At 47.9% G+C, this 144179-nt stretch overlaps 1 protein-coding gene, 2 long non-coding RNA genes and 1 other non-coding gene across 6 annotated transcripts; all 4 read right to left on the bottom strand.

Annotated features, from left to right (window-relative positions):
- Positions 1-3670: 3670 nt before the first annotated feature.
- Positions 3671-10299, bottom strand: LOC106027234 (uncharacterized). Its single transcript, XR_001200803.2, has 2 exons — positions 9963-10299; positions 3671-3861 (listed from the first exon to the last, which is right to left on the bottom strand). It is a non-coding gene; the product is annotated as an uncharacterized LOC106027234 (long non-coding RNA).
- Positions 10300-60515: 50216 nt separating this feature from the next.
- On the bottom strand, positions 60516-135834 carry B4galt5 (beta-1,4-galactosyltransferase 5). 3 transcript variants are annotated; one of them, XM_063248191.1, is made up of 9 exons: positions 135597-135834; positions 81913-82047; positions 74041-74154; positions 71919-72043; positions 70881-70997; positions 69119-69306; positions 68315-68437; positions 64038-64139; positions 60516-63372 (listed from the first exon to the last, which is right to left on the bottom strand). In XM_063248191.1, exons 1-9 carry the CDS (start codon positions 135709-135711, stop codon positions 63225-63227), a joined length of 1167 nt encoding a protein of 388 aa, XP_063104261.1. In that variant the 5' UTR covers positions 135712-135834; the 3' UTR covers positions 60516-63224. The 3 variants fall into 3 exon arrangements, with proteins under 3 accessions (XP_063104261.1, XP_063104262.1, XP_063104260.1); XM_063248192.1 differs by lacking the exon at positions 135597-135834 and adding an exon at positions 106842-106864; XM_063248190.1 differs by lacking the exon at positions 135597-135834 and adding an exon at positions 98889-99096.
- LOC111756206 (small nucleolar RNA SNORA31) lies at positions 73242-73367 on the bottom strand. The gene has a single exon (XR_002790682.2). It is a non-coding gene; the product is annotated as a small nucleolar RNA SNORA31 (small nucleolar RNA).
- LOC134475980 (uncharacterized) lies at positions 75306-81901 on the bottom strand. The gene is made up of 2 exons (XR_010047345.1): positions 77625-81901; positions 75306-77017 (listed from the first exon to the last, which is right to left on the bottom strand). It is a non-coding gene; the product is annotated as an uncharacterized LOC134475980 (long non-coding RNA).
- Positions 135835-144179: the final 8345 nt, after the last annotated feature.

Here is a 144179-nt window from a genome sequence, read left to right as displayed (position 1 = left end):
CCAGGAAGCCCCCTACTAACTCACATCTGCAGTACGTTAGAGGGTAAGGCTGGCCAGACACTGGATCAGAGCTCTGGTGACCGTCTGGTGGCTGGGAGAGTCATCACTGAGTTACACAGTAACTGACCTGAGCATCCCGGCCAAGAGGAGATTGTGGTCTCCAATTCTTACGAGATCCCTGTATCAGACTGAGACCGCCACGTCCTCCTTTGTCATGTGATGACAGTGTCTCCCACCAGGCAGAGGATATCTCCTTGACTCAGTGATGCTGGGTTTGGGCCTGTGACTCAACTCGACCAGTGGAAGGTGGAGGGGACCATGCAGCCCTTTGAGTAGAAGCTTCCAGAGGAATCCTGTGTTTCCCTAACCTTGGCTTCCATCATTAGTCGTGACACAGAGCACAAACCTGAAACAACCTGCACCCTTCGGGATTCGGTCAGCAAACCCTGTTCAAGACACAGTAAGGATGTGAGGAACAGAGTGTCTTTGTCAAGACAGAGAATATCTCTGTGAGATGCAGAGAATAACTTCACCGGAACGAAGCCCTGAACTGACTGAACTCCCAGACTCATTGAGGACCAAAAAAAGGGAAACGGTCTTGCTGAGGGCAGATGTTTCTTTAGGTAGTAAATGCAGGCAGTCAAGGTATGGGGACAGTGTGGCTGAGTCATTAACTTTGACCTGACTGTATTTTTTTTTTTGCCTTTTTGAGACAGTTTCACTATGCAGTTCAGCCTGGCCTTGAGCTCACTTTGTAGCCCAGGCTGTCCTTGAACTTATATAAGTATCCTCCTGACTCAGCCTCCCAAATACTGGGATAAGAGGCGTGTACCACCACGCCTGGCTATGGAATTTTTTTGTTTTCTGTCATAAGATCTATCTCTGCTCCAACTGGCAACATATCCCATCTTTAGACTTTCTGGCTCTTCAGGGTCAGCTGTTTACCTCCCAAGTCAACTCAAACAAACATTGACCTGTTGGATGTCTCGGGGAATCCCATGGCAGCCTGAAGCAGAGCCCGCTCTGAGCTGCAGACCTCTGAGTGAGGAAGGCGTACGTTGGTGGCTCTAGATCACTCACGTTCTGAGACACGTGTTATGTGCCCCATGCTGACAAATGCATACTTTTGCCTTGAGCTTTTCTCAGTCGTTTTGGCTGGATGTTCATCCCGTGGTGGCTGGGATCATGGGTCTAGTGCATACAGTAAGCGCCAAATAAGAGATGAAGTGTAATTCTTTTGGGGTACACACATCTCAAGGGCAAACGCACCTCACCCCCATGCCCCATACCAGGGTCTGGGACTTCAGAGGACACACCTTACCTTATCTTCTCACCCCGGAGCAGACCGAAGCATGTCTGCCTCAGAGCCAGAGGGGATGGCCGAGGTGACCGCTCATCTGTCATGCAGCCCTTGCTGCTGTGGCCTCTCCAGACAGGGCCATATCTGTGTGCTGAGAAATCTGAAAGATTGCAGCCATGTGAAGCCAACCGCCCGCCTCCTCGCCCAGGAGAGCCAAGCGCCCAGGGGCTGGGCCGCTTTCCCTGGCCGAGTCTGCTCCGGCCTCATCTGGGGTCGGGCTCCTGCCCAAGCTACCTGCCAGCTCTGCGGTGCTGGAGGAGAAGGGCTCCAGGCAGCACACCCCCGTCCTCCGCCTTCCCAGGACTGGGCGCAGGCGGCCCTGTGGCTCCTGACCAGCTACCTTGGCACTTCTAGTGGAAAATGTGACGATGCGGCCAGACCTCAACCTCCCTAACTCCCAGCATCCTGCTGAGGGCCAGCAGGGTTTGGAGGACAAGGAGACTGGAGGTGGGTGCCACCTGTTACCCAGACAGCCTGAGTGCTGGCCCTCCTGTCACCTCACTGTGCCTGGAGAGCCTCGGAAGCTCTGATTCCTCCTATGAGACCGGGGGACACAGTCACAGCTGCTTTGCCTGTGTCCCAGACCAGAAAGATGGTGGAGCCACACTTCCCCCTTCTCCTGCTAGGATTCGTACCAGAAAGCAAACACGACAAGCCCCATGTTTGGGGAAACAAGCAGAGATGGGATCCATGACCAGAGCTCAGCGGGGCAAAAGCCGAGCAGCAGGTCTGAGTAGGCTCCATGGGGACAAATCCCAGGAAGCATCGCATGCACAGGTTGCTGGGGCGGTGGCTGGGCCTGAGAGGACCGCTGCTGTCCCTGATGAAGGTGAATGGGACTCCAGGGAGGAGAGGCAGCAGCCCCAGGTCCCCTGGAGTGACCTGAGCCAGAGGACAGGAATGGTGACGACTATGGAGTGACCAAGTGACAGGCATGGAGGGGAGGATCTCCCGCCAGGGTCCCCAGGAAGCTGCCTTTCCCTGCTGCTGGGCAAGCAACAAACCACCGACCCAGGAAAACCAGCCCTTCCAGTCACAAGTGTGAAAAAATAAATGTAAAATCCCGAACACAGCAGCAGTATAATGAAGTATGCAGTGAAGGGGGAAAATCCACTTATAGTGAAAAACCTTAGTGCAAAGCAGATGAAAACTATAAACCATTCTGGCATGAAATATTTTTTACTTCTGCTTTACTTATTTATTTTTGTGACCCTTGGGATTGAAGGCAGGGCCTGTGCATTGAGCCCTTTAATTTTTTTATTTTGAGACATCACCTCACTAGGTTGCTAACGTTACCAGGCTGGGCTGGAATTTGTAATTCTCTGCCTCAGACGCCCAGACTCCAGGATTACAGGTGTGAGCCGCCACTCCCAGCTATGAATTCTCTCTTAAAAGGCAGATGACAACTGCCTCTACGAAGGAAAGCAGTACAACAGGAGTTAGGGAACTGGGGAAGAATTAGGGAGCCAAAGCAGGCAGCGATTGAGGTGGCTGCATGCAGGAAAGAAGTGGAAGCCGGGAAATCACAGCAGCTAAAACAATTGGGAATAACACGAAGGAAATAAAGCCTGCAGAAAATACAGTGGGCCGGGCGTGGTGGCTCACGCCTGTAATCCCAGCACTCAGGAGGCTGAGGCAGGAGGATCGCTGCGAGTTCGAGGCCAGCCTGGGCTACATAGTGAGACTGGTCTCAAAGAAAGAAAGGAAGAATAAGAACAAGTAGAAAGAACATGATAAAGGCAAAGATTAATCAACATATAGGTAATTGGAGTCCTCAGAAACAGAAATAGAGACCCACAGAAATGAACAAATATTTAAATATACGGTGACATTGACTGAATCACGTCATTTCCTGTCTCCTAAATTCATATGTTGATACCTTAACCCCATTGTGATGCATTTCAAAATAGATATTTTAGGACATAAAACTAAATAAGACCTTAAGAGTGGGATTTTAATCCAGTAGGATTGTTGGCTTTGTAGGAAAGAAATTTTTTTCTGACTGTCTCACAATGCAAGACCTGATTTCACAATGCATGAGAAGACTGCCCGAGGACCAGGGTTTCTAGCGCAGCGGCACAGGCCTGCCTAGCAAGAGCAAGGTCTTAAGTCCAATTCCCAGCACCAGAAAAAAACAAAAAACAACAATAAAAAAAACTACCCTAGGGCTGAGGGTGTGGCTCTGTGCCAGAGGCTTGCCCAGCACGTGAAGCCCGTGAAGCCCGAGGTTTCATCCTGGGTACTGCAGAAAGGACTCAACTAAAACAACGTGGCTGAGAAAGATTAAACACAAGAGGGATGGAGACCCGAGTCTTTCAGGCAAATGTAAATAAACTGAAAACAGGTTACAGTTTCCCATCGGTTGGAATTAGAGTAAAAAACATCACACAAGACAGCAGAGTTCACGGTGACAAGGGTCCCGCTGTGAAGGGGGACACAGAGGTGTCCTGCTCCAGACAGCCTGCAGCCAGCACGGTGGGGTCAGCTCACTTCTCTCACCCCTGGACAGAAGCAAAGGACAAATAATAATAATAATAATATTAATAATAACAGAACAGCATAACGAATAGTTACTAGACATCAATAAGCTGTAAAGAACACATCAGGAGTTTTTCACTTTGTTTATCTATTTGAACTACCGAGAATTGAACCCAGAGCCTGGCACGTGCTAGGCACGCACTCTACCATCAGCCACACCCTTAGACTTGCCCCAATCATTTTTAAAAATTGAAAGTGCAAATAATTGTCTCAGATCACAATACATTCTAGTAAAACTTTTTAAAAGATAATGTAAAAGGGCCCATTCACCTAGAAATTTTTAAGAATTTTATCTCAATTCCTTAAAGAGAAAATAAACAATATTAAAGAAGTATTAAAGCAAAATGATGATAGCAATTCTATTCACCAAGACCTTAGGGTTTTAACCAAAGTGATGAATATCTATATTAGCCTATATTATAACTAAAAGAAGGAGGAGGAGGAAAAGGAAGAGGAGGAGGAGAAGAAAATTATTAAAATTATTAAAAACTATTTTAAAATGTTTATCGAGGAGCTGGGGATTTAGCTCAGTGGCATAAGCACCTGCCTTGCAAGCAGGTGGTCATGAGTTCGATCCCCGGAACCAATAAAAAAGAAAAAGACAAAAAAAAAAAAAAAAAAAAGAAATGTTTGAAAAATAAAAATAAAAATGTTTATTGAAAGGTATGACCGAGGAAAACAAACTGAAAAAAGTCAATAGTAACTCACAGGATAAAACAGAAATCAATCTGTTATAGAAAAAATAATACTTTAAATAAATCTTCTGGTTCCTTTGATGATGGCAGGGGTGGGTATACACACTAGAGAACACGGTCCATAAAAAACAAGAAAGTACTGGGACAGGAAACAAGAGGTATTAAAAGGGGGGGGCAGCCCCACAGAAAGAGTCATCAAGGTACACGGGGTGCATCTGTGTAACCAGGTATCCTGGTCACTTGGCTCACTGCCGAGACCCAACACCTGACACCCACAAGTGAAAGCAGGACAGGGTGAGTTTAGTTCACGGTCTGTGGAGGTTTCCTCCCATAACCCGTCAGCTGGCTCCGAGGCGAGGTGGCCTGGCAGAGGGCGGCACCCAGGAGAAACAGCTCAGGGCAGGCAGGAAGTGGCATGCAGCTGCGGGAAGCCTCCCTTTCCCTCTTATCCCATCCAGGCCACAAGACTGTGGTGGTGCCGCCCACACTCGGGGAGGGGCTTCCTGTTATCCACACGCAGAGCTATGATGAACATTAGTGGACTAACCCAGCATCACACACCCTAGAACCAGCCATCTCCGAAAAGCCTCACCTATGAGCACATGAGGCTTTGGGGGCACATCTAGATACAAGGTACAGCGTAATTAAAACTGAAATGTGAGGCTGAGGCAGGGGAATCACCATGTGTTCGAGACCAGCCTGGGCTGCATAGTGAGTTCAGTGTGAACTACAAAGCATTTATTTGTCTCAACAAATAAATAAGTAAAATTTAACAATTTGAAGATGTACATGAAAAGGATAATTTTACAGGAAAATGTGATTTACCATAATTTATTTCAGATTAATTTCCTTTAGAATTGCTTCTTAAACTTTGCAAATCATCTGTAGATCTTATTAAACATTCACATTCTGGCTCTGAGATTTAGATCAGGATCTTGAACTTTTAAAAAGCCCCTAAATGATGAAGATGCTGGTGTTCTCTGAATGTCACTTTGAATGGTCTTTTTTTTTTTTTTTTTTTTTTTTTTTTTTGTCTTTTTGAGCCAGGGTCTCACTCCGCAGCTCAGGCTGGCCTTGAGCTCACTTTGTAGCCCAGGCTGGTCTTGACCTTACAAGGATCTTCCTGTCTCAGCCTCCTGAGTACTAGGATTACAGGCATGAGCCACCACGCCCGATACTTTGAATGTTAAGGTCATAGCAGAAATAAAGATTATCAAAAATCAACCCACCAACAACAGAAATAACAAGATTTTAAAAACTAATCTGTCAGGGCCAGGGATTTAGCTCAGTGGCATAAGGGCCTGCCTGGCAAGCATGAGGTCATGAGTTTGATCCCTGGTACTCAAAAACAAAAAACCTAACCTATCTTCATAGGAAAATATTCTGAAACCTTTAAAAAGTAGCTAGGATATTTCAAAATATCGGCAAAGGGAAATTTTGAAATTAAAAACTATTTTTTAGAACGTTATTTTGCCTCATAATTTGTGTTTTATTTTGTTTTGTTTGTTAGGTCTCACTGTGTACCTGGCCTTGAACTCACTGTGTAGCTATGCTGACCTCTAATTCACAGCGATTCTCCTGCCTCAGCCTCCCAAGTGCTGGAGTGAGGAGGGTAAACCGCTCCACCCTCTAGATCCTACTTTTAGCCATCAGGCTAGGTCTCAGAGGCAGTACAGCTTCCGTCTGAACTTTTCTCTCAGCGGGATGCCCAGAAGTCAGTCACCGCACTGCAGGGAAGCCCCGGAGGCCTAGAGATGAGTCCAGGTCACCGAAGCTTAACCTCTCCTGAGCGCCTAACCCACAGCCAGGCTGGAAACAGATCCTGTGGCCTGCCGGAGCTCTGTCCTCAGCATCACCAACAATGTTCCGCTCACCTTTTCTTTTCTTTTAGTGTAGGCTATTTTGGGACTCACTATGTTAGCCCAGGCTGGTCTCAAATTCACAGTTCTCCTGCCTCAGCCTTCCAAGTACTGCAATTACAAGCATACAGCCTGCTCTCTAGGGTTTTTGTTTTGTTTTCCTTTTTGTCTTTTTTTTTTTTTGTCTTTTTCCTTTTTATGGGTACCAGGGATCGAACTCACGACTGCCTGCTTACAAGGCAGGCGCTTTGTGCCGCTGAGCTAAATCCCCAGCCCCTCCTATTCGTCTTTTTGAGACAGGGTTTCATTATGCAGTTCAGGGTGGTCTTGAACTCACTTTGTAGCCCAGGCCGGCCCTGAACTTGCAGCAATCCTCCTGCTTCAGCCTCCTGAGTTCTGGGACAACAGGTGATTTTTTGGAAACAGCTAACCTAATGGATGTGAAGTGAAATTCTTAAGAAATTTGAACAAGGCGCCTTAAACTTTCGCTTTGCACCGAGACACAAAAATTACATAGCTGAAAAAAAAAAATTACATAGCTGGCCCTGACACCATTATATCTCCATTTTCCAGGTATGTAAACTGAGGCTCAGAATTCAGTGGCCCAAGATCACACATCAGGCAAGGAGTGTAGTGGGGAATTCTGAACCTAAATTCTTAGCATCTGTGCACCAGGGCCTGGACAGCTCTTCGGCTGTGGGTGGCACCTTACAGTGCAGAGTTCTGCCTTCTACACCAAGCAGATTGTTGCCTTGTAGGACCGAATAGAAAGCCTCGGTTTATGCGAGCCAGGAAACCAACACTTGACTAATTTCAGAGAGAAAGGGAGGTGGGGTTGGAAAGAACAGTTGGTCACCAGGACTTGGGAAGGCCGAGAACAGGGCAGCTCTTGGGTATGCAGAGCAGGAAAGAAAGGGCCAGGTCTCAGGGCTCCGACTGTTCGCTCCCCTAAATTTCTGAGTTTCTCAAGAGAGTCTGCTTGGCTGAGCATTGTGTCAGCCCCCTGCTCTGGACGGACGGCCAACAAAGAAGGCTGATTCTGGGAGGAACCGTAGGAATTGGGGCGGGGTGGCCATGTGCCCACTTTACAGATAAGGACAGCAAAGTCCACGGTGCTCAGGACAGTGGGTCTGGGCTCCAAGCAGAGGCCCAGGCTGCCTGTCTCCTCCCAGACTGCATGCTGGCAGGGGACAGAGGGCTGTGCTCTCTAACCAGGACAAATGGTGACTCCTGGAGGCCTCCCAGGCCTGGGGCTGGAAGCTGCCTGGCCGAGCTGCATGCAGGCGTCCAGCTCTCCTCCCCTCTCCACATAGCCAGCAGACCAAGCTTCAAATCCGCCCTCACCCCGAAACTCCAGCCTTCTGTTTTGTAAGAGAAACTTCTTAGGGTGTGGGGAGCTTGGTATTTTTCCGACGTGCATTTTTCCAACATATAAAATACAATGTGGACCAAACAAATACGAGCGGGCCTGGAGACAGCCCAAGTGCGGCTGGTTCGCTAAGCCCTGGAATGTTCCTCTCTGCACACAAAAATGAATTCCCTGTTTACATGGATGTGCTGCTGTGCTGAGCCACGGTTCCCCGCCTCTGAATTCGGATCTGTAGTGCAAACTGAGCCTGTCTGTGTGGCTGTTAGCAGAAGAAATATTAGGGTGGAGGCTGGGCTCAGATCTCAGCTCTGCAACCAGCTGTGCAGCCTCAGGCAAGTCACCTGACTGCTCTGGGCCTCAGTTTCCCTGGGAGAGGGGCATAGGTAGACAAGTGTCTGGCTTGTAGTAAATACCACATAGGCACTGATGTTGTCCTCCACTCCCCGTCAGGCCTGGGCCACCAGCCGCCACATGGGAAGGAACACAAGATTTTAGGCTGGGCTGATAGTGTAACTGTCTATCCCGAAGACAGGCTTCCCTGGGTGGCTCAGAGGTCCAGGTGACTGTCCGATTTCCTTCTGTCCTTTGCTGCTCCCCCAGGTGGCATCAGCTTGGATCCTCTCTTGGCCACCAGAACTGAGCCCCAAGGAGAAGGTCCAAGCTAGGAAGAGCCGTTTACTGAGTGCCCCTCTACCCTGGTGCTGTGGGCTCGTAGGAACCTTGGAACTTGGAAGCCATCCTGGGGAGGGGGGACAAATCTCTACCCCCTGGACTGGTGCTGTGGAGCCTGCGGCCGTGGGGGCAGCGGGAGGCTCCCAGTGTCTGCCTCCAAGGCCTGAGTTTTCTCTGCTCCTCTTAACTGTGTCCGACTCGTGACACAGATACAAGATTAAGGTGCTTCTGTACTCCAGGTATTTTGACCCTAAAGGGTCAAAAAACTTAATGACCAAAAGAAAAATGATTTATCTGCTCAAACAGGGAAAATTTGGGGACAGGATTCCTGCTTCGGGGACTTGGGGGAGCAGGAGAAATAGCTTCAGGGACAGCAGGATCCAGGGGCTCCCCGGATGTTGTCAGTGCTCTCAGCAGTGCTGTGCTGTGGGCTGCTTCCCCTTCAGTCTCTCCCTGTGCCGTCTCAGGTGGCTGTGCCACCAGCCCAAAAACACAAGTCTCTTTGTGAAAGTCTTAGACTGGCTCAGGATTAACTTGTTTAGGTTGGATTCAAAATCCCTCACCAATTTCTGCAGCCACACAAGATACTTCGATTGACCAGGGCCTGGCCTGCCTACGCCAGGGTTTTTATAGTTTCTTCTCTTCCCCTAGGAACTCTGGAAAGCCACGATGAGAAGAAGCAGCTTTCACTAGTCTGCTGCAGAGGAAAACCACATGTAAGGGAGTCCTGGCCCTGGCAGAGGCCATGCCAGACCAGTCAGCCAGCTGACTGCCAAGAGCTGCCTCTCCAACCCACAGCTGCCCACAGCTACATGAAACCTGCTGGGACCAACACTACCTGGCAGCTCCATTGACTTAAGAGCAGTAATAAGCCCTTATTTGTTTGAAACTGTGGAGTTTGGGGACATTTGTTATGCAGCAACAGCTGACAGATACAGGATCAGGCCATAGAGCCAAGTGGACCAGGTGGACGAGGTGGGGAAGGGAGGCTTTGTAAACAAAGAAATAGTTTATATTCCAAGAGAGGAGAAGGAATCTCCAGGATCTATTGTTGTGTGATTATCATCTCCATTTTGCAAGTAGGAGGAAAAAGTTCAAGAGAGTTTTTGGCGTATGGGAGAGAAATAAATCTGAATTTTTGTCTGCTCTACAAAAGTAACCCAGGACAACAAAAATAATAAGCAGTCGATTTCAATTCAGTGAGGCACAAACACCTACGTTACCATGACCCTAAGACGAGCCGGTACTGGGGTTGAATAATAATTTTGGCTGAGTTTCCTGGCCGCTAAGATGCATTGGATTGAATCAGTCTGTCAAGTTGAGGCTCTTAAAAAAATAAAAAAGACTCTTTCAAGTCTGGAGACACAAATGCTGACCTGGACTGCACAGAGGCCTGTGAGGGAACCGAACAGGAGCAGGGCAGCTTCCTTCCCCTCCCCACGGAGCGGGAAGGCAGCCTGTGAACTCACCGGTGTTTCCGGGAGGAGCCCAGCGGGTGAGGCCTCTGCTTGCCGCTGGGTAGTCACTATTCCTTTGCTTGTGGTCACATCCGGGTCATGCCCGTCTTGGCCTCCACCTTGCTGGTCCTTGCTGTGTGTCTGTCCACTCTCCCTCTGCTTTGTTCTCATCAGACAGACAGTGCCATGCAGGAGCCCACTCCCACCCCGTAACCCAGGGAAGTCTCCCATCTCAAGAGCCTCCAGTTAATCACATCTGCAAAGGCTTCACTGAGTGTGACGACGCCCAGGTTCCGGGATGGACCAGAGCGTGGCGTCTTCGGGGTGGATCTCGCAGCTCACCGCACGATCCAGGTGACCTGAGCAAGTGTCTTCATCTCACTGCACCTCGGGCTGTAGAAGAATAGTGCCTGCGCCTGTGGGTTATCATGAAGATTAAATATCATGAAGACTAAATGATGCAAGTGCAGGGAAGGGGTGTGCTGGAGAGTCTGGACCAGGACTAAAATCCCGCAGCGCAGAGCCCGTCTGCCCGCCGAGCACCCTCCATGGTGACCCGCACGCAGTCGCCCCCGGTTAGTGTTTAGCGCCTGCAGCCGTGGCATGGCCCTGTGGCCTTAGCCAGCTTCTTTTTCCTCTCTGGTCCTCGGTTTCCCTGTCCATCCACCAGGGCCAGCAGCGGCGGGGTCTGTGGCGGAGGCAGCGTGGAGGACTCTGGGGTTGGGAGCTGGCTGAGACTGCTCTGTCTCTGAGTCATCTGATTTCCCGGCTGGAGCCCAAGGGTCTGAGTGTGCCCGCCGGAGATAAGGTGGGAAGCACAGACTGGGCCAAGGCAGCGGCAGCCAAGGCTCCAGGCAGCCTCCCTGGGCCTTCTCAGCATGGTGAGTTAGTGCTGAGCATCTGCCAGAACACGGGCTGCTGACCCACGACCAAACGGGCGACCCCATGCCTGACTCGGGCAGCCACAGCCAGTTCTTGCTGTTGGGGTTCACTGAGCTATATCTGGCCAAATCCTTGTAGCTTGGGCCCAAATAGCTCCTTGTAGCCAAGGCCCAAATAGACAGAAGAGTACATCCAAGGTTATATTGTGAGGCTGCTATCCAAAGAAGCTACACCTGGGGGCACCAACTCCCAGACCAGCACCTGCAGGAGCAACTAGGATAAGGGAGAAGGGAGCTTCCAGGGTTTCACAGGCAGGAAGTTCAGCATATGCAAATGCCCCGGGGCTACCTGATTCCCTCGAAAGCTACAGTGAGTGAAGAAAGGGATACACGCCCAGGACTTGAGACTTATTCCTAGGGAAAGGAGCCACTGATGATTTTAGGAAGATGAGCAAGAGAATCTGAGAATCTCTCCAAGTGTGCTGTACAGGCCATCAGCACTGGAATCACAGTGAAGACAGGGGAAAGGTGTCAGCATGCAGGCTCCTGGGGTCCACGGCTCTCACAGGCCTCCCCAGAGGATTCTGAAGCACCCCAGGTTTTAGTGAGGACAGATTCCATGCTCGAGTTCCAGTGAAAAGTTCTGGTCTCAGATAAACTAGCTCTGCTGCAGACCTGCCGTGTGGCTTTAGGCCTCGCCATAGCATTTATCTCCTAGGGCGGCTTTAAGGATAAAGATAACACAGGTAAACCACACAGCACAGACCCGAGCACCTCCTCCGTGGCACAGCGGGGCCAGGGCTGAAGGCCAGCAAGTGTGGGGACAGGGAGGCAGGACGGGCAGCCCTGGGACTCCAAGGCAAGGCCTACAGTCAGGAGTGGATGTGGCCACAGCAGGGCGGCCTCTTTGCCAAGGCCATCGTGGACTGGGTGCTCAGTGTGGGTGCTGCATGGCCGTCACCCCCCAGCAACCCTGTGGCTTGGGTGTCACTTTTCTCCTAGTTTCCTTTCTCAACCTCCAGCCTGTGGCGTCTGCCCAGGGTGACTCCTTGTTGGGGGCCCCGTGGGCTCACAGGGTGCTCAGCGCCACTCCCAGCCCCTCCCAGCAGGTGCAGATGGCAGCCTCCTCCAAACTGGGACAGCCGGAAGCATCTGCAGACACTGCCAGGGTTTCCGGGGCTCAAGGTCACCCTGGATGGGCCCCCGCGCTTTCTTCAGGTTTTCACAGGGAAGATTTGGAAGGTCAGGCAGCAAAGCACCCAGCCCGTGGTCAGCCAGGTAAAAGGGGAAAGATTCCAAGTCGGTTGAGATGCAGCTCAGAGACAGGGCACCTGCCTGGGTTCCATCCCTAGCATGAGAGAGAGAGAGGAGAAAGGAGAAAAGAAAAGAAAAGAAAAGAAAAGAAAAGAAAAGAAAAGAAAAGAAAAGGATGGGGATTTAGCTCAGCAGCATAAGCGCCTGCCTGGCAAGTGTGAGGTCATGAGTTCGATTCCCAGTACCAAGGGAAAAAAGAAAAACCTGAAGCCTGACTCAGGCCTGGGCCGACCTCTGTCTTGGAGAAGGCTGCATCTCTCCAGTGCCAGCCCCACCTGGCCACACGGAGGGCCTGGGGACAGCAGTCTGGCCTGAAGGGGCAGCTGGACACACCTGCTAACAGGGGGCTGGGCTAACTTAGAGCGTGTTTAATGGGTGGTTTGGGGGTGCTGGTGGTGGTCAGGGGAGCCAGGGTCCCTCACCCAACGCCCCAGATGGTGGGGCAGAGAGACACGGGACACTGAGGGTAGGCAGGGAGGCACCCAAGGGAGTTGCTTCCAGGAGCCTCCCAGAAACACCTTCCAGAACCTTCCAGAACCTTCCAGAACCTTCAAGCTAAATATTTATGCCTTTTCCTTCCTGTGTGGGCTGATGGAGGCTTAGAGATTGACCCAAAAAATCTGGGGAGACAGAATCCATGGAAACAGTAAAAGCCAAAGGTCAGAGGCAGGAGAAAGTGGATTCTGCAAGTCACAGGTCCACCCTTCAGTCTCTCCAGAGCCTCCCAGGGTGAGATCCATCCACAGCCAGCTCCCTGGGGGACGTGGAATCCAAAATGTGGTTTTTGTTGTCTTAAGAAACATTCAGAAATAGAATTACACGTTTCTTTTGCCCAGTCTTAATCTCTCTAACCAAGAGAGTTGGAGGTGAACGACAGTCCAAAACATCTTGCCTCCAAAAGAAACTATTTTTCTAGATCCAAAGACACCTTGTGTTTGCAGTCGGTGTCTGAGGGTGGCCTGACAGGGCCAGGAGGAAGGTGGATCCCCAGCAGGCGGCCGGCCGGGAGCTGTAATCACAGCTGAGGCTCTGACAGCTCAGCGGCCTGGGCTGTGCTGTGTCAGAGGGGACAGCTCCCCGATGGGCGCTTCCCCGGCAACCACGGGAAAACAGCGCTTCGTACTGCCCGGCTGCTTCCAGAACCTTCCAGAACCTTCCAGAACCTTCAAGCTAAATATTTATGACTTTTCCTTCCTGTGTGGGCTGATGGAGGCTTAGAGATTGACCCAAAAAATCTGGGGAGACAGAATCCACCTCCCTAGACGGTGGCCCCACGTCACCTCTGATCTCCAGGTCATGATGACTCCAGAGCTTGCGGATCTTGGTGGGAGGATGACGGGCAGCATTTTCATGTTTTTGGCAGGAATTGTGCTCATTTATCTTTTAAAAAGTGCCTGTTAGCCTTCACATGAATTGTAAGTGACATCACCGAGGCCGCGTGTGTGCGAGGTTGCACGCACACACCAGTGTTTGCATTTTCTCCTCTTCTTTGTCCTTCCACGGTCGTGGAAAGTGTTGAAAGGTGTTTGAGAGGGATGTGGAACAGCAGCTCTGACAGCTCTGGTGCCTTGTAGGATAAAAACGTCTCTGGATGTTTAAACGGAAACTAGTGCTTGCCAGGTGGAGTGGCACAAGCCTGTAACCCCAGCACCCAGGAGGCTGAGGCAGGAGGATTGCTGCGAGTTCAAGGCCAGTTTGGACTACAAAGTGAGTTCAAGGCCAGCCTGAACTGCATAGGGACCCTGTGTACAAAGAGAAAGAAAGAAAGAAAGAAAGAAAGAAAGAAAGAAAGAAAGAACAAAGCGGTTCTGCACTGCCCTGTCCAGCTGTATTTCTGTTTATAGTTGACACACAGTAGTATTTGAGTGGATTCAGGGGCACAGTGTGACATTTCAGTGCAGGTGTATAAAGGCGAATCCATCACCTCAGACCCCCACCATGCCTGTGTGCTGGAATGTTCAAAATCCTCTCCACTGCTGTAATGAATATCCGATCAATTGTTAACCACGGTAAACCGTGTGATGCTTCGGAATACTGCAAGTTGCTCTTCCCGCCCCGCTGCGCCCTGCACCTTTGCCTCTCTCCATTCCCCCCTCCCCACCCCTCCTGGTCTCTGGTAACCACTAATCTCATTCTGAAGAGTCAGCAACTTAGAAAAAATTATAAGCATGGTTCCCATTAGCCGAGATGTGCAACCAACCTAGGAATCTATCTAGATGCAAGGGGAGGAAAATGTGATCTCTGCACACAATGGAATACTTTGAGTCATAAGATGAATGCGTCTGACTCATGAGAAGTGAAAGTCCAAAAATATTTACTGACACAATGTCCATTGCCATTACAAACTGCAAACTGTGTACCAGTCCCGAGAGACTGGCTACAAAAGCTGTGTTCCTTTATACTGTGGGATGCCGCGCTGCTGTTGAAAAGAACGAGGAGGTTGGTTATGGCAAACTGCAAAACGCCAGAATTTATTACCATGAGGGAAAAGCAGCTGGGCGTGCTGGCTCACACCCGTAATCCAGCACTTGGGAGGCTGAGGCAGGAGGATTGCTGTAAATTCGAGGCAAATCTGGGCTACATGGGAAGTTTAAGGGCAGCCTGCACTACATAGTGAGATCCTGTATTACAGGAGAGAGAGAGAGAGAGAGAGAGAGAGAGAGAGAGAGAGAGAGAGAGAGAGAGAGAGAGAGAGAGAGAGAGAGAGAGAGAGAAGCAAGCCTGTGATGATGCGTGTAATACAATTGCATTTACACTTCTACAAGTTCATATAAATGTGTATGGGTGCAAAGAATAAGGCAGAGTTTCCTTTTTAAAAATCCATTTGATTTCAAAGAGAGAAAAGAAAAAAACAATAAAATAAATTTCAATGCACATCAATTGGGGGGCAACAATGGTACATACATTGTGCATTGTCATCCCCAAATCATTCACCCAGAACAACACAAGACATCTGCATTTAACTCTCTGTACAGTACCAGCACAAACCTTTCTCTTTAGTGACCCAGAGAAATCAGTAGTGTAACAAACTATCTTAACTATTTTTTATATATATATATATATATATATATATACACATACATAAACATGTACATGTGTGGTTTCAGCTTCTCACACCAGTGAGACAGTTTAATGTTTCCGTATGTGTCTGATTTATTTCACTTATGTGTGTGGTCTCAGGTTGCATCCATTTACCTATAAAAAGTCTCCATTTTGTCCTTCTTTATGGCTGAGTAGTACTCCACTGTATAAAAATGCCACATGTTTTTTATCCATCCCTCAGCTGATGGACATTTAGGTTGTTTCTAAGATCTGGCTATTACAAATTGTGCTGCTATAAACATGGGTGCACATATATTACTGTGGTATGATGTTTTTAATTCTTCTGGGAAGACACCCAGAAGAGGACCAGCTGGGTTGAATGGGACCTCTGGTTCTAGCTTTTTGAGGCCTCTCCACACTGATTTCCACAGTGGTTGTACCAGTCTACACCCCCACCAACAGTGGAGCAGGGCTCCTTTTTCCCCACAGCCCCTCCGGCATTTGTTATTGGTTGATTTCTTGATAACAGCCATTCTTTCTGGGGTGAGGTGGAATCTCAGCATTGTTTTAATTTAAGGTAGGGATGGGGCTGGGGATTTAGCTCAGCGGCATAAGTACCTGCCTTGCAAGCAGGCGGTCGTGAGTTCGATCCCCGGTACCGATAAAAAGGAAAATTTAAGGTGGGGTTTCTTGACCTGAGCATGCTAATGTTTGGAGCTGGATAATTCTCTGTTTTTGTTTCTGGTACTGGGAATTAAACTCACAACTTCGCACTCACCAGGCAGGTGCTATGCTGCTGAGCTGTCCCTGGCCCTGGATAATTTTTGTAAGGAGCCACTCAGGCACTGTGGGATGTGGCCTCCACCCACTAAATGCCAGTAGAACCTCCAGTCCCAGTTGTGACAACCAAAAGGTCAGCAAAGGTTTTCCTACGTGACCCAAACGAGAGCCATTGGACTAGGAAGAGTGAGTTTCAATGAACCAAGGTCAGCTTGGTCCTGGTTCACCAGCCTGCAGGTTGTTAGTGTTTCCTGCTGGCCATCAGCGCCGTAAGAAAAGAACCTGGCCCTGCTCTCTATGTACAAGCACATAGTAGGTGCTCAGTAAACACTTGCCAGATGAATGAATGAGGGTCACTGTGTGATGACTATCTCTGCATTGTAAATAGATTTTTCTCATTTATCTCTAGGATTTTTTGTTGTTGTTTCGTTGGGTTATAATCATACCTGTGTAGCCTCTGTGCTGTACTTTATTACTTGGCAATTTTCTTTAAATTGATTATTTGAATTTCTTTGTTCGTTTGCTTCTGCTTTTTGAGACAGGGTTTCCCTATTGTAGTTCAGGTTGGCCATGAACTCATTAGTGGCTCAGGCTGGTCTTGAATTCACAGTGATCTTTCTGCCTCAGCCTCCTGGAATTACACTGGAATTACAGGTGTGAGCCGGTGTGGGAGAGAACCCTAATCCACCTCAAGACTTCCCCGTCCCTCGCTGGTCCTCACACCTGGAAATGACTCCCCTCGAAGACCGGGACCTCCCTGCAGCTCCCGCTGACTCCACTGGGCAGCAGATCCTTCCTTCCCGCTGGCTGGCAGCAGCCGGGGCAACTTCCTTTCAGCAGGGCTGCCCGAGGCTCTCCCGGGCCCCACAGCCCAAAGACAGAGAATCAAATGAGGTCATCTCCTGAGGTCGGTGGCTGGGTCACAGCACAGGGAGAGACAGTCACTCTTGGCTGAGACTGACAGCCTGTGGGGCCCAGGGCCATGCACTGCCCAGCCTCGCGGCCCTGAGCCTGTGTGCAGGATGAATGAGCCTATCTGGGCAGTGGGCAGGCTGAGGTGCAGGGAGGCGAAGGCTTGCAATGAGGCAGTGGACTTGGGGCCCACAGACCTGGGGCCCACACCTGTCTTGCCAAAGGGCATCTCAGGCCGAGAAGGCTGGGCTCTCCTGCACCTCTGAGCCCTTCCCTCCCGTCCTCCAGCCTCTCAGGGGTCCTGGACTGGAGGAAGCCATCAGGGGGCAGAAGTGGAGCAGGAACCGATGCCCCTGAGGTCAAGATTGTGATGGTCCAGTAATTCTCCTCCAAGATCAGTGTTCTAAAGATTAAACCCTAATCACCCATCCACCCCTCCACCCACTCCAGCCCTCCACCCATTTGTCCATCTCTCCACCCATTCACCTATCCCTGCATCCACTTGTCCATCCATCCATTCATCCATCCATCCACTCAGCCATCTACTCATCAACCTGTCCTCCTAAGCATCCATCTCTCTGTCCACCCATCCACCCAGCCCTCATCCCTCCCTGTCTCCCTCCACCAGACATCTCCCGAGGGCCTCTCTCGCCCACCCTTCCCCTTGCCTGCTCCCACCCTCGCCCCAGCTGGGACCCTTCTCTGGGGTGCCAGGAGGAGCTCCTGGCAGGGGTTGGGCGGCAAGGCCGGGCAGCCGTCACAGCTGTCTGGGAGGCCCCGCACCCACGTGACAAAGCGCAAGCTGGGTCCCCTTCAGCGTGGGAGGCCGGGGCCAGAGGCAGGGGCTGCCCCCGAGCTGCAGAGTGGTTGGCGGTGAAACCCCTTTTACTGAGAGCCTCCGCCTTGCCTGCGGGCTGGGATCTCTGCTGGGCCACAGGGAGCCCAGGAGGCCTGAAACCAGCTGGGAATCCGTGGCCGGGCACTGCCCAGAGCCTGCCTTCTGCCAGGAGCTGCAGTCTGCGCTGCAGGCAGTGCTGTCTCCAGCCTCCTCCCGCCTCGCCAGCCTCCTCCTCCCACACTTGGCGCGACTGCCCTGGGCTGCTGGGTTCATCCAGGAGAGAGAGGGCCACACAGCCGCCCGCATGCCCCAGAGCAGCCCTGACTTTTCCGCCACAGGCCAGGCGGGGAAACAGGGACTGTGGATCCCCCCCTGATCCTGCTGCCTCACACCCCTGCAGCCACCACCCAGACCCGAGGGAGCAGGAGACCTGCAGCCCACAGGGCAGCCTCAGCAGAGGACACCCTCATCCCGGCCGGCAGCAGCGTGACAACAGCTGCTGGCTGTGTCCAGCAGCTCCCTGGACTTCACAGCTCCTTTCCTCCCGCCACCAGCACCCTTGAGGCAGACAGGTGTGCTGTCTCCATCTTACAGATTTGAAAACTGAGGCACAGAGATTCAGTCCCTTGTCCAAGACTGAGTGGAGGGGGAGCAGCAGGCACCCTGGCGGGCCATGTGGCCCCAGACCTGCCTGTCACCTTCAGCTTAGAGAACACCCAGCTGCCGGGACTGGGAGCCTGCCCTGGCCCTCACAGAAATGCCAGGGATGTAGGAGGGGATGTAGGTGCTGCCCCTGCTCCTGCTCGCCCTCTGTCTCCACCCAGCCCAGGTCACCTGGCTCCGCCGTGAAGCAGGGCCTTTCTCTCAGGTTTGAGCTGGGTGCACCGCCAGGGCTCAGTGTATCAGGCAAACTATCTGACGGGACTGTTGTCAGTGCGGCTCAGATAGGGCCAGACCCACCCTGTGACCTGCCCTGAGCCTTCCTTCCCCGCCCTTGTCCCTCGTTTAGATCCATGTGAGTCCCACTCTCGGCGGCGGCATCAATGAATGAGATCAGCGTCTAGAAACCACACGCCCAAGACCAGGAGGGGGCAGCCTGGGTGGGGACTGTGGCAGCTGCTGCTGGATCTGCAGATTTCTCAAGAAAAACCAGAAATCTTGAGTTTTACAAGAAGTTTCTCAACTTTTAAGTGTGGCCAGCTAATCTCAAACTTGGAAACAGGACGTCGGGCAGGATGTGGCTGCAGGCAGTCTGTTGGAGAGCCCCGATTAATGTGATTCCTCACATCCAGATGGGGCGATGGGGGCCCAGAGAGGGCGAGCCACTGGCCCCTGGTCACAGAGCACAGAAACACTCAGGCTGGCTCTGATCCCCCGAGGGAGGCAGCAAGGCCGGCTCTTCCAGGCCTGGCAGTCCTGAGGTGACTTGGAAACCCCTTCGGCAGCCCCAGGGAGAGCTGGGAAGGGGCTTGAAAGCCCTGCCTCTGGGGGACACTCTGTGACCCCAGGATGGGCCCTAGGGTCCAGTAAGCTCTTAGGATCGCAGACTGTGTTTGTTGAGTGACTCTAGTTTGCCCACCTTCTTCTGGCCCATCTTGCCACATTCACTGACAGCCCCCCACCCCGCCACCTTCTCCACGCCCTGTGCCTCTGTCCAACTGCCGTGGACACCCCGGACCTTGCCCTTGCTCCTGCCACCTGCCTCATCTTCTCCATGAAGCGCGTGCCTTCCACCCCGCCCCGCTCTTTTGCACCTCTGCTTAAATGTCACCTTCTCAGAGAGGCTCTCAGACCACAGGCCAGGGGCTTAGCTCAGTGGTGCAAGCGCCTACCTGGCAGGCACTAGGTTGTGAGTTCATCCCTGATACCAAAAACAAACACTTCCAACCACTCCTAGCATCCTCTGTCCTCCCTCCGCTGGGACCGCTCTTTGCTACACTTGTTTAGCTGTTTGTAACAAATCCTCACACACCTGGTAGCTGAAAATACCACAAGCCTATTGCCTGAACGGTGGAGGGCAAGGTCCAGGTGTGGACAGAGGCTTCCCTCTGGAGGCCTCGGGAGATTCTGTCTCCTGTCACTGCCTTTCCTGCCCTGCAGGTGCCTGTGCCCGGTGGCCCAGCTCCTCCCTCTCCCTCCAGGCCAGCTCTGGCCTGGAGAGCAGGCCTGTGTGGTGCTGGGTCCCCACAGCTCTGCCCCTGCCCCTCCTTAGCTCCCCGGGGCCCGTAACCGCCGTGCTCTCAGGTCCCAGGGACTGGGTCACTAGGGAGGGGAGGTCATTTTGCCTACTGCAGGTGCCCATGGCTGCACACATCTGCCGGGTAATATCAGCTCCAGGAGTCCTTGGGGCTTTCTGCTTCACTCCCAGGGCCTGGCGAGATGGGGGACTTGGTACCCCCAAGCCCCTGGCCCACAGATCAGTACCACCTGCGGCCTGCGAGGAGCAGGTCACGCAGCAGAGGAAGCTCCTTGTACTTAGAGCTGCTCCCCAAGCTCCCGTCACCGCCTGCACCCCGCCTGCACCCTGCCCCCTCCCTGTCAGATTCCAGTAGAGACATGAACCCTGAGTGAACTGGAAGTGCCTCTGGTGACTGCCAGCTTGATGCAGAAGGATGCGGTGACCGAAGGCGTGGGAGGCTGACTCCGACGTGCTGGGTCCCTTCCTCTCCTCCACTGAAGGGCAGGCGAGGCTCAGAGCTGTGTCTTCGCCCTGGCCTTCCACACACTCACCCAGCCGCCCACATGGCATCCCGTGTCACACAGAGAGGGTGACAGAGGTGACGCTTCCCTGTCACTTGGCTTTGTGCACTCCTGGGAGATGGAGCCTCCTGTTTCTCTGCAGGCCCTGGGCAGCCTTGCAGGGTGTTCTCAGGCCTGGAGTGTTGGTCCCCCCACCTCCAAGGCTCCCTAAAGGACCACAGCCCGAGGCTGGGCCAGGCAGTGCGCAGACGGCCACTCCAGCCCTGTGGCCTCAGCTCCCCGGGCAGGGACCCAGCAGGATGCAGGTTCAGCACAGGGCAGGGCAAGGGCCCTGCCACCCAGCCTGCCACCCAGCCCCAGCTGGCTGCAGAGCAGACAGCCTGGGGCCAGGTTTCCTGTGACTGGAGGACAGGGGCACTCCTGACACACCCATGATTCTGTTAGGCTCCAAAGAGGAGACACACCTCACTCTGGGTTTAGAGCAGCAGCTACACTGCTGTGGGACACCTGCTCCCGTCACCAGCGTGACGAAACGGTCAGGGAGCCCACGGGAGCCCACCTCGTCCTGTGGACTGTGCGTCTTTTCCTGCTTTTGCTTGGCCCAAAATGTGCTCTAGAGCCCGTTTCTTTTCCTACCATTAATAAAACTGCTATCATTGAAAAAAAAAGTTCAAGGGCCAGAGATGTAGCTGAGCAGCACAGCTCCTGCCTTCCAGGTCCTGAGTTCAATTCCCAGCACCAAAAATAATAAATACATACATACATAATTTTTTAAAAAATTTTTAAAGTTCATAATACATGGTGTGGGCTGAGTTGTGAGGAAATAGACGCCTTCACACACTGCTGGTGGGAGAATCAATTGGTACAATCTCTCCACCGAGAGACTGAGTCATGGGTCAAAACGTAAGGAGCACAAATCTGTCATAAAATCTGGCTCTCAGTGACGTCTGCCCCAGATATTCACACACACACTCACAAAGATATTGAGTGCAAGCATAATCAGCACAGTATCGTTTTGCTATGATAAAAAGTTGGGGACAACTTATAGGTCTCCCTGAAAAGGAGGAAACCGGGTATGTGTGGGACACAGCCCAGCTATGGACAAGGGCGACGCGGGCAGTGCCATGAGACCACGGAGCAGGCTGTTATGGTTTAGGCTAGGTGTCCCCTGGCCTCATGCATTCGTGGTGGGGCTTTTCAGAGGTGGCTGGATCCAGAGTGTGTGACGCTGGGTTAAAGGGTGCCATGACTAGATCATCCACTGGCTGGTTTGGCCCCATCCTAATCCTGGTACCTGGATGCAACGTAAAAGGGCCAGAAAGACGCTGTGAAGTCTCCGTCCTCGCTGTCTGGGCTGCCCTCTGCCCACCGTGGGCTGCTCCTCCCCTGCGGTGCCCCTGCGCCCCGCCGCCTGCCTCTGAGCCAGGCGATGACAGACTGAGACCTCCAGAGACTGTGAGCCAAATAAACCTTGAACTCTGGGTGTCAGGTATTTTGTCTCAGCAACGAGAGGAGAGAAACTAAGACCCAGGAGGAGTGGGAGACAGCTGCGAGACCTAGGCGTGTCGGGCCTCTGCTTGTGCAGCACAGAGCGACTTCCTCACATGTGCCACACACTTGCTGTGGAAGAGCCCAGGGGAGCCGGAGACAGGCTGGAGTGGGAAACGGAAACCCAGACTCCAGGGCAGAAACACTCAGCTTCACTGCACACTTTTTCCACTTGAATGTCTTCACTTTTGGGGGATGAGGGGAGGGACTGAGGTCGGAACTCAGGGCTCACACACACGAGGCAACTGCCCTGCCACGCGGTGTCAGCCTCAGCCCGGTTTACCCTCTTCTCCGCATGTTGTGCGCATCTTTGCGGGCAGGAAGGACATGCTGATTCCCTCAATGTTTAAGCGGTGAAATGCACGCGGCGTGAATCCTGTCCTCCCCTCACTCCGAGCCTCTGCCACCCGCAGCTTCTGGGGTCGCCATGGTCCTGAGTTCGGCAGGACTTGGAATTAAACACAACGGCCTTTTCTTTTTCTGTCTGAGATGCACACGGAGGGTGCTGCCATCGCAAAGGTGGCCTGGACGGGGTGGCGGCTGGGGAGACAAGGGAACTGGCCATTTTAGGAAAAGCAGCTGTCACAGGTGAGGGGACGGGACAGGTGTCCAGGTCGGCAGGAGCGGAAGGATGTGCCCAAGTCCACAGACACAGATCCGATGGTGGAGCCGGCTGGGGAGCCTGGACCACGGTCAGAAACTCTGTCACAGCGTCTTGGGCACCAGGAAGGGGTCTTGGATATTTCAGTGGGGTCCAGGGATGTCAGAGCAAAGGGAATGGGTGACACCCTTGGTTTCAAAAGCTAAACCACGTGCCTCGTGAAGTCTGGTTCACTGCCTTGGACTCTGGATGGAGATGATGGTGGTGATACCCCTGATGACAAGTCACAGTGACAGTGACCGGCACTTTGTAGCACCCTTGAGAAGCCCAGTGTCTTGCATGTGTTAGCTCACGTGAGCCCCACAATCACCATCGAAGCAGGTGCTGTCACCCCATTTCACAGAGAGAAAACTAAGACTTGGAGAGGCAAAATGACTTGGCCAAGGTCACACAGTTTGTATGGGGTGAGGAGAGAAGGGGGTGCCATGGAGCAGAGAGAGGCCACTTTCCTGTCCCTGCTGAGTCCCACGAGCATCGGCAGTGCCTCCCGCCTGTGCCGGCTGTCCCAGCGCTCTCCCGCAGCCCTCTTCTCCCTTGGCCCGCAGGGAGAGGAGCAGAGGCCGGGCTGAGGCAGAGGGATCCAGCGCTGGTGCTGGGACCGGTTCACGGCACAGTGCTAGGCTCCAGGCACGAGGGCTAACGGTGTGAGTGCCGCCCACCCCGAGTACCCCAGATACGAAACTAAGGTCAGAAAGCGCTGTGGGCGCCTTTGCTTGCTGCTTTCCGCCTGCCATGAACTGTTTCTCCTCTCTGAAGCTGTGGGCTGAAACCTCTGCACACTGTGAGCTAAATAAACTTCTCTTCCCCTAACGTATGGGCGTAGGGTATTTTGTCTTAGCAACAACAAAATGAGTTTTCTGATGCTCTCCACCTTGAACCAGTCCAGGGCCTGCTGCTCCCCACTGGCCTTGGAACCCAGCCAGTCTCCCCACCACTCCCACGAGGGGCCTCCGCTCAGCCCCCCAAAGCGCACAGCAAGGCCCGTCCCTTCCTTCCAAAAGAGCACGACTTTACTTCGACGGTCACCACCTGGGCTTGTTTTATCCCTGCCCTCTGTCCTTAGCCATTACTTGTTGTCTTGCTCATTTTTAATAAGCTTGGTGACTTTTACGTCCCCTTTAATTCCCTCTCTCCCTCCGTCTCCTTCTTCCCCTAAGGATTTATTTGTGACCGGGCCCGGGCTTGCAGAAGTCCCCTGGCTTAGGTCACATGAAAAGAGGCGCTGTGGGGCCTTCAGGACTTCCTGCAAGGCGGAGGCTGGACTCAGAGGCCACGGGGACAGTTCTGAGCTCATGGGTGACAGGGAGAAGGAACACAGGCAGGTCAGGGTGTCGGACCCTCTTCCAAAGTCCCCAGAGCAGCCACCTGACGTCAGGAGGTGCCCACAGGGCCTGGGCGGCTCCCCAGCCTCACTCAGACCGCGTGCCAGCCTCGGGAAAGTGCCAGGGCGCGGCTGCTCCTCTCAGAGGCTGCTGGCAACAGCAGTGCCTGTAATTTTAGCTGTTATGCTTCCCTAAAATTATTTCCCATCTGGAAATAGTTTCCAAACCCTGCCCAGGAAGGAGTTGGTGGCACAGGGAACATTTTGGTACTGCAAACAAACCCGAAAGAAAGAAATAGACTTGTTCATCAGACAGGGCCTCTCGGCTGCCTGGCTACGCAGGCCTGGCTGGGCACCCACTGGGCACCGGGCCTGGAAGGGTTGGGAATGGAGGGGAGCTGGAGTCGGGGCCCCACTCCCAAGGTCCCCACCTCCAGGCACTGCACAAGGCTCTGGACTCAAGATTCGGGGGACTGGGGCGAGCTAGAAGGACCTGCCTGGGGCACCCAGCCCTGGTCACCACGGAGTGTGGCGGGCCTGGGCCATGCAGAACTCAAGCACAGAGGCTCCGGCTCTCCTGCCGCCCTCAGATCTGTGACGCCAGACTGAGCAAGCTACGGCAGGTGGTGAGAATATTATACCCTGTGGCTCTGCCTTATTTTAATAAAATTGTCCTCATGATAACTGCTGGGTTTCCCACAGTGCTGGTGATGTTAAGTTTCCTTTGTACAGAACAAGTCTATTGTTTTGCTTTGTTTGAAAGTGGGTGGGGACTCCACGGTGAGTACGTACTATGGAGAACAGGACACAGAGGACACAAGCTCAGAGCTGACTAGGTTGGAGAGTCCCGGGTGGAGGATCCACAGCCAAGCAACTGGACTTGAATTCCAGTTCTGACACAGCCAAGCTGCGTGATTTTAGGCAAGTCACTGGTTCTCTCTGAACTTCTGTCCCTGATGGGTAAAGGAAGGCAAATGTCCTGTGGTTATCTCTGACAGTTCAATGTGACAGGGCTGGGGAAACACTGACCCCACAGCCAGGCCATGGAGAACTCCATGAATCCAGCCAGGTGGTCAGAATTTACACAAACTGCCTGAGTTCGTGGTGTTTTTTGGAGAGCTGTTGGCTAGCTGGGCAACACCACCCCTCCAGCCTCAATTTCCCCACCTGCAGCAGGGAAACACTGACAGCACTTTGACATTCACAGATGAGATGGAAGGCCGGCTCTGGGGACAGCTGGTGCCCCATGTGTCCCATGCTTCCCCTGGTGGTCTGACCTCGCCCCCATGTCTCAGCGGGGTGAGCCTTGCCATCTCCCTGCCTCTTCACCCCTTTCACAATTTCTCAGCCAGACGCAGTACAGCGGTTCCTCCCGTCACCCCAGGGCCTTTGCACAAGCTGTTCTGTTCCTTCAGCTACATTTTCCTCTGCTTCACACTGCTCTTTTCCCTCAGGAAAGCCCACATGGTTTCCTCTGCAGCAGAGCCCTCTCTTGGTCATGCTCCACACATCCCTCCTGCAGGGGGACAGCACTGCCTCCTAATGACACCTAGTCTAGCCCCAGCAGCACCGCTGTGGAATGGGTGAAGTAAGAGTCGCCTCACTTGGGCTGTGGCAAAGCCCACAGGGGTGATGTATGTGCTATGCACAGTGTGATTGAAGAATACAGTGAATACTTAACTTTTTGTAAATTTATTACAGTAAAAGACACAATGCCATTAGTGCTTCAAAATACTCTCCCTCTTAGTTAATTTTCTCATTGCTGAGACAAAATACCCAACACCCAAAGTTAAAGGAGGACAGGTTTATTTTGCTCTCAGTTTGTAGATGTTTTAATCCATAATCAGCTGGCTCCAAGGTGGATGGTGTAGCAGAGGATCAGCCAGAGGAGAAACAGTTCACAGTGGGCAGAAGACAGAAAATCAAGCAAGAGACAAGACAAGCCTCTCTCTGTCCCTTATACTTTATCCAGGCTACTTAGGGCAGGTAGCACTCACACCCTTAGTGCTAGTGCCCTGTGCTTAGCACCGCATCATGAACTAATCGCAGTGTCCCACACTCTAGATCCAGTCACCTCTGAAGAAGCCCCTCCCCTATGGCTGCAGGAGGCTTTGGGGGGACATCTAAACACAGCCATAACACACACACACCCCCACCTTGAACACACTCATCCCATTGTCCTTGACACTGAAGCAGTCTGGAATCCTCTTGCATGAGAGCTTGAGTTGCACTGTGGCTGCCTTGATGTCCTGAAATGATTCAGAGATGTTTACTTCTCGTGGACGTTTTGACTCTGGGAAAGAGGCAGAAGCCACCTGGTGTCAGATGCAGCAACAAAGGTGGATGAGACACTGCAATCTTTTCAGGAAGGTGGCTTACCCTTGGATGGCACTTGGCAGCAGCGTTCGCCTTAGGGGTTTTCTAAACACCACACTTAATGAGACACTTAGGATGGAGGACTTTCCGAACTGCCCCAGAAAGTGCTGAGAACAACGGGATGCGTCCCAAGCGACCGGAGAGTTTGGCGATTTGTTTTTGACTGTAATACACTTTCAAAACTGTAAGCACCATAGCTTTTGATGAGTGCTTGTGCCCAGACAGCGGGAGCGAAGAGGGGCGTTCACTGCAAGGCTCAGGAGCCTACGTCACCTGCAGCCCCGCCAGGCTGGGTCCCAGGAGCTCCAGAGCATCCTGGGTTCCGCTCGCCCCCTGCTGGCCACTCTGCAGAATGGCGGCGCACGCGCACAGCACATACACACAGTGGGACAGAGGCTGCCCTGCCCTCTGGGTGCCTCGGTTCCTTCATGCAAAGCGGTAGGAGAGGCTGGTGCCCCTCTGGGTGACAGCAGGAGTCTCTGCTCAACATCGAGTTTGTTCCCTCACACCTGTGACTGACAGCGGCTGCAGTGCTAGGTTCCCTTCAGGGGCTGAGCAGGTGGCAGGAGGGAAGAAGCCTGGGAAAAGCACTGAGTACCACACTGAAAGCCAGAGTCGGGCTCGGCCAGGATGACTGCACTTAACACTCTCAGAACACGAGCTGGTCACTCTTTTTAGTCCCGCTGGGAAGCTGAGGCCCAGAGAGGTGAACTGGCCGGCCCAAGGCTGCACAGCTCAGAGGTAATGATTGTGGGGCTGGGCTGGGCCCCACCACATTCCAGTTTGACGCTAGGATTCCTCCTCTTAAACCATGGCACTTCCGCAGATCCACCCTCCCGCCCCTTCAGTAAATGCTTGTGGCGCTCCTGTGCCCCAGGCACAGTGCTGGGTACTGGCTGAGGAGGGGGAAGCAGTGACCGGAGCCCTTCCCTGTCCCTGGGAGCTGCTCACACGCAGAGAAGGACAATGAGCAAGGCAGGAAGACACGAGGCACGTGGCGATTCTTGCTGCACATAAAAATACAGCACAAGTGTAATCGCAGGTGTTTGGAAGATCGGCGCAGAAGGATCAGAGTTTGAGGCGGCCCGGGAGAGGGAGGGAGGGAGAGGGAAAAGGAGGGGGAGAGCAAGAAGGAGGAGGCAGGAAAGAAGGAAGGAGACAGGAGACGAGAAAGGGGAAAAGCCTAGACGGATGGCGCGGGGTGGCGTGCGCTCCTGTTTTAACGCTGCAGCGCAGCCTTGTGGCCCTGGAGGGACCTGGGCTCTCACTGGGAACAAGCTGGGCTCCTGGAGGGCCCCAGGCAGAGGGCCCCAGCCTGACTTGGGTTCTCGCTGCAGGCCACACCTTCACTGGGGCCGAGGGTGGACTGGGGCCCAGGCCAGCTGTGTCCCGAGGGAACTGGACGCGGGCGCCAGGCGGACTCGGCGACTCCCGGAGGTGTGGGGAGGGCAGCTGAGCTGGCAGGTCACTCCCTCGGGAGACAGGGAGTTGGGTTTCGCCGCACCCACTGGGCTGCGGAGTTTGGAGTCACCTAAACCGAACCCCCGGTATTGACTGGCACGCGGGGAGCTGCGGGGCGGCGCCTCTGCGCATGCGTGTGGTGACGTCTCGGCGGCAGCACCTGACACCTAGCGGGACCGCGGCTCTGCCGCGCGCGGCCACCAGGTGGCGCAGACCCAGCGGCGGGACAGCGCCTGCTGTTAGCCCAGCGCTCCCTGTTTCTCCTGGGTCCCTCCTGCCCAGGTGCCAACCGGCTGATGCCAGGCATTGGCAAGCATGTCCCCGAGGGGAAAGCCGCCTTCAGGGCAGTCAGAGCCACTGCTAGGGGCCCCCTCGGCCCCCGTGTGCCCGAGTCAGGTGACAAGTGGGGCGCATCCCCAGCCTGGGGCTCACAGCAGAGGCCGCCAGCATCCATTCAGGGAAAGGGACGCGGGGCTCAGTGGCGCCCCCTGACAGGAGAGCCCTGAACTCCACCCGGGTTTCATAGGTTATTAGCTGTGGCTTTGGGCGACACACATCGTCTCTGAGCCTAGGAGGAGGAGGGAGGGCCCACTGCTGAACCAGGCCTCATGCTGGGTTCAGATCCAGCTACTGCAAGGGCACTGTCCTCCTCCAGTAGCTCCTGGCCGGGCCAAGACTCTCAGATGAGAGATTTCGTTGCTGGTGGTGGTGGTTTTGTTTTGTTTTTTGAAATAAGGGCTCGCCATGTAGTTCAGGGTGGCCTTCAATTCACTACATAGCCTATACTCGCAACGATCCTCTTGTCTCAGCCTCCTGAGTGCTGGAAATACAGGCATGTACCACCACGCCTGGCCAACTGTGTGGGGGGTTCTGATCCACATAGACCTGGGTTTGACTAATCTCCTGCTTCCTGTCACAGGGCAGGTGTGATCTCCCCCTTCCATGCCTCAGTTTCCCCAACTGCAAATCAGAACGAGAGCTGTTTGCAGGGCGACAATTGTGAGACACAAGCCCAGGAAGCTGGCACTCAGTGACAACAGGCTTTGGGCTTGGAGGAAGGCCTCGGGAGGACAGGCAAAGACACCAGGGCTCCCACTGTGGGGACGGAGGAGCGTTCTTCAGGACCTCTGGAGCCAGTGGGATGGGAAGGCTGTGTGCATGCGCGAGCTCAGGAAGCCGCTGGGCCTCTTGCCAGGGCAGGCGGAAGCGCGAGGTGTGTTCCCCTAAGGCTGGTAACATAGCGGGCTTCTGAGAAGGCCTGGCTGAATCGCTAAGAGAGCGGCGACATGAGGAACACAGACCTGGGCCTGTGACCTCCACTCAAGGTCCCTGCACCGGGTCTGTGTCCCTGAGCAAGTTATGTGGCCGTGCCTGGGTGTCCACCTTGGAGAAACTGAGCTAAAACCCTGGGCCGCAGGGATTGGTGTGAGGTCCTGATGGGATAAAGTGTCCCCCAAAATTGGCCAGTAGGCTGAGGGCTGGGAAGGGACAGTCCTGAGGGTGGAAGACAACTCGGGAGCAGGGGCAGTGGCCATGGGCAGCTCCTGAGCTGCCAGTGCAGGAGCCGCTGGACCCAGACAGGGAGAGTGGACGTTCAGAGGCCTGAAGTGTAAGTTGTCTTCCAAGGGCTCTGCAGCCCGAGGAGGGCTCAGGGCAGTACAGCAGGCCAGGGCTGGTCTTACCTGCATTTTAAACCTTGGGTCAGACCCCAGCCACTTGTTCCATTTCACAGAGGGGAAACCAGGACTGAGAGAGCAAACAGCCCTGACGCCACACAGCTGCTGAGTGGGATTTGCCCCCAGTGCCTGGGGCCTGCCGGCTGGAGGGGACTGAAGGGTACCAGCTGGACCCAGCACAGGTCTGATCTAGGTGTTGCTGAGCATTGGCCGATACAAAGCACGCAGCAGCCTGTAGAGGTCGCAGCCAGGCCCTGTCAGCCCGCCCTGCTGAGTCACCGGGCTGGGCGGTGTCCTTGGCTCGCTGCCCGAGCAGCTGTCAGGTGCATGTGCCACCTGTCTGACCCCCTGGTGCCTGGGCCAAATGCTCTTCGGGAGCCTGTGTGACAGAGAGCAAACTGCACCTGCACTGCCTTCCTCCCTGTGCTGTGTGGCTGTGGGTGAACCCCTGCCCTCTCAGGGCCTGCCCTGGCCGGCTTCAGGCCCGAGCCCAGGCAGCAGGCCCTTCCCTTTGGGTCATATGGGATTTGAGTGACTGCAGATGCCAGGTGCAGCCCAGAGGGCAAAAGGCAGGACAGATAAGCAGAGGGGGAAGAGCTGTGTGGTCCTTTGGCACCGCTCCTGAGGCTGTGGCAGAGGCCAAGGCTGCTCCAGCAGGTAACAGGAACAGGGAAGCCGCTGTGGCAGACTCGGCTTCTTCCAACCAAGCAGGCCAGATGGAGCTGCTGCTCCGCAACCTTCTTAGCAAGGATGATAATGGTTTTGCCCTTAGAGAGGTCACCTTGCTCCCCACTGAGGCTAGCACGCATGGGCCTAGGGTAGAGACCCACCCGGACTGCCAGGGCAGCCATTGGTAGGACTGGGGACTGTTGCTGTGGGAGGAGCCCTGGCCTCACCCTGCAACCCCAGTGCTTCCGATGCACCCCTCGAAGGCCCGACTGAGTCACTTGGGGTGAGGGTGCTTGCAGGGGCCTGGAAGTAGCCCCTGGCCTTCAGCCCCACCGCTGCCCCCTCCCTGGAAGGATCCTGATCCTTCCAAAGGAAAGTCCGCAGAGGAAAGTGCTGTACGTCCATCAGAGTGACGTGGAAACTGCCATTCTCAGAGAAATGGGTCCCGCCGTGTCAGGGGAAGGGACGGAATGCCAACACAGGTTGCCTCTGAAGGGTCTCGGTGCCACAGAGACCTGACTTCTCTGGCCCAGAGGCTGGTGAGGAGTGTAAACACATTCATCCCTCCACATGAAATGCAGTAAAGAGCCATTGCACTATCTGTGAAAAGATCAGGACTCATTGTCAGGAAAAGAAAAGAAAAAGCAAACCTGAAAATCCACCTCCTGGATCGATGAAGTTGCTAGCATTAATGACGTGGGTGAAAACCTTTATGAAGGCACTCCTGATGGGGTTTGAGGCCTGCTCTGATCCTGCAGTTTGCTGGAATCCTAATAACTTGCAAGAACTACAGTGAAAGAGCTGGGTGCAGTGGCCCAGGCTGTAATTCCAGCACTCTAGAGGCTGGCGCAGGAGGGTCACTGTGAGTTTGAGCCTACACTGCATAGCGAGACCCTGGCTCAAACATACACACACACACACACACACACACACACACAGAAGCAAAGGTGAGGCATATGAATATACTCTACATGTTGGTGAAGGCTCTTGATCAGGATAATTTTAGCTGCTTATGCTAGCTGTAACTTTTTTTAAAAAAAAAACTCAGCAGTTTTATGGGGAATAAAATGATATGCTGGTAGCAAAGAGTGTTGAAAACCTGGTAACACTGATACCACGTGAGCATGAAGGTTGACCGAATAGCATCACCTGGCTTTTCCTAAACCTGGCCTTTGACCAGGGCTGAGAAAACAGAGCCCCCTGCACCCCTCAGCTTGAACATCACAGCCGGCCCTGGGTATAGGCAGAGGTGACCGCTCTCAACCAGGGGTTCTTCGAATGTTCAGACGAACAATCTGATTTGAAACTCATTTCTCTCGGCATTAATCTCAAGGAGCAGTGAGTGGACACTGACCCACGAGGGAAACGGGCTCAAGGTGCACGTGAAACCAGTTCTGAAGTGCAGTTTGCTCTGATGAGAATGACCACACCCTTTCTGGCATGATGGACCGGATCGGACCCACTAAACATCTATTGATTGATTGCGCTGAGGACCTTGCAGCCTGTGTCTCTAATGATGAAGAGGAGGATTTGGGATGGAATGTTTGGGAGCTCTGGCAAAACTGACCAACTTGGCACTTGGGACAGGGAACTGGTTCTTAAGGAGTACGAGGTGGTTCTTTAACTCAAGGATATACTAAAACCAGGAGCAGGAGATGACTTTATTTTATTGCATAGTTTTCTTTTGTTTTTTGAGACAGGACTCACTATGTAGCCCAGGCTGGACTTGAACTCATGGCAGCCTTCCTGCCTCAGCCTGCCAAGTGCTGGGATTACAGGTGTGCACCACCATGCCCAGCAATGACCTTGTCTGAGGAGTGGCTGTAATGACAGGAACTGTATCTGTGGATGACTCTGGGGCTGCATCGCTAGCTAAATCTAGGATACTCCTTTCCCTTCCAGAATTGCTAACTGCTGAATAAGAAAATGATGAATTTGTGAGTTAGGTAATTGATGTCTTCTACCACATGGTTTTCCACCCAGCCACAAGAGATCCAGGAAACAGGTTCCAGCATATCTCATAGACCGGACATAATAGAAATAATGAAATCTGAAAGTCTGTGATGAGACAGGAGGTATTATAACAGACGGTGATGGCCAATGGCCATGCAAACTCAGAGGACAAAGCTTTGCTGGTGTGACCCTCGGTGGCCGGAGCTGGTGTTGTGGCCTAGCTCTAACCAATGCGCTTCCTTCCTGTTCTGTATGCGCCATTTCAATAGAGATTAAAATTCCATTTCCAGTAAAGACTTAAGTTTCAGCTCTTCGTAAATCCCCCAATCCCCTTCCACATGCTTCTGCAGGGGGTGCCATTCCAGGAAAATGTTTGACTGCAGAGAGCATCTGAATGCACCAAGAATGTTATCTGAAATAGGTCAATAGCTTTGCAGTTTTTAGCTTTAAAAACCCTACCCCCTTCCGCCTATGTGTAATAAAATGTGCTGTTCCTTAAGAAACGTTTAACCACAAAGAAATTACAGGAGATACCAAGAAGCCCAGAAGTTATCAAACTGTGTCAAAGTTCGCAACATTCCTGTGGTTTTTCGGCTTTAAAAACCCAACCCTTTAGCTGTAAGGTGCACAGTCTTCCACTTTGGCTCCCGGAGACTGCATCACCAGGCCTGGCCTAAAGTAAAGCCTTTGCTCCCTAAATTTTAATTTCTTGCTTCCTTGGATTTTATTCCGGGGTCCGAGCTATCACAGTGTAACGAGGTGTTAGATGGGGGGGGGGGATAAGGAATACTTGTGCAGCAGTGATTGAACTGAGCCACAGATCCATGAAGGAAATGTCCTGGGAAGACCTGACCTTTTCTAAACCCGATGGATCCATTGCTGCAGAAGATTTCTCCAGTGACTGTTGGCCTCTGAATGCAGAGGGCGTCGGACAGCAGCCGTTTCCCAGCAGCCTTGGATGGACAGCTGTGGCCAGCTAGGGTGCCCTGGCACAGGTGATGGATTCCACCCTGACGAACCTCACTACCACAGCTATGTGTCTCAATAAATCCTCCTTTTCTGTGTGTACTCGCAGAAGAAATCTTCACACCTCCCATTGACTTTTTTTCTTTTTATCAGTACTGGGGATCGAACTCACCACTGCCTGCTTGCAAGGCAGGTGCTTATGCCGCTGAGCCATTAACTTTGACTATGACCTAATAATGCATGTTAGTGAGTTTTAAAATATTTTTTTGTTGTTGTTGTTTTTAAACAGGGTCTTGTCATGTAATTCAGGTTGACTTTGAACTCACTAAGTAGCCCAGGCTGGCCTCAAACTCAGGACAATCCTCCTGCCTCAGCCTCTTGAGTGCTGGGATTACAGGCATGTGCCACCATGCCCCGCAGCGCGGGTTGATACTGTGTGGTTCTGGTTCCCTATTTTTCCCTGCTGTTTGCTGCCGATAAGCTCGGGCTCCTTCCATCTTTCACTGAGCACAGCCGACTGGGACACTGCCACGCCTCTAGCCGCATCTTCATGCTGAGTAACACTTCCCCTGAGACTCAGAAATGAGTACTGAAAACCATTAGACTGGAAAAAAACCACTGTGTTATGTTCTGACCTTGGGAAATGGTGGGGTGGGGGCGGGGCATCCATTTTTAAATCTGAACCTGGGATTCTGTCTTTGCTCTTTTCAAAAGTATTCAAGGTAGGGGCTGGGGATGTAGCTCAGTGGCTTAAGTGCCTGCCTGGCAAGTGCGAGGTTGTGAGTTCAATCCCCAGCACCAAAAAAAAAAAAAAAAAAAAAAGTACTTTAAGGTAGATCTTAAAGGCATGTAGTACATCTGAAATGATTATAGGTAACTTGTTGTTTGTCTTCAAACAACTTCACCTTTTTTTAATTTTTTTGAGACAAGGTCTTATTACATAGCCCAGGCTGGCCTAAAATTCACAGCAATCTTCCTGCCTCAGCCTCCCCATACTGAGATTACAGGCGTGTACCACCATGACCAGCTACTTTTAGTTTATATTTTATGAACTTGGGACAATTTAAGATGGAAAGTTATAAAAAGTTTTTTTTCCTTTCTATTTCTCTCAAAGTATATTTAAAAAGATAAGACCTCAAAGTAGGTTTTATGATAAGAAAGAAAATGAACGAAGCTTCCCACTTGGCAATCTACAGCCCTTCTCTCCGTCTTCTGACTGGTGTTGACTAACAGGAAAAGAGGTTCTCAGAGTATCTGTAGTCTTAAAGGAAATACTGTTATGATTTACATGAAAAAGGGGTGCTGATACCCCCTAGGAAAATTCTGACTGGTCTACTTACTATTAAAACCTAAAACTACAGAGATGACTAATTCAGCATAGCCAATGCATCAAAGAGTACACAGTTTTAATATAACTATTTTATATATTCTATATGGTTTCTTATCTGTTCATCTGCCTGTTAATTTATTATATTTTTATTTTAATCCTTTTTTTTCTTGGTACCGGAAATCGAACTCAGGACCTTGTGCTTGCCAGGCAGGAGCTGTGCCATTGAGCTACATCCCCAGACTTAACCTGTTTTTAATGGCTGGTTAGAGTACTTGCAGCTACTTCAATCAAAAAAAAAAATACAACAGACAAAAAAAATAAGTCAAAATATATCACCTGCCTGCTGAGAAATGTCCAGTGGCCTCTGTCTGCCGTTCTAAAAACTCCAAAGCTCACACCATGTCCTACAAAGACCTATCCACCTCTTCAACTTCCCCTGTCAGCCAGCATGGCTTCTGCTCTCTATCTCTGACAGGCAGAGTTCTCTCCTGCCTCAGAGCCTTTGCACTTGCCTTTTCTCATGTCTGTAACACTCATCCCCATGTGCTTCCCATAATTCCTCTATCTCTTTTCATAAACCCAGGAGCTGACACACTAGCTAGCCCCCCAGTCACCTCCCTGACATCTCCCTGAGAGCCCTGAGGTGACCTTCCTGGTCACCTTGATGCCACTTCCTGCCCATTCCTTCCTGAGACTTGCAGCACTCATCCAATTCTTGTCTGTCCACTCCTCTTCTCCAGAATGTTGGTTTCAGGAAGACGGCAACTTACGTGGGTCTTGCTCATTGCTGTAGGAGGGAGACAGGAACATGGCCGTGTGCACACAGTCTGGGCTCAATGCATATTTAATGGCTGGCTGCATGGAAGGGCAGATGGATTTGCAAGCCCATGAGCCTAAATTACAGCTCTCATCACACTACTGTCCCCCTCCAGAGTCTACCATGGCTCCCCGCTTCCTATAAAACAGACAGTGAACTCTTTGGGGGTCCCAGTGGGGTCCTCACTGCACCCCAAGAAGGTTTACTGGAGCATTAAGGTGTGGAACCGTCATCTCTGCTTCTCAGTCTGGGCTTGAGCCGCTGGGGCAGGGATTCTTCCTCTTTCTATCTTGGTGCTGAAAGTGGCTGCTCAGCAGTGCTGGTGGGGAGGAAGGGGAGGCTTGGGGGGCGAGTCCGAGAAGCCCAGCGGCGGAACTTCAGGCCCAGAAGGTGGAACTTTCCAGATTTAGAAGGCTGAGCACTTTCTCTGTTTCAGTCATGTTCCTGGGCAGGGTTTCCAGCCAGTAGATGCAAAGCCGGCGCCCTGCCCCGAGGGGGAGCTTTGGAAACCCCCGGAAGCAGCAGCGGGCAGCCCTGGCAGGAAGGCAGCTTTGAATGACAGCCACGCTGCGCCACCGCAGGCAGCTTGCCGGGCCCTCCACCACGGCCACAGGGCCAGACCCCGCCTGGCAGGTGCGAGGGGGCATAGGTATGACGGGAGAGCAGGCCGCGGTTCTGCAGACAGCTGTGTGACCCCACTTCCAGAAGAGGAACTGGTTGGTCGCCTGGTGGCTCTTCAGGCCATGGCTGGCTGGCTCGGTGCTCTGGGTGACAGGCAACGCCCAGCCCAGCGGGGAGGACGTGGTGATGAATTTGCCATGGACAGTCTTCCTTTCTCTGCCAATTTCGAAGGCTAAATTTCGCAGTATATAAAAGTCTGACAACTATTCTCTTTCAGGACTTGAAAGACTTCACAGTGGGCTCTCCCTTCCGGCCTTTAAGCTTTGTGCCGGTGGCCTGGCCTTTATGGATTACTAAGACTTTCCCCCCGTTTTGAGACAGGGTCTCCCTGAGTGGCTCTGGCTGGCCCCAAACTCAGTGATCCCCTGACACACAGTGCAGAAATTGCAGGCGTGCGCCACCACGCCCAGCTACGAGCAGCTTCATTAGATTTTGTGCATACACAGCGGTCACATTCATCACAGAGAATCGGTACCTGTACATGACATGGCTTGGACCCCCGTTCCCCTACCCTGTTTACAAGCTTGGTTTCCAGGCCTCCTCTCCTCCCTCTCTCTCTTTCCCGTTCCCTCTCCCCTCTCCTTGTTCCTGTCTCCATGTGAACAATGAAAGTGTCACAATATCTAGTACACATTTTGGTCATGTACACTTTTGTTTTCTCACACAAGAGGAACAATGCACCATTTACACGTGTGTTTGATTTATTTCATTTAAAAGTTCGGACCAGTATTCTCTCCTCTCGTTGAATTTCTGGCATCTTGATTATGATGTGACGTGGAGGGTTCCTTTCTGGTCACGGGTGTTTGGTCCTGTGAGCCTCTTGCATGTAACATCAAATCCTTTCCCTAGATCTGACAACTTCTCTGCTATGCTTGCAGTGAATAAGTTTTTGAATGATCGTTTCATTTTTCCTTTCTGTAATTCTGAGTTTATGGTGTTTGAGTCATCTAGCACTGATCCAGCCTGTGGGGAGCCTTGTCATTTTTTAGGGTGTCACTGACTTGCCATCTGCTTCACCCACCCCATCTGTTTCTGACATTCTGTTCTCCCACTGGTCACATCGGCTGCCCATGCGTTCCACTGAATTTTTCATATTATTTCTGTTTGCTTTCTTTTCATAATTTCTAGTTCTTTTTTGAAGTGGTCATTCACATCCACCATTGTCTTGCTTACTTCAGTTAATCTTTGTTTCTTCTTTAAGTTCTTTTAACATTTTATTGTTAAAATTATTTACCTGTTAATCAAATCTTCTTTGAGCTCAGTAAGTATGTTATGCATTGCTTATATGTTTCTTCTTTTATCTCTTCAAACATTTTGGCCATTTGGGTTTTTAGTTCTTTGGCTGTAACTTCCTCTGCTTCAGTGTCTATGACATCAGCTTTGGGGGTTTAGGGGGTTGGGGTGTGTTTTTTGATGGTGCTAGGAACTGAACCATTGCACATGCTAGGTGAGCACTTTACCACTGAGCCACACCCTCAGCCCACTAGGAGACATCTTGCCATATATATGTGTGTGCATGTTTGTATATATATATAATCATTAGTGGTATAATGTGGCTTAATATGTTATTTTTAAAGGGAATAAAATAAAATGGAACAAAACAAAACAATCAGAACAATATTGGGTTTCAAAAACAACATGGAATAAAATCTCCCATAGTTCACCTTAGACGGTGTTCACTAGAGCAAAGGCAGTGAGTCCGGGCCCAGCCAGGTTTTATTATTTCTCCATGAGCTGAATGGCTCGGGATGAGAGACAGTGAGAGGGGCAGGAAATCAGTGAGCTGGGCTAAGCAGGAGGCTGAGACCACCTCTGCAATATGCAGAGGGCAAGAAATGCAGAGAGAGGGAGAGAGAGAGAGAGAGAGAGAGAGAGAGAGAGAGCAGTCTGCATAACAACGGAGCAGTGTCTAGCTGTTTGGGGTCCGTGCTCCAGCTCTGACGTGCAATCCTGTGTGCCCTCGGAAGTCACAGCTTCTTTCTTGGGGCTCGGTCCCAGCCAGCGGCATGGAGCGTGGCTCTCCATCTTGCCTGGCCCAATTATGTTTCTCCAGGAGTCACTGGCAGGGAAACAGTGACTGTCACTGTGGGAAGCCCTGAATCGGCTGCCACCTTATATCTGCAGGCCACACCACCTTAACCCCCTCTAGGAGTTAAGTTTGGTAATCAGGCAGCTCCTTGCCTCACTTGTTTGGCCTGACCTATCCAGGGATTATGCTTATGAGCCCGCTCACAGGAAATTTGAAAATTTGATTTAACCCATGACCCTCAGTCTTGCTGCTGTTGCTAAGTTAGCTGCTGACGTCTCAGAACCCAACTCTCTCCTCCCCCAATACCCTATATATCTATTACTCATTCCTTGAATAAACGAGACTTGATCGGATTTCTGTCTAGTCTCCGTTCTTCACGTCTCTTGTCCCCTCTCATCCCCAATCCCTCTAGGCTCTCCGTGGACTTACCCGCAGGCCAGGACATGTCACCTCGCTTCAAAGATTACCCATCAGCTCCTCAGCCAGCCCAGTTTACATTGCTTAACACCAATTGAAGGGACAAAGAAATAGCCTGACTGGCTCTGGACATATCAATACATGGAGACAGAGGCAAGTTTATCCAAAATGAAGACGAGGAAACCAGCTACCTTAACTAAATTATCTGTCCCTTCCTACCACTAATAGAATACAACAGAGATAAAGGGTGGCCACTTAAAGCTCTTATATAGTATATAAAAATGTTAACAGCTATGCACCTATATACACACACAGAGTCCACTGAAAATATATCATATTGGTCTTTTTTTGTTGTTTGTTTCCTTTTTGGTACTGGGAACTGAACTCAGGACCTTGTGCTTGCCAGGCGGTGCTGCGCTGCTGAGCTACATTCCTGGCCTAAAACTCTGTATTAACGTTTCAGCAAGGCACCATACTGCAAATGTCTGGAAGCTAGAGGCCAAAGGCAACTTGTATTACTCTTATGATGTCTCAATAAATTTAGTATTAAAATATTTATACAAGTGTTATAGTCAGAGTTTGTAGGGGCATAGATTTAATACAAGACAGAATTTATTGGATTATTTTATAATAGCCACTCAGTCAAACGTAGAAGAGTGCAGGAGACCTGTCCACACACTAGAGATCCAAAGAATCCAGCTGGAGACTGAGAGCCCACAATGTCCCATGCAAGTCTGTATCAAGGATCCGCACTGGGAAGGCCTAAAGGCCAGCGGTGGAAGCTAGAAAGTCTGCACCAGTGGGGTGAAGGAGTTGTGCCAGCAGCTGGGAAGTGATGCTCAAGGTGAGGACCAGAGCTGCCCTGAAAAGAACTACAGCCGTCCTCAGTGACAGCGAGGCCCCGAGCTCCTCCCATGATGAGAACAGCTGAGTTTATATTAGGAAAACCAGCGTGACAAGCTCTCCAGGGAGAATCAACAGCACCATCTTCCCCCCAGTTCTGCTTTATGCTGCTGGCCACAATGCTCAGCTGGCCCTCCACACCCAGTGCACCTGCTTCAGGCAGCCGGGCATTACAAGCTGCCCATTAGTTACTCCATCACAATTTTTTTCGCCTAATGCATACATTCTTTTGGTCAGGCTCTGTATATAAGGACTCTCACTCTAAGGCAGTGATGTAGAGATCCAGGGCTTAAACTGCAACCCCAAAGCCACTTCTTTATCACAAAGGCCCACACTGAAATTAAACCTGGCTGCTGTACTGTTTTAGCTTAGAAAAAACAATTGTTGTCTAAGATTCACGGGCTGGGGCAACTTGGTTCACAGGCTTGCAGAGAGGGCTCTGCGTGCCCCTGTGGCATACATGCCGCAGGTCACCCACTGCTCTAGGGTCACTAAGTTGTAGAATTACTATGACACGGAGAAAAACTTAAAACTTACGTTTCTAACACTAAGCATATTTCTAACACTGTTCAAAGATGAGACCAGGAGACACAGCCTGTTCCCACGGTTAGAAAGCTACAAACCTGATCAAAGCTTGATGCTCCAGGTGCCAACTGCGAGGTATGTGTAGCCCAGCCTGGAAGGAACATTTCTCTTACTTCTGAGTCTCTGAGAGTTGTCACTGCAAGGACCCTGCTGCCAGGTCTCAGACAATGACAGATTCTTCTTCTGTGTTGTACAGTAGTTGAGTTGCTGTTTCTCTAAGAGTAAATTCTACCTAGCAATTAACAACAAAGATGTGTAACCAACCGAAGGATATTATGTTATCTGCATTTTGTGCTTCCTTTTGGAAACACGGATACATGATTGGAAAACTCTAGTTGGGGCTGATGATTTGGAACTGAGATTTCCATCAGCCCACTAGTGATAGAGCTGCCTTTTGAGGTCCCTCTGGTGCCTGTTGTACACTAGCAAAAAGAGCTTCGTTATATTTGTATTATACCAAAATACCTGTAATGTGGCCTACTGTTCTATATGCGTATTTCTTTTCCTCTGGGTGACCTAATTGATATGTTAGTCAATGCTCTCCTCTGTAAAAAATTGTAAAACCTAACCTAATTGATATGTTAACCATTGTTGCCCTCTACAAATAACAGATGTGGTGCTAAAATAAGCTAACAGGGGCTGTTAATTACTGCTAGACTGCTCTGTCCTCTGCTAAGGAAAACAAAGGTCTTCCTCATTAGCAGATTTCCTGATCCACACCCACGACCCCCTTACTTTGTAGATCATGATATGTACTTAAAGATGGCAAGTATAGAGGAGCGACACACAGCGTTTGCAGTCTCCAACTGCCTTGTGTCGCTGGGCCCAAGATAAAATAAATCAGTGCTGCTTTTTAAAATATGTTTTTGCCTCATTTTTGAACTCGAGTTTGGGGGCTCGTTTGTGAATTGCCCTGTCTCCATTTGGTCTGGTCCTGAATCCCACATCGTATTACTGTTCTAGATACACACATCCCTTTCTTAATCACTAACCCCAAGTAACCTTTTTTTTTTTTTTTTTTTTTTTTTTTTTTTTTTTAATTTTTATTTAAGGAGAAAAGAAAAGAAAAAAAAACAGTGAAGGGGTACAAGTTATACAGATTTACAGAAGAAAAAAAATGCGCAGTAGGAAATCACTAGTTAATAGATTACATATTGCCATCTTAGAAATAATTGTTCAAGTCACAGAATTAAAGTTTGTAGAGTGGACATTCCAGCAATGATACTGCAAACAGTTCTGTTCAATGATCCATTAGAACTCTGTGATATCATTTTCTGTCTTATACATTTAAATATACATGCAGTTATATAGTTTAGAGCATTTTCTTTTCCTCTCTTTTGTACAGTGACTATTACACATTTTGGGTTTCATTGCTCCCACTGTTCTTATTGCTTTTTTGGAAGAGAGTAAAACCAAATGTGACATGACAGAACAGAATCGGTCAAGTCAAAAGGGTGGATATAATAGATAATATAAAAACATAATACAAGGTGATCAACAATGGTTACCCTAATGCCTCCCGCTATTTCTAATAGAATTGCCTATATCGTTAGTTGTAATACTATTGAACAAAACCGTAAAGGATAAAACCGACAAAACCAAAACATTGGAGATATTGTAGGTCTTCAAAAGTAGATAGAAGTCAACGAGAATGGGCGTTATAATGAATCTCATTATCTTCTCAGCTGATGCCTAAACTTTCGAACCTGATACTATTCAGCAAAACAGAATAGAGGAACCTCAGTCAAAAACAAGATGGTGAGAGTAATACAGGGCTTCAAATCGAGAAAATAGAAAGTCAAAGTGGGTTACTATATTATATCCTGCTATATTTTTCCCTTTAATTAAATGGATAACAATAAAAAAGTATATAATGGAGTGGAGATTGAGAAAAAGAAAAAGAGGGCATAACAGCGAAACAGGGCAGATCAAAACATAACCTTTTAAGCAGAATAGTGTTTCACCACCAGATATTTCCGACTTAAAAATAGTTACCATATTGACTCCCTCCCTGAAGTCCTTGAGTACAACTTCATATACTGTAGCATTAAGTATATCAAAACAATGTAAAACCATTTAAGAGAATGACAGCATTATAGAGTATTTGGAATTGACTAACAGAAAATGAACAATGGTCTCTGTATAATCTCCTTGTCTTTAAAAGGTTTTTGCTTATACTAACGTACATAACAAAATCCAATAAGATACAACCTGGTTAGACCATTGGAGACAGAAGAACAAAAGCTAGATGAGACTTCAAAACAAGATGGTACTGAATCAGCATTACCTATTAAGATGTCATTTTCTCAAAAATAGCTGTTCCTATCATCCAATCTTCTCTGTCTCATTTCTGTTGAGCTCTTTTTCTGTCAGTAGCTGTCAGTTTGTCTTCTTCATTTTGTTCTCTGCTCCATTCGTTGTGGCCTCCCTGCCACTATTTCTGGGTTCTTTGTATTTTTCTTTTTTTAGAATATCCTGCAATACTTTCTGTAGAGTTGAATTGGTGGTTGCAAATTCCCCCAGTTCCTCTTTATCCTGGAAGCACCTCGTTTTTCCATCAATTTCCAGGGACAGTTGTGCAGGATATCTCAATCTTGGCTGGAGATTATTATCTTTCAAAGCTTGAATTATTTCCCCCCATGCTCTTCGTGATTTGATGGTTTGTGAAGAGAAATCTGCTGTAATTCTGATGGGTGTTCCTTTGTAAGTGATCTGTTTCTTGTCTCTTACAGCTTTTAATATTCTGTTCTTGTATTGAATTTCTGGGATTTTTATTATTATATGCCTGGGTGTTTCTCTGTTAGGGTTGTAGGTAGCTGGGGTCCTGTATGCCTCATACAGCTGAGTATCTTTACCTTTTGCTAAATTAGGAAAATTCTCCTGGATTATTTCTGTGAGTAGCTTTTGTAATTCATTTGTTTGTGTCCCTACTTCTTCTTCTATGTTCTTAATCCTTAAGTGGTGGCTCCTCTTATCATCTTCTTGTCTTTGTATTATTGCTGTTTGTTTCTTTGTTATTTTTAAGAAGTTTTTCATTTCATTCTCCCATATTTCAAGTCTGCCCTCCAGTTCAGATAGTCTGTCCTTAGTTTCTTTCAAGCTGTTATGCCAGTCTTGTATAGACTTATTAATTTCTTGATAGTCCCTTTGAACCTGCTTCACATACTCAATGCTTTCTCTGTTTTCTCCATCAAGCAATTCTCCCCTCTTTTTCTGTTCTTCCATTCCACCATCTGTTTTTTCCTGGGTGGTGTTTAGCATTTCTCTAACTATTCTGCATACTTCTAGCTTCAGATCATTGATAACTTCATTCCTGAATTGGTCTATGAGGCTCTCAATATGGTGCTTAATGTATACTGGTGCGGCGTCCATTATTGCCTGTTTCTCAGGATTGGGGGCCGAGGAGCTTTTTTTGTTGCTTCCCTTCCCCATATTTTTTGTTCCTTATAAAATGCAATCTTACAAAGGAGGCCCGGCTTCCCTGCCTGTCAGCCACAGCCTGATCAAATTGCGCTGGCTAGTTGTTCCCGCCCACCGCTGCGCACCAGGGAGTCGGAGGAGGCAGCCTACGCGGAAGTCAGTCGCTCCTCCGGGCCATCGTCCGGCTCTGGGATCTGGGTTAGGCTAGTCTAGCCTAGAGAGTCCGCCAGCAGCGTCACTCAGGCCAGGCACTTTTCTCCAATCCCGTCCGAGAGGGGAATGGCGCCCAGAGAGATCTCCGCTAGAGTCAAACTGTGGTGGGGGGTCAGATTCTCACTCACCTCGCCACCAGTCAGTTTTCGTGTACACCTCTGTCCGTCCTTTTTTTTTTCGACTCCGTTCTCCCGTTCCCAGAGCTCGGCGCTCCCAGAGCTCGGCGCGTCTCTCCTTGCTGAGCCGCTGTGGAGATAGCCGGCCGCCGCACGGCGGGAAATCCAAACCGGTTTCCGATGGCGCGGAGTCGAGCCTCCACACTGAGATTTTTCTGTTCCTATTTTAGCGCCAGGACTGTATTCCAAGTTGGATTCTCTCAGCCCAGTTCGTTCCTGAGTCAGCAGAGCATATCTCTACTGATTCGTGTCTCCCTAGTCCGCATTATTTCTGGCCTCTGAGCCGAACCTTTCAGAGAGCCTCTGGTAGTTGCTGTTGTCTGTCCGCCATGTTCTCTGGTCTCTAACCCCAAGTAACCTTGTGTGTAAGGCTCCTCCTAACCTCCTCCTGTGAATCCTAGATAAGGCCTGACAAGGACAATCAGGTGAGAGAAAAAACAAAACTAAACAACAAACTGATAGAGTTATTTCCAAAAGATGAAAAATATTAACAAAAGATGAGAAATATAAAATAAAAAGCAGCCTTTATTCTGAGAACACGGAGAGAGATGACCGGCAACCCCACCGCTGGCGTCCGGCGATCTCTCCAGCGGACACGCGGCGTGGGGGCCTGTAAATAGCCTCGGTTTGGGGTGGAACCTAAGGCGGGCATTAGGGATACACAGGTAGCCCATTGGTCCTAGGTTTGGCGCCATATGTAAATTCCCAGGGGCGGGAAGATGGCGTCACAGGTAACTTCCTAGGGGCAGGGCAAGATGGGGCTTCCTGCTTCCGGTTGTGGCTTTCCTGGCTACAGTGTCCTGTCTGGGCCAAACCTTTCATATCCCGTCTTATGGTTATTATTATGAAAAGGGGCGAAGATTTCTCTCTTTAACTACTTCCGGCTGGCAAAGGGCGCTGTACTGGAGCCTAGGGGAGTCGACGGGATGAAGGTTGATGCCCAGGTAGACGCTGGTGCCAGGTGTTTTAGCCAGGACAACTTCACTGGTGAATGCACGTATGTCAGACTGGAAAAACAAAGAGACAAAATGTTATGAGGAGACATGGCACTGTCATATTTAGGGACCCAGGTGAGGTAGAAGAAAAGGTGCCTTTGATTTAGACTTATCATTCTATCAGGACCATGTTGAGGTAGAAACATTTCCACGGTAAGGCAGAATTCTGAAAATTAAACGTGGGGTTAGGAGGAGTGGAGTTATGAAAGGTGATTACTCCCCCATCTGAAAGCATAAAAGTTAAGACGGTAGGTTGGTAAGGCTTGTCTCTGGTATGCATGACGTTGGAGTCTGTAGGCAATACTGCTAAAGAGTCCTGCTATAAAAATGATCATTAATAGAATGTAAGAAATTAGGAACCAAAGTGGATAACAAAACATGACTTAGCCTGTTAACTGTGGCTGCGAGGCCTTTGTGAGACAGGGACGGGTAGGTGACAGAAGATGAGATGACCACTCAGAATGATGAGATTTAGGGCTGGGAGTCCAGCAACTTTGACTTAGGCATGGGTCGCTGTAACCTGGTTGTAGTCCTTGGAATGATTTGCTGTAACAGAACTTTAGCAAGTATGAGAAAGGCTTTTATGTATCCTGAAAAAGTATAAACCAAGTGAGAAGACAAAAATGTATCTGTGTCTTGACTAGGGTTACCTGAGAAATTGGTGAATAAGAAAGGAAGGGGGTGGTCTATATCACTGAGGAAGGGTCCACCAGCAACAACAGGTAGGAGCTGTTGAGGCCTCAGTGTGTCTAAGTCAGCCTGTATAAAAGGCATTTTAAGATTTAGGACTGGGACCTGCACAAAATAGGCCCTGTTTGTAAATGGCATAGGTTGACCATCAATACCCCATCATAGAGATTGAGGACTTAATATAGCAGCCTGAATACTCAGGAAGAACTCTATATATATGGCCTCTATGTCCACAAATATAGAGAATGTCTTACCTGAGACTTTAGTGCGACTTGGAATCTGAGACGGACACCTTAAAGGGGGCTGTTGTTGCCCTGAACCCCCTCAGCCTCCAGCAGCAATTTTCTGTCGGTGACAAATCTGGCAGTGTCGACATTTCCTGTGAGGGCTATTACTTAGGATGACTTACCCACTCTCTGGTGGCTAGGACAGTCCAGTAGCCCTGGAGTAAGGTCGCAAAGAACACCAGGATGGGGCATTTTCTTGCCCAGTATCTTCTGCTGCATTTGAGCGTGGTCCATGGAGGGGGCAGGCAGCTCCACCTTGTGTAGGTTTACCTGTCTCAGAACTCCAAGTGTCACAAGTGTTAAAAATATGAAAAACCATATTAAGATCTCTCTAAGGTTTGAAGGTCAAGTTTTGCCTTTTTGTTTGGGATTTGGACTACAGTAGAATTAAGTAAGTATGCAGGAATTTAATATTGGCATTTTAGATTAGAAAGCAGGCTTTATCTGGATGGCACATTGCTTTTTACAGGGTGACACGTAGAATTAACAAAGCTTTAGTCTGCCAAACAAGGCATTAATGGAAACATTTTGCAGTAAAGGTTTAGCAATCTTATGAATAAATCTATCAAAACTGATCTAATACTGTCAAATTTTGAACACATTTACTTTTAAAGTTGTTATTTGCAGTAGTATGAACCAAGACAAATAAAATAAAACTTTAAGAAAACCCTTGTCTTGAAATAGAGCTAGTGGTTCCCATCAAAAAGGAATTTATAACCTTAGTTGTTAAACAGGAGATTGGTGAAGGCTTTGATTGATAAACAAGGCTGGTAAAATTATCAGGTGGCCAATAACCTTGATTAAATGGTTTGAGAATTGTAATAAAAAAGCATCTTTTGAGCGGAGCCAAATTGTAAAAAAAAAAGCATGCCTGAGCAGAGCCGCTGAGCTGCTGTTTCGCGGCGCTCCGGCAGAGCACGCCCAGTGGGTGGGGCAAGTGCTGGGATGTAGCAGGCAGGACCGGGCTCAGACTGCCCCCGGAAACGTGTAAGATGGCAGCGGCGGCGACTGCGACGCACAGGGGAGGGAGGGGCTGGGACGGCGCATGGGGGAGGGGCTGGGAGGTGGCCCGACACAGTGCGCGAAGCTGGAACTGCTTGCAGGGCTCGAGGATTAGAAAGCCAATTTAGGAACACAGCTGGGTTTTGATTAGCTTCCTGGACCTGTTTTAAAAGTTTGTTATAGTTATCATGTTTGACCTGCTCTGGCACAGCTATAGGCCCAGAGTCATTATAAACGTCCTTAAAATGTAAATCATAACAATTAATAATAAATTTAAATTGCCTGATATAATTCTGTGGGTCAACAGAGAGGCTACCTAATTTAAGGGTAATCTGAGATAGATCAGAAAGGGAAAAAGGCACATGGATGTTAACAAGTCCCTCAGAGCCAGCTTGCTCCCGAAGAGGTAGCAGAGCCTGAGGAGATTCTGGAGCAGAGGGCCACTGAACAGCCATCCTTCCGGTAGGCGCATGTGAGCAATCATCTGTAGAGCGGCTACAGAGCTGCTGCCGGTCACCCTGGGAAACACGAGCAGATGGCGTCTCACTGTGTGCCTTGCAGCTAGAGGACTGCTGTCGGCAGCACAATGAAGCGTCATGTGCACTGCAACAGGGCGGCTGTTGTAGTTCACAAGAGGAGCCACAAGGAGACGCCTGTTGACAGTGAAGGCCCTGGAAACATGGCGGTGCCTGGGAACATGGCGGCGCCCTGTCACGTGACCCGAAACATGGCAGCGCCATGCCACGTGGCAGAGGGTTGTAACATGGCGACTGTTCCCCGCGCAAGCTGGAACAATCACGCGACCTGCTGGAAGGACATAGCGACCGAGACCTAGTATGGTGGGCGGGCGGTGAGAATGCTGTAGGGGATACAGAATTCTCAGGAGAAGTCAGAGACTGAGAGGAAGCACTAACAGAGGGATCAGAGCCGCTGGGAGAGATATGGGTCCCTGGAGACGGAGGGAGAGAGGATGGAACATCGGGAGATAACTGCGACACAGAGGGATTAGAGCTGCTGGGAGAGTTATGGGTCCTGGAAGGCGGAGAGGGAGACGATCGTACAGTGGGAGGTATCTGCAATGGAGAGGGATTAGAGCTGCTGAGAGAATCAGGCATAGGGGGAGGAGAGCGCGGTCCGGCGGGAGGTAACGGCAGGGAACAAGTTTGCTGGTAGGCAGGCGGTGGCTGGGAAAACAACGGAGGGCAGGACGGAAAAGTTTGCGGCGCAGTAGACTTAGCTAAAAGTATCTCAGCTGGAGCACAAGACTTAATGAGAGATGGGCGTGTTCTCAGAATAAGAAAGGCTTGGACGTAAGGGAGTTCTAATAACTTGTTGCCAGCTTGACAAAAATCATACAAGTTCCTGAGAATGCAGGGGTCAAATGTTCCTTTTTTGGGCCAAGGCTTGCCGATAAGCAGGTAGGTTGGCCAGACCTCCTGGCAGTAAAAAGTTAGTTGTTTAGTTTTTATGGTACCTTCTTAATTTTAGAGTACGTAAATTAGAAATTAGGCATTGTAAAGGCGTCTTTTGGGAGTTAGAAAATACGTTCCCCATGACTGATTCAGGCAAGAAAAAAAAACCGGAGGTCCAGAAAAAAGTCGTCACTTATTTGTGGTACCACGCGGCGGCTACGGTTCCAAACCGTAAACTCCAGTCGTCACTGAGAGATTTACGAATGGAGTCTACGTGGGGTCAGTAACAGTTTTGCCCGTGAAAGCGCAAGGCTTTAAGGGAAGTGAGGCATTCTTTCAGTGTGGGCGGTCCCAAAAATCTCTGCTTTGGGCTATCCGAACCCAAAGAACGTGAGAGATTTTGTGGGCGCAGGTTTGCCCAGAAAGAACCCTGCCCTGGGCGGTCCTAAGGACGTGAAAATGCACAGACCCACGCAGACGGGGAGAACATTCCACTGGGGCTGCCCAGTGCGAAAAGTTCCCCGGGGAGTGCTCACCTGAAATCAGTCTGGCCGATGCGGAGCGCAGGCGGCTGGCGACAGGAACGTCTCGGGAGAGGAAAAAGCTCGGGATTAATCCAGGATGTTATCTGGTTATCGGCTAGAAGACTTTGGGTATGTGGCCCAACAGTCAGTTGCCTGCCGATAGAGTCACGGCAACAAATGATAGAGTTATTTCCAAAAGATGAAAAATATTAACAAAAGATGAGAAATATAAAATAAAAAGCGGCCTTTATTCTGAGAACACGGAGAGAGATGACCGGCAACCCCACCGCTGGCATCCGGCGATCTCTCTGGCGGACACGCGGCGTGGGGGCCTGTAAATAGCTTCGGTTTGGGGTGGAACCTAAGGCGGGCATTAGGGATACACAGGTAGCCCATTGGTCCTAGGTTTGGCGCCATATGTAAATTCCCAGGGGCGGGAAGATGGCGTCACAGGTAACTTCCTAGGGGCAAGGCAAGATGGGGCTTCCTGCTTCCGGTTGTGGCTTTCCTGGCTACAGTGTCCTGTCTGGGCCAAACCTTTCACAAACAAACAAATGAATGTGTATACAGTCTTCCCTGGACTAAGGTTCTACAGACTGGATCCATCTGAGAGTCTGGAGAACAAATCAGGTGTAGGCAGCAGCTGAAGCAAGCATTCTAACAAGCAGGTGTTCCAGTCCTGAGACTGGGGGTAAAGGGATTTCAGAACAAAACCAACTAAAGTACATTAACTGAGCTACAAGCGGAGATTTCCACTTTCTCAGTGCAAGCCAAGATTTCTACCCTTTATAAAAGTCATCCTTTAAGTTAATCGTTCAACAACTGGCCTTTAAGAATGCAAATAAACACTATCTTACCCCTCTTACGTACAGAGGCCACCTTGGCAACAGCTGCCATTCAGGTTATTCATTCATAGCCTAGAAAAAGGGGAAGAACAAGGTCACTAAAGCTAAAGGTCACTTCAGCTAAAGCACGGAGAGGTGCCTCCCTGAGGCGGCCCAGCCCAGCCTGGCGCAGCAGGCGGCTCCCAGGGACCCATGCCATGGAGGTGGTGTTTGCACAGAACTGTGGGCAGTGTTGGGTGAGCGGAGACAAAAGCACAGCCAGCCCCGCCTCCCCCTGCTGAGATGAAAAGGCAAGTTCAGCGGGGCCCCTGCCAAGCTTTTAAATTACTGGGGTGCTCAAGTGAACCCCAGCACTTACTCCAAATCAAACCAGGGCAGAGACTGGCAATGGAGCCCATCATTGGCAATAAGGTGGGCACTGCCCCTCCCAGTCATCACCACCTAAGTGTAGGTGCTGAGGGTAAGGCCCAGGGGAAACAGTTCTCTCCGCAGGCCAACAAGCCAGCATGGCAGGGAGCCCACCCACACCCCAGTGACCAGGCAGGAGCCTCAGCTGGAGGTGGGAACAATGAAGGGGAGCCCCAGATGCCCAAATGCAGGATACGGGTTTTTCTTCTGCACAAAACAAAACTGCAAACTGTTACATGGGCCTTACAAAATCATCTACTCCCATTAACCCTGTATTTCAGACAGTGCTTGTGTTTGCCATGTGACGCACCATTTGTACCAGCCAGGAAGATCTTTTTCATTTATTTCACACTCTCCGATTTGCTCTTTGGTCATCTCATGCCCCCTGTTTTATTGGTTGTTTATTCTCATTCCCAATCGCAGTTGCCCTTCAGTGAGGAAGATGCTACAATAGACAGATTGCTAGCTACTGTCATAGTTTGCTGCAGTCAGGGTGTGCGAGGAAGACAATTTAATACAAAATTTATATCCCATGGAATCGAATGGGGAAAAAAATTTATAGTAGTATTTTATAACAATCACCCAAAGGGCCAAATACAAGAAGTACAGCAAATCTGTGCACACACTAAAGACCCCCCAAAAATCCAGCTGAGGGCCCAGATCCCACGGTCATGTCCTGCATGAGTCCAGCTGAAGAACTAGAGTCCATGACAGTGTCTCAGGCAAGTCTGTTTCATGGATCTGTCCCGGGAAGGCTCAAAGGTCAGCAGTGGAAGCCAGAAAGTCTGTGCCAACAGGGTGAAGGAGCTGTGCCAGCAGGCTGAGGGATCTGCACTGGAGCCAGGAAGCAATGCTCAAAGTGAAGACCAAGGCTCTCTCCACAAAAGTACCACAGCCATCCTCAGCGACAACACAGTCTCTGATGATGATAACAGCTGAGTTCATATCAGGAAGCCAGCGTGACAAGTTTCTCCTGGAGAATGAACAGCTCACATCTTCCTCTCCAGAGCCAGGAAGTGGTAAAGTAAGGACCAGAGCTCCCCAAAGTGAACTGCAACCATTCCCAGTGACAACAAGGGACTGAGCTCCTCTGGATGAGAAGAGTCAACTTCATGTCAGGAAAGAAACTAAACAACCTCCTCCAGGAGAGACCCTGGGAACAGGGGAACCAGAAAGGAGGATCAACAAGACACTCCTGCCTCTCCGGGTCTCCCCTTTATGTTGGCAACAGTCCTCACGTGGGTTGTCAGAGATCTGCACCACACTGATTCAATCAACTGGCTGTTTCAGGTTGTCCACCAGCTGTCAATCCACCACTCCATAACGTCCTCAGATGGCATTTAACAGGGCAAAAAATGTTAAACATGCCCACCGTATGCTCCAAATTCAATTACAAAATCAAAAGGAGGAATTCTCTGTAAAAAATTTACACCTCATAATAGACTTTACTTGGCAGAATATACTATTAACTTCCTAAATTCTATTAAATATGGAGGTGAGGCAGCAGAAAGACAATTCAATCAGGTAAAAGACAAAAAGCTAGGACGGGCCCTTTGGGAATATCTTCACACTGGACAATGGAAGGGCACAGCTCAGTGCTATTCTGGGGTTGAGACTATGCTTGTGTTTTTCCAGGGAATGCTGAACAGCCTATCTGGGTACCAGAGCACACTGCACATCTGTATCATGGACCCAGACCCAGAAAAGGAGGTGATTCCACCTCTCAAGGAACTGATGCTCAAGCTGGACATGGTGGCACACTGCTGTAATCACAGCCCTCAGGAGGCTGAGGCAAGAGGATTGTTTTTTTTTTTTCTTTTTTGTCTTTTGTATCGGTACCGGGGAGTGAACTCAGGACTACCTGCTTGCAAGGCAGGTGCTTATGCCGCTGAGCTAAATCCCCAGCCCCAAGAGGATTGTTTTTGAGACCAGCCGGGGCTACAAAGTGAGCCCTAGGTCAGCCTGAACTGCGTAATGAAACTCTGTCTCAAAAAGACAAACAAACAAACAAAAAAGAACAAGACAAAACAAAAAACAACTGATGCTCAGTCCTATGACAGTGACGCCTCGGGGACCATGCCACAGCCAGTAAACAAGGATGGGGCTAGAAACTTGTTTTAAATAAATTGACCCAGGATGCCCAGGATATGATAACCAAAAATAAATATCAAAGGTCTAAGTAGGTGACTGAGTGTATAGATATAACTGAGCTGAAAGCTATGTGAAAGAAACAGACTCAAAAGTTATTAGTACTCTTAAGACAAAATAAAATACAAAAGTATATACGAATGAGAGAGAAAAGCTTTTGTTCCTTCCAAATTCTTCTCACAAGAGATCTCGGTTAATTGACGTATAACAAAATCTGATTCGTCTGCTTTAGGTATAACTTCTAAAATTGTAAAAAGTTATTTTAATTCAATTTGTTCAAAAATATATTTGAGTGCAATTTGATTTTGTAAAATGTTTGTTTGTCCGCTCTGTTGAGCTGTGTGCTTGTTTCTTTGCCTGTTTGTCATATATATGAACAGCTGTTTTTCATCTGAGCACCACAATTTTTTTCTTCTTTTTTCTTTTGCATTTGGTTCATTTGTTCATAATATAATTTGGGTTATAGATTTTAAAAACATACTTCCACTGGGGTTGCCAGCTGGTCAAAATGATGCTAAAATTGGTTTATGTCAGTGTAATATACATTGTTTACTATGACTTTAAAATCTCTCGTTGTTCAAAAATAATGTGGTAAATGTTATGATTGAGTTTTCATAAGTCATCAAAAAATTGTTAACATATTAAGCAAAAATCCCTTAGGGTAGAGAGATATTATTGGACAGGACTCCAATTAATGAATGAAAAAAGCAGCTCCCAGAATAACATTAACCAGATCTTGTTAATGGGAGGCCCCAGTGAGCTCCACAGCCTTATGGGAGAAACCCCAATAATTGTTATTAAAAATATTATTGTGATATGTTCACAGTGGTTATCAACAAAAGGATTGAGTTTTACAAACTAAAAGGTATTTGATTTAAAGATGATCTGGTACAAAGGTGTTCATATAGCTGTGACAACTGGTTTTTATTGAGAGATATCAAATGTATTTATTCCTTCAGATGTGCAGCTCTTCCAACAGGTGAAAAAGTGACTCTATGCTGCTAAGACTTTTCTTTCAGATTCAGATCTCTGCCTTTAAGAAAAACTTATGAGATGTATATCCCACTGAAGGTCAACCAGGTAGGTAAAAAGGTGCTTCCTCCTCCTCCTCCTCCTCCTCCTCCTCCTCCTCCTCCTTCTTCTTCTCCTCTTGCTTCTTCTTTTTCTTCTGGTACTGAGGTTTGAACTCATGACCATGTGCTCCCAGAAGAAGCTTCTTATGTATTAGATGTATTAGATATCAAAATGGAAATTCAGATGCATTACAGAATGTCATCATGATTGTTATGCTACAATATTATATATAGTTTTGATTTCTATTTTTCTGTGTAAAATATTAACTGTTAACATTTTTATAGGGATTCAAATATTAGAGCATCCATGGTTGTTAGAAAATAACGTTTCTATTTTTTTGTTCTAAGGTGCTTGATATTTAGATTACAGAGTAGTATTAAGCTTACTACCTCTAATCACCGCTCAGGGTCAAGCGGCCGCATCCTGAGGACTGCTGGAAGGGTTATCCCGGTGAGACAGACCCCTTCCAGACCACCCGGAAGAGGCAACGCACTCAAAGCTTGCTGCGGCATGCACACTGAAGGTCAGACAGGCCTCACACACTGGAGTTGCCTGTGCTAACTGACTGATGGTCTGATCTAGCTCGGGTTTGGATTCTCCTTCTCTTGCTAATTTTGTTACTCTGGGCTGTATCCCCAGAGGACGGGAAGGTCCCCCACAAAATCACTTCACTCTTCTACACTGCTGTAACTATTGTACTACGTACCTTGATCCGTTTTGCCAAGTTATAGATTCAGTGCATTGTTATTCTGCCTGGTCCTGGTTCCTTACCTCCTGTTAATCTCAGTGTTTGTTATTATTCTCTGGCTGCAACTCCAGCCGACTGGGAACCCCATTGGAAGGCTGCCTTTGTTCTCTACTGCATAAATATAATTCTTGGGTTATTTACCTTTAGTTATTTGTACCTAAAATAAAAATGAGCTTCCTATGCATAATATGTATGAACATTTCAGGAATAAAGTAAAATTTAGGACATTTGGAATTTCAGGTTCAAATTAAAGATGCAAGCCTCAAAATTATCATAATTATTATCATTATTATTATTATTTTGTCTTTTTGAGACTGGTTCTCGCTATGCAGTTCAGGCTGGCCTTGAACTCACTTTGTAGCCCATGCTGATCTGACTGCGTAAGGATCCTCCTGCTTCAGCCTCCTGAGTGCTGGGATTACAAGTGCGCACCACCACTCCTGACTCAAAATTATTCTTAATCAGACCAAGTGAGACCCCTCACAACCTAAAGTATATTTGTATTTTGTAGCATCCCGTCCCCAAGACCACCGGTGTTTCCACTGGCCCCTGTGCCTGTTGTAAATCACCCAGGGCCCCCAACTCGTGATCTCCTACGCCTGGTCAACAGCACTCACTGGGTCCTCCAACCTGTAAACCCAGACCTAGGCAAAGACTGTGGCTGGGTCCCTGTTTCGGTCATATCCGATAGAGCTTCGGGTCTCACTCGAAATAATTCTAAACTTACTTTAATGCTTCTGATCCCTTACTTCAGCCCATCCTATGGAGAAATACTTGCTGCTTGCTGGGTTCCGTCAGGGGCCGGGATGCTTCTGCTGATGGTCCAGGTGTGCTGATGGTCACCCCAGGCTCTCTGGCGGCCCCCCTTGGGACAGTTTCCGTTTGCCCTGATGGGTTACATCAAGTGTTTCACAGCACCAGAAGGAGTCTTTGTGCACTTGCTTTTCTGGCACCTGCCCATCGGTCACGTCAAAAACATGACCTTTTTATACTGCCTGTATTAGCTGGGACAGTGGCCCCGGTGAGTTTGAGACTCGGTGCTGCAGCTGTGAGGATAAGCCAACGGCGATGATTGAGTGCCCAGATTGCTGGAGGTTTTGCCAACACACAAACCGTAACAGACACACTGCAGGAGCCGACAGACTTCTCAGCTGCAGTCGTGTTCCAGAATCAAAGGGCCCTGGTTCTCCTGACAGTCCTTGTGTGACTGCACGCTGTCACTTTACCTGCCTGAACACCGAAGCGATGCACCAACAACTTCTGCAAGCTGCTGCCCCTAACCTGGCCCTTAGTCCTGAAGAGACTGGGGAAACTGAGGAAGAAGAATCTCCTCTATAGCAAAAACGGGGGATAGAAAGGCACACTTATAGAATAGCAAACTTATAGATATTTTATAGGCAAATTGAAAATTCTTTTAGTGGCTTCTGACTATACTCCTGCTAGTTAGCCTGCTAAATTCAGTCAGCCTGGACCGTCTGCATCCAGCAGCACCTGATAATGTGCTGGATCAACGTGACTGTGTCCACTTTATGTTTTTCCCTAGTTAGAAGAATATGTATTGTTTCCCACTCACTTCATGTTTGGGACAGACTGGCCAGTCAAGGACGCCTTTAACTCTGTTCTGCTCAGCCCCCTCCCCTCGTACCCAGGATGTTCCTACACTCTGATAAACAATCCCTTCAAAGTAAACCTACTGAGGCTCAGCTTGCCTGACAATAGGGACTTAATTCATGTAACCACTGGTGGAACACCCTGTCATCACCCCACACTTGCTGCTTGCAAACTGCATTTAAATTGCACTGTAAGCTGGTAATTTGGAACTGATTCCCATCCGCCCACCAGCGTTACCACAAACAGGTGCCTTCTAGCTCCTTGGTGCAGAATCTTCCATTTGGTTTGATACTGGTTTTTCTGCAACAAATGTGCTGAGAGCCAGGTTACACAGAAACACAGAACACAGGCTTGTCCTGTGAAGAAAGGTCCCTAGACAGAATGAACGTGAGTCAAGGCTAAGGGGGATGCAGGGGAAGGGAGGCCACTTTGCTTTTACTCTGTCTGAGGGGATGGAGTAGCAAAATGGCTGAGAACAGGAAGGAGGAGCAGGCGCGGTGGCCCAGGACTGTAATCCCAGCACTGCGGAGGCGGAGGAGGATCCCAAGTGTGAGGCCGGCCTGGGCTACACAGTGCAGTGGCCGCCATTGCCCCTGATCCCCCGTTGCCTCCTCTCTGATGGGACCTGGGACCCAAGAATGCAGCTTCAGACCGAGACCAGCACATCCGAGCCGTGGCGTCTCCTTTCCTGACCTGCCGTCCGCGTCTCTGTCACTGCACGGTCACGTCCATTTCATGTGCACTGACGGAGCCTGGCGTGTTGGCCATTTTTCCGCTGGTGGGCAATGTGCCATCCCCCCACGTCCTGGCTCGCATCTGTGTCGCATCACCTAAGTTGCCCAAGCTGGCTTCAAACCTGGATCCTCCTTCCTCAGCCTCCAGAGTAGCTGGAATTACAGTTGTGTGGAACACACCCAGCTTTAGATAGATTTTTTATTGAACTTGACAGAATATACTTACGTTTCACGGGACTGAAAAATTATACAAAAATGACTCAGGAAATTTTGATAAGCAGTGGAGTTACACGAACATGTGATCCTAAGAGGAGAACATGCGTTAGGGTTTGCTCGTATCCCCCAGAGTTCATGCTGGAAACTTAGTCTTGATGTAAGAGTCTCGGGAGGGGGACCCTGGTCACCTGGTAACATTATGGTAGCTTAGGGTTACCACAGGAAAGGGCAAGGTACCGTGTGTAGATGGTGCTGGTTGTTTTCCAGATAGGGTCTTGCCGTGTTGTCCGGACCTGACTCCAACTCCCAGACACGCAATCCTCCTGCCTCAGCCTCCTGAGTAGCTGAAACAACAGTGCCGGCCACCTCGCCTGGCAATGAGCGAGCTGTTAGGAAAGCACGCTCAGGCCACTCTTGCTTGTTTGTCCACCGTCTCTGACCCTTCTACTTCCCACCATGGTGACTCAGCACTGGATGCCAGTTCTGTGGGTACTGTACGCTTCCCAGCGTCAGGTGTCTGTCACAGCAGGAGAAAGTGACTAAGACAACTCGGGAGACAGGAGTCACTTGTCTTATTAACATGTGTATTAGGGATCCACTCAGAAACTGTGTAAACAGATTGAGACTACAACTCAGGGAATAGAAGAATCTTGTTACAGAATTTAAAGTATGAGACTTGATTTGTCAAGAAAATGGGGGGTGCCAGGCGTGGTGGTGCACACCTGTCATCCCAGCACTTGGAAGGCTGAAGCAGGAGGATCACTGTGCGTTTGAGACCAGCCCGGGCTACAAAGTCAGTTCAAGGTCAGCCTGAACTGCGTAGTGAGACCCTGTATCAAAAAGATAAAAACAAACAAACAAAAAACATGGGGGGAGAAGGGATTAAGGATTACTCAAGATAGACTGTTCAGACAATTAGTACTCCATTTTGAAAAAAGTAAATTAAGCCCCTGCTCTATCACACACAAAATTAATCTCAAGGGACTAAAGATAAAAATGGTGTGGTCCTTTATAGGTGGCAGATGGTGAACTCACCACCTTTTTGGAGGGCAGCTTGGCATGTCCCATCATTTAAAAAGTGTGCACCATTTGTTCTTGTGCTCTCTCAAGGTGACCTAAGTAGACCACCTTGTGTACGCAAATTTATGTGTAGCTGTCAGTGTAGATAGTGTGACAGTACAAAACCACAGACAACCTTCATGCCCATCAGGAAGGAAATGGCTTAGTAAGTTAATATTCCTTACAGAGAGCCAGCATCAACAGCCACCAGAGGAATACAATATGTCAGCTATCATTCACTCACTAAACATTTATTGAGCATTTACTATGTGGCAGTGTTACAATAGGAGACATGGTCCCAGACTGGTTTCTAGTTTTTGCCTTTTTGAGACAAGGTCTCACTGTGCAGTTCAGCCCGGCCTCGGCCTCACTTATAGACCAGGCTGGTCTTGAACTCCCTGTGATCCTTCTGCCTCAGCCTCCTGAGCGCCAGGATTACAGGCGTGCATCACCATGCCTGGTTCGGTTTCTAGGATCTTGTATGGCACACAGCAGTTAAGAAGCAGCAGCAAAGTTTAACCAAGTGTAAGTAGGCAACACTCTGCTGAACGAGTGGGTTTGTGCCAAGGGAAGGAAAAGTGGCATCAGCTTGTGGGTGCAGGGATAAGAATCTAGTGTGTCGGGGCTGGGGATTTAGCTCAGCGGAAAAGCACCTGCCTTGCAAGCAGGCAGTTGTGAGTTCGATCCCCGGTACCAGAAAAAAGGAAAAGAAAAAAACAACAAAAAAGGAATCTAGCGTGTTGAGCCAGGTCTAGGGCGCCTCTCCCTGGGTCTCCCAGGGCGTGGCGGGTAGCACCACAGGTGCCGAGTCCTAACCCGAGATCCACTGTTACAAATGGATTTATGAGGTGCGCTCTGTATGCCTGGACCTTACATGAGCTCCAAGGGAAGAAAGGTTACTGCAGGTCACGCAGGAGGACCTGGCTCACAGGAGTCTTATCTCTGCCTCAGGAAAAGGCCAGAGCTGGCCCTGGGGTGTTGCTCGGGTTCAGGGAAGTGGAGGGGAGCGGTCCCCCAGTCTATGTCAGCAGGAAGAGATCTTGGTACTAAGGATGATGCAAAGAACAGAGTCTCCCAGGCTGGAGGGCGGCACTTTAGCGGGGCTGACAGTCCAGGAACAGTAAGGTAAAGACAATACGAAGCCGAGTGAGAAACACTGAGAAGCAAGACACCGCTGGATAAGGGAGCAGCGGGAGGCTGTGGGCACTCCGGATGGGGCACTCACAGGTCACTGCTGCTTCCCTGTTGAAGTCCTGTGTTACTTACACTGGATTGTTTTGATTGGCTTTGTTCTGTTTTGTTCTGCTTGGTTTTATTCTCTTTAAAATAAAAATAAGAAAGCAGGAATCAGTCAAGGGAGAAGGAGCATCTCCCGGTGGCGGCCCGGCCCCGGCTGGCTCGGCGGCTCTCTACTCCGGCAGGCTGTGGCTGCCCTTCTCCGCTCCTTCCTCAGTCATTTGGCAGCAGCTGGTGGAGGGCAGAGGCCAGGGAGGCTGCCAGACACCCGCCTTGGGCCCCGGGGATCCGGTCCCGAAGGTCAGGTTGGAAACAGAGAAGCCCGCTCTAGATCAAGGGGTGCTTTGCACGGGGTCCACGCATGAGACAGGTAATAAACGGGAATTACCACTTTTAGTATTGCTGCTCTCCCAGTTAAGGCAGTTTTGGCAGTGGGGAGGAAGCGGGGGGAGCAGGGATCCCCTCTGCCAGGCCTCCATTCTGACGACTGGACTTCCGGGCATTTGCATGGGCCAGTGAGACGCTCAGTGAGCTCCCAACCCGTTTTTGCTTTAAATCTCGGCCCCTGCTTTTAACTCAGGCACACACCTACAGGGCCACCTGTCACAGACACCTCCCACCGAGAGAGGTTTCCGTGGTCCACTGCGTTTCTCTCTCGGGAAAAGCAGAGCTCGAGCTCAAGGGAGCCTCCGTGCTGCTCCAGCCAAGCCCGCTGCTCCCCTCCCAGGGGTCCAGTGCTGCCCACGCTCTGCTGCTTCCCTTCGACCCCACAGTCCCCCATGGCTCCCACCCCGCCACTCAGCAAAGCTTCTCTTGCCAAGCTCTGGGTACTTGCCCCATGGCCAGTCATTTTCATCCCGGGTCACTTTTTGCAAATGCTCTCTGCTGAGCTCTGGACCCTCCTGCCACACTCCGGATCCTACCTGCCGCTGTCACAGGGTGTTCTCAGGCGCACACAGAGGCTTCGGCCTTCTCCCTGCTCCTGTCTCACCAGGCCGAGACACTCACAGACCCGCGTCCAGATGGCTTCTTGAGTGTTAGGCCAGAGCACGCACAGCTGCCACCTACTGCTGTTTAGTCTCCAAACCCTGTGCTCTCGTCTCTTGCAAGCTGGGGAGGCCAACAGCTTGGGCGGCTCATCCGTCCCCGTCACCCTCAGAGCAGGTCCTGGGCACCCCCTCGGCTTCTCCCACGTTCCTCTCGCCTAACTTCCCCTCTTCCCTTCCTGCTTCTCCCCATCCCTCAGCCGGAGATAGCTCCTGAAGCGACCGCCTATCCCCTGCACACACAGCCCTGCAGGCCGAAACGGACCCCAGGCTGCTCTCGGGAGGTCTCCCCCACTCCACCCCATCTCCCCCAAGCCCGGCCACGCTACTCCTCTCCCGTCCCTGCGGCAGGTACCATCTCCCAGGCTTGCCCTTCCCCTGCTGTGTCACCACCCCAGCCCTCTCCTGCAGGGCTTGGTACGATCCCCCTCATTTCTTCACGCTGGACAGTGGGCCGGCAGGCCACTGGGCCCATCTTACCCTGCATCTCATGCCCCAAGTGCCTGGGCACAGAACTTGACCTCCAAGAACACCATTTTGTGTAGCAAATGTTCAATAAATAGAAGCTATGCTTATAATCTCTGATCAGAACAGGGCCGATGGCAAACCCTGGGCTGATCTCAGAGGACCCTAAGGTACCAAACTCCACTCTCCAGCAGCATGGCTGGAATGGGGGGGCCCTTCCTGCAGACAGCACAGGGGGCTTGGGGCTGCCACCTCCTGCGAGAGTTCTTTCCACTGCAAGGCGCAAGCAGCGTTTACCTCAGGACACCCAGGTCACCGGGCTCTGGAAGCTGAACCTCCCAAAGGAAGGAAAGGCCCCCACAAAGCCAAACGGATAGAAAGAGATGACTACCAAGGTTTGGTTCTTGAATACGTATCTTTTACTGAAAAAATCATTCATAAATTAACATACAAAAATGTACAAACACATGAGTAAATAATGTAATGATAAAGGACTATTTTTTGTGAAAAGTGTTTTTAAAACATCTTTAGATTTCAGTGCAAAAATGTACCCCTGGCACCTCTTAAAACATAAGAGCAAGCTCAAAACAAGTAGTGATGGAAATAAGCCAGCTACGTCCAATGCCATTGTAACGGTGGTGGTGGACACGATCCCTGCATGTGGCTGTTATTCAGCTACTAATGTCTGGTGGAGGAGCTCTGACAAAAGAGTCCTGTTACGTCACCAAGAGTGTTTCTGCAAGATCACCTCCCCTAAAAACCAGCATGAAAGGGGGAACCTTTCTTGCACATAGTGATAAAAAACTAGGTTGGTTTAAGGGGTTACCTGTCAGTAGCCTTGAAGAATTTCAGCTGCCAAAATACGTCCAAGGTCACACTTGGTTCTTATTTTTTTTCTAAACATGAAAATTTCATCCCATGAATAGCACATCTGCATGGCTATGCCTGAACTATTACATTTTCCATACAATATTCAAATTGGTGGGTACACGATTAACAGGGCACATTAGGAGACTCCATACTAATAAAACAAACTTAGGCATGATTGCAAGAGGGCGTAAGTGACTCTACTTTAAGCAGTGAAAACAAACCTTTCCTTTTACCCTCAAATCAGCATTTCCGTGATTAAATCATGCATCAGCCTTCAGCTGGCAGCAGCGCCTGGCAACACTGACACTAACGCCGAGCTTCCAACGCGATCACCAGCTCGTGGCGCTGCTGCACGCCCTGGGTCAGACGTCCCTGATCCAGAGCGAGCCTGTCCTGGCAAATCCTTCCAAAGGACACCACAGCTCTGTCACAACGAAAGCAGCTCACAGCCTTCAGTGACGAGAGAGAAGGGTGTGGCAGAAGCGCCCAGGCTGGCCCAGTGAGGGTGAAGGAGTCTTTATTGCTATATGCACCATAAGACAAAAGAAACTAGAGAAACTTCTCCGGGTGATGTTCTCTCGTGAAGGTGTTTGAAAGCATGAAATGCTCACAACTCTTTTAAAATGTATGATACAACTTACCAGCACGGTCAAGGGCAGGATCTGCTCTCTCATATGAGCCGATAAGAGCACAGCAATGCGATTTATTTCCTAAATACCACTCTGTTCTTCAAAAGAACAAGCACACGAACAAAAAACAAGGCCTGGCCAATCACTCCCACAGCGTGTGGGGATCATATGTCCATGGAACCAACACATGCAACAGGAAAAACTCAATGCACACAGATACACACGCCCCTACACACACCCATGTAAACCATGGAAATCAAGAAGTTGAAGGCAAACAAGGCAATTAAAAAAAATATGAAGCACTCTTCAGAAAGCACTCCTAATCACAATATATAAATATGTTTTATGGAAAAGGAGAAGAGGAAAAACCTGGCATTTTCTAGAATCCTGCAGAAGTGGCCAGAAATACAAACTGAGGGCATTGGCTCAGGGAAAAACAAAGAGGCACAAATTCAAATGCAATTTAGAATCTGACTTCAGAAACGTGGGGCTCTGCTAGTCTAAACATCAAAGCTCTGATGTGGTCTCACTGGAGCCGAGCTGACCCACAGCACACAAGCGTCGCCTGCACCCTGGGCTGAACCCCTCCCACAGCAACTGCTCCTCGCTTCCACGGAGCACACGACAAAGTAGCTGTGCACGAATGATCTTTCCAGAAACCAAAAGGGAAGCAGGAATCCCTGAAGCCAGCTGGTCATTTAGGCACAGCTCTCAGACACTGGGCCAAGTCCCACAGGAGACGGGACAAAAGCTCAAGTCCAGAGAGCTGCTCCCACACAGGGAGCACCGGGGTCAGCTGTGGGCAGGGACCGCAGTGTGCCCCACATCGGGGCCTCCCGTCTGGCACTGGCCGCAGGGGGGCGGGGGCATACAGCAGAAGGCAGGAGCGAGACTCCTGCAGGAGGGGAGCGGAGGGGAGGGTGGGAAGAAAGAGGTGGGCTTCCGGGGAGGAAGGGGGTCCACGCGGTCCAGGACAAGTTCTGTATCCACTCCCTTTCAAAGAGACAGTGATTTGGGAGATGATATTCTTCAATTGCATTTTAACTGAGTTCCTGCATTTGCCAACCAAGTAAGTGATCTAATGTACAAATCTTCACTTTGAATTGGAGCCAGCTATAAAATTAAATTTAAAAAAGGCATTTTACATGGCTTATTTACAATTATACTTCTTCAAGAAGTGACTGTTACATATTTATGTCTATTTATCGTCCCCAAATCCCCCCCTTCCACCCTCAATCCCCACCCAAAGCAGGTCATTTTTAAAAAAATGAAACCAAAGAGAACACCAGAGATGTGAAGAATGGCGTGGGGTCCTCTCGGCTCCCCGGCGCGCAGCTGCCAGCTGGAGCCGCTCCGGCCGGTCGCGGGTGCTGGGGAGTGTGGTGAGACGGGACGCTAGGTGGGGAGATGGGGACAGCAGCAGGACAGACGTCTGTCTTGTGGAAACGAAAAGCCAGTACTGACGAGGGTGTCCAGATGACCCCTCGGTCCCAGCGGGTCCTACAGTGAAGGCGTTTGTGCGTGTACGGTGTCACAGCTCTCCTGGAACCCTGCGGTCCTCCGCCAGCCTGTGTTCTGGTCTCTCCCGTGGAGACCCCACGCACGCTCAGTGCTCATTCACCTGAGCCAGCTCGGGGGTCAAGTTGACAGTGATGTTCTTATACAGGGCGTCGTACGTGACGTTCGCGAAGTAGTTGAGGTTGTTGAGGCCGTCCAGCCCCTGCCGCTCCTTGGACTTCCTCAGCAGGGCGTACCTGAAGGCCAAGCACAGGGCGCCCGGTGAGGACGGCTCCTGCCGGGGCAGGCAGCGTGGGGCACCGGCAGCCCCACAGGAGGCGCCTCGGCCCCCTCGGCCCCACGAGGGAGACCCAGGCCCGGTGGCCTGAAGTGACTGGGCCACGGTCGCCAAGCGGGCCGGAAGGGGTGTGACTACAGTGGGGCGGACCACAGAGCAGGGCGGGCTCGGGGCCTGTCCACTCCCACAGAGGTAGTGCTGGCGGTTAGAGTCGCTTGTCTAGAGAACAGTCTCCCCACGGTTTGCAACAGACCCCCAAAAGTCACCTGTGAACACAGACAGGCATTATTCTGTCCTATCTGAGATTTATCTGTAACAGAAGGAGGGGAACACAGCACCTGCAGCCCAGACGGAGCTCTGGACCCAGCTTTGCGTGCTTAGGAGTGGGTGGGGACAGGGGTGAAGGACTTCTCCGAGACCTCACTATCCAAATCCTCACCCAAGGCCTGACGCCTTCCCTGTTGTCATGGCTCAAGCAGACACAGGCGGTATGGGTGAGCCCCTGCCAGGTCGGGACTCCGTTCATGGGGTGGGACCAATCATGTGAACACAGCCAGGACACCAGGACACAGAGTGAACGCACATACAGCGGACGCCCGTAAGAGGTCCACGAACTGCACCCACCTTCCAAGAAACTGGACTTCTCCTCTGTGGTGATGAGGAATGGACTTGTATTTCCCTGTGTCACCATCGGGCCGGCTCACAGAATAGCCTGCATTCTGTACTCTGTCCAAGACCAAAGAATGGGCCTTTAGATAAAAGTGTCCCCCCAGGGTAACCAAAGCCTGAGAGACTGCCACCCTGGGGCCTTCCCTGCCAGTGTGGGGGCAGACGCTTCCTCACCCACCTCCACCCAGGGACTCTCGGCGCCCCACAACTGTGTCACTGTGGCCCCTCTCCCACAGAGCAGCCGGACGCAGAAAGTGGGCGTAGCTGATCCCAAACTTCCAGCTCCCTGCACTTGCTGTGGCCACTTTGCAAAACTTAAATCAGATATTAATTAAGAAAATACAAGAAAATGGAGTTGACTGCTTTGAAAACACCTGATAGAAGGGGTGAAAAGACTGAAGGGAAAAAAAACCAAAAGTACTTGGAAAGATTTGAATTCAGATATTTAAAAGTTGGCCTCACTCTACTTGAAAGAGCCCAAACTGAGAATTATGTTGGGAAACATTTGGAATTACAGAAGTGAGCAAAAGAACGAACAAAAGTCCAGCCAGCAGAGCTGGGATGAAGGGAAGGGCACAGCCTAGACCAAACAGCTGGCAGGCAGAGGTAAACATGCGAACCTCAGGTGGAGATGAGCCGTCCACCTCCTTACGGCTCCTGCAGGCAGCCAGCTGCTTCACCGCCCCGTGGCCCCCGGGCACATGTGTGGGCCCTGCGATGGGTGAGCACATGCACACGTGCACATCTCGACTGGCACCTGGTGGGCACAGGCCAGGGAAGCTGCTAGGTCAGTCTCACAGCAGCAGAGGACACCTCGAAGGGAAGGCCCTGGTGCAGAACACGGAGTATCCCAAGGAACCACCAGGGGACAGCAGAACTTCCGCGTCTAGATATTCAAGTTGTTTATCCTTCCAAAACTTTGCGAGTTTAGAAAAGAAAGCAGAGCTGGGGATTTAGCTCAGCAGCATAAGCACCTGCCTTGCAAGCATGTGCTCATGAGTTCGATCCCAGGTACCGATTACAAAAACAAACAAACAAACAAACCACCACCAAAAATAAAGAAAAGAATGCAGTGTACTTGACATGGCCCTGTGGCAGGGAGCACAGGAGTGTTCCAAGGCACACACAGGGCTCTGGTCAGCTAGCAAAACACTTCCTCCTGGCTTCCGCAGCACCTGCCCTTCCGCACTGTAATGAAGCGATTCGGCAAGGGCAACTGTGCATTTTCTTGACTTGAGGCCTCTGCCCATCTGCCCACAGGGACGAACCACTTCTTGGGATGTGGCTCTGACCTTCAAGTACACCTCTTAACTCATGGGCGGTCACTACTGGGCAGCAGAATTCAGAGGTGAATTCCATCCGGAATGCTGTTAGTAAAGGGAAGACTTCCCATCCCATCGTGCAACTGATCTGGCTCTAAGAGCCAGCTGACACAGGAGGGCAGACAGGCGACTGAGGGGCAATGACGGGAGAGTTCCTTACAATATCTTCCTTCTGGCTCCTAACCACCCAAACGTGCTCTCGCTCAAGCACAGCAGATACAGGTGCCTGCGGTGTGCGTGGGACTGTGCAGGGTGCTGGAGAAAACCAGCGCAGCCCCTGCACACGGGCCTCTGCTGCCTGGGAGCTGCCAGGAGTGCAGAGAGCCGAGGCGCGGCCTCGGAGACGCCACCGGCCCTGAGGACCGGTCACCCAGGTGTGTGCATGGAAAACAATGCTATGTCATCCACAGGCTGGGAAAAGGCACAAGGCCGTTTCTGTGCCGCATCGGTTTGGTGTGATGGGCACACTGGGCACAGCTCGGCTGGGCAGCGCTCACCTGCATGGTAGGACCCCAGGCTAACCCCCAGGGCTAAGGGCTTTGCTTTTTCCGCTTTCAAAAGGTGATGTTGACCCCTAGCACACACAAGCGTGCACACACACGCACGCACACACACACACACACACGCACGCACGCACACACCAGAAAAAGGGAGAAAAGTGGGCAGGCACAGTAAGGTACCATTGGTCAGAATGTGGGGGTCAGGGGTGGGAGCAGGAGAATTTGGTTAAAAAAACAAAAAGAAATTAGAAAATGTGTGCACTTCTTGCCTATGTAGTTCATAATTAGCAATTTAGAGAAATATCTGCTCATGTGAACAAAGGATACTAAAAAATACAAACATCTAATATCCACTGAAAGGAGAGGAGCAAAATGAATTACTGTGCACCTGAGTAAGGGATACCGTGTAACTGTTACTAAAAACACAGGTAGTGATGTGGGAAGAGACTTCTTGGCTGTCTGGATGTGAATAAAAAGAAAGCTTGTTAAAAGGTTACTCTCAGGGAGTAACACTGGTGGCACTGACTGAGACTTCCATCTTTTTGGCTTATACATCTTTATATCTTCTGATGATGACGATGATTATCTTTGTGACGGGGTCTCGCTGTATTGTTTAGGCTAGTTTTGAATTCATTATGTAGCCCAGGTTGGTCTTGACCCTCTGGTGATCCTCCTGCCTCAGCCTCCTGACTGGTAGGATTACAGGGATGTGCTACCACATACAACTTCTGAAAGTTTACCAGCAATTTACCTCCTAACTACAAAAATGTACTTTCTTTTCAAAAGCCAAGACAGAAAGCAAACATAGTATGGTAGAAATTAAATTCTTTTACATTTGGTTTTTATAGATTACCTGTTTCTTATTACTCTGTAAAACATGACACCACGCACACCCAGGACTGTTCACATGGACTGTGTAACACAAGCCTCATGCATGGCCACATCTGTGTGCACTGTCACTGACACTGCAGCACGCAGTCTGGAGAGGGTTCAGTGACACACGACGTCGGTGAAGTGTAATGTTAGGTATCGTCTATGGCAGGAGGGGGTACTCTGTTCTAATACAGCTTAAGAGCCTTCAAAATGATTCTTTTTGGACCATGTTTCATTCCTAGGAATTTTTCCTACACATGAGTAAGAAACAGGCTGAAGAACATCCACTACAATCTATTCTAGAGGGGAAACCAGAAGACTAAGCACTCAGGAGGGAATGGTTACGGCACAGCCAGGGCACAGAACTAAACGGAGTCAGCGCACGGCCTCATGCGCCGCGCACAGACACAGCACCCACCAGGGCCAGTGAGGAGGCCGCACGGCCGTCATCCCTCTTGGGTTTTGCAACCCTGAGATTTAGAATTCTGCTATTTTATAGTTAAAAAACTGACATTAGATTATTGTTCATGTACCACGTTTTAAAGACAAACTCCCTGAAATGGTGATTAATGTCACTTCTCAGTGTTCACACTGCAGGCAACAAGCCCCTGTGTGCTTTACAACGTGCACATTCCTGGTAAGAAAAACTGTTGTCATTTAGCCTTTTATTTTTCCATATCCACTGAGAACAAAAAGAAAACACGATGCTGTGGTTGGCTATAGAGGGCTTTTGTTTTGTGTTTTGAGCATGGTAACTGGTGTTTTCATTCTTTAGTGTTATAATGATATAATTTTTACATACACATAAATCACCTCTGGCTCCAAATATTCTTTACTCTATTGTGAAGGAAAATTACTTGTCTTCTTCTAACATCCACACCAAGAACGGCGTGGACCGGTTTTAGTGCTTGGTAGCCACACCACGACACATGCCTACTGAAAGGGGACAGGAGCTACCACACACAGCACACACCGCATTTCAAACATTTAGTAAAAGAGAAATGGACATGAATTATCGCAACATTTTATACTGATCATACACAGAAACATCATCTTGGGGCTGGGGATACAGCGCAGTGGCACAGCACCTGCCTGGCAAGCACAAGGTCCTGAGCTGGACTCTATAATGTATATATAGGAAACACTGTATTATATGTATTACTACCGTAATACCAAAACTGATTTCAGCTCTCCCCTTTTAAAACCTTTTAAAATGTGGTTACTGAGACAGCTGTGGGTAGTACTCATGGCAATCCCAGATATTCTGGAGGCTGAGGTAGAGCTGCAACTTCCAAGCAGCCCAGGCAACCTAGCAAGACCTTGTGTCAAAATAAAGAGGGCGGGGGTACCTTACCTAAGGGGCAGAGTGCCTGCCGAGCATGGCTAAGGCCCAGGGTTCAATCCAGCACCCCCACACCCACACACAGAAGGGAAATGCACGTCTAACATGGCTGACTCAGCGGGCTTCTTCACACCCCTCCTGGACAGCCCACAAGGAGCCGGAGGCAGCATTTCTGGGACCTGCTGTGGGCAGTACCTGTTCCAGAGGTCATCATCTTCTCCGCCCCAGCCCCAGAAGGCGTTAGGAAAGCCATTGATTTTCCGAAACTGTTCCACCGTTAAGCCACTCACTCCCCCGAAGAACTCAGCATACGGAAGCCTGAAAGAGAGACAGCATTGGTCCCGGGTGGCACAAGGTTGAGTCCTTCTACAACAGGTGGCTCCTAGCGCCCCACAACCATACTCCCCATGCCACTGCCCTGAATTCCCCGACTGGCCCCTTGTGCGGACCTGTACCCACCAAAGGAGCTAAGGGAATTTCTCGTACCTGATTCATTAACAACAGTTATACAGAGACACACCTGATATACCATTCAATTCACTCATTCAAAAAGCATGTAACAGTGGTTTTTAGCATTCCAAGCTGCACAACCATGAACACAATCATTAATCATTATTTATTTCATATCCCCAAAAAGCCCGCACCCATTCACAGTCACTACGGCAAACCCCCCAGCCCCGGGCGGCCACTGATCTGCTTGCCCTCTCACAGGTCTGCCTGTACTAGACATTTTACACACAGTAAGTGCGGTCACATTATATGACCTCTGTGTCCAGCTTCCTAACTCAGCCCCAGGTTTTCAAGGCTCCTTCGCTAATGTTGTGGCATCTGTAGCACTGCACTCCCTTTCACTGCCAAACGTATTCCCTTGTACAGAGATCCCTCCCTCTGGCTACTCACTCATCAGCTGATGGACACGTGGGCTGCAGCTAATCTGCATTTCATCTCTGCATCTCTTATCTTTTTAGATTTAACCTCTTATGAGAAAACAATACTCACAGATACATATACTTATCCAATTTAGTTGCAAAGTGCCTGGGCATCTGTCCACACCCATAATAGTTGCGATCACTTTCTGGTATATGATCCACATCGTGAAAAATCAGACAGTCCCAATCCAAGTCCTTCATTGCTTCTCGAAAACCAACGTTGAAAAGCATGGCTCGATTAAAGGGTTGAGTGCCAACCTAAAGAAGCAAAACTCTTTTTAAAAGAATTCTTAAACCACGCGTGATGAGGTATGCATGTACTCAACACTTGAGAAGCTGAGGCAGGAGGATTGCCTGGGCTACATATAAGTTCCAGGTCAACCTGAACCACATAGTGAGACCATCTCAAAAAACCATAGCTAGACAGAAAGACAGACAGACTCTGTGACTCAGAAATCAATGATCACCATTCTTGATTTCTTTACATCAAAGTGGTGAAAAACCCCAGCTGTTCTCTCCCAAGGCTGCTGAGGGTGGAAATTCTACCACATAACAGGAAGCACAGGGAAATGAGGGTGAGAGGAAAGAACCACCACTTATCTGTTTCTTAACACCACATTACCGAAACTTGCCAGTCACGGTCTTGGGCGTATCAGACAATCTGGAAATATTATTTCATAAACCCAATCTAGTAGGAAGAGGATTTTGCTATTTGCTCCAGCTGGTTTCATCTGAAGACCACGAGTCACTAGGACAGCAGGGCCTCCTGCCTCCTGCCAGAGACTCTGGCAGTTCCCGAAAGAGACCAGCTCACATCAATTACGGCCTATGTGACCTAAATGCTAACACTTACTCACCCTTGCCAGCAGCAAAACACCCAGCATGGGACAGGGACAGGAATATGACTTAGAAATGTTTTATATTTAATTAATAGGAGACTTTGTAGGGGAAGGAGACTGGGAATCGAACTCAGGACCTCACACTTGCCAGTCAGGCACTGTGCTGCTGAGCTATATCCCTGGCCCAATAGGAGACTTTTTATAACACAACTTTAAGAAGCTACAGGTAAAGCAGAAACAGAAACAAAAAATTAGAGAGGTTTGGACTATTTCACCCCATTCCTAGAAGCATTCCCTGTTCAGGACAGTGGTGCTGGGCTCTTTCTTCATTCTCGTATGAGGGAACCAATTACACCATGGCCACTTGCAGTGAGTCCTAGATGTGGCTTGCATGGTAGACAGGGTTTGCAATGGTCCTTGGAATGGAGAGCCATGTGCAAACCTTTCATTTCTCAGCAGAATCTCAAGCTCAAGGATCACAGATTTAAAAGATGCCGGCTTGGTAACATGAATGTGTGAACTAGACCTGGGCCTCACAGCGGGACAGGGATATTTAGACTGAACCCGCCTCACGGAACTTCAATCTCCAAATTTTCAGGATTAAAATAAAGCTAAAGCAAGCCTTGAGGCTCAGAGAAGTCAATGTGGGTAACTAACAAGCATAGTCCCCCAGCTCCCAGGCCTCATCTGGGGCTGGGTCAGGATGCACCTCCTTATCTATGGGGAGCCCAGAGACAACACCCAGAGTGAGCACAAGCAAAATCCCCCCACAGAAAGTCTTTGTTCTCAGCCAACCAAGTTCTACCCCACACTCAAATAATGGGGCAACATCTCACACCCACCGCAGAAAGCCATTTCTGTTCCTGTTCCCACCCCAGAGCCACTTGGCTCTAAGATTCCTGCCTTGCTGGCCCTTCGCATGGAAGGTGGATTAGTCTGCAACATTCTAAAGTGTTGCCTCAGAACAGAAAAAAGACAAAAAGAACCACTCACTTGCTCAACCACATAAAATGCAAACTGCAGGCGCTGGCGCTGGAGCATGGGGATCAGGTGTCTGAGCAGGACGGGGAGGTGCTCGTGACGGTTCCGGAAGGGGACAAGGATGGCCACCTAGAGTGGGTCACAGCCAAAGAAGCCACCCAGTTAGTCCTCCGAACTTCTGCTGCACCCCTGCAAAATGTCTGAGCGTGTGGTGGTGGTGGGGGTGGGGCTCAGGGGGGCTGGCTGGCTTGTCCTTAACGTCCTCTAACACAGACCTATGCTCGCAAATCCATGCAGGCATCAAGGGCGTCTTCCTCTACCTGCGCTGAGCCTCGCACGCTGCAAGCTTGAATGAAGCCATTTTAGACCACAACCCTCGGGACACATTCTGCACTGCAATCCTGTGCTCAAAGAGGTCTGCAGATGTGTGAACGCCAATTAGGGTGAAACAAGCTTCTAATCGCATGCACACTATACTCATGTACGTAACACTCCCGTGCTATCATCTATGTGCTATAAATCTACAGTATGGAGATGCACATGCTGCGAGGGGTTCATGTCAGACTGATTTTATGTCCCGGGGAGGGGCTGGAACTATTGCTCTGTTCCAGGCACTCCTGACCTCTCACATCTAACCGGGCCAACATAGAATCCGCATCCTGATAAACACTCACTGAAAGATGGACTTCAGCTGAGGAGCCCCCAGTGTCAAGCCAGGTAACTCTGCTGTTATTCCACTGGTCTCACAGTACCCAGTGAAGACCAGCATCGGGGATGACCTGTGTACCAGTGTCTCTACAGAGCTACCAACTCCCAGCTTTGCTAATACTCCTGTAAGGACGATAAGAAGTCTTGCATCACTGTCACACTGAAACAAGTTTCTCTGGCTCCAGATGAGACCCTGGGGAAACCTAATCCTCCAAAACACTTTATCAAATGAGTGGAGAGCAAAAACTACAGAGCACCTGGCTTATAAATCCCGGGTGGATTCAGGAGGACGGCCAAGCCCAGGCGGGTTCACCAGGCCTTCAGGTCTGACCCACAGCCTACCTTCCATCGAGGCAGGCAGTCAGAAGGCTGCCAGTGACCGCCAAGCTTGATGGTTGGGTCTCTGGAGAAGAGTTCGTGAATGTCGTCCATTGCGATTTCACTCATATTTATGTCTATTGGGCCCTCTGAAAAGGTGGGCAATTGAGAGGTCAGAAAAACAATACATTTCTCCTGTTGTGCTCATCCAGGAAGAGTTTCATCCTGGAAGCTCAAGCCTCCATGTCTTGAACAGGGCTGGGAGCCCTCCCTCTGCATTTCAGTACCCGCTACCATCTGGTAAAGAACAAGGAATTCAAACTTTAAAGTTGTTTCTACCAATGGGGTAGAAAGAAATTAAAACTATGGAGGAGAAAAGCAGCCAGCTCTGGCCAGGGCAGTTTGCTCCTGAAGCCAGGCCAGACATGCTGCAACTCTTAACTCTGACTGGTCAGGCGCCCTGATCCGTCACATCCAACACGAGTCTTTGACTTCAGCCAAGAGTGGAACCGTGACAATACATCTAGAAACATTCCCTCAGGGCCACCAACAGACTTTCCAATCCCAAATCTGAGCCTTCCCAAAGCAAGCTTCCATGTGAACACAGGACAGGCTGGCTGTGGCGGAAGAGCTCTGTGTCTGTGTGTGACACGCACACGCAAAGACGGCTGCCGGGCCAAGCGGCGCAGCCCTCCAGCCAGCTACAGCCGGGGACAGGAGCGCGGCTGCGCCCAGCACTTCTGTTTTCACTATTCTTTTTTTTCCTTTGTTTGAGAGTAGGAAGAATGTATTGAGAGGAAGGAAAGCTTCAGTCCAGGAGAGACAGAAGGGGGCCTGGAAAGTGCTTGTCTCTTAATGTTACAGGTTCTCGATAGGGGTAAAAGCTACTGGGTGACTGCCTTTTTTCTTTTCTATTGCACCTATTTTTCTTTTCTGCTGTATTGAACTCAGGACCTTGTGCTTGCCAGGCAGGCACTGCACCACTGAGCTACACCCCTGGACCCCATTTCCACTATTTGAACACTAAAGTCAATTCTGAGCCAGGTGTGCTGATGCACGCTAGAGGCTGAAGCAAGAGAAGCCCTGAGAATTAGAGGCCCCAGTGAGTTCAAGGCCAGCCTGAGCTACATACATACAGCAAGGTGCTTTCTCAAAAAAGAAATGAAAACCAAACCAAACAAAAAATGCTGAAAATTTAGGATTTTCCTTTTTCATAAAAAAAAAAGCAGTAAATTAGGAAGCCCAAAAATATAGAAAATGTATGAACATTTACTGTCATTGTTTTCAGTTTCACACAGGGCTCCCAAAGAAGGAAGATCCAAAGTTTAGTTTTTTTTTTTTCCATACAGGTGTACTCCCCAATTCAATCTGCGCTGCCATAAAGACAGACAGAAAGCGCAGGGATTTTTCCTTTAGCATCCTAGTGCAAACCATAAGAACAACAAATTGTTCAAGGTCTATCAGTGGATGCAGAAAAGTTTAGTTTTTTGAGACAGGATCTCACTTTGTAGTGCAAGACAGCCTTGAACTTGTGGCAATCCTCCTGCCTCAATCTCCTAACTGCTGAGATTACAGGCGTGTGCCACCACCCAGCCTAGCTCCCGAAAAGGTTGGATTTTTTTTTTCTCTCTTTTTTTTTTTTTTGTGGGGGGGGGTCTGTTTTGTTTTGAAATATGGTCTCATTCTATAGTCCCGGCTGGTCTTGAACTCCCAATGTGGCCCAGGCTGTTCTTGAATTCCTAGCGATTCTCCTGCCTCGGCCTCTCAAGTGCTGGGATCACAGGTATGTGCCATCACGCCTGGCCCCCAAAAGTTTTAAACCAGCATCTTGTTAAAAAAATAATTTCCATCAGAGCAAATCAGTCAATGAGAGATCTGTACCAAAAGGCACAGCTGACTGCCTGACATCCTCAGGTTACAACTGAGGTCAAGAGGAAAGAAGATAATAGAGCCCAGAAGGCAGCAGGCTGGTGGAGGAGCCAGGACACAAGAGACTCTGGCAGCCTCGGCGTGCAGAGAGAAGAGCTGATTGTTTCTGTCCTCCCGGGAGGGCAGACAGATGCCCGCAGAAGACGCTCTCCGCTCTGCCATCAGCGAACACACAAGCCCACGTCCAGGCCAGCAGAGTGAGCGGGATGCTACTCACTCATGGAAGGGAGCCTCTCCGGGCAGGGGTGGTTCGAGAAGTAGGTGAAGTCTTCGGGAAGGAACGTTGTGGTCTGGAGGAAGGACTCGCTGTGGTTCAGGTCCAGAGGGTAATCTGGGGGCAGGGCAGAGGCAGCTCAGTCTGTGCAATCACCTCCACTCCCACGCCCGGCACGGGGAGCTTTTCTCACGGCTGTCTTGGTGGGGAGCAGGCGCTGGAGGCCTCTGTGCCAACCCTGAAAACCTGACCTCATCAGGAATCACATTCACTGCTGGAGGACACTGCTGCACCAGGGTCCGCTCCCTTTCTTACCAGCATCACAGCCACTTACGCTCTCACTTTGTACTCGAGTAGAATGAAGGTGATTCTAAACAACAGCACTCCCCTCCCCCACTTCTTTTAGGAGAAGGCAACACTTCTCACCTCTTCTGGCCAACTGCTAGCCCGGACACTGGGTGCCCGCCTCCTGTGGGCACCTCCACGAGCCTGGGAAGCTTGGCTCCTAGTTCTATTCTGTCACTTTCCCTCTATGGGAGGTGAAGGTGTGGCTCCCCTTCTCTCCCCCTAGTCTTCCAACAGTCACATTCAAATTTAGCCAGGCGAGATGATGCACACCTGTAATCCCAGCACTCAGGAGGCTGAGGCAGGATTGCTCTGAGTTCGAGGCCAGCCTGGGGCTAGCCTAAACTGCACAGCAAGACCCTGTTTCAAAAAGACCAAAGAAATAAAGAAAGAAATCCAGTGTTTATAGAATTATAACACTATAAAATACTCATCATAACAGAAACGTGGAGAGGAAAGTTATCAATAATGTTTTCCTGGAGCAACTAGCTTGTCTTTCTGCTTAACGTAAAGCGATCACTACAACCCAGTGCCACGTCCTTCCCCACTGCTCCTCTGAAGACACCCCGTCACACCTGTGTTCCCTCACCTCCATCCTCTCCACCCCGCTCACCAAATGCCTGCTGTGCAGATGCCAGCTACGGTCCTACAAATTGTTTCTGCCTCTCTAGAACAAGACTGAGTCCTCATTTGAGACTGGCCTTTGACTCACTATGTCACCAGGCTGGTGTGGAACTTGCAGCAGTCCTCCTGCCTCAGCCTCCCGAGAGCTGGGATTACAGGCGTGCACCACACCTGGCTAAACCTCCTTTTTCCTAGATTCAATTTCTGTTTCTCTCACTTGGTGGAGCACATGCTCTGAACAGCTTCCTGAGATGTGCCTTTGCAACCTCAGGTGCCAGCAGCTGTTTTTCCTCACTTGGTTTGCAGCATGGTGGAGTTTACAGAATTCCAGGCAGGAAGTACTTTCCCTATGCACTGTGCTGAGATGACTAAGCCTGAATTCATCCCAGCCTGATCTTGGCAGGTGGCCAGTGATTTCTTTCTTTCTCTTTTGGTACTGGGAATCGAACTCACGGCCTTGTGCTTGCCAGGCAGGCGCTGTGCCAGTGAGCTGTATCCCTGGCCCAGTAAGTCCTTTTCAATGAGTGAAGAACTTTCTCTTTGTTTGGGAGATTTCATGCCCATGTGTCTGCTTCCACCCACTGTGCTGGAAAGCTTGGAAAGTCCTGTCCTCCGAATGTCTGGGGAGGGGGACATCGACTTCCCGGCAGGTCCTCTCTTCTGTGATCTGCCTTTTCCTGTTTGCTCCTGACTCTAGCATGGACCCATTTGCTAACACTTCACAGGACAGCCAACTGGAAAGGCCTGGACCAAGTGTCCATCACAGGGGGGTCTGGCCCGCCCACCACGAGAGGTGTTCCCTTCGGACCTTTCCTTTGGGTCTGACCAGATTCTCTGCAGGAATCCAGTCTAATCGCCCGCCAGGACAGCATGGCCCTGGCTATGGGGATCCTGGAACTAATCAGGAAGACAAGGGGTAGGGTATTAAGTAATCCCCATTTTTCTTTCTTTTTTTTTTTTTTTGTCTTTTTCCTTTTTATTGGTACCGGGGATCAAACTCACGACTGCCTGCTTGCAAGGCAGGCGCTTATGCCGCTGAGCTAAGTCCCCAGCCCCTGTGATCCCCATTTTTCAAACATCAAAGTCAGACATGCCAAGTGTCCCCAAGTTGAGGGACTTCTCTGTGCTGCCATCTCTGGAGGTTATCAGGTTCCCTCCTGGCCCTTTGCCAGGACGGGGAAAGGGCTCTGGGCATCTGGCTGCTTTTTAACCAGCTTTCAGCCTACCCTGACCGCAGCTGCCACTCTATCCCTACTTCTGAATGCACTAGACACTGGCAGCTCCGAGCTCTGAGGGGATGAGGGTAAGTTGGGCCAGGGTGGCTTCCCCAGTGCCGCGTTATCAGCCCATCTTGTTTGGTCTGTTAAGTTCTGTATTAGTGATTGGTTCATTTGCTAAAGTCTCCTTTCCTGGTCTCCTCATTCTTATGGGTTTAGGTCATTAAAATAAATAAAACACACACACACTATCACCCTTTCTTGCATTTTAGTGCGATGTAAAGAGTGTAAACAGATTTTTTTGCTCCGACAGCTGGAACAGAAGAAAAAGGTTCTCCAATGTCATCTTTCCAAACAAATAAACAGAAACCCCAAAGGTACACCTCAGGAGACCAGGCTGGTGCAGCAGAGTTAGACCTGGATTCCTCAGCAAGGTGAAAGCCAGCCTGGACTACGCTCCAGAACACCGTCAAAACAAAAACACAGGTCTGGGGTTGCGACCTTTCCTTCACACCATCACACTGTGCTGTTCCTTCACACCGTATTAAAGCTGCTCCCACACTTTCTCTCCTGCTTTCTCTCGTTTCTTCTGAGTCAGGCTCTCACTGGGCTGACCCTGCATTTGTTGGGATCCTGCTGCCTCGGCCTCCTGAGTGCTGGGATTACAGGCAAGTGCCACCATGCTCAGCTTCACCAGTCCTTTCTGATTCCTGCTGAATCTATGGAAATGAAAACCTCCTGTTCGCATTCACTTTGCACCTTAGAACTGTAGAATCTTCAACTCAATTCATTTCCTAAAAAGCACCGTGAGAAGGTTTCTAAGAATCAAATGGCTAATACACTGAATCCTTTTATATAGGCACATAGCTGCCTAACTCCACAAGCACTTGGGACAAAACTCAGTGAGACAATTTGAAGAGAATTTAAACTATCTCTTCGAAGAAGACAAGTAACAGAATACTCTCTGCCCTTTCCAGCTACAGCTTTTCCAAAGGCAGTGCGGGGGGGGGGGGGGGGGGGGTTGGGTTGATAGAGCCCAGTGGAGATTAAGCTATATGAAGACATACGCCAAGCCAGCATGACTCTCTAAGGGCTGGGGGAGAGCAAGCGATTTCCCATGTACTAGAAAATACCAGGCTGAGATGCCTAGGGAGCACTCCATTCCCAAAGGTATGATTCCAGGCAATGAGACACTCAAGCCTTACGGCCACCTAAATGGGGGTGGGTGGGGAGGAGGAAGAACAGAGACCAGACAGCACTAACCCCGATGACTACTGGGTCTGTCTGAGGACACAGAGGAGCCTGTTCCTATCTGCTCCCAACACTCACGTGGCAAACATGGGCTAATTTCCTCATTTCTAGTTTTACAATCTTTAAGTAATTATGTAAAATAAAACTCACTTTCTGAATGGCTGCAGATGGCTTTCTGGAAGTGAACCGCTCCTCTCGCAGTACGCACCAGCACGGGGACTGTGGGAGCCCTGGTTCTCCTCCTACGGCTGCCCAGGGGCAGGCAGCTGCCTGGAAACGGGCAGGCCCACAGGACACTGTCCTCTCAGGCCCCAGAGGAACATCTGGGTCTCCGGTACCTAACAAGTGAGGGGCTGCTGAGAGAAAAACAAGCCTGCCGAACCTCTAAGGCCATGGCTTTGCTCGCTAATGTAACTCTCATCTACTTCGAATTGGGACACACCCTTCCAGCAGGGGCGAAGGGCAAAGGTGAGAGCTGCTCCTGCGTCCGCAGGACGGGAAACAGCAGGCATGGCTCGTTCAGGGCGCACACGCCAGGCTCTCTGCCAGCAGCAGCTGTTTGTTCAGGTTCACCTTGCACCGGTGCTTCTGCAGCCTGGTGCATGGCACAACCATCCAGAAGCACTGGCACAATGGTAGTACCCAGGCTCTCCCTGGACCAGTTACATAAGATCCTGTGGAGTCAGGTGCAGACATGGGTGCTTTCTAAAGCTCTCTTCGGGATTCCAAAGGGCAGCCTGGCTGACAGTGCTGTCCAACATGGGCAGGGGTGGAAATCTGCTTTCTCCCTGAATTGCCAAACCCAGGGGCAGAGACACCACAGTGTGCAGCAGACCTAGGTAAACCACCACATGCCTCTCCATGTGAATAAAAACCAAGCATTGGCCTTTCTAAAAATACTTGGAAGATGTTATCAGAGTCAATATCTGTGAATTTTTAAAAATTAGCATTCTCAAGAGTTAGCACATTTAGCTGGGTGTGGTGGCCCACTTGGAGGCTTAGGCAGGAAGATCGCTGGGAACTGAAGGTCAGTCTAGGCTACAAAGTAAGTTCCAAGACAGCCTGAACTGCACAGCGATACCAAAACCTTGTCTCCAAAAGACACCCCCCAAAAAATCACTACATGTAGAAGTCACTTAGGGTGTATGGGTTAAGGGTATGGATGGATAATGGGAGCCCCACCTTGGGTGTGAGTGGCACCAATCATAAATGGCCTTGTAGCCTGGGTGGAATAGAAGGAGCAGAAAGGAAGCAGGACTTGTGCCAGCTGCTGCTTGGTGCTTGCTGCCTTCTGCCCACCCTGCCATGACCTGTTTCTGCCATGCCTCTACCATTCCGTCCCGCCTTGGAGCCAGCTGACTGTGGACTGAAACGTCTAGCAACCGTGTCAGAAGCAAAGCCTTCTTTAACAAAGTGTTAGGTACTTTCTCCTAGCAACCAGAAAGGAAGGTAATCACTAATTAGGGAAAAGTTTGGTCAGGGCTTGGAGTCATACAACTGCACAACTCCAACACTGCACCCCAACTGCTGGATTTATTTGTACTACAGGTGGAAAGTGGAGGGGCTGGGAGCATAGCTCAGTAACACAGTGCATGCTTACCATGCAGAGATAGAGGGAAGGGAGGAAGGAGGGAGGGGATGGAGCGGAGGGGGAAAGGGAGTGGAAGGAGGAAAGGAATAACTGAAATTCAGCCATGCTTGAATCCAGTGAAGCAAAGTGCTCAGGGCCTGGGTTGTGCATAGACCAAACACCACACAATGAATCGCAGCACCAAAACTATACCCAGATTTCACTTTAGAATGCAGGTATTCCTACCCCAGTTCTAAAGTAAATCACGGCTCAGGCAACTCTTCCCAGCAGTGACCACAATTTACCTAAAGAGCTGAGAAGAAGAAAGTACCAAAGCCCACCAGTTTGCTAACTGCAGTCCCGTGCTGCTGATACATAGGGCGGCAGAAGAGACCGAGGTGGGGTCAGTTCTAGGGTTAACTTCCCTCCATGAGCCAATGCTTCCCCTTGATTCTCCAGCACCACAGAGTGGATCTCATTTGGAAAGTTTGCCAAGAAATTTCATATTTTATAGTGAAGGTCAATTTTAAAGCTTAACAGAAGAGAGGACTGATACAAAGGAAAGACTACTCTAAATATGTACATGTTTTTAATAGGGGGCTTGGAAGTCACAGAAAAGTACATTATTCTTAGCTAAACAAGCTGTAAGTTGAATGCTAAATAAAATGAAATCCCAGAAACTAAATTTTTAAAACCACCCCTGAACCAGGCACAGGGGCATATGCGTGTCTGTAATTCCAGCACTCAGGGACAGTGAGGCCGGAAGACCATGTTTGAGCCCAGCCTGGGTAATTTAACGAGCCCCGGTCTCAAAGTGAAACATAGAAAAGGGCTGGGGTGTCTTTCAGTGTGCAGACCCTGGGTTCATCCCAGTACTGCAAACAGGCGCTGGCTCTACACAGGGAACGCCTCGTGACAGGGCAACACTTACACTCAGTTTCTAGAAGAAAAAAAAACGTTTTATCTCAAAGTTGAAGCACAGTCTATAATAAAGGCAGCTAGGCAAGGTTGGGCACAGCTCAGTGGCAGGGCACTGGCCTTGCACACACGCATTTAACCCTCAGTACTCAAAACCACCGTCGGCAACACGTTCTTGCACAATGCTGGGCAAGCCACCTACCACCCTGCCTCTGAGTTCTTTCGAAACTCTCTGTATCATTAACGCTCACACAAAACAGGTCACAGTTGAGGTGCGAAGTATTGAGGCAGAAATGTCTAGTTTGGGGTCCTCACTGCAGTGACTGGCCGAATGGTCTGAAAGACACTGACTGTTGTTTAGATCTGACGGATTCCCCAAAGGCCCGTGTGTTGAAGGTGTGGCACTCTTGGGAGGGGGGAGGAAACCTCAGGAGGGGAGGCTTGGTGGGAGGACTTCAGGTTATTACCAGACCTAAGTCCAAAGGCTCAGGTTTGTTTGCTCACTGCTGGTCAATTCTTGGAGGCCATGTATTTTGAAGAGAAGAAAAAAGGTTTTATCCAAAGCCAGTGCTGAGGAGACGGGCAGCCTCTTTGCTTCAAATGGCCGACTCCTCTGCGGGGGGTGCAGGTGTGCGGTCTTGCACAGCAGGAACAGCAAGGAGGGACACGCTGTGGGACCATGCACATCCCGAGATTCTAACCGGGATCCCTCTCTCCCGGGCAAAGGAAATGGTCTAGGGCCTCTTGGGCCAGCATGCCATATTCTGTCACTTCCTCTGGGCTGAGAAAAGGAGGGCTATTATTTATGCCCTCAGCAAGGAAAGTCTGGAGAAGCCCCTACCTCTAAGCTGCTAAGTTTTGCTGTGCAGGTTATAAGGACACTGGGGCATGCTCTCCAAGGGAACCTCTGTTCCAGAATCCTTTTAAAGATGCCCCTTTAAGATGCCCAGATTAAGTTATCACTTTTGCTTTATGCCCAAAAGGTGAGTGGTTTTGCTCCAAAGGATGTCTGCCTCTCAGTCACAGCACCAAAAGCAGCCCGTGCCTGGACTCTGCATGCAGAGAAACCTCAAAAACTTTGGGCCAAAACCACCTTTTCCTAAGCTGATTATTGCAGGCATCTGTGACACAAACTCGGCCATGTAGCTGAGAATAAACCACAGGATGAGTGACACATCTGCCTGGGAGGGAAGGCCAGGTGGTCTTCTCAACTTTCCTTCCAGAAGCTACTTTTGAATAACTGTAACTTGTGAAAAATGCTGCCAGATCACAGGATCACTAAGAAAGGGAGATTCGCTAAGTTTCGACAAAAGCTTTCATGAACAATGGGGTGAAGAAGGCCTCTTGGGGTGAACAATGTTAGGCAGTGGAGTTGGATCATCTCTTTCTTAGACAGCAAGGGCCAGATTACAGGGTAAGCAAAACATCATAGACAGTGACCACTTCCCGCCATCCACCAAGTGGATCTCCAAACACTAACTGAACAAACAGACCTCGGGGTTAGGCCATGCAGTAAATACAGGAGCCAACCAAGTTCTCCCCTCACCAACTATGTAAGTGCCATTTCTGAGGTTAAAAGCCAAAGTAGTAAAAAGCTGAATTACTCCCTCAAACAGCTTTTCGTGTCCTGGCCCACAGGGGCCACTAAGCATCTGCTTCCTCTGCCCACTGCGGCAAGATATCAGCGGTCACTACACGGAAAAGGGGCATCTTTAAAAGGATTCTGCAAAACACCCTTCACCTCCCTGAAAAGCCCAGATGTGACGATACTAGGGAGTCACCCTCGCCACCCTGTTAGCAGAAGTGGTGAAGGACTCCTGAGCGTGGACCTTTCTGCTCAGCGATAAGGTCACAAACAAACTCTCCTTCTCAGCAACCCACTTCTTTCTTTGAAAGTAATTATGCAGGCCAAATCTGCCTCCCACACAGCCCTCTTCACCTGAAACACACCTGAGTCGTTGAGGCTGCTGTTTCTCTTGGCATACGCGCTGCGAACCACCTGCTCATACACCTGGGCACCAATGGTCCTCACGTTGTCCCGCAGCAGGATGCCTTGAGCCTGCATCATGAAGAAGTAGGTGTTCACTGTGGAAATCAAGACAGCAGAAGACGAGGTGAACTCAAGAGCAGCCATAACAAAACCTACCACACAACTGTGGGCTCCTTTTCTTCCTATGGAAATGTAAAACCTCTTTGAACTCTAAAACCCTATGCAACCATATCCCCATTTTTTTTATTTTTGTCTTTTTTTTTGAGACAGGGTCTCGCTATGCAGTTCAGGCTGGCCTTGAGCTCACTTTGTAACCCAGGCTGGTCTCAAACTCACAATGATCATCCTGCCTCAGCCTCCTAAATGCTGGGATTACAGGCGTGAGCCACCACACCTGGCTTATATCCCCATTTTTTGTACTGCAGTCAATGTTTTCAGGACACCAACTTTTGGGTAGCTGTAGGGCTCAGGGGAAACTCTGTCAATATCAAGCAGATGTAGGAAATTCATAAATTTCAAAAGTTGCATTCCACTTAAACGCCTGCCCGACATGTGCAAGGTCATGAGTTCAATCCCTGGTACCAAAAAAAAAGTTACATTCCAAGGCAGGCATGGTGGCACAAACCTATAATCCTAGCACTTAGGAGGCTGAAGCAGGAGGATCACTGTGAGTTCAAGGCCAGCCTGAACTACAAAGTGAGACCCTGTCTTTTTTGTTTTTACTTTTTGGAGACTTTCTTTTTTTAAATGGTACTGAGGATTGAACTCAGGACCTTGCACTTGCAAAGCAGGCACTTATGCCACTGAGCTAAATCCCCAGCCCCAAGAGATTCTGTCTTTAAAAAAAAAAAAAAAAAAAGCAGAAGATACAGCTCAGCAGCACAAGTGCCTGCTTGGCAAGTGCAAGATCATAACCTCAGCCCCCCAAAAAGCATATATTCCTATTCATTGCATGTGGTCTCCAGATACCCCACCTTCATTCTAGCACTATGATAGGAAAGGTTTTAATGAATCAATTAAAAATCAATCTGCTAATTTTTTTTGAGATAGGGTCTCACTATGTAGCCCCGGCTGGCCTCAAACTTGCAGGGATCCTCCTGCCTCTGCCTCCCAAGTGCTGGCATTACAGGAGTACGCCATCACACCTGGCCAATTGATACATTTTTAAAAAGGTTTCAATTTTCTCTAGGTTCACCTTCTCCAACACAAAACCACAGACCACTCTGTTTCTAGAGACACTCGTCTGCCCCGAGCAATCTTTTTAATGTGGTAGACTGAGGTTTCTTTCAGCCACTTTCTTCTGTGGTGTCTGGAGAGAAAAGGTAGATGATGAAAGAGTATTATCAGAGTCCTCAGTCCCCACCTGACCAGCCCAAGTCTCTATAGCAGGAAGGAAAGTGCAAGCAGCATGGTCTGAGTGTCAGTTACATACCCTTGGAACGAGTGAAATTTCAGATTCAGCAGTCATCACTGCCATCTCTGGAGGATGCTGACTGTCCCTTAAATCTCGTCAGCACACAAAACTGGAAGCTCACAAACTATAGAACAGAACTCTGTCCCATTTGCAAGGTCAAATAGTATGCCACCTATTTTCAAGAAAGTCTAAGGCTGGAAAATAGTGTTCTAGCCAGTCATTTGAAACAACTCACTTACCCCTATCACTGTGAAAGGGGGAGTCTTACAAGTCCAAGTTCTGTGGGTGTGTGAAGGTGGAACCCTCTAAGCCCCCGGCTTACCCCCGCCCGGCTGACCTCCACCCGACACGGCCAGGGCAGACCCTGCCCTAACGGCGCCCTCCTCCACACCTTTCAGCATGGTCTTCCGCTATCAGGTCTGCTCTTCAGCTGTGTGACACCCACCACAATCACAGTGCTGTGTACACAGCGGGCAGTTACGGGACGGCTGAATCTGGATGGACGACGACACTAAAAGCTAATTTCCTTTATTCCAAGCTGAAGAGTCTAGGATCTCTCACTGTTAACACTGACTGGGGAGGTGGGAGGAAAAGCCACCAGCCTAGGTTCTCAGTGCTGAAAACCAACCTGAAACACAGACAAAACTCTTTCAAAATATTCGACATCATCTCTACAGGCTGTAGTCAATGTTCAGAACACTTCCGAAAGGAGGTGGTGATGGGCTGGGGTAGAGCTCCTGCTGGGCACACGGGAAGGCCTGGGCTCCATCCCCAGCACACGTGCAGGAAAGAGGTAGGGGTTTCAAATTAGGCTTGCACACTTGTGCAAGACATCACACGCTTATCTTCTGACGGATCAGACACTACTACCTAGTGGCTAGAAAACAGTTTCAAAACCCTTTTTAAGATATAATTCTGCAAAGCCTAAGAAGAATGATGCCTCATTTCCTATTTCCAGCATACAGCACAGGACCTGGTCACAGGAAGGGGGCCTTCTGTAAACATCTGTTGCACATAGGTCTGACCCTCACACCAGATCTGTCACGGTCCTGTGGTGGTGGCATCCTCTAGGCTATGTGTTCCCACCGCCCTGCAACCTTGCTTTCGTCTCCACCACAGTACTAAAGCAGGTGTCATCAATAATACAAAAACAAGTATTTATTGAACGTGTGTAAAGCTTTTGGTTTGGTACTGCAAAGAATTCCCTATTCCCTCTCCTCAGTACTGCAAAGGACACAGTCAGTCACTCTGATGCTACTTAAAATACGCGCCCCCCCCCCAGCTCCGACCCTCAGCTGTAGGAGTGCCCCAGGGCAGCCTTTGCGTGCGATGCCCCAGGAGCCTCTGAAATCACCTCCTATGCCCTGTCCCTGGGCATCTGTGAAGATCCACTGTGTCACCAGCTCACAGATGATATGATACCACTGTCCAAGAGCCACTGCTCCAGTGAGCTTTGGCCACGTAATAAAAAGTACCCAACATGTACCGTGCACTAAAGGGCGTATTTCTTTACCTCACTTAGTCCTCATGATTATGCTAAGAGGTAAACAGGCTGCGACTTATAGCCAACTTCTGGTCCTCAGTTTTTCCAAGTACTTTGCCAAGGCTGACAGACAGACAGGGTGCTGGGGTAGGAGGCAGAGGTGCCTGTGCTCATCACCAAGTTTTAGCACCTTGTGGGCCTTGCTGTCACCACAAACCTCTCCCTCCAAAGCTCCCAGCGCTCACATGGCTTACACGATGAGAGCTCTTAAGTGTTTAGCACAAAGCTGCCAGATGCCAGCTGCCTCTGCTCCAAAGCCCCCTGGCTCCTCCTTCCACCCCCAAGTCGCTACAGATCTGCAGTGGGACTGCTCTTTCTGCCATGGAAATCCTGTCAGTCTTCCAACCCCAGGCCACAGTCTGGAGAAAGCTTGCACACCACGCCTGTCTTCTTTCTTAAACAGATCTTCGAAAGCTTGGCTTTCATTACATTTTATCTCAATTTGCTAACAATGACTCATGTGTAAGCCTTGTAATTCAACTAATAAATTCACATAGGCAACATATTAATACTTTGTCTAATTACCCACAGGAACTAGCACAATGGCTGGAAATAAAGCCCCACTCCTGTGTTTCCCCCCCACGGTGTCACCATTTCCTTCCCTGTCCTGGGCGCTTGCTCTGAATCCCTGCTGCGTGCACTGACAAGGTGGTGAGCCCACGCTGACACCGCTGACAGTGATCCAGGTGCAGGCAGATGAGTCCAGAAACAAGCAAGCCACCGGCAGCGGCTTGTTCCATCTGTTAGCAAGGCACTGTCAGCCTGAGCCCCTTTCAGAGATTCACCGTGCACACAATTTATGGCCAGAAAGCCCCAGAAGAAAGCCCCAGAAGAGAGATGCTCAGTTGTTTAACCCACCACTTGCCCAACCAGAACCTTTCCCCCGCATGATAACCAGTATCATCAACCGATTCTCTGCACAGCTCGTTTCAAGAAATTGATTTGGAAATCTTCCTTAATAGACCTCCAAGCTTCCATCTTTTGGTTAGGTACTCAACTGATATTTGCTGAATGTTACTGTAAATAGTGGTCACACTTATTATTCATTCTTAAAACTGCCGAAGGCAAAATCTCCTTGAGCTTATTAGACAGTTGCTGCTAGGCTGCCTTCTCTCTGAGTCATGCGCCCATCACAGAAATCAAACCGTAGGGCTCTCCAGGCTATGAAAAGCCTGGGTGCTAAGTTCAGTCCATAGCTGCAGCCTAAAGGAGCAACTACGTATGCATGCACAGCTTGCTTTCTCTTAAGTTAGCTCATCTACAACCAACACTGAGCTGTCTGCAACGAGGCCTGCGGGGGGTTTGCTGCAGGTTGGGTCAGTCTCCGTGGACAGCCATCCTCAACCCAAGCCCAATTGTCTCCTGGCAGTCCTCAGCCGCTCAATCCATAGCAGGCCCTCGTGGCCATCTACATTTATACCAAACACACAGGAGTGGGCATGTGTCTGTAATGCCATGGGTCTATCAGCTAGTTACACTGGCACCGAAATCCCCCAGACTTGGACTTCCTGTCCACTGGAAATCTCCCCTCAGCATCCCACCCATGGACAGCCAGCCATCTGAGGCTGCACTTTTCTTTCCTGGTATTGTCATTTTAGCTAAGGAGTCAAATCAGGGCTGGGTGTGGGGGAAGCACCTGTGGAGGAGGAAAAGACAGAAGGAACCTAGGAAGGGTGACCCAAAAGCCACGGGGTGTCTGTGCGGTAGGCACAGTGAAGAGGTTAAAGCTAGGGTTAAGTATACCTTTTTCTATTTCAGCAGTTAAAGAATTGTATGTAACAGGGAAAAACAAACAAAAATTCTGTGTATCAGTCTGAAAATACAACCCACAAAAAACAATGCGAACACCTTACTCTGCTACAGTTTTTATGGGGTACACTCTAAGGACAGAGAGAACTACACAGGAACTCTGTTTAGGTCTGCTGTCTTAGTCACACACAACTTAAAGGCAAGAGGGTCACTTGGGCAAGCGGTTCACTTTCTGTCCAGAGCTGGCTGGCTGGGGGCAGACTGCAGGCCAGGAGGGCCTGCCCTGCCCATGGCAGCCAGGGAGCAGAGAGGGGCGAGGAAGCAGGGAGGGAGATATTACTTCCAGGTCACACCCCAGCTGCAGTGCCCCTAGTTACTTTCACCAGCCCTGCAGTAGGGGGCTTTTTTTTTTCTCCTTTTTATCGGTACCAGGGTTCTAACTCACGACTGCATGCTTGCAAGGCAGGCGCTTATGCTGCTGAGCTAAATCCCCAGCCCCTAGTAGGGGGATTTTGGGGGGCATTCCAGATCTAAACCACAACAGTTGTCTTTAATCGCACTTAGGCACAGTCGTGGCATGGCTATCAGTTCACATTAAATTCCGGGGGCACAGGGCAGCTGGAAAAGAAGATGCAGCCGCACAGCCCGGTGGCTCACTCCATGTGTCACATGCTAGCCACTCAGCAGAAGGGCAGCTCCGACACAGACGAGAGCACTCCGACAAGGCTCTCCATCACCAGCGTTCCAATCGGCAGTCCCAACATCAGCACGACCCACAGCCTGTGCCTCCTCCGATGACGCAAATAAGAGGCTCCCACGCCACCTACATAACAGTCTCCCCAGCCTGCTTAAAAGGAAACAGGAAGACAATGCCAGAAAGTAGGGTATTCTACACAACAACTGGTCTGGACTTTAAAAAAAGAAAAAGAAAAAACACTGCTACATTTTAAAGAGACATAAACCAAATGCAATGCATGAGGTCTAATTAAATTCTTACTAGAAAATTGGAGGGGACTAAACATTTTTGAAACAAAAAACTAAATATAGAATGTCTATCAGATGATATTATTAAATAAACGCCAAAGTTCTTAAGTATAACCTAGGGTCATGATTATACAGAAGGCCACTACTCTCTGGAGATGCATATTTAAATATTTAGGGGTGTAGTATTAAATATCCCTGCCCTCATTTGCACAGGTTCAGGAAGAGCACGCACGGACACGGGCACACTGGCGATGGGCGTGTACAGCCTAGGAAGCAGTGCGGAGGAAAAGCTGCGAGCTGACAAAACACACTCACATCTAGGTGTAGTCTCTGCGGTGGCCTTTCCAGTTTCTCCTTTGGCCGCACACACACGAAGTATCTCTAGATCTGCAACTTTTTTCCCAAAATAAAAAATGGATGTTAAATTTGCACAAATGCCAGGTTAAATGGGTTATTTATCCTCCTGCTTGAAAAATAATTGAACTCCATCCCTAAACGCTCAGGGGCGGTGTTCTCCGCTCTGCACAACAGGTGTTCTGCAAAGAACAAATCCACTCATTCTTTTGAAAGAGATGGTTTTCCACACAAATATTCATGCATCACCTCATGTCATCCTCCCCGCAGCTGTCAGGGAGGTGACCGCCCTGGTACTGCACACAAGGGAAATGTCCGAGTGAGTGAGTGCAGAGCCCAGGTTTCACAACAGGACTCTGACCCCAGAACCCCACTTCTCAATACATGGGATCCGTTGCTATGCCTTGAAACCAAGTTACGGCTCCCACCGTGCCTCACTGGCCCCTCTGATCCAGAGGCTTACTGTCAATACCTGAAAGACAACAGGCATCAGGGTGGGGGCCAATATCCCACACTATGATGCCTCCCAAAGTTAAGGCTTATGACATTTTGTAACCTTGAAGATCTAATGTAAAGTGTGAATGCTGGGATTCCCAATCTACCTAAAATGCTGGGTGCTCATAGTATACACTGGAAACCATTAAGATTCATTAAGATCCAAGGTTGTAAGTACACAGTAGCGCATGTAAGGAAGAAAATATAAAGCTTTAAAGTAAGGAATTTTTTGGCAACAAAATTCACAACCATTGCCACATATAGTTAAATGTTTTAGAGAAATTACAAGACAATTTTCACACAAAAAGTGCGCACTCAGGAGGCAGGAGGATTGCTATGAGTTCAAGGCCAGCCTGCGCTACAAAATAAGTTCAAGCCCGAACTGCATAGTGAGACCCTGTCTCAAAAAGACAAAACAAAAACAAAAACAAAACCCTGAGGGTGAGATACCATACACATATTAACAGTAAAGAATCTAAAATTTTAAGGGGAGAAGCTTGATTTGATCTTTTGCTTCCCTAGTTCTTCCAAATGACACAGAAAAACCACTGCCAAGTCAAACAAAGCTTTTTATGTATTTTCCACTCTAATTATCATTCTCAGCTATTTTAGGGTGTTAAAAATTAACAGCTATGAAATACCCTATAAACATTTCCACAGACTTGTTAGTTCCTTAGTAGTATATTATTAAACTGAAGGGCCAGGGATAGATATAGTTCAGCAGCACAGCAACTGCCTGGCAAGTGCAAGATCCTGAGTTCAATTCCCAGTACCATAAATAAATAAAATACACACACACACACACACACACTGTATATGAGACTCGATGTGAAAGTGCTGTCTAAACCAAAATTAACTGGTGGGGTAGCCTATGGTAATCACCTGACACCAGCTGGGGCTTTCCTCTTGACACATAAGAACACTGTTACCTGCATCTTTCCAATTCTATATGTAAGAATATAAAATTCTAATTACAAATGAGAATTTAAAAGTTCCAAGTAGCGTAATGCAGGATAATGCCCATCTCCATAAGAACCCATATCCAGGCAACGGGCCCCACACAAGAGACTTTGTAAACAAAGATGCCCAAAACTTACACGACCGGCAACATGAATGGAGCCCTGGGTGAGAACACAAGGCGTGAGTTCTGTGGCGCTATGAGCACTGGGTGCTGCATCTACAAGACCTCTCTGCCCTGCTGGCTCGGGATGAAGTCGCAGCAAGAGGAGACACTGATTATGGCTAAGGTGCTACAGGCTAGGCGCTTCACCCCAACTTGTCTCCATTCCGGGATGGTGTCCCTGTCCCGTCTGTCATGTGGTTTCAGGCTCCTGCTGCTGCTGACACCTCCCATGTATGTTAGCAACACCTGCTCACACTAAGCACTTTCTTAGCTCTTCCGGATGTCTTCCTACGTGTAAGACTCGAGCTGCCTGCTCCCATATTTGGGCTTTTCCCCAGTGGACACCCAGCCTTCTACTCACGGGGCCCCAGAAGCTGAGCTTGTCTCTGTCTTCCGACAGGCTGGGGCTCCTTTCCATTACAGACTGTCAAATTCTTTGTATCTCCGGTATCAGACGAATAGCAGGCATTTAGGTGTTTCTCACACTCAGGAAGTCCAGCTTAGCACACATGCTGTAATGGCCATTTGCGGCTCCCATACTTGAGTGACCTCCACAGCAACACTCCACTCAAGAAAGGCTGCAGGAACGAAGACCACGTTCTCCCATGTGACTCTGACCCTGAAGAGAATCTCAGAGGCCAAGTTAGCTTCAGATTTTTCAGATGAAGCTAGAGGTTGCTTGTCAAAAGGTCAATAATAAAGAATATTAGAGAGGATATGCTAAAATAAGTTGTGATTTGTTCACAGAAATATAAATGGGTATAAACTGGTAACTGCCTGCACAGGGCAACCTGGCAATACAGATCAAAGCAAAAGGCTCACACTGGACTCCAACAGCTCGTATTTCCAGACATTTATCCTAGACATAAAACTGCACAAATAAGAAATGTGCTCAAAGCTTTGAGATATGCTACAGAATGTGAATTTCTTATGGTAGTGAGAAACCAAACTTTTCAAGATTTGATAATAAGCGTGGAGGGAGACACAAGGGCAATCAAAGAATCAAGATGTGTTAAGTACATATATCTACTCCCTAAGATGGAATGTGGATATTATGTACTGCAAACATGTACCAATAAGAATAAAATTTTAAAAATGATTTGGTAATAATGGAAGAAAAACAAAAATTTTTTCTAAGGTAAAATTCAGAGGACTTATATTTTATTAAACATTGAGCTAGTAATGAATGGGAAGGATGGGTTATAATCAGAACTATCTGGTTCCTAGATACATGGCTAAAAGTAAAGGAGTTTTATTTTGTTTTTTGAGATAGGGTTTCACCATGCACAGTAATTTAGGTTAGCCTTGAACTCACTATATAGCCCAGGCTGCCCTCAAATTTTTCCTGCCTCAGTCTCCCAATAGCTAGATTATGCACATATGCTAAATCAGGTATTATTTATTTGTTTTGCCTTTATGGGTGAGACATGGTCTTACTCTGCAGTTCAGACTGTTCTTAAACTCACTTTGTAACCCAGACCAGCCTCAAACTTGAACTAATCCTCCTGCTTCAGCTTCTCAAGTGCTGGGATTACAGGGCAGCATCACCACACCTGGTGCTGTCAGTTCTTAAAGAAGGGTAGGACAAGTTGAGGCACCACCTTCCCCAACAAGAAGTGTGCTCAAAGATGTTTTATTTCAGGAGACTTCCATGAAGTGGCTTGTGAGCTATTCAGGTCCCGAGGTTCCCCAGGAGAGGGGGACTGGCCAGTACCCTCTTGGAGAGACGCCAATTGAGCTCAGAACTCAGAGCAGCTGCAGGCTCCATCCAGCAGCTCCCAAGTGTCAGAGCGAGGCAGAACGGAGTTCAGCACGGAGTGTTGCAGGCTAAATAAACTGGGTCGCAGTCTCACAGCTGAAAAAACCAGCCTGAACTTCAGTGGAACTACAGGTGCAGGTCTGCGGGAGTATCCTCCACCCTGCCGTAATCTACGGCTGGGATCGATCAGCAGGGATCTGGACGCTTTCTGTCAGTGACAACAGAGACGCACTTTAAGATGGACATTTTTTTCTTTTTTTGCTTTGTTTCCTTTTTTCCTGATTTTCTTGTTTTTATATGAACGTGACCACTGTTTCTAGTTTTCTTGTTCTGTTCTTTGTTTGCATTTTTCCTTCTTGTTTTCCCTGCTCTCTTCTTCACCAGTTTCCTGAAGTTTGCAGTCTTCCCTTGTCCTCCAGCCTCGCTTCCGATCTCTTTTCTACTTCCCTTTCTCTATTCTTCTTCTTCACCCCTTTTAAGTTTCCTCCCAGGATAGTAAAACCACCATACTGAGAGCATATTTACCGCATACAATTTTCTGATCTGTTTTAGGTTTTGTTATTATAACCACAAATACAGTTCATAAGGGTAAAGGCAGCAAACCAATAGCGGCCACTAGCTGTCATTTCCAAGGCTGTGTTTGATGCTACTGTTCCTGCTGTCTGCGCTACTTTAGTCAAGGTGACATCACTGCTTTAATCAGTTGTTCTTCCAGGTGTGCCAAGACTGAGATGTGTAAAGGTCACAAACAACACTGTACGTCAGGGCCAAAGAACGAGGACCTACAGCAAACCGGCAGCAACCGCTCATGCCCCATAAACTGAAGGAGCAGGATCTTCCAACAGACTCAACTCCCAGAAGCTAGCTGTTACTGGAAGACACCTCTAACAAGCAGTCATTTCCTAAAGGGTCTGAGTACTAGCATAAAGCTGCTTGCCATAAGCAATTTACAAACATCAATCCAGGAATTAAACTTTAAAATCTTTTTTCTAAATGAGCAGACTCTTTAAGCAAGATGCAACCTCAGACTTCCAGCTCACCAAAGACAATGAAGTGGAACAGTGGGAGTTCTGAAGCAGATGAAAGATGCTCTAGAAAAAAATCAAATTAGAAATAATTTCTCAGGTAACTGCAGAGATGGTGACCATAATGAAAGACTTGATTAGTGACCCTAGAGCAGAAATATTAGACCTGAACCAAATTTCTGAACAAATGGACTTAGTAGATACTTATGGAATGTTCCATCCCACAACATCAGAATACACATTCTGCTCAGCTCCACGTGGGACATTCTCCAAAACAGACCACCTACTAGTTCACAAAACGTGCTTAAGTAAATGCAAAGGAATTGAAATTATCCATGTATATTATCAGACCATGTTATAAATTGGAAATCAATGCAAAAGGAACCACAAGAACTTCATAAACACACAAAAACTAAGTAACACCCTCCTGCACAACCAACGGGTCACAGATAAAACTAAAGAATTAGTTTCTACAATTAAATGATAATACCAGAAAATCATACAGAACGTACGGGACACACTGAAAGCCGGCCTACCAGTGAAGCCCGTGCCAGGGAAACAGCGAGCTCAAACAAATGACTTACCTAAGCCTGTTCATGCCACTGCCCCTTGCTGTGCCCGGAAAAGCACACCACCCTTCCCTGCACGGGTGTTCCTTACTCAGGCACTACCCCTCCAACAACGTGTACCTGTGCTAAAAAAACAGTGGTGGGCTTTCAGAGTCCTGGCCTTTGCGCACCTCAAGGAACCGACCGCTCGGCTCCTTTTATGCATTCCTGATATTGTCTGTGTTTTCTCTCATCCTTCGCCGAACCTCTCAAACAGGTCCCCTGCACAGCCAACATCATACTAAAGAGACAACACCTGAAAGTTCCCACTCTAAAATCAGGAACAAAACAAAAACAAGAGTGGCCCACTGTCACCACTGTTACTCAATATAGTCTGGAAGCATTAGCTGCAACAATTAGACAAGGAAAGAAATAAAAGAGGGCTGGGGATTTAGCTCAGCAGCACAGCACCTGCCTGGCGGGTGCAAGGGTGTGAGTTCAATTTCCAGTACCAAAAAGAAAAAACAAAAGGAAACAAAGAAGTTAAAATTTCACTATTTGCAGATAACATGATGTTCTGCATAAAAGCATCAAAAACTCCATCAAAAATTCTTCCAGATTTAATAACCAAATTTAGTACAGAGCTGGATACAAAGTCAACACTCAAAAAAATCAATAGCTTTCCTATACACAATTAAGAAACTCACGGAGGGAAGAATTAAAGATAACACCTTTCACAATAGCATCCAAAAAATAAAGAAAAAAAGAGAAATACCTAGGAGTCAATCTAACAAAGGAAGTAAAAAACCTTTACATTGATAAGCACAGTACTCTGAAAAAGGAGATTGAAGAGGACAGGACATCAGAAAATAGAAGGATATTCCTTGCTCTTGGGTAGGAAGAACATAGTGAAATGATCATACTTCCCAAAGTGTTATACAGATATAATGCAATCCTGATCAAAATCCCAATAGCATATCTTACAGAATTAGAGAAAACAATGCTAAAATTCATTTGGAACCAAAAGAGACCTAGAATAGCAAAAGCAATTCTGGGCAACAAAGCAAACCAGAGGCTTTAGAATCCCTGACTTGAAATTATACCACAAAGCTACTGTGATAAAAACTCCACGGGGCTGGGGAGCAGACCTGAGGGTGGACTGAACGGATTAGAAGGTGCAGAAACAACTCCAAACACCTCAGCCATCTTCTCTTTGACAAAGGAGCTAAATACCTTCATTAGAAGAAAGATAGCTTCTTTAATAAATGGTGCTGGAAATACTGGCTTTGTACATGTCAACAATTAAAACTAGAACCACGTCTTTCACCAGGCACTAAACCCAAACTGAAATGGATCAAAGATCTAAATATTAAAACAAGCTGGGCGAGGTGGCGCACTCCTGTAAGCCCAGTGCTTGGGAAGCTGAGACAGGAGGATCATGGTGAGTTCAAGGCCAGCCTGAATTATACAGCAAGGCCTTGACTCAAAAAATAAATAAAAAATAAATAAACACAGCAGAAACACTAAACCTGCTGGAAGATAGAATAGGCAGTACTCTTGCAGACACTAATATAGGTAGACTTTATGAACAAAACCCAATCACAAAGGAAGTATCACAAAGAATCAACAACTGGGATCTCATCTTATTAAAAAGCTTTTGGGGGCCGGGGTTCTAGCTTAGCAGAGTCAGGGCCTGGCTGGCAAGCATGAAGTCATGAGTTCGATCTCCCATGCAAAAAAAAAAAAAAAAAAAGCTTTTGTATAGTGAGAGAAACCACTTACAGAATGAAGGGACAACCCGCAGTGTGGTGGAAACAAATCTGCCAGCTGTTTCCCAACGGACTAAAATGTAGAAATATGAAGAACTAAAAAAAAAAAAAAAAAAAAAAAAAAAACCCAGACTCCCCAAATTTGAACTCAATTCAAACATGGGAATCTGAAATTAATAGACACTTATTTCTTAGATGAAGAAGTAGAAATGGCAAATAAATATATGAAAAAATGTTCTGCTGGGTATGGTGGCTCACTCCTATAATCCCAGCACTGGAGAGGCTGAGCAGAAGGATCCTTGTAGAGTTTGAGACTAGCCTCAGCTACAAAGTGAGCCCACAGCCAGCCTGAACTGCAGAGAGACCCTGTCCCAAAAAACAACAACAACAACAACAACAACAACAACAAACATTTAAAACAGTGTTCACCATCACTGATCACTGGAGAGATACAAATTAAAACGACAGATTCCATCTCACTCCAGAAACAATGGCTATGATCAAGAAATCAACCAACAACAAATACTGGGGGGCTGTGGGGAAAAGCAACCCTTTTCCACTCTTGGTGTAAGTGTAGACTGCTGCAACCACTGTGGAAATCAGTGTGGAGATTCCATTTGACCCAGCTACCCCGTTCTTGGTGTGTTCCTGAGAGAACTAAAGGCACCATACCACACTGATACACGCACACGAGTGTTTACAGCAGCACAGTTTATAACAGCTAAATCCTGGAGACTGCTGGGGGAGAAGCTGTCTGTACCTCAGCTATCTAGGACAAGGCCACCGCTCCTCCTCCTGAGTTTGGCAGGGCCCCGTAAGAAGTAGCTCTGCCACAGTGATTTGACCTTCAATTGAGATAATCTACTTTCCTCTTGTTTCCTGTGAAGCCACCCACGGATCACAGGCTGTTCTGGTGAAGAGTAGATTTTCTTCTGTCCCAGATTCCACACGCCCCTTAAACTCTCCACGAGCTTATTCATAGGCTGACTGTGTGAAATAAATGTGCTGCCGGTGATGTGCAGCACCTTTCCTTCACCCAGAGAAAGAGAGTGCTCCACCTGATCTCAGCCTTTTATATTGATTCTTGTCTTCTTCATCCCATGCCATCCTCCCTCCAGAGTTGCAAGAGCTGCAACAGATGCAGCTGGCAACAGCCCAAATGCCCATCTACCGAAGAATGGACAAAGAAGATGCACATGGCTTTTCTTAACAGTGGAGTACTACTCAGTCATAAAGAAGGAGAGGCTTGAGTCACTTCCAGCTAAGTGGAGGCACCTTGAGACCATATTCCAAGTAAAATAAACAGGACACATGTTAAACACAGGATTGTTGGGGCTGGGGCTGTAGCTCCAGGCAGAGCACTCACCTAGCACATATGAGATCCTGCTTTAATTCCTCAGGAGTGTAAATACCACATTGTTCCTCTGCAATAAGAAGCCAAAAGAATAAATAAGGACCAAAATGTATCATGGATACTGGGAACTGAGAAGAAAATGTTCAATTAGAAGAGAAAGGAGGAGGTAAGGGGAAAGAAGGGACAAGAAAAAAATAGAAGGAAAAAATGTAAACAGCTTTCATAAATGAGGAGGGGAAGAGAGATTGAACAGAGAAGAGGGGAATGGGAGAAATACAGTATGTAAGGCATATCGTGTACAGGCACAAATTCTCTATGATGAATGTTATTATGTTTATCTAAAATGTACCAACAACATTTTTAAAATGCAAAGGAAGGCTGTTTATTTCAGTGTTGTTTACAAAAGCAACTACATGTGCAACGAAGAGTCTAGGAAAAATAAATGATGCTAAAGTTGGACCATAGTGAACTAAGCAATCATTTTTTAAAAGTCATAAAACTAACTTTTTTTTTGGGGGGGGGGCTTTTGAGACAGGGTCTCGCTATGCAGCTCAGACTGGTCCTGAGCTCACTCTGTAGCCCAGGCTGGTCTCGAACTTGCAAGGATCCTCCTGCCTCAGCCTCTGAGTGCTGGAATTACAGGCATGAGCCACCACACCTGGCCAATCATTTTTAAAAAGTCAGTATGACTTCTAAATGTATAGTATATCACACCTGATAAAGACACAGAAGGAAACTTATGTACTAAATAGTTTTTGCAATTGCACACAGATGTTCAGCGAGATGTTCAGTGAGTTCAAGGCCAGCCTGGACTAAATAATGAAAGACTGTCTTAAAAGGTGAGGGGGGGATATTCTTTGTTCCGAGAGTAAAAACTCTGTTTTGTTTTTAATTTGCATAACTTTTTACATGCAGTCCTGTAATGTAAATCGACATAAAACTATAGTGCTGTGCAGTATAATCAGAAAAAAATTAGTTCTCGTAGTCTGCTTTGTTTTTGAGCAGGGTCTTGCTCTGTAATTCTGGCTGGCCCTGAACAGACTATGCAGTCTAGGCCACCCTTGAACTTGCAGCAATCCTCCTGCTAAGGCTCCCGAATGCTGAGATTACATGTATGCAATACTCCAGTAACCAAATCTGTTTCAACTGACGGGCCCAAAATTTCAGTTTCCTGGACGAGTAGCACACAGCACTTTAGGAATGCTGACTCAGGACGTGGTATTTTTCTTGGTTATTTTTTTCTTTCGTGCTGGGAATAAAGCTCAGGACCTTGTACATGCCAAGCAGGCGCTGCGCTGCTAAGCTCTCTGTATTCCCAGGCATTTCTCTGTTTTTTTTTAAACAATGATTTTACATTTTATTTAAGCCAGACATGATGGCACACACGTATAATCCCAGCACTCAGGAGGCTGAGGCAGGAGGATCACTGCAAGTTCGAGATCAGCCTGGGCTACAAAATAAGTTTAAGGTCAGCTTGAACCACAAGGCAAGACCCTGTCTCAAAAAAAGCAAATAAAATAAGTAACAATGATTACATGTTTTATATTGTGGTGGCAGGGCGCCAAAAATATAAAGGAACTTTTGCTTTGGTGAGGGTTTCCCTGTCTTCATTGGTCCACATTCAAATACCTCCCCCAATCTGCGCCTCTCATGCCACCTCCATCTATCCCTAATGATTCCTAACTGTCCTAACACTTGTAATCCACCCAGCCCTCCACCAAGCAAATATCCTCCATCTGGCCTACAATCCAAACCGACTGCTCTGTGGTCTCCATCCTGATCCTCTTTTGGAAAGGAGATTATTCTTCATGTCCCGAGGGGATAATATATTATAATCACATTACTGTTAGCTTGGAAGACTGCGACAGATTAATAGGGTTATCGACTCCTTGGGAATCTAAGTGTTTCCAAGAAGCCCTCACTCCAGCTGGTGCTGACCCCCGACTGTGGAGCGCTGGAGGCCAGAGCCCCTCTAGTGCAGCCCCTGCCCGGCTTCCCAGGCTGCCCACCTTCCCAGGCTGCCCCCCAACCCCATCGCTCCTCCCACCTCACTCACCATTTCTGACTGTCTCTCTGGTCTAGTCCAGCCCAGCCTCTTCCCTCTTTGAGACTGGTTGTGTAGCCTAATTCTAGAATTTCCTGATGTCAGACGTGTTTATCACTTGTAATTTTTTAAGCCAGAAGAAAATTTTGTCAGGTGTGACAGTGCATGCCTGTCATCCCAGCACTTGGAGAGCTGAGGCAGGAGGATTACCATGAGTTCAAGGCCAGCCTGGGCTACACAGTATGACATGCTGTCTCACAAAACCAAAAACAATAAGAAAATAATAATAATAAAGAAAGTGAGACAATTCTAAGAGCTTCATTATATTCATAAATCCTATAAATGTGTCAAGAATTGCAACTCAGGAAATGAAGACCCTGGTACTGTTCCATATGAAGTTAGAAGCATTCGGTATCTACCCTGTGCCTCCTCGCCATCATTATTTTGTTTATGGAATCAAGAATTGTGCTTATTCTTTACCTGCAGCTTCACACAGAATTAAAAGATATTACAAATACTTCCTTTCTCCAAGGCCTTTGGATGTTTTTCTACCACCTTCGCGATCCAGTCTGAATCCTTCACATTTGGTGTGATCTGGAAAAGCCCAGAAGCCCCCTCCAGCCCCAGCTCCACCACTTCAGTCCGGGCCACTCGGCCTGAGCCACACTGGTCCAGGCACAGCTCTGCAGAGCCAGCCAAGACCCAGACAGTGCCGCTGCAACAGCCTCAACAGAAAGACACAAACCCAGAATTCCAAGAAGGAACTGTTCTCTACCTTTACAGAAGCATGAGCCCAGGAAGAAAGGAAGAGATGCCAGAAGAGCACAGGAGACGAATTTTAAAGAAGACTGGGGCTGGCTGTACCCACACTTCCCCGGCACCCAGCATGCTTCAGCGTGGCCTGCCAGGGTCTCTTCAGTGACATCTATGGATGTCCTAAAAGATAACTCATAATTCCTGAGGTTCATGTTATTCTCAGACGAAAATCAACCTTGGGGGCTGAGGATACAGCTCAGCAGCACAATGCCTGCCTGGCAAGCGCAAGGTCCTATATTTGATTTAAAAAAAAAAAAAAAAAATCAATGTTGGGACCTGAACATGCACACCACAGTTTAAAAATATAACCCCCCCCCCAAAAAAAAACACTGAAGAGGTTAATTCATAGTTAAGAAGGCAGACTGCAGATCTTGTGCTGGCAACTATATAGCTCTGAAATGTAACAAAAATTAAATTACAGAGCTCTGTAACAGATTTAGCACTTTATTTTTAAATACTAACAAGGCTGCCAGAGGGAGTAAGTTTATCAAGGGATAAAATCCTAGCAGCACCTCCGAATTCACTCAGAGGCCAATTAACATTTCCCACCACACCCAACAGCCACACTCTGGGCTCCTGCTCCTCCCTCTCCTCCCTCTGAGTGGCTGTGACCCTGCGGAGCTCCTGCCCCAGAGCCTATTATGATCAATGCACAAGGGTTTGGTGTGCAGGGAGACATCGCAGCACTATGACACCTACCTGAGCACACTGAGGGCTTCTATGTTTAGTTTTGTTTCTTCTGCTGCCTGAAGATCTAAAACCCAACACGGGTATTACTCTCTCCTCTAATCCTGGCTTTTCCTCCTCAGAATTATTTTTAAAAAAGCACATGTCTAACATTCAGACACTGCCAGCAGCCATCTGTGCTTTTCACAATTAGACGGATCACTGTCAGAAAGAAGCACATTTTTCAGTTCGAGGCTTTCCTTCTACAATCTGGAAAATCACTAAAGGGGTGAGTGACTCTGTCTTTAGAGCAGGTAGCCGTACTGTGAGGCCTCCCTAAAACACACCTTCAGCTAAACTGGAAAGAGCACAGGCCTCCCAGTGTCTTCAGGCTAGAAGTTTGCTAGCCCTCTTCCCCCCTACTAACCTCAGCCCTCAGAAGCTCTGCGTTTCCGGAATCTTTACCCATAAGATGACTCTAATATACCCTTAAGGGGTTAAAACTATTATCCAGTAAAAAGTAAATTAAAATATATACATACGGTCACAATAACGCTGTTACTATGCTGAGAATAAAGGAGAGGAAATCAAATGGTACCTCGCTAAAGGAATTCACCTCCGCGAAGTTCCTGGCTGCTAATGTGTGGTTAAGAGTGCAACACACTCAGGAAAATGACGCTCACGGCCGGACACGGATGCTAAGTAATTTTATGGGACTATGACTGCGTTTCTGTGAAATAATTGATGCTGAGTGCAGAAATAAAAGTGGGGATGAAGTTAAGCTATTGATTGAAGACTGCACTAACTCTATTCAAAAAAGGAGATGTGGACAAGCGCCTCCAAGACCAAGCTCTTGTAACTGTCAGTCTTCCTCAGAAAGTCCAAGGTGCCTGGTTTTCGTAGGGGTGAAAACCCATACACAGCGGCCTGGGCCGGCCAAGGAAGGGGAGACACCTGGACAGGAGACAGTAGCCCATGCGGGAGAAAGGGGGTACGTCAAGCAGAGCTCTCCTGGAGCCGGGGATATGGCTCAGGGGTACAGCGCCTGCCGGGCAAGCACAAGGTCCTGACTTCGATTTCTAGCACACACTCACACGCACGCGCATGCACACAGCCTTCACTGTTTCAAAGGGCACCTTAAAAGGCACACATCCTCAGTGTTCCTGGCGCGTCTAAGGAGAGCCTCCTTGAACACTGAGAAGGACTTCCAGCTGCCTCTACCTAGAGCGCCATTCCAAAGTCCACCATCACCTAGAACCGGTGCCCATGCTCATCACCTCACCAGCACTGTTTTTCTGCTACTTCTTTGTTCTCTGGGGTTTTCCTATGGCATTTTCAGGGAGTATCAGAGCGCGCTACATGGGCGGCCAGAGAGCCACACAGCACTGGCACTGCCAGCCCCACACCACACACGCTGCAGATGACCCACGAAGAAGTGTGCGCGTCCTCACTATGAAAGGCGTACACAGAAGCAAACTTCCACTCCAACCCCACGACTTCAGTGCAGACAAGGAGGCTGACAAAGGGGCGCCACTCCCACCTGCGCCCCCCCAAGCATCGTTTTCATGCAGCTGTTTCTATTTATGTCCTTTCACGTTGTTTAGATTGTAAAACAACCTCTAAGGCCAAGGGTTAGGTGTAAACATTTGCTAGTAAGGAGGTTTCTTAGAACAACTGGTTAAATGACTAAATGAAAATGTTAATCCTATTAAGTGTTTTCTGATTTTGGAGTACAATTGTCTGCACATGGAAAGAATGGAAATCGCTTTTTTTCTCAGCTAAATGGATAAAATAGAAATTACACATAATTTTAAGGCAATTATAAAACCAGAGCCACACTCTACAAAATTACACCTGAATTCAGCTATAACAGGAAAAATATCTTTTAAATCATGTGTTAGCTTGTGTGTAAATGACATTTTTCTACCTTCAGTTTTCTTCAAAACAGAGAAGAAAAACCCAGGTAATGAATCAGATGACCCTGGAAGTGGGGCTGAATCTCTCCTCCTCATACGGTAACCACAGGATGGGTCCTGGGGCTAAAATAAAAGACAAAGGTCAGGGCCAGGGTGTGGCTCAGCCGTAGAGCCTGCCTAACAGGCATAATGCCCTGGGGCACTTGAGTCCCACTTCTAGAAAAGGGGGTAGGAGAGAAGTACAAACATCAACTTGGTTACTACTTTCCCAGAAACAGCCCAAGAGAATCAAAACAGGAAAACAAAACCAGCCCTGGCACCGTCCAGGTGGTGCACACCACTAATACCAGCACTGGGGGGCTGAGGCAAGAGGATCACTGAGTTTGGGAAGCTGAGGCAGGAGGATCACTGAATCCAAGGCCAGCGTGGGCTACACAGTGAGATCCTGTCTCCCCCCAAAAAAACAAAACTGAAATTCAAATTGGAACTGAAAACTCAAACTGAAAGTGAAACTCCAATTAGAACTGAAAACACATGTCATAGCGTTACTCACAACCCAGACAGAGGAACCACATGGACAAGAGTGCCTTTCCTGCTTACTATACTCAATGCCACCCTACTGCAGCCAAGAGACAGGTGCTGACTGTCGGTCCTCGAGCAGACACATCCACTGACATCCATGCAGCCTCCAAGGGCAAGCCTGGGAACTGGCTGGCCAAGAGATCTGCCAAAACGTCTACGGACCCCCAAACAGCAGGCGCTTCATCTCTTAACTTCCTCCTTGCACACACCTCGATCAAGAAAAATTAAAAGCTGAGAGGTTCGTTTAATTTGATGAAGGTATTATCTTCACTTTACATAAAAACAAACTGAGAATCACTACTTACATCTGGCTGAAAAGCCCGTTAATAACTGGGCTACTAAGTACTAAGACCTTGGAGATCACTGGCCTCCAGATCCACTGGGGCATAAACACTTGTGCGCAGTTACTGTTAATGAACTAGAGTTCTCAAAGCAAAGCCCTCCACGAACTCCTAGACACCAATTCTGTCCTCACCAGATGGTTACACTGTGGGGTAGAAAAGCTACAGCCCAGGACTAACCATAAAGCAAGAAAGGAAAGAACCGGATGCTTTCACTTTGCTTTTCAACTTTCATTACAGCAGACCGTTTTCAGAACTGCTAGAATCCCTCAGTGGATTGTGAGAAACGGCCAGAAAGGTCTACTGGGCCCTAGACTACGCCTGGCTCCATTTAAATATAAATAACCTCTTAGCCTGGCGTAGTGGTGCACTGCTGTAATGCCAGCAGTGGGGAGGCTGAGGCAGGAGGATAACAGCAAGTCCAAGGCCAGCCTGGGCTACAGTGAGATCCTGTCTGAAAACAAAAACAAACCAGAACCTCTAATTTTCTTTCAACCTCCTAAACAGGATGTTTTTGTTTGTTTGTTTGTTTTAACTGCCAGTCCTGGTGTTAAAAAAGTTAATTTTCATTCTATCGTTGGTTATTTTTTGCCATCAGTCAAGAACATATGAGCCTTGCATTGGAGACTGAATGGGGCCTAAACAAACAGTACCGCGTCCCCATCAGCTGAGCCTGCGCAGACTGGACTCCGGACTCCCACAGGAGAGCCATGTTCCCCTCAACACATATTGCTGCCATAAACACCGCTATTCCCAGAGAGAGAGAACAGGCTGTGTAGGAGATGAAGGAAGTAACTCTCTTTTTACCTTACCTGCCTTACAGCATTACAGAAGGCCTCAGCTCAGCGATCTGTCAAACAAGTAAGCTATAAAATTAAGTTCTCCAAAATGTCTCTGGTTAAATACAATTTATTCTATTTCCAAAAGAAGAAAATTTATTCTGGCTGCTACCTTTCAGCTGTCATTTTCTCATGTTTTCAATTTCAAATGAGCTAAACTTACTCCTGGACTTAAAATGCCATATACACAATATTAAACTCATTGACTCCTGTTACCTGGAGAACAGGGATCCGGATACACAATACCACTATTGAATCAGTAGGGCAGATAAGCGGACATCTGTGTAGACTGAAGAGCCACCTCAAAATTCCCAAAGCATCAGGGACACACAGACTGTAAATTTTTGGGAAGTAAGATCGTGTTTTAGAGACTTTTCTTCGACCAACAATTCTTAGAAGTAAGACTCAATGCAGCCACGTGGCAGGGTGGCACACACCTGAAATCCCAGGGCCGGGGAGGCTGAGGTAGGAGGCTGGAGGCCAGTCTGAAAGACAAAGCAAGACCTGAAAACAAACTAACAAGAAAAAACTTTGTGGAATAAGACAGACACAAAAATTGAAGAAGTATATGATTCCACTTATGTGAGGGAACTAGAGGAGGCAAATTCCTGAGGGACTGGAGTGCAAGGTTTGCTGGGATGATAAAATCAAGTCCTGGAAATGGACAGTGGTCATGGTTGTACAACACTGCAAATACATTCAAGACCATTAAATTGTATACTTGTCAATATGCTAAATTTTGTTATGAGCACTTCAGCACAATTTTTAAAAGCTGCATATAAAAACTTTTTTGAGATGGAACATGCCACCTGCGTGTTCCAGGCTAGCTTTGAACATGTTAGAGAGCCCAGGTTGGCCTAACTCAAGGCGATTCTCCAGTCTCAGCACCCTGCATGCTGGGGTTACAGGCGAGCACCACCATGCTTGGCAGAATAACTTTTGTTTTGGATACCAGGGAATGAACTAATGACCTGGCATTTGCCAGGTAAGCACTTATGCCGCTGAGCTAAATTCCCAGCCCAAAACTAGAATTATAATTTAAGACTGCAGGTAAATAATAAACCTAACAAAGAATATTAAGGTTCTGGACATAAAGTCCATTTAATTTCACCATAATCAGAACCAACACTCTGGAGTGACAAAATAGCCCAAAGCCACAAATGGCTCGTAGTTAACACCACTAGGACACAAGGCTCAGACCTGGAGCAGTATTATCTACACTCATTCCCTTAATGATGTCATCCAGTCTCAGTATTTTAGATATGGTATGTATTCTAAGCATCCCCAAATCTCTAGGTGAAACCTCACTTACTGAAGCCCACACCACAGCCACTCTGAGGCCTCTATGTAGACACTGAGCAGTCACCCCAGACTTGTCCAGAACCAGCTGCTGTCCTTCCGCTCCAAACCCTGGTCTGCCTGCTGTCCTTCTGTCCTGCTGACAGGTAATGACCCTCACCTCACCCTTACAGGGTCATCCTCAGTTAAGCAGCCAGTGGCCTTTTAAAATAGAAATCAGTCTTTTATAATCTGCCCACCAAAGTTGAGAAGACGTCAGTTGGTAGGGAATCAGAATTTTATTACGTCTCATTTGGCTCTATTCTATAAAAAGCAAGGTGCATCTGAGCATCTTTCTGAAATCTCAAAGTGTATCACGCTGTGATGCTGGTACTTTAAATTAAACTGGCTTGGCTGGATGTGAAAGGTGATGCTGGCATCCCTTATAAACAATGGTGGCATAGTATTTTTTTAAATTTTTTTTGGCATAGTATTTTTTATAACCTACACAATGCTGCCTTATAGTTGAAATCATTTTAACAATTTTAAGGGCTCTAGGTAAAACTAGAATTATAATTTAAGATTACAGATGGTAAATAATAAACCTCCCAAGAGACATTAAGGCTCTAAATTTAAAATTCATCTAAGTGTAAGGTGCCACATGCATTGCTTAATAGGTAATAGGACGTCATGGTGTATAAACAGTTGTTATGTTAAGGGAATAAATCCACACGTATTCAGTACAGAAGCAATTTATTCCCAGTGTGTATGTGGCTGCATGCTGGGTGTAAAACCCACGGCCACCCACAGGCCAGCGAGTTCTCTATCACCCAGCTCCTCCCCCAGGCTCCTGAGTATTTTTTGACCCTCAGCTGGCCAAATGCACAGGTGTGGAACACAGGAAGCAGCAGCCGGCTGTCACTGGCACCACGCTCTGTTCACATATTGTCCACTCTGCCCTAGCACCACAAAGCAGGGTTGAGTAGTTGCTATGGACACGGAAAGCACATTCCCATCCGGCTCCTTCCAGAGCAAATTTGTCTACACTAGCTGATGATGGCTTCTCACCCCTGACCTCGGCTCTCAGTCTCACTGCTCTGCTGTGGCCACAGTGTCCTCCTTGCTACCTCACAGAGCCCCCATGCGAGTGTCCATTCAGAGCCACCGCCCAAGCCGCTCCCTCCCGACAGCAGCGCAGCTGCCCCCCCCCCCCCCCCCCGCAGTCTTTACTCAGCTGTCAGCTGTCGCGGCAACCTTCCCTAACTGCACTGCCCAGCATTACAAACCTGACCTGCTCTCCCAGAAATCCTTTTCCCCCTTTTCCACTTCCTTTCTCCAAGCATTAATCATCTAACATATTAATCATCTAATTCATTTTTATCTGACTTGACCTTTGTCAAGCACAAACATACCTGAAATAAACTCAACACTAATGATACATTATGTTTAGAAAGAATGCATTTGATGACAGTTATCTGGAAGAACAGGTGGAACTGTGTGGCACTTGTGACTCCCCGTCCACCCCATGCCTAATCCCAGTACTGGAGACTGAATCTAAGGGTGTACTGGATCTCCACTGGATCTACTGAATCTACCACTGAATCACATGCCCAGCCTTTTTGAAATTTTATTTGGAGACAAGACTCACTGAATTGTCCAAAGTGGCCCTGAATTTGTGAGCCTCCTGCCTCAGCCTCCCAAGCAGCCAGGATTAGAGGTGTGTATCACTTCGTCCAGCTTTGGCTGGCTATCTTAATGACTTTGTTAATCCCCACAGGGCTTGGGTTCTATACCAAGGGCATCTATTGGGCAAAACCATAGTCACCACCAAGATGGTTGTGGTCATGTCGAGCTGTCCTACAATAAAGTGCTCTAATCTCACAAATAGTTCATGTTTAACTCAGAAATTGCAAACTATTCGCACAAAAATGTATTCGGTCTGGCCTACTATGTATTACTTGTTTTTTCTTTTATCTTTAAAGTGTATTAATTGCCAAACAGTCTGATGGTTCAAAGTACTAGTTTGATAAAGACTAAGTTTAAGTCCTTCAGCTAAGTAACTTTCAGAAAAGTCTTTATTCTATGCTTCAGTTTTCTCATCTGTAAAATGGGGATAAAAAAATCCCTATCTTATTTAGGATTAAATGAGTTAACATTTGTAAAATACTTAGGAATAAAGACCCGAACTCAGTATTACATGTATTTAAATGTTATTATTCACATGCACCCAGCTTTCTAGCTTTTTCCGAAATACTGGGAGGCGCGGGAACAATGGTCACACAATTCTCACCACGACTGCAGCATCAGGTGCTGAGGGCTCGGAACTGTCTCCTTCAGCAGAACACAGTCTTTAGTCAGCTCCAGGCCTTGCAAAGGTTAGCATTTGAAGTTACACCCTCTGACCTGAAAATGGAAACTACTTGATAAAAACAGAATTTCGTTGTTTCTATTCTGCAAGTTCTCTCTCTATTCACCCGTTTATTACCCATCCATCACCACTTGGACGTGTCTACAGTCACGAGGCCCAAAGACATTAAGGTGGGAATACAGCTTAGTGACAAACAGCCCAGCCTCCACATAACACCTGCAGTGAGGGACTGGCTCTGTCACAAACTATATCGTGCGACCCTGTCAAGCTACCTAACTCAGCATGCCATTCCCTGTGTACACAATGGGAAAAGTCACAGTACCCACCTCGCCTACACACAGGGACCCTCAGCACAGTGACTAAAAGATGGCGATGTTCCCTCCTTGTCATGGTTATTTCCATAAGCCTTTATTTTTGAATAATTTATAGAAAAGCCATGACTATAGTACAGACCTCACGTTATTACTATTTTTAGCGACATGTCTATTCTTATTACTAAGAGGGGTAAACAATTCCTAAGCTACCCTGAAAATCTATGACCACAATTGGAAACCCTCGTGTTGAGCACTTAAACACCCCAGCCGACCCCAGGAGAACTGATGAGCCAGATCTGCTCGGCCTGGGCTGCGTCCCACTTAAAGGGGAGATGGGTGAGCTGCTAGGAGGCCGCAGACCTAACACTTCCTCCTCGTCACCGTTTCTACAACAGCTTCCGCCGGTGCAGGGGCACCCTCTCAACTCGTACCAGTGCTGTTCCAGGGCCCCTCAAAACTATTTGCCAACCAACTGAAAATGAAAATGAAAGCAGGATTCAGCTGAAGGCGGGAAGGAGGGCAGCTGCGGAAGGTCAGCCTCATGTCCAGCGAGCAAGCTGCAGGCTGTGGGCGGGAGGGACACGCTGGCTGCACGCCTGGGTTCCACTGCTCCTGGAACAGTTAGTTAGCTGTCCCACTCCCCAGATCTGTTCTTCTCCTACAGCTACCATAAAGGTGGTGCACAAATACTGTCTGATTTTATAAAACAAATTAAGGACTCCAGAGATAGAGCCAGACCATCGCTTTTCAAGCTCACAGAGACTTCAAGTCACTCGCCATCTGCATAAATGGTAAAGCCTTACTCTTTCAGGGGAAGCAAGAAGACACCTTTCAATTTGAAGAATTAAAGTATTTATAGTGAAAAGCTTGCTAACGGACAGCTGCGCCCTCAGAGATGGCAAGCTCCAAGCACAGCACCCAGGATCTCCTCTTCCCAGGGCCGCCCCATGCTCTGATCCCCTCTGACTCAGCACCTGGAAGGCCCAAAGGGAGGGGACAGAGCGTTGCTGAAAAGCTATACATTATTAACAAGGCCACTGGCATCAGATAGAAGGACCCGGAAAACCAGAAAAGGGTGCAGGGTTAAGAGAAAGTGCGGCTGTGCCCTAAAGCACTTGGCAGTGTCACACCGTGATTCAGAAGTGTCCCCCTAAGCCATTTTCCTTCTGGGCTGTCCTTTGCCCTCACTGGATTCTTAGTTTTTGTCCTAATTCTGATCTCTCACCTCCCTCCCATCTTGAATGGCTATTTTTCTCTGTGTTCACGTGTCTGTTTTAAGGAGGCACCAGGCACGAGGTAGCATGGAGACAGACTGCAGCTGCAGAAACCCCAGGAAATACCAATCCTGACTGCACCCCTGCCATCACCTAGAAACAAGGGAGACGGCTCATTCTGTTCCAGAATAACCAAACAAGTGACTCAAGCTCTCAATACACACAGAGCAGCCTAATGACACACTGTTACAGCCACTGCAGTGGCTGAGGGTCTACCACCAAATCCAGTCCAGAATGACACTCTGGTACATCGTGCAATGGTCAAAGACAATGACTTGAGAATTCAAAATTCCATTCCACCTCTCTGGAAGGACTAGGATACTCGCAACAGTAATCCCTCCCTTTCAGACCAGTAGTTCTAACTAGGGATGACTCTGCCCTCCAGGATATCTGGCAAGGTTTTTGGAAATCACAAAAGTGTACTATTTACTGGTATCTAGTGGCTACTAGCCAAGGACGCTGCTGGCCCTCTTCATGCCCGGACAGTCCCATCACAGAGAATCATCCAGTGCAGAACATCAACAGAGACCAGACTTGAGGAACTCTGCTTTAGATAAATCTCCTTTGGCTGGGGGGGAGGGAAACAACTGGGGGTTGAGCCCACCGCTTCACATTGAACTACATTAACAACCCTTTTTTAAATTTTATTTTGAGGCATGATCTTGCTAAGTCACCAAATTGTCCAGGCTAGGTTCAAATCTTCCTGCCTCACCCTCCTACAATGCCGGGATTATACAGGTGTGGCACCACATCCAATTTATCTTTGTACTTTGTAAATTTATCTTTGTACTTTGACTTTTAAATTAACCATTGAGCTGGGCATGGTGGTGTGCATATATAACCCCTGCTCTTGGAGGCTAAGGCAAGAAGACAGCTACATAGTGAGTTCAAGGCCAGCCTGAACAGCATAGCAGAAGGCAACCTCCTCAAAGAGACAAAATAAACATAAATAAATAAGCAAGCCATTGATACTAATAAGATAAATAGTAGTGCACAAGCTAACACTGGCTGGTTCACTTTTAGATTAGCACACATGTTTCAATTCCCTGTCAATTCTCCCTCAGTGCAGCGCAAGCTAACAAACACCATCTTTTCTGCTATATAAGGCATAATACTTGCAACATTTGTATAAAGATTTGCCTGAAGGAGCTTTTGCTACTACCCAGCTTCTGGATCTTTACAGTACTTATCAAGGATTCCGCGCGTATCTTCCTCATTGAGTCTAAAGATTTTCATGAAGTAACTTCTGCTCCTGGTTAGAAGTGGGTAGCTGTGGTGGACCAGCGTTCCCTCAGAGAACAACTAGAAGAGCCAAAGAAGGCCGTGGGGGCTGCCAAGGCCGCCACCACCTGAAAGGCCAAAATCTTACAGAGGGTGAGCCAGCCAGGAGCAGCTGCTTTGCACCCTGGGCCCAGGCCAGTTCTGGGTGTCAGGAAGAAAGCTGAGGAAGCAGGCACACCCCGGAGCACAGGACCGGAGCTCCTACAAAGAGCTGAGAACCCAGTGGACTGTGTGGCAGCATCTCAGCTCTGCAGAAAGAAAAACAGAGATGAAGGGCCAGGAAAGAACTAACTTTCACTGCGCATACACACAGAATCTCAAAGCTACACTGGACAGGACGGTCAGCAGAAGGGCTCTGAGGAACACAGGAGGTTTTCCTCTAACCTTGTACCAGGGAGTCAAAGGCTGAAGTTGGGAACACATTTCGGTGGCAGGGTGACACTCAGGCTCCCAGTTGGGCTCCTTAAGAGTACAGACAAGCAGAAGCAGCTTGCCAGAAATCACTTTTCAGCTGCAGTCAGCTGGACATTCCTGCAACAAAATGCCTGAGACAATCAACTTATAAAACGGGAAGATTTATTTTGGCTCTCCAGTCTGGAGGTTTTATCCCATGATCAGCTGGCCCTGCTGCTTTAACCTGTGGTTGAGTCAGTATACCATGGTGGGAGTAAAATGGCAGAGCAAAACCACTCACTTTGTGCCAAGGAGAGAATGCCAAGATTCCACAATCCTCGTCAAACACCCAGTTCCAGTGCCCCAGGGACCCCTCTTTAGGCCCACTTCTCAAAGGTTCCACCACCAAGGAACAGAGCCACTTAACGCACAGGTCTCTGGGGACATCAGACCCAAACCATAGCAGTCACCAGGAGTTATGAGTCCTCATCCTATTGGCCCACCAAATGCAATGCACCCTTATCAGAGAAAGATAAAATCATCTAAGGCATTACAGGGGTTGTTACGCACAATGTCCAGCCAGGCAAAATTATCAGCTAAGAGATGGGTCAAAATATTTGATATGAGGGGGAAAAAAAGGGCTGAGGACATAGCCCAGTGGCATAAGCACCTGCCTGGCAAGTGCAAGATCCTGAGTTCAATTCCCAGTACAAAAAAAAAAAAAAAAAAAAAACCATGGGGTGACACAGCTTTATAATCTCAGTAGTTGGGCGGCTGGAGGGGCTGAAGCATCAGAATCACATCACCGCCAAGGTTCAGGCCAGCCTGGGTAGTGATTTCAGAGCCAGCCTGAACTACATAACGACTCCAGGCCCCAAACCAAAGCCACAAAAAACAAACAAACAAAAAGGTATGAAAAAGTAAAGACTGGAGATAAAATCTGAAAAAACAAAAAATAAAGAATTTCACCAGAAAAGTGACATGTATAAAAAAGAATCAAATAAAAATCCTAGAATTGAGCAATATTGTAACCAAAATTAAGCACTTAATGCATGGCTTAATACGGAGCTGCACAGGGAAGAGACAGAGAATGAGAATTAGTGAGCTACAAGTCAAATCAACAGAAAACACGCAGACTGAAGCTGGGAGAATAGAAAGGTACCCCAAAACCTTCTCACCTGTAGTGAACCCAGCGCTGACAAGTGTCTTCTTACCAAACAGTGTTTACGTGCCCCCTGGATACCAGACTAGAAATGAACACAGGCGTACCTGACGTTACACAGGGTCTGTGTCACCTAACCATCCCCATGACACAATGGTCAGAAAAACAACCTCTGGACACAGCGAGGAGACACTGAGAGAGCTGAAGAGTGACGATGAGGACGCGGACCGCTCTTGGTGCCCTCTCCATCAGCCTCAAGTGGAAACCATCAGGCAGTGGTGAGATGCAAACGGCTCCACTTCCATTAGTGCTTTAAAGATACTAACTTACAACATTTCCTAATTGATTTTTATTATGAAAAATTCAAATATTTAGCAAAGTTGAAAGAATTCAATAGTGATCTCCCATATACATCCTGACTCAACTATTAACTTTCTTATCACATCAACTCATCTTGGTTTTTCTTTTTTAGACAGGTTCTTGCTGCGCACCCCAGACTGGCCTCAACTCTCCAGCCTCCTACCTCAGTACCCCGAATACAGGGATTACAGGTGTCATCTTGCTTTTTGATATATTTCCAAATACACTGTGGGTATCAGCACACTTCCTGTTAAACACTTCAGCATGCATATCATTAATTAGAGACCAATATTTGCTTAAATTTTTTTTGTGTTTTTTCTCTTTAGCTATGTGTATGGTGTTGGGGATGGAACCCAATATGCATGCTAGCCGACCACTCCGCCATAAGCTTCATCCCCAGCCATTCTTTGCTTTTTTTTTTTTTGTACCAGGGATTGAACCTTGCACTTGCCAAGCAGGTGCTTATGCCACTGAGCTAAATCCCAGACCATTCTTTACACTCTTGATGTAACACTGCATACAGTGAATAGGTGACCACTTGCCAGTTTGGATGGACACACCTGTGTAACTCAAATCCCTATCATCCCTGAACATTTCTGTATGTTCCTTCCAGGCAAAGTCCTCCCTAATTGTGACCCAGCAGCAGTCTTTGCTCTCTAAGTGAGGGATTGATGTGGCCACGTGCTAAAGAGAAGACCAAGTATTTAAGGTTAGAAAGTAGAGACACATTGAAGTCTGAGGGTGGTGGCTCTTCCCTAGACTACTTTGTGCTCTCAGGAATTAATAAAAGCAGCATTTCAGGAAACAAGTGTAGTTTATCTGTGATGGAATAGCAATCAGTACACCTTTTTTTTTTTTTTTTCCTTGTTAGACATCATTAAAGATAGTACACCTTCTTTAGGGCTACTATTCCATGGACAGATACTGGCAGTAAATTAGCTATTAAATTGGTAATCAGTTAAATGCAATATAGGAATTTAAGATTGTAACTTTTTGCTACTTTATAGGCATTAAATTGAGCTTTCATGATTGCTGCTGCTGCTGCCTCTATGAACTACAGTTACCTGGCAATCAGCTAATTTAACATAAATGAGCAGATTATGCTGGACTGTGATTCGGGAGTACTATTTAACAGACAACAGGTAAGAGCTATAAATTATACTTTGCTGAGCCAGGCAAAACTTCCTTAAGTTCCATTCTTGGTTAAAAAATAAAACAAACAAAAAAAAATTATTTTAGGATTCAGCAATTTATTACAATTATTATTCCTGAAACAATCTATAGATGGGAAAATGAATCATTCTGGTAACAACAAAGATACCCACAGAAAGGCAAATGTCAAACGCTCTCATGTATACGTGGAGCTAAAGTTGATCTCAAAAGTCCAGGGAACAGAATGCTCTCTAAGGCATGGAAAGGATGTAAGGGGGAGAAAGGACACTGATCTGGTATGGGGTGCAGCTGGACAGGAGAACTAACTCCTAATGATCTGTAACACAGCAGGAAAATTATGCCTAATAACAATTAAATGAATATTTCAAAATGGGATTTTAAATATTCCCAACACAAAGAAACAATGCATATCTGAGGTGACAGATGTGCCAGTCTCCTTGGTCTGATCTTTACACACTATGTATATGGATTGAAACAGTGCACCATACCCCATAAATGTGTCTTTACAGTATATCAATTAAAAACTAGTATTTTTTAAAAACACTCAAACATGCACGACAGCTGGCCAACTTTAAACAGTACTACCAGGGAGAGCACACCTCAAAGGAGGCCCACAGCAGGGTATGGCAGCACCTACATTTTCTCAAAGGACTGAAAATGTGACAATCATTTTGCCTGTACGTAACTGTACATATAATGTAAGCTCAGCTGTTTTTGAAAAATTATATACAAAATATTAACAGCTACAAATAGCATCAAAGTGTTAACAGAGAGCCGGGCATGGTGGCACACTCCTGTATTCCTAGCACTCAGGAGGCTGACGCAGGAGGATTGTTGCAAGTTTGAGACCAGCGTGGGCTATATAGTGAGCCCAAGGCCAGCCTGAACTACATAGAAACCTTATCTCAAAAAGACAAAAAAAAAAAGAAAAAGAAAAAAAAAGTTAACAGTAAATTATCTTTGGGTTAGGAGAGTTTAGCCCATCTTTATTTTCTTGTTTTGCTATGATTCCAAATTTTCCACACAGAAAATATTACTTTTATAACCAAAGTAAGTTAAAATTACTGGGAAAAATACCAAAACCCTGCCCAGTATCTGACCTGTAATGAACCCTACATGACTGACCAGATCACACTCTTACTTTGGAACTAGCATGCCCTTTGTACCATCTGTTCCCCTGCCACTCCTCGGACACACATAACCTGGCTCTCCCTGCAGGAATCACGTGTTCCATGTTGTAAAGATGTACCACACAGTCATTCATTCACCTGTTTTAGAACGCTGTCCCCTACAGTTATGCTTTCTCACCATCGTCATGTATTCTCACCTGCCAATTTTTTTTTTAAGCATACTCACTGTAGTCTGCATTCTAAAAACAATAGGCACCAGGTAAGGCAGTGCACACCTATAAGCCCAGCACTTGGGAGGCTGAGGCAGGATGGCTATGAATTGGAAGCCAGCCTAGGCTACATAGCAAGTGCAAGGCCAGCCTGAACTACACAGCAAAACCCTGCCTCAAAATGAAACCCAACAGGTATGCTGAATGTGCCTTTCCCATTCATATACAAACCTCTCTAGGCCTTGCCTTCAAACGAAAACAAAACTAAGAAACCCCAGCATCATCATACCATCATCACCAATGTATCTCCAGTGCCAACTTTCTGAAGACCCCCACTGTAGCTGGTGAAACAACTAGCCTGGGGCTCCAATTAGTTATACCTGGGAAGCTGAATTAATAGCTCCAAGATCCCATTTCCCAATCTGAAAAATACAGAGGGAGGCTCCATAATTTTGAACATCTTCCTTTTAACATGCTGTGATTTTTTAAAGTCCTGTTTGGTATGTGAATTCACTCCAAGACCACATCTAAGATTATAATCCCCCAACAGGCAGAATATCAATTCGAGAAGTGGCTTGAGTTTACTGGGAACGCTCACCTCTGCAGGGACCTTGCTGAGCACTTCGCTTAGGCAGAAACTATTATCGGTCCCCAGGAGGAAACTGAAGTAGAAATAGGATCCCTCAGTAACTTGCCCCAAGTCACAAAACCAGCCAATTGCAGAGCTGGGACTGGAGCCCTGGAGACAGAGCTGGCTCCTAAGCTCACAGCGGTGTGGCCTCCCTTGTGCAGGTAAGTGGCCTTTGTCCTACACAGCAAAACACAGAGGCGCATAACTTGCCAAGTGTGTCTAAGGGCCTATGAGCCAGATGACTAAGTAATATTTCAGTACTTCTTGTTTTAGAAGTCCAGGAATTCTGAATACGAGGATATACTATTCTCATGACTATGCGTCATCAAGAAACCAGATTCCAGGGCAGGGATACAGCTCAGCTTCCTAACCTCTCCATTTTTAAGGATCTTTAAAAAACCAGGTTTGATGGTGCAACCATCAGCACTCTGGGAATCTGAGGCAGGAGAATCACAATTTCAAGACCAACTTGTGCAACTTGGTAACTCAGGGAGACCAGGAGAAGTGGAAGGCTTCAAAAAGCCCAGCTGAGGGCATAGCTCAGTTACAGAACACCTGTCTAGCATTCACAAAGCCCTGGGTTCCATCCTAGCAGCAGCCCCAACCACTCACCCCAAAACCACAGATACCAGGCTGGCAGTGGATATTTCTGCTCAGACTTGATTAGCCAGGCTGCACGGTTAGCATGAAAACTGAGGTTAAAGTGCCAGTGTGACTCCAGGGCAGGCCTGCAGCTGTGCACCAAGAACAACTCTTTGCAGAAGGAACAGAGGGGGTCGAGTCCCCACTCCCTGACAGCTGCCTCACAGCCACCTAATCCCAACCACAAAGGACAAGCTGATGTGAGGGGAGACAAGGTACAAAACAGCTAATCTCTGCACCTGGAAAATATGTCAGACACACATGATGGGGCTGGGCATAGCGGTGCCCGCCTGTAACCCCAGCACGTGGGAGACTGAGGGAGGAGGATCGCCCAGAGTTGGAGGCCAGCGTGGGCTACACCGTGAGCTCAAGTCTGAGGCAAGTCTAAACTACACAGTGAAAACTTGTCTCAAACAAACAAAAAACAAACCACGTGGTAGACACTCTACTTCCAACAACTAGTTACATTATTCAGCTCAAAGAACTGAACTGAAGCCACCAAAACGGAAGTCCCAGCTCTCTTTCTTAGCAGCATCAGCAGCTGAAGTTTCTCCTAAGACTCAAGCTTCACTGGGCCCAGACGGAGGGGTGCGCTGCTAACTTCGACTATTCACAAGGCCAACACGGGCAGACTGCACGTTCAGGAACACACTGGGCTACTCAGAGAGACTCTGTCTCAACATAAAAGGGTTAGGAGCCGAGGATTTAGCTCAGCAACATAAGCACCTGCCTGGCAGGCACAAGGTTATGAGTTTGATCCCCAGTACCAAAAAAGAAAACAAATAGTAATAAAATAAAAGGGTACAGTACAGCTCAGTGCTCCCCGAGTTTAGCCAGCAGGACTGCAAATGAAGAAAAGGAAATATGAAAGAATAAGTTTCATGAGTTTCCAGAGAAGAGTTAGCAAACTTCTGCTCCTCATGCTTCAGAGTGCCCTCTTACTGTGCGAGAGACTGCTAGAACAGAAAAGCAAGAGGGCAGAGCATGGTGGCACACGACTGTAATTTCAACACTCTGGAGCCTGAGGGAGCAGGATCACCAAGAGTTCGAGGCCAGCCTGAGTTTCATAGTGAGTTCAAGGCCAGCCTGAACTACATAGTGACCCTGACTCCAAAAAAGAAAAAAAAAAAACAAAAAACAGAAAAACCAGGTTTATCCAGGCTGCACATTTATCAATGCTCTGGTTCCAGTATTTTAATATTGTAATTTAGCATCAGTGATTCCCTGGAGCTAATAATGGCTTTTGCTTTTCATTTTCCAAGAGTTTATACTTCCTCTGCTCAAACAAAAAGAATCAAATACTGTGAGTAAAGAACTCAATTATGTTTGGTCCCCAGCACCATTAAAAAAAGAACCCAGTATAACCAAGAGAGCGCGCTGACTCATTCAGAGCACAGGAGGAGGGGCGGGCACACGGACTCCAGTTACAGCCAGTTAGGTGACTGAACAGCCTCGGTTTCCTCCTCGGTAGGACAGCTCCGCCTCAGAGAGCCAGGGTATTCAGAGGCTGATGCATGCAAAACACATCTGGAAAGGGGCGGACACAGAGGCTGGGAGCCAGGGAGACAATGCCCAGCTAGAAGGGAGGAGCAGCAGCAGCAAAACTGCCGGCTCCATCAGGCATCAGGGAAGGACGTCTGTTCACCCACCACGGCCCAGTCAGAAGAGACTGAAGAGGGGAAAAGAAAATGCATCACAACCAGGCGAGCTAAATGTTTCCCTCTGTCACCCTCACGCACTCCTGGCTTAGCTAAAAACGTGTATTCTGTGGAAAGAAAATGAGAAATACCCCGCACACATCAAGAGACACAGAAAGGCTTGTTTTGTTTTGTTTTTGGTTTTTGTGGCGGTGGTGCTGGGGATTTGAACCCTGCGTGCTGCACAGGCAGTGCAGCCTACTACTGAGCTTCATCCCCAGGGGAAAACAGTCTTAAAAGAATTCCGCACACTGGCCATGGAGCCCCAGCAGCGCCTGGAGCCCCAGCTCCTATGGCGCCTGAGGCAGGAAGAACACCTCAGCCCCGGCTCACAGAGAGCCCAGAAGAGCACTCCCAGAACTGCTTCGCAAAGTGGCAATGACAGTGGTACAGGTGTGTCCCAAGGGGGGGGGGTGGCAATGTCTTCTGCTACAACTTTTAATATCCAACATGCATTCTGATCATCCTCTGCAATAATTCAGTACTGTGGCTTTTTTCTGGCCTGCGGGGAGTACCCACATTCAATAGGTGTCCGGTGGCAGGAGAGAGAAAAAGAGACACAGTGGCTCTCATGCAGATGTCTGAGCAGGGTCCTACACGCAGTGTCAGAGCCAGGGATGCAAAACCGATGCTCAGCAGTCGGGGAGGTGGCAGGGCAGGTGTAAAGTGCAAGTGGCGAGGAGGGCACCCGTGCTGGCAGCTGGTTTGCCCCAAGTGCTGCAGGGCAAGGAGTGTGAGAAGAGGGCAGTCCGCAGACAGCGGCAGCACGTCTGGGGCAGGAGAAGACCAGTCGGCGCTGAAGCAGAGCAGTACGTTACACCTGATCAAAACCCCATGCTCAGAAGCAGAGCAGGGCGGTACACACCTGTAACCCCAGCACTCCAGGAGGCTGGGGCAGGAGGATCGACGCTCTAGCCCAGTCAGGGCAACTTGGTCTCTCAGCTATTCTGTCTCAGAACAAAAAATAAAAAAGACAAGGCACGTGGCTCAGTGTGAAGGTCCTTCCTGGTGGTATTTCTTAACTATTTAATGTACAAAACTGTGCTATTTTCATTGAAGTCCTTTTTGTTAATCTTGTCACTAATTAGGCTTATGAGTTAGTATGTACCTAACTAACCCTCTTCTTTTGCACAAGCTCTGTAGCTTTTATTAAGTCATTGTGCCTAATATGGTGATTTTATTTATTTGGGGGATAATATGGTGACCTTTAGGAATGTTTATGCCACACTAAAGAAAAACTAACCAGAGTGTGGTGGCACGCACCTGTAATTCCAGCATGCGAAGGTTGAGGTACAGGACTGTTACAAGTTCGAGACCAGCTTGCACCACTAAGTGAGCTCAAGGCTACAGCCTAACTGCATAGCAAGACCCTGTCTCAAAAAGACAAGAAAAAAAATTAATTAAGCTGTAGTACAATCACCTATACAAAAAAAAAAATTATCACATTATCAATGGTATTCTCATATTATACATACAGGCTTTATTAAAGGGGGAAGGAAGAAAATATCACATTTAACTTCAACCTAATCACTCCTAACTACTCACAGCACAGAAGTGTCCTGATGCACCCAGGTGTTAGCCTGGAGATGGTCACATGAATTAATGCCAGGTGCACATTCACTGCCAGATGACGAAGACAAGGCGTGTCCCGGGGACACAGGTGACGAGGAGACACGGGAAGTGACGCAGTACAGGGAATGTTTACTGCAGCCGGGGCAGCTCTAGCTTTGGTTTCTGCGCCAAAGGAACCAGTCCTGAACAGCCTCTTAATCATTCACCTCTTCCTTACAAACCAGAGAAAAACATTCACCAAGTAAGGTCAAACAGGGCCCTGGGAAAGGCTGATGTCCACCTTATGGAACCCAATCAGAGAAGAAACAAACTATCGTCATACTTTCATGTTAAATTAACCAGTGTTGTAAGTTAGTGAAATCTTAATTCTTCTATTTAACGTTATCAATAGCATTTAGGAATAAGATTAGAAGCAGCCTTGACGCCAAAGTGGCTAGGCTTTCCCATTAAGTTTTCCACACATCAGTAAAGACAGCAAGTGTGTGTTCTTTACAGCTTTCATATCAAGAATCTGTGGCCAGAAATCACCTTACATCCAGATACTCCATTTAACAGAAGTATCCTGGAAAATTTTTTGTAGTAAAGAGACTATAAAAGGTTATTCTTGCCAGGGGTTTAGCTCAGTGGCAAAAGCGCCTGCCTGGCAAGCACAAGGTCATGAGTTCGATCGCCCTTACCAAAAAAAAAGTTATTCTAAGCAGGGCATAGTGGGAGCGCTGGGGAGCACTGGGGAGGCTGAGGCAGGAGGATGGCTGCAAGTTTGAGACCAGCCTGGGCTACAAAGTGAGCTCAAGGCCAGCCTGAAAGGCACAGAGAGACCTTGTCTCAAAAAGACAAGTAATAATAATAATAAAGGTTATTCCACTCCAAATCTAGCGTCTACTAAATTGCTTCCATTCATTTTCCTCTCATCCTAGCAATTTGTAAGGTAAACTTTTCAAATATCTGTGTGTATATGAAAGTGAAAAGGAAACGAAGAAATGAAAACACTGATGAAAAGATAATTATGAATAAATTAGTATAATTTTCTTTTGTTGCTCTTAAAGTTGATTTAATAGTTTTAAAAACTTCAGCAGAACAAGGGTGGTAACATTTGTTAGGTTCTAATTAAATATGATGACACGGCTTACATAAACAATCTACTGCTAAGTTTACTATGTACAATAAAAAGCGTTTTCCTCACACTATTACACAAACCTGCAACTATAGCTTCCATTTATGCAGATTGTTTCACTACTTTAATTATAGTTAATAAATTAATAGAACAATAATACTAAAACTACTCAGTGGAATTCTTTAATTTGTGCCTAATGAGGATTCATATTAAACACAAACCACAAAATCTGTGTCAAAACAAATATTATAAGTAGAATCTTTCGTCATTCTTTCCTACAAGCACTGACTAGGCCACACTTAAAGCTGACACACACAGCTACAGAAATCAGCAATAGCTCCTCAAGGAGGGCAAAAGGCCACTGGGGTCAAAAGAACACAGGACACACACACCCAGGACTCCCAGCGCACTGCCCTGCGCCTACCTTCCCGTACTCCGCGGCGTGGGAGGTGCAAGCCCCTAAAAAGCAGCTTACTCACAGCTCTGAACTGAGGGTTCAAATGAAGGGCACAGTAACTGGGGAAAACTTCACTGTAATCAACTCTGGAAACTTCACTGTAATCAACGGCCTCACACCCTGGCACTGCTGATAGCAACGAGTCTCCTGCATTCCGACCTGCTCTGTTCTCGGTCTCCCTGAATATCGTGCTCAGGGCACTGAGAGGGGACAGAGCACCCTTTTCTTCTGAGTACTGAACTGGCACCAATTCCTGCACCCATCTGACAAATGACCTCTCCTTGAGTCCGCCCCGTGCTCCTGCCAGTTTATCCACGGTCCGTCACCTCTTTCACAGACAGGACCCCAGGTCAGCAGGACACCTGACCCAAATGCAACCACAGCAGTCAGCCAGAAATCTTCGTAAGTCCAATGATGGATGAGGTTAACCTGTACATGTGTTCTTGTTATTTTTGCAGGAAGGGAGGCATCTCTGCCTCTTTGTCTCTTGATAAACTCCTGGTCACACCAAGAAATTTCATCATGGAAGTCCATTTTACTATCCATTTTTACTTCTGCTGAATTTTGGGAGGTTTTTATCTTTGAGGAAGGAAAGGAAACTCAGAATTGCATCCAGAGCCTCACGGTAGCCAAACACTCTACCCCTGAACTGCATCCCCAGTCCTCGCTACCTTTTGAGAAGGACCTTCCTACATTGCCCAGACTGGTCTTCTACTTCCGGTCCTTACGCCTCCACCTCCCGCATAGCTGCAGTTACAAACCTGCGCCAAGCCAAGTTTTTCTAATTTTCTATAATAAAATAATTAAGAAAAAATTACCCTGGACATACAGCCAATTCAAAAATAGACCTTACTCTCATTTCCCTGTGCCAAATGAAATTCAAGTAAGTCCAAATCGTCTAATTCCTACAAATCTTAAGATCCCTAATACTGAAAAGACCAGGCTAACAGTGAAACAGAAAAATCAATCCAACACCGAAAGTAAAACATTTAACTTCTCCTATTTAATTAATTCTCATCCAGACATGCAACACAGGCCAGCACTGCGCAAAGGACTGCGGTGGACAAAGCTACTGAGGAAGCCGAGAACGGCTGCAGGCACCTCTAATTCCAGCATCAGGAGGCTGAGGCAGGCGGACTGCGGTGAGTTCCAGGCAGGTGACAGCCAGTGTGAACTATATAATGAGCCCCATCTCAAAACAATAAAAAGCAAACAGTGAACGCTGACCTACCTTTAATTATAAACACAATCTTCACAATAAAGGCCGAGTTACTTCCCACTGCCACAGAACACAACAGACTAGACACTTGTGAATCACACTCACTTCCCATCCCACCCCTCCCCAGACTTCCAATTTCAGAAAGGATTTCCTCCTCATCCCTCCTCCAGAGAAGCAGACAAAACAATTTTTCGTATCCTAAGTAAAAACTGTCTCTCAATGAGAAGACTGGCAAACATATTCAGGTTACCAAAGTATGACTTTTATCATAAATTTGAACACATGAAAGCCATTATCGTAAATCTTTCTTATTAAAATGTTCAGTAGCAATCTATAGGAATTACTGACAGGAATGGTGGCAGACACCTGCACTCCCAACACCTGGAAGGCTGAGACAGGAAGACTGCTTTGAGTTCAAGACCAGTCTGGGTAACACGGTGAGACCTTGTCTCAAAAAACAAAGCCAATTTAAAATCACTATACCTATCCCATTCAAAATTAGTACTGTTTGTTTTCTTATGATTATCCATTCTCCCACCTAAACTTAAGGTTTAGGTTCAAGACAAACTATTAATGTATACATTTCTGATTTGCAGCATCAAAGCACTACCATGTACATTCAGTGTAAAACACAAAGCACTTAATTGTGATGTGAAAGTAAAGATAAACCCATCTCGAGAAGCTGAACACAGAGGCACATGACTAATCCCAGCACTCAGGCGGCTGAGGCAGGAAGGCTACCACTAGTTTGAGGCTACACAGTGAGTTCAAAGCCAGCCTGAACTACACAATACAACCCTGTCTCAAACAAACAAAAAAACAAAAAAATCCATCTTATATCCTAAATGAGCAAAAAAATCTCCCACTTTCCCACATAAGCATCAAACATCTGACGATAGTGGGCACAACAAATCTGAATCTGAACCTAGGAAATAAATCACACTTTCAAATACAATGAACATTTTTACAAACCCATGTTTTCATCTGATCCTTTAAATTCCTCACCTTGAAGGCATAATGGGACAGTAGGCTTCAACATACATAAACAAGCAGGGAAGAACAGATCGGCTGTTCGCTTCAGGACCTCCAATCTGTCTGCCTCCACTTGCCTTCATTTGCTTAACAAGTAGGCATTTACCGAACACCTAGTGTTACAATGGAAATTTTATAGCAGGAAACTTTAATTAGGTTTTTTTTTTTTTTTTTTTTTTTGACCGGGACTCAAACTCAGAACCTTGCACTTACTAGGCAGACACTGTACCTTTGAGCTCTATCTCCAACTCTATAACAAAAAATTCTAAAAATCAATTAGTAGCCTGTTACTGTATTGAGACAAGATGTGCTCATCCTGCCTGCCACAGTTAAGACTGCTAAACCTAGTCATCCTGGACTGTCGCATCCAGATGCTTTTCACAGATGGCCTGGTTCACATCAGCCTGTCCCGGTCCAGCTACAAGGACTGGATATTCTCTTCTAAGAATGCAGCCTATTTTTCTAATATGTTTCAAGGACTTTTTACCCAGGACAAAATAGCCCAGTCAAGGACACACTCAACCTTACCTGACCCGCTCAGCAGCCCCTTTCCCAGTATTTCTCTTCCTCATAATAAATAATTCCCTTTAGTTAATTCTGCCTGACAATACACAAACAACTCCCTTTAGTTAAGCCTGTCTGGCAATGTCCGACTTAATTCATGTAACCCATTATATGATAACCTGCTGTCAGCTTTTGTACTTCGTGCTTACAAAATGCATGTAAGCTTCTATGTCACTCTCAGCTGGGACTGGTGATTTGGAACTGACTCCCACCAGCCTGCCAGCCTAACAAACTGTTGCCTTCCAAACTCCTCCGTGCCAAGTGCCTTCCTTCTGGTTCAGGACCAGGTTTCTGAACAGTACGGCCACTACAGAGGCCCCCACACAACACTGAACCAGCAGTGTGGGACAAGCAGGGGTAGAGCACTTAGCAACCCAAGTGAGAAGAGCAGGATCTCGATCTGTGCTGGAAACCAGGCAGAGGCCCGCTTGGCTGAAGGGCAGTGGAAAGACAGGCACCAAGGGCAGCGGGAGAGAGAACTACAGGCCAGAACCCAAAAGCCTTTAAACTATAACAAGGAGTTTGAAGCTGATCCCAAGAGCAATCAAGCTACTTAGAGATGAGCAGCAGACTCTGACAATGATGCCTGAAAAAGAGAGCACCTACTAAGTGTGTGAACTCTAAGTCTGATGCTCTTCCAAGTAGAAGGGAGAAGGCTCAGCGTATAAATCCATCCCTCCTCCAGTGGCCAGAGAGGATGGGTGCCACTAGGAATCGTCAGACTCTGGCGATTACCACTGCCTGGCTTTTCAGGACACAAAAAGCAGAAGCTTTTTATGCATACCACCAAAAACAGGCACAACCAAAGGCCCAGGGGGCAAGGAATAAAATGGCTTTCCAAGAAAAATTTCTGTAAAATTTTTGCTATCTTGTATTTATTATGGCTGGGCACAGCAGCGCACACCTCTAATCCCAGCACTCAGGAGGACTGAGAGTTCCAGGCCAGCCTGGACTAAGGGGAACCTGTCTCAAAAAATAAAATGATAAAAAATAAAATGATACGTACATACATCTATTATTACACTTAGCAATTAAGAAACATGAACTCCAATCGAACAAAGGGAATGACTCGTTAAACACATCCATCCGAATGTTTAAAAGCACACAAAACTCTGAAAATGTACTAACATGAAGCCATGCACGAAGTGTTTAAAAATAAGAGATACGAGGGCCTGGGGATTTAGCTCAGCAGAAGCACCTGCCTTGGAAGTGGTTGGTCATTTCCCAGTACCAAAAAAAAAAAAGATATGGTATCTACTTCCTCACAGCACCCCCCAAACCTCGCATACTGTAGGGGGTGTGGCCAGCAGTGACTAAGTTCATGAATTTACCTATAAAAAAATAGCCAAATTAGACAAAACGTAAAGTCATTTGTAATTTGTTCTTTTATACTAAGGCCCAAAATATAAGTTCTTCAATTATCTATCTGCCTATGATCACTATTATTACACTCACTTAGAGAAATACATGTGCACCTCAGCTGACGCCATGGAAAAATACCAATTTTACGGTGTCAGAGTTCCCAGAGTCCAGCAGGGCTTTACATATTCCATCTCTCTACCTCCCTATTCTTTAGCACTCTTTATTTTATGATGATGTTGTGAAAGAAAGGGTAGAAAAGCTCGCGGTCCTGCCACACCCTGCCTAGCCATCAAGGGCCCCTGCCGGCACGGCTCTCCTCACCATCTGCGGCACTGTGCACAGTCACAGAGCAGGGCAGCGGGGACAGCTCCGGTAAGTAAACCACCTCAGACTCTCAGCCACACCTTAGGGTCTTTCCTATGGCCATCACTTAGGTGAAAACAAAAGACGGCTTCTAAGAAACAGGAGGCAGACCTTCCGCAGGTGGGAGGAAGCCCAAGGGACGGAGAGGAGGGAATACAGGGAATGAAAAGGGCTGACACGCGGCCATGCACCTGCCAGCTCCCAGTGACGACCCAACATGCATCATAAACACGCACGAATGCAAACTTCTTTAACCACCACTTATTACATAGTGTTTTATTTCTTTTTGGACAGCAGGAACTGAACTTGTACTGGACAGGAAGGCAGGGCACCGCTGCGCTCCACCCCTGCCCTGTAGCAGGTGTTGTCAGCGATCCGGGGTCCAGTAAATGCGAAGTACAATGTACCTTTCTCCACCTTCAGAAAGGGCCTAGCACTTCATTTCAACCCCCATTACCCAAATCCTTCTTTCATATTCATGTTGAAACTGTAAACAGCACTGTCTCCCATTCCAACATCTACTGTCTTACATGTACTTTTAGAAGCTGCAATTAGAAGCAGAAAACTGGAATTATATTTCAGTATTACTGAAGAAGGTGATCAACAAGAAATAGCAAAGAAGACAGGGACAGGCCCACTTTCATCAGGAGAGGTGGCACCATTCTTCAAATGCAACACATTCAACAGAATCTGCAGAACGCTTCAGGTTTGGCAAACAGCAATCATTTAAAGAAAGAAAGAATGTTGCTATAATTTCTTTACTTCTAAAATAAAAACAGCAGAAGTAGCTCCTTACTAAAATGCCCCTGGGTTCCATCTCCAGTGCTTGCTCCACTGCCCTCAAAAGAAGAAACTGTACAAACAAAAGAAAAATTAGATAAATTGGACTTTGTTGAAAGTAAAAACTTTTAGACTGGGGATAATCAAAAACTTCTGGGAGAGCAGGGGATACAACTCAGCAGCACAAGCACCTGCCTGGCAAGCACAAGGGCATGAGTTCAGTACCTGATACAAAAAAAAAAAGACAAAACGGTGGCAGACTGCGGTCCCTCCACGGGGAGAACCACCAGTGTCTCCTGAGATCCACGCCACGCTGGAACTTAGGGCCCTGGGAAACCAAGCAGGCAGCCTGCCTCCCTGCTAAGCAATAGTGAACCTACTGGTGCACGGCCTAGAGTCAAATATCCCACTTCCCCTACCCCTCTTCCTGTCCCCCCGTTAGCAAATGGGAACCAGAGAATGAGCATCTCCTGGGAGGTTGACCATAGCAAATAAGGGGGACTTCCTTCTACATCTCTTTGAAGGCAAATATTTTTATTACTGTTTTGCTTTATTCTGATTAATGGTACTGCTCTATTCAATATTCTGTTTTGATAAGCTCTGTGATATTCTGTATTTCCTTTTATTTTGATATACATGATTGAAAGAACAACTATTGTAAAGATAACGAGATACACTGTGATACCTATTGCTGTTATCCCAGTAACCTGCTGTGAAGTTCTGTACCAATTTCACTACATGGTCTCAGTTGGCTTTATTCTGTCTCGTTCTGTTGTACTTTACTACTTTCAAAATAAAAAAATTTTAAAAACAAAACAGATCTTCTGGGTACTGTGGTGCACACCTGTGGAGCTGCAAAGGAAGCAGGAAGACTGCAAGTGTAGACCAGCATGGGAACTCAATGACTCAGTGAGACCCTCCCTCAGAATCAAAAATAAAGAACTGGCAATGTCAGTGTGAAAGCCCCGAGTACAATCTCCAGTGCCAAAAACAAAACCCAGAACACCACCACACCTGTGCATCAGAGGGCACCACACTGAGGAAAGAACAAGCCACACTCAGAGAAAATATCTGCATACCATACAACCAACAGTTTAACATTACTCAAAACATAAACAACTCCTAACTAAATGACACACCCCAATATAATAAAAGTTAGTGAAGGAGCTGTGTAAGTATTTCCTCAAATAAGATCTTCAGGCCAGGGGTTTAGCTCAGCGGCACAGTGCCTGCCTGGCAAGCGCAAGGTCCTGAGTTGGATTCCCTGCTGTCCCAAAAGGGAGTTATACAAGTGACCAACCAACACTTGAATGCGGATCAACATCATTACCCAGGAGGGAAATGCCAATTGAAATATAATGAAATGCCACTTCACACTTGAGTACCTATAATGAATTCTAAAAAGACAAAAAAGTACAAGTGTTGGGGAGTTATTGCTATTTGGGGCAATGAAAACCTGTGAAGACACAATGCAGACGCGCTGAAGCCAGGCCGGGTGGTGCGCACCTGCAATCCCAGCACTAGGCAGGCGGAGGCAGGAGGATCACAGGAGTTCCAGGTCAGCCTAGACTCTACAGTGAGCTCCAGGCGAGCCTAAATCACATAGCAAGACCCTGTCTCAATAGACACGACAGACAGACAGAACAATCACATTGTTTTAAGGAAAGGTTGTTTTGGGGGGAGTTTTTTTCTCTTCATCTTTCCAAGCTTAGCACACAGCAAGCAAAAGGTTTTTTTGTTTATTACACTTTTAGGACCGCCTGGAGGTGAGAAAGCAAATGTTCTCTGCACTGATATTTATTCAAATGGCTGCCACCTTTGAATTAAAAAAAAAAGCTGCACTCACCAGCACCCGCAACGCTGTCTGAAACACAGCTGGCTTTCCCTCCCTGACGCTGGCATCACCACTGGGGTCAGCATCACCATATTAGGCCCCCGCCACCCACAGCACTGTTCGTAACTGATACAGTAACCAGGCATCAGGGAAACAACGGTCAGGTGGCAGAGTGGTACCTGAGCATCTGTGTCACCTGGGAAGAGGGAGGACCAGAGGCAACTAACTAACTGCTCACTCAAGCTAACAAAAGGGGGAAAGAGAGGGAGGAATTCGAGAAGACACAGCACTCTGAATTATTCAGTGTGATTCCCAGGCCTGGGAAAACAGCAAATTCATGGGATTCACAGCACTCCGAAGGCTCCTCAGTATGAAACCACCACAAGAGAGTTACTGGGTGAAATGTAACGCTCTTTTCCATCAACATCCAGCTACCTAGGGGATTAAAGGAAGGAGTCAGGGTTCCATTTCATGCTTAAAAGCTCAAGTGTGAAGCTGGAGGAAAGGCCCCATTTCACAGATCAGCACTTAAAAAGATGGCCCAGGACACACCCTGCTGGACAAAGGGGGAGCCCGCTCCAACATCCCCAAGACACTACCATAAAATTCTTTCCATTTCTTCCCCTTGACCAAGAAAGCACACATTCCTTTCTCCCTCCTTTCTCTGCCAGGATGATGATTTCAAAGACAGACTTCAGAAAAGACATCCAAGTCTTGGGCCCCAGGCAAATGCCCTAACTAACAGCACTGCGTGGTGAGCGCCCACTCTCCACTGGCCCCGGGAGTGAGGCCCTAGGAGGTCAGAGATTTGGGGCAGGTACCCCAGCACTCCTGCTGGGAGCTCAAACTTCCTCAAAGGGAGGAGAGCGGGTCAACAGGAATCAGCTCCTGAAACAGGAGCTTCCTGGCCCAGGGCAGTAGCTCAGGGGTACAGCGCCTGTCCAGTGCCTGCAAGGCCCTGGCTTCTCTACCTCCAGTGCCACAAGAATGGTGGTGGTGGTGATGACAGGGGACTTTATGTCACAAAAATAGTCACTTTTACTTCGAGGTTTATCCCACAGATTAGAGAGGGACTCTGACCGGGGATATAGCTTTGCAGGATAAGTGCCTGCCTGGCAAGCACAAGGGTCCTCGTTCATTTCCCAGTACCAAAACAAAACAAAACAAAACAAACAAAAAAACCTGCAATCTTTACTACAGTCCAGTTCCCTAGTTCAAAGACGACAAAACTAAAGCAAAAGTCTACTATCTACAAAAAGAAAGGCCACTATCTGGCTATCAGTGAAGTCTGACAGCCCCACCTTCACTCAGCTTACCAGCATGAGAGCAAGCGCACGGACCTTTGGTAAGAAGTAACGACACACTGGGCATGGTGGTGCATGCCCCAATCCTAGCACTCAGGAGGCTGAGGCAGGAGGAGCACTGCAAGTTTGGGCCAGCCTGGGCTACAATGTGAATTCAAGGCCAGTCTGAACTGCATAGTGTAACCCTATCTCAGAAAGACAAAAAGAAAAAAAGAAAAGAAAAAAAAAAAAAAAAAGAGCTGTCACTCCTACCACCATTCAAAATTCTCTTGTATACAGCTATCTCCCCATCAAAATAAAAGTCCCACAAAGACAAACCCTCCCACCAGAATAACAGGAGCATCATGAGGACAGAAGTGTTCTGCCTCAGTGGCTTCTAGGAAACCCAACACCCAAAGGGCTAACAAGAGATACTAAAAAAATCTTTTCTTGAATAAATGAGTATCTCTCCCCTGAGTCTGAACCCTATCTCATTAAGGGTCATCACCACAATTTAGTAAGTGATTATACTCTGTCTTCTGTCCTTCTCTAATTTTTTCTTGTGACTAACGTTGCTTTTTCAGCCTTATTGCATGTGTCCCTCAGGGACATCGTAATAATTCTCAACTTTGGGCAAGCTAATCACTCAACCTGGGCTTAATCATCATCCAGGAAATGAAAGCAAAATTTAGAATTTAAAGCTCTCATAGCTGGGAATAAAACAGACACAAATGCCTGAGTACTGGTCCACAGATCTTAAAATTCCTTTCATTTTCTTACAACATAAAAACCAAGCGTGTGAAGGCAGATATGCCTTTACGCGGCGGCACCAGCTCTGAAGAAAACTACGCTCGTGCCGATAGCCCCAAACCCAGCCCTGCTGGGCTGCCGCCCTCGCCCTCTCTGCCTGCTCCAGATTACCCTTATCGTGGCCACTGTTCACCTCCACGTCTTCATTCCCTTCACAGGCCCAGGCAGCACCACCCCACAGCCCTCACCTCCCGCCTGGGAGTGAGTTTGCATTTGCCTTATGACTGGATGCACCCAGCACACCTTCCGTCGGTTGCAAAGCACTGAACTTAGGGAAGCACAGCAGTCAGCGGCCCTCTGACAGTGCGCGTGCACCCCAAAGGCCCCGCACACGCTAGCTAGCTGGGCGGCTGAGGCAAGAGGGTCCTAAACTCAAACCCACGTAAAACATCGCTGAAGTCCTGGTCCTGGTCATCAGTGGGGCTGTTCAGTTTATAATTTCAACCTGTTCTCCAAATGTGGGATCCTGGGCTGGGGATTTAGTTCAGCGGCATAAGCACCTGACTTGCAAGCAGGCAGTCATGAGTTAGATCCCTGGTACCGATAAAAACGAAAAAGACAAAAAAAAAAAAAAAAAAAAAAATGTGGGTTCCTTCTACTAAGGAATGTATAAGCTGGGCCTGGTGGCGCACTCCTGTAATTCCAGCACTTGGGAGGCTGAGGCAAGAGGATTGCTGCAGGTTGGAGGCCAGCCTGGGCTACAAAGTGAATTCAAGGCCAGTCTGAACTGCACAGTGAGACGCAGTCTCAAAAAGAATCAGAGAACAAAAAAAAGGAATGCACAACACATTACACCAATATGTGAATCAGAATGGATGGGGCTGATAGGGAAGAGACATCTTTATTACAAAGAGGCTTATTTCCCAAAATAACCCACCTTTCCCCACATAGGAGGGGAACTCATAGGCAAAGCTTTGACACTAAGCACTCAGGCATCCAGAGGGCATTTTCGTGGGAGGAACAGCAAGAGAAAGGTTATTTTCATGCTATGCTTGACAGAAGGAAATCTGAAATTTTCCAGTGGTTATTAGAAAAAAGCTTTGACTATTAAAAAAAAACTCCCTTCCCTAAAATCATGGGTGATATTTACATAAAGTGTAAATGGATTACCAGCCTTCTGTATTCTAAAACATTTCGTTAGCTTTTTTTTTTAATTTCACAAATTTAAGATGTGGTTCTAGTTTTTCAAACAGTTTTGGTTCTTTTGAAAGTATCAGGTCAGAGAAAGCAAGTCCATCTGGTCAAGTCAGGTGAAAAGAAAATTCTTGGTTTCTGGCTTCCAAAAGCTAGCTATAAATCAAACTTTTCTTCCAATCTCAGGTCAAACTGGAAAAACATTTCCCTATTCTCTTTCTTTACCAATCAAAAAGAGAAAAATTAGTTTAAATGGAAAAAGTCTTTAGTAAAATTTCATGAATGCATAACATTATCCTAACCACTCTCAAACTGGTTACTGCTTTAACAACTTGCAAAGGTCAGTAACTATACAACCCGGCCATAAATTTATTCAGGTGTTTTAAAATCAGTACTTTATATATATTCATAAATAGCTCACTTACGTTATCTGTTAAAGGACATAGTCAGCCTAGAATACCAGAAGTACTCTGAACTCTTAGATTTCTTTTCAAATTAGGAGATCATAAGCAAGTTCAAAGTTTTCTTCACAGCCCTGAATGGAAGAGGGAAATTCAGACAGCACACGTTAAAAATGATTTAAAGAACCACCACAGGCAGGCTGTGAAAGAAGAGGTGGAAAAGAAGAAACACCCACATATTCCCTGCGCCTCCTATCACTCCCTATCTTTGTTTACAGACAGGGACCCATTATGCAGTCCAGGCTGGCTCTGGACTCACTGTGGAGTTCACACTGGGCTCACACCCGGGATTCTCCTGCCTCAGCCTGCCAAGTGCCAGGACTACCGGTGTGTGGCACCAGGCCTCTTCTTCCTTTTTCAAATCCACCGCTTCTCTCACACTTTCTGCCCTAATCTTTGTAATTTCTACATTTTTTGTACCAGGAATCGAACTCAAAACCTTGGGCTTGCCAGGCAGGTGTTTATACCGCTGCGCTAAATCCCCAGCTCTAATTTCTATGATATAAAACACTACTTGTGAATTAATAAAAATATAACCTCCAAACATCCGTATCTTTAAAACATTATTGGTGCTGGGCTGGGGATTTAGCTCAGCGGCATAAGTGCCTGCCTTGCGAGCAGGCAGTCGTGAGTTTGATCCCCAGTACCGATAAAAAGGAAAAAGACAAAACAAAACAAAAAAAAAAAATTAAAAACATTATTGGTGCTGAGATGGAGAGACTGCAGGAGCAGGAGTATTCTGTATTTGTTGCACACTGTATAGTCATATTTAAGAATTTTCCTCATACCAAATTTTCTCAAGCAGGTAGTAAAATTATCCCATTTCACAGACAACCCTCAAGCCCAAGAAAATTTCCCTTTTCTCGTAGACTAGAAATTACCAAGAACCAGCAGGTCCCAAAATAGTAAGTTAATGGTTAGACTGAAATTTTTGCTAGGTTAATATAAATTTATAAACTAGGGATAGATAGAAACATATTTATAACTACTTTTTAGTTGTTTTGTTTTGTTTTTCGGTCTGCCTTCTTGAGACAGGGTTTCACTATGCAGTTCAGGCTGGCCTTGAAATCACTTTGTAGCCCAGACTGGTCTCAAACTCTTTACCCAGCCTCTCAAGTAGTGAGATTATAAGCATGTACCACCAGGCCTGGCACATAACTACTCATTTCAAATTCAAGTCTACTTATCCTTTTTTGTTTGTATTTGTTTATTTGAAGACAAGGTCTCACTATGTAGTTCAGGCTGGCCTTGAACTCCCAGAGATCCTCCTGCCTCAGCCTCTCAGGTGCTGGGATTACTGCCATGCTATACCTATTTCTGAATACAGGAATAATTACTTCTTAGCCCTTGAGCACGGGACCACACTAATCCTTCAGGCATCCAGAGGACAATACGCAGAACAAATGAAAAATACAGACCAGGAAAAAAATTAAACCTGGAAAGAAATACAAATTTGCCACTTTCCATCCTGTCAGAAAACAGACATTTGGAAACCTGGATTGAACTGTAGGCAACAGTGAATACACCACTGCTTTTGACATAAAGAAATGGAATTTTGGACTGAAACCTTAGTTCAGAGGCACAAGCACCGGTCTGGCAAGCAAAGTCATGAGTTCAATCCCCAGGACACTCCTCCTGGTTCAACCTAATATTATTTTCTAAGCTCATTTTAATAACTGTCTCAACTAAGGTCTTGATATCCCAAGGCCCAAAAAAACTTCAATTTTTCTAGACTGCCTTAACCTTTTGAAAAGATTTGATAAACTAAGCTCATTAACAAGAAAGGCAGAAGTAAAACTGCCAAACAGCTAACTGTAACTGTGGCTGTGTGAACCCTAAGAGTCTTACACATCTTTTACCTTTCCGGTGCTGAGAATCAAAGCCAGGGCTCACACACAGCCCTGCACAAGGGGCCAAGCGCCTCATCGCTGAACTGCATCCCCAGCCCTCCACATCCTTTTTACTCTTCCTCTTTCCCCCTAACAGAACTTGAATCCTCAACAGAGCTGCTCCTTCCCACTCTCACAGCGGAGACGCTAACGAAAACTAAAGCACTCTAACAGTGAGACAGGGTTCTAAGCAAGACAGCAGCACCTCTTCTGACACAGGCTCTTCATGAATCTAAAATCTATGGCTGAGGTCTCTTAAACTGCTATGGTTCACTTGTGTTGGGGAATCAGGCTGCTCATCTTTCTAATCAAAAAGAATGATTATCATTCCAATGGGATACATTTCTCCACTTAGCTACAGCTGATTTAGGAACCCAGATCAGAAATACCTGTCACTTTCACAAAAGGAGGAAGATTATGCCTTTCAACTTGCCTCTAGGTACAAATCCATCATTTCCCACCCATTTTTATGAGAATCTAATATCCAATACGCCAGTGAACTCTCTTCTCAATTACATTCACTAATTAGTTCTCTATTCTTGCTCTGCCAAAATCCCTATCCTTTACCATCTACTCATCAAATCCAATGATTGCACCTCCCTAGAGGTTTCCCTAAGACACACAAGAGATGCCTACAGCAAGGTCTGTTCCATCTTTCTTTTGGGGGGTGGGGTCTTTTTGAGACAGGGTCTCACTATGCAATTCAGGCTGGCCCTGAGCTCCCTTTGTAGCCCAGTCTGGTCTTGAACTCCCCAATGATCTTGCTGCCTCTGTCTCCCAAGTGCTGGGAATACAGGCGTGCTCTGTTCCACCTTTCCAGATCCTGTTTGGAGCACAAACATCAAGTGAAACATGCTTTTTAAAATGATGAGGGGGAAAAAAAAGTGATGAGGAGAACTGGGTCGGTGGCACACACCTGTAATCCCAGAACTTGGACGTTGTGAGTTCAAGGCCTGCCTGGGCTCCCTTGTTAGTTCAAGACCAGCCTAAGTAAAAACCCTGTCTCAAAAAAACATGAAGACAGGCCTGTCATCCCAGCACTTGGGAGGCTGAGGTGGGATGCACTCCTGCGAGTTCAAGGTCTACTTATAAAGATGCTGTCTCAAAAAACAAAAAACCAAGACACCAAATGCACAAACACGCCCACACACAAATTTATCAGGAGACACTCTCAGACTCTATCTGGCATTTCTGTTCTGCCAGTTCAGTGCTGGCAGGTCAACAGAGACCAGCACTAGCTAATACAACCCTAAAAGATACCCTCTTTCCCTAGAGCTGAACCATCGTCCCCTTCCCAACATTCTATAACCCAGAATTTTTACAGCAGAATTTGCCCCTTGCCCCACCCCTAACAGCATCTTCTGCTCATTTTTCACCCTAAACTGAGGCTTTCTCTAGAGCTCCATCGTGGTGACGCCAAGTCTGCCAAGCACATTTCCTTAAACCTTCCACCTACTGTCTTCTTCCCTGAGGCACATATAATCGCTGATTTTATTTTTGAAAAGTGTATTAAGAACAGTATTACATGCTTAAAGGGACATTTATCTATTTCTATCCTTTAAAATCTTGTGAGGTGGAATTTGCACCCCCATTTTACAGAGCAGAAAAGCTGAGGCTTAGTTACCTGTCCAAGGTCACAGAGGTCAACAGTTGGAATCCAACTTTGTCCTCAATGCCCTGTGCCCTTAACCCTCACGGAAGCCATTCCTTATCTCTTCACATCATCCTAAATATCTTCTCTGTAATCATAAAGTCTGTTCTGAGAAGGTCCAGTTTCTCTGGGGGCGGTTCTCCCTTTAAACGTTAAGCCTTTGACAGGAACCAGTACCCACTGCTTCTTTTCTCCGCCGGCTCCCTCATCCCTGCAACCTGGCACCGTTTCCAAAAAGACCCTATTCACAGCCCCTCCTCTAGGGTAATTCAAACTTCCCCTCGGTCCCCTGAGCAGACACCATCCGATACTGAAAAGCCGCCTTTTTTTCCACTCGCAAGGCGAGGCTGAGGGCAGGGGAGCAGGAGCGGAGAGCGCGGACCGAGCCGCTTCCCCAGGTCCGCGATTCCGGAGGGAACCCGGGCCGGGGAGGGAAGCGGGTGGAGGCGACCAGGGTGCGCCCTCGGGGGCAATGGGGAGGTGGGCGCCGGACGGAGGGTGGACCCCAGGTGAGAGGGGGCCCCAGGCAGCGCTAGCGGCCGGAGGCCGACAGGGGGACCAGCGCGGGGAGCAGAAGGGAGAGCGGCCGCCGGGCCCGGGAGCAGGAGCGCGGAGCGCGGAGGAGGATGGATGCGGACCGAGGGCGCCCGGGACCTGCGCGGCGCGGGGCGGGCGGCGGGGGCGCGGAATGCCGGGAGCCGGACTCGGGGGGCGCGGGGAGGCGGAGCCGGGCCCGAGGGGCGGGAAGCGGGGCTCCGGCGCGGCCGGGGCGGCGGGGCGCGGAGGGCGGGAGCGGCGGTGCCACAGCCCCGCGCCGAGGTCCCCGTGGCCGCCGCGCCCCGGGCCTCAGGGCGGACGGGCGGGGTCCCCGAGGGCCCCCTCTTACCTATGCCGGGCGCCACATAGACGAAGTAGAGCAGCGAGGACGACAGCGAGAAGAAGAAGAGCGCGGCGAGCAGCGAGCGGCGCGGCAGCCGCAGCAGCCCCCGGCGGGCGCGCATGCTGCAGCCGGGCGACCGCTCGAGGGCCGGGCCGGGCCTGCTCCCGCCGCTCCCGTCCGCCGCCGCCGCCGCCTGGGCCTCGGCCGCCGCCTCCGGGGCCTCGCGGGCCGCCGCTCGCCGCCGCCTCGCCACTCGCCGCCGCCGGCCGCCGCGGGCCGGGCCACATGAAGCGGGAGGGGGCCGCGCGGCCCGAAGAGCGCGGCGGCGGGAGGGGGCGGGGCGGGCGGGGCGGGGCGGGGCCACGCCGCCGGGCACCGTCGCAAAAGACCCGCGCGCGTGCTCGCCGCCGGGCCCCCGCGCAGACGCCTGGGCGGCCCTCAGGGAACGTAGCCAATTGGCGACAGCCCCTCTCGGGCGTGGCCGCCGCCCAGCCTTGGAGGAAGCGTCTTTCCTGGGCAGCTAGGCTAGACGCTGCTCTCCTCCCGCGTTCCAACGCCTGGGCCGGTAACCGTGTAGGAAAGCTGACCTGTCTTTATCCCACTGCGGCAGAAGCGGGGATCGTAAGGACTGAGGATATACTCATTCATTCTTTCATTCATTCCAACCATCGTTTGGTTACAGTTGGCGCTAGGGAAGCTACAGAGAACAAAAAGGAAATCTCTGACTACTTGGAACTTACATTCATACGGAAAAGAAAGAAATCAGTTATGATTCGGATACTGATTAGAGAGATGAACACAATAAAATAAGAAAATGTGTTGGAGACAGCCTGGAGTATTCAAGAAAGGCCTTCCCGAGCAGGTGGCATTGGTTGAGACACAAAGGACTGAGAACCCATGAGAGAATAAGTAAGCTAGGGAAATGGCAGGTGCAAAGTCCTTGATGTTAGTAAAGGCCTGAGTCCAAGGCCAGCATTGATAAATCCAATGAAGCAGGGAGGGTTGTAGACAGGTCCACATCCCAGAGAACAGAAGGAACGTAAAGATCACAGTGGTCAGTGAGAACACTGGTGCTGAGAGGTACTGGGCTTGACTCATCCTATCAAATCTCTGCAGCAGTTCTGTTACTGTACAGATGAGGAAACTGAGGCTTCCTAAAGGAAAAGCAAGTCCTGGGTTTCTAATCAATTTAGCCTCTCTCATAACGCAGGCCCTGGATTCTAAAATTGTAACTGCCTCAGCATTCCACCTAGCCCTAGTTCTCTTGCAGGCAATCCTCCCCACCACATTAATGGGGCCACATCCACAACGCCTTAAGATGAGTGTTGGTCTACAAGACCTGAGAGGGCAGTGAACAGTAACCAGAGATCCATGGTCGTGCCAGTGGAACCCACCACAGCTTATTGGGGCTGTCAGAGGAATAGAGGAGGTAAGGGCCCCCCACACAGACACATCTGAAGCTAACACTGGAATGCCAAGGACAGCCAGCAATAATCCTGCTTTATATTCCTAAAGTGACTACACTATGTTACACTATTTCCAGACCCTTTAAATGGAGGGGGTGTTTTTGTTTTTTGTGTGTGCATGTATGTTTGCCATCTGGTGATCACTTTCATCCTGGGGGTTGGGTAGATACACATAGGGGTATCTTGGTCATTCTCCTGACCTCATTCCTTCTAGGGATTTCAGAGCCAAACAGCCCAACTTCTTTGAATCCCAGCTCTTCCATTCTTAGTTGTAGGACCTTAGGCAAGTTACTTAAACTTATCCCAATAGAATCAGAATGTCTTTAGATCCACTGCATCAGATTGTAGTGAGGATTTGGGTTACAAACGCAAAGCCTGACACTTAGTAACTGCACGAGGCTATCCAACTCTGCTAGGAAATGGGATGGAAGAGAAGACTTAACCAAAAAGGAAAGCAGAGAACTTAGATAAATGGCTTGGCTTAGATAAATGTGGGTTCAGATTTGGACCTGGACTCAGCTAGCTGTGTGACCTTCAGCAAGTCACTTCTCTAAGGTTCTGTTTATTTCATCACCTGTGAAATGGACCCAGGGCTACCCCCCCTCATAATGTGATGTGATGCAGGTAGATAATACCTTACACCAGAATTCCACAACCAGCTAGAATCATCTGACTGTGAATACTTTTTGTTTGACCAACACAATGACCTCCTCTAACTCCAGTGTCTGAGAAACATTTTCAAACAGTTGAAAAATGAAAAAAATAATATAAGGGACATCTTTGCATGCTCTACCTGAATTAAACAATTGTTGGCTGGGTGTAGTGGTGCACACCTGTAATCCTACACTGGGGAGGCTGAGGCAAAAGGATCACAGAGAGTTCAAGGCTGGCCTAGGCTACGTAGTGAGTGCAAGGCCAGTCTGAACTACATAGTAAAACCCTGTCTCATAAAAATAAAGCAAGATAAAACAATTATTATCTTTTTTCCAGATTATTTTTTTCTTAAAAAAATATTTTGTTTAAAAATAAGTTGCTACCTTACAATTACTTCATGCCTCAATACTTTGGCAGCAAATCCTAAAAAATAAATACTTTAATAATAAATAAAAAACTCTCTCCCAGGACTACAAAAATACCAAGAAAATTATCAATCATACCATAAGAGCTATACTATCTGGTCTACTCTGGATGGACAGACAGGAAAGCCTTCTCATAGCTAGACTGCCAACCAATGTCTGTGCATCTCCATCTGAAATAACAAGGCAGCAAAATAATTTGTTTTGGTTTGCCTTTATGAGACAGGGTCTTGCGATGCAATTCAGACTGGCTTTGAACTCACTGTGTAGCCCAGACTGGCCTCGAACTCATGGCAATCCTCCTGCCTCAGCCTCCCCGGTGCTGGGACTACAAGCATGTGCCACATGCCTGGCAACAAAATAATTTTTTAATGGAAGAAAAATAAAACATGCTAGGGGTCTCTACCTGAAAAACCTCCCCCCATACTCTCTTTTCATCTCCAAATTATTTCTTCTCCAACTGAGGCATTCATTCAGTAGTTATCACACAAACTAACTGCATTCTGGTCCCTGCTTAAATGTTACCTCCATCAAAAGACATTGTCGCTAAAATAACTTCCCTCGCCCCCTGCTTCTCTGCTCTTACCCAGCTACGTGGTTCTCCGTACCATTTTTCGTCTCCTGACTTTAGGTGACTCACATTCAATTGTTCACTTTTGTCTCCAGATCAGAACACGAAGGCGGTGATTTTGTTTCATTCTCCACCATGTCCTGCATGTAGCCCAGTGCCTGTGGCCAGTAAGGGCTCAGTGGCTGCTGAAGGAATGTTGAAAGATAGTCGATGTGCGCCGAGCACCTGCTGGGCATGGCGGATGCAGAGATGACTAAGTGGAGTTTCCTGCCATCCAGGAGCAGGACAGACAGGAAACGCAGGACAATGAGCTAAAGAGGACATGCTGCGGCCAGCAGTGGGACAGCCATCGGGTGCGACTGTAACTGGGCTTGGGAGGGATGATGACACAGGTTGGCTGGAGGGGAAGGGACAGAGGACTGCCTGGCTGGAGCAGCTGGTCTCTGCCCAGCAAAGGAAGGCTGAGACTGGGAGCAGCCAGGCCATGAGGCTCACAGGGCCCCAGGAGCCTGCGGAGCTGGCCTCTGACCAGCTCTGCCTCTCCCTCACCCTCTGTTGTAGTCAGGGGCTGTGAAGAGGACAATTACAACCAGGACACTGAATTTATATTATTTTATGATGATCACCCAGAGTTAAACCCAAAAAGTGCAGGAAATCTGTCCACAACACTGAAGATCCAGAATATTCTGCCAAGAGCCTGGATCCCTCAGCAATGCTATGCATGAGTCCAGCTGAAGACCTAGAGCCCATGACAATGCCTCCCATGAGTCCAACTAGAGGTCTAGAGCTTACAACAAGGACTCACGCCAGTCTGTTTTACGGATCTGCTGTGAAGGCCCTAAGGTCAGTGGTGGAAGCCAGAAAGTCTACAGTGAGGTGAAGGAGCTGTGCCAGTAGGCTGAGGGTTCTATACTGGAGCCGAGAAGACACGCTCAAAATAAGGGCTAGGGCTGCCCTGAAAAGCACCACAGCCATCCTCAGCTACAAGGAGGTCCCAAGCTCCTCCAATGATAACAGTCAAGTATGTGCCAGAAAGCCAGCATGACGAGCTTCTCCTGGAGATTAAACAGCACACACCTTCCCCTCTGGAGCCAGGAAGTGATGCTCAGTGTAAAGACCAGAGCTCCCCAAAAGTGAACCACAACCACTCTCACCAATAAGGTCCCGAGTTCCTCTGATGATAATGGCCAAACTCAGATTGGAGAAGCCAGCCATGATCAGCTCCTCTGGGAGAACCAATGACTCCAAACAACAACACTTACAAGAAGCCACAACCCCCTGGCTCTTCCTTTCCATGTTTCCTTTTATGCTGGCAACTTTCTTCATCTACACACAGCACCATGCTGATTTAATCCAGCTGGTGTTAAATTGACCACCAGTTTCTAATCCATAACAGCCTCTTTCATCATGCTATGGCCTCTCATCTACAAGGTGAAGTTCACTTGTTCCAAGGGCACTGGAAGGGTTCAGTATTGGGTCTGTATTGTGTCTAGCATGAGGCAGATGCTCAATCAGTGGGAGCCATTGCTGTTCCTATACTTTTGCCTGTGAGCCACAGGGAGCCCTTGAATGTTCTAGAACAAAGGAGTCACCTACTCAAAGGGAACTCCCTAGATAAATCTCAGGAGAGCACAAGTTGGGTGTCCTGTGCTTGTCAACACCCAGCTGTTGGCTAGCCTAAGCCAAACAGAAGTAAAAAGGAATCCCCACCTAAAGGTAAAAGTCTCAGGTACCACGAGGTCCTGCCAGACGTTCGGGGAGAAGGTTCCAGTCCCATAGCCATTTCACAACCCATGAATGATTAAGATAACACTGCAGAGAGTGAGTCTCTTCCTGTCAGACTCACAGGAGCAGTGAGTAGACAAAGCACAGAAATTTGGATAATTACTGCCAGGTCTCAGGGAACGATCAGTGCTTCCAATGACAAGAACTTCTGTGGGCAGAGCACTAGATAACATGAGATTCCTTGGTAGCTGCCAGTCCCTCTCTCTGGCACAGAGCAGCAGAGACAGCTGTTAGCTCCTGCCAGCACCCTGAACGGCTGTGAGTCCTGCGCCACGGGAACTTTCCACAGAGCAGCTGAGTTCCAGAATGGCAAAGAAACTCCCCTATCTCTTCGGGCCAGCAATAAACATGTAGCACAAACGAGAAAGAACACTTTGTGTTAAGTCTCTGAGATATAGGGCTGTTTGTTACTGCTGCGTACCTTGGCCTGTCCTAACCCATCATGAATATACCATCTTGCAGCTTGCTTTCCCTTGACCTCATTTCTGCAAAATGTATCCATGTGACACTGAAGCTCAAGTTTATTCATTTCCATTGCTACATAGATTTTCATGGTGTAACCGGAAACATTTTTGTTTTGTTTTGTTTTGTTTGACACAGGGTGGGCAAGAGATATAACTCAATGGCACAGTGCCTGCCTGGCAAATGTAAGGTCATGAGTTCAATCCCCAGTACGGACAGAGAGAGAGAGAATTTCACTATGCAGTTCAGGCTGGCCTTGAACTCACTTTGTAGCCTAGGTTGGCTTCAAACGCACAGCAATCCCTGCCTCAGCCTGCCCCCAAGCATTGGGATTACAGGTGTGTGCCACTATGCCAGGGCTACTAGACAATATCTTTTACAATCATTTTTTCCTGATGATGTTTGTTTGTTTCCAACTCTTTTGGTCCCTTAGCCACAACTTAAAATACAGAAAACCTAAACCAGGCATGGTGACACACACTTGGAATCCCAGGACTCAGGAGGCTGAGGCAGGAGGATTGCCACAAGGGCAAGGTGAGATCCTGTCTCAAAACAAACAAGCAGACCAAATAAATAAATAAACCTACCAATGTAAAGCTATTTCACAATTTATTTCGCAAAAGAATTTGACATGAATAGATTGAAAACTATGTATAACCTTTACCTACCTTAATTTGAATATTTGTATATTTCAAGGAGGAAACATTTAGATGTTTGCTTATGTGGTAAGCCATCACACTCAAGGAATATAACATTCATTGAATGTATCATATTACCTTTTAAAATTCTCCCAGAATTTCTAAATTTCAAAATACATCTGGCTTCACAAGGATTTGGATAACCAGGTATATAGCTCAGCAGCACAAGTGCCTGCCTGGCAAGCGCATGGTCCTGAGTTCAATTCCTGGTACCAAAAAAGGGGGGCATGGATGAGAGATGGGGGTCCAGTAGGAACATGGATGCAATGAATATCTGTGCCAGAATGTGTTTTCTAAAAATAGCCCTGACAGTAATGCCCAACCCCACGCTTTCCTAGAGCCTTCTCTAATTACCCTCCTTTTGTATCTGAGTAGGATTTCAAAACCCTTGTAACCAGTACAAAGAAGTGACACAGTCATTGCATGCCTCAAGAAGAATTGCAGCTCTGACTCGTTGGTTGAGACACTCACCTTTGGAGCCTTGAGTCGTCCTACTACACGGAAACACAGGTCCTGTGGAGAGGCCAATGTCAGGTGCTAGGTCAGCAGCTCCAGCCGATGTCCTAGTTAACAATCACCAGCAACCACAAGGAATGGGAGAGGACAAAGCTTTAGCTATCCCAGCCTCCTGCAGTCTAGGCATCCTCTGAGCCACAACCCCAGACAAACTGTGCCAGGGGACAGGTGTTAAGGCTGTGTCTAGATGTCCCCCCAAGGCCTCATGCAATCATAAGGCTTTTTCAGAGGTGGCTGAATCTGCAGTGTGTGATTCATTCACGGTACACTGCTAGGCTTGGGGGTGCTGAGACTGAGGGTGGGTGATTACTGAATCCGTCCATTGATTGGTCTGGCACCACCCTAGATAAAATATTGCATGTGCCAACCTGCCTTGAAACCAGTCAGTGATGGACTGAAACCTCTACAGACTGTGAGCTAAATGAACCTTTTACCCTTTAACTTTGGGTGTCAGGTATTTTGTCTCAGCAATGAGAGAAGAGCAACTAAGACCCCAAGTGTGTGGACATAAGAGAATGGTCACCATTCAATACTACCCAGCTGCAGTGATAACCCCAGAAGAAAAATGCCAGTCTTCTGCTCCACTGTCTCCAAATGGTTCTCCAAAACCAGCTCAGGCCATTCATATTCCCACAGCAGCAAATGGGGCTTTGATTACTTCCTGTTCCACCTATTGTTGCTATAATCAAACTTTCCCAGGACTCTGGTCCTCCGTCACAAGGCCACTTTAAAGAGAGAGAAGAAAGAGATGTGTAACTGCTATAGGAGAGTTCCCCACGGTTCTCTGAGAGTTCAGAGAGGATTGTGTATTTGCAGTAAAAAACTGCTTTGCATCCCTTTCCAAAATTCGGCCACCTGTTTCTTTTAATTGGAATTGAGGCCATTTACATTAATGGTTATAACTGATACATACGGGTTTATTTTTGACATGTTTTCTTTCTGCTGTGGATTCTCTACCTTTCCACTCTGTTTGTTTGCCTTGTTTAGTGATTTTTTTTCCTATGTCTATCTAGTGTATCTTTCAGTATGCTTTGCAGGGTTGGCTTGGTGATCATGAAGTTCTTCAGCTGTTCTTTGTCATGGAAGTATCTTATTTCTCCATCCATTTTGAAGGACAGTTTTTCAGGGTACATCAGTTAGGTTGGAAGTCCTTTTCCTTCAGGATCTGAAATACTTTGCTCCATGCTCTTCTTGACTTCATTGTTTGTGATGAGAAGTCTGCTACGATTCTGATAGGCTTTCCTTTATAGGTGATCTGTCTGTTCTCTCTAGTAGCTTTTAACATTCTGTTCTTATGTTGGATTTCTGGGATGGTGATTATTATATGTCTGGGTGTAGTTTTATTTTGGTTATGGCTATTTGGAGTTCTATATGCTTCACTGATCTGTATTTCAGTTTCCATTCTCATGTTTGCGAAATTTTCAGCTATGGACCTCTTGATATCATTTGTGTTGTCACCTTCTTTTTCATTTATCCCTATCAATCTTATGTTGTTTTTCTTTCCATCATCTTGCAGCTGTTGAATTATTTCCTGATTCCTTGTTATTTTTAAAAGATCTCCCCTTTCCTGTTCACTAGCTGCAATCTTGTCTTTGAGATCTGAAATTCTATCTTCATTTTCGTTGAGGCAGTTTTGTCAACTTTTGATGGAATTTTTTATTTCCTGTATATCTCTTTGAATCTGCTTCCTACATTCAGTTTGTTGTTATGGTAAGAGTACATAAGATACAAAATACTCAATAAATACTGTGACAGGATAAGAATTTGCTTAAAGGGGAAAAAATAATATCTCAGGGAAAATGGGGCAAAAGAAAAAGGAAGGAAAAAGAAAAATATCTAAAATTATATAAACACACTTAGGATAGCTAAAATGATTGTGCTACAAATTCTGTGAGTTCTTGGAACAAATAGTTAACATTTATAGGATTGGAACAATTGTGCATATTATTGTATGGTGACCTGAGAAACTGTGAAGATCACTATGTAAAACAACAACCCTAGTCATGCTCCTACCA

Source organism: Cavia porcellus, unplaced genomic scaffold (assembly GCF_034190915.1).
Source record: "Cavia porcellus strain 051 isolate PalLab524CR breed Dunkin Hartley unplaced genomic scaffold, mCavPor4.1 scaffold_5, whole genome shotgun sequence".
Lineage (NCBI taxonomy): Eukaryota > Metazoa > Chordata > Mammalia > Rodentia > Caviidae > Cavia > Cavia porcellus.
Note: the sequence above shows the minus strand (reverse complement) of the source record. Positions and strands in the feature narration are given on the sequence as shown.

What these genes read in the sequence shown, in the direction of transcription:
- B4galt5 (XM_063248190.1), bottom strand. Translation starts at nt 99,081, where the DNA reads ATGAACCTCAGGAATTATGAGTTATCTTTTAGGACATCCATAGATGTC. An exon ending in GGGCTCATGCTTCTGTAAAG is followed by an intron (nt 82,048 to 98,888) that starts GTAGAGAACAGT and finishes TGATTTCCACAG; the next exon opens with TGAACACCTACTTCTTCATG. An exon ending in ACTGCCTGCCTCGATGGAAG is followed by an intron (nt 70,998 to 71,918) that starts GTAGGCTGTGGG and finishes GACCCACTCTAG; the next exon opens with GTGGCCATCCTTGTCCCCTT.